This window comes from Kogia breviceps, chromosome 3, assembly GCF_026419965.1.
Source record: "Kogia breviceps isolate mKogBre1 chromosome 3, mKogBre1 haplotype 1, whole genome shotgun sequence".
In the NCBI taxonomy this organism is placed as follows: Eukaryota; Metazoa; Chordata; class Mammalia; order Artiodactyla; family Physeteridae; genus Kogia; species Kogia breviceps.
Window position 1 is genome coordinate 76,652,301 of NC_081312.1, and position 110,252 is coordinate 76,762,552.

The following is a 110,252-nucleotide window of genomic DNA, read 5'->3' on the forward strand; positions in this document are numbered from 1 at the left end:
GGATGGGCTTCTGCAGGGGTCCCGGGCCGGTATGCCTCTGCCAACTGAGACCACACTTCCTTCTGGACCAGCTGGAGCCCCAACAGCCTGGCATACAGATCAGTGTTATTTTGACAGTCGGGGCTGATACCTTCCCCCAGTGTGAGCAGAGGGGGAGGTGCCCCGTACAGAATTTCAAAAGGAGTGAGGTGATAGCGAGAAGGAGTGTTTCTGGCCCGAAACAGGGCCAGGGGAAGGAGCACCGTCCAATCAGTACCGCCAGTCTCTATGGACAATTTAGTCAAGGTCTCTTTTAGAGTCCTATTCATCCTTTTTACCTGTCCTGAACTTTGGGGTCTATAGGCACAATGTAATTTCCAATCAGTCCCCAGGTATTTGGCCACACCCTGACTTACCTGGGCGACGAAGGCGGGTCCATTATCAGATCCTATTACCTTAGGAGCTCCAAACCTGGGGAAAATTTCTTCTAATATCTTCTTGGCTACCACATTCGCTGTCTCCTTTTTGGTGGGGAAGGCTTCTATCCATCCTGAGAAAGTATCTATAAAGACTAAGAGATATCTGTTACCGTATCTTCCTGGACGGATTTCAGTGAAGTCGACTTCCTAGTAAGCTCCAGGTCGGTCTCCTCGGAGCCTCTTACCGCTGGCCACATTTCCTTTGTTTGTGTTCACCTGCTGGCATGGAATACATTCCCGAGCAATGTGCTCGGCTAATTTAGTTAGTCCCGGGACATCATATCCTGTTTTCTGCATCAGAGATACCATTTTCTTAGTTCCCAAATGAGTCCATCTATGAATTTGCTGTAGCATAGATTTGGCTTGCTGGGGGGACAAAGTTTCTTTAGTTATGGCTGGGGGTGTTACCTTTTTACCCTTTGGTGTTTCTGAGCCTGTTAATTCTAGGATGATTTCCCCCAGAGCTACTTTTCGTGCCACTCGATCAGCCATATTATTGCCAGTTATTATTGGTGAATTCCCTCTTTGGTGTCCGGGACAATGGATGATGCTAACTTTTGTAGGGAGCATCAGGGCTGCCAGCAGGGCTACAATTTCTTCCTTATTTTTGATTTCTTTTCCTGCCGAGGTCAATAAGCCCCTCTGCTGGTAAATGGCACCGTAGACATGTGCAGTGGCAAAAGCATACCTGCTGTCCGTATAAATGTTAACCTTTTTATTCTCTGCTAACTCTAAGGCCTTTGTCATGGCTATCAGTTCAGCCCGTTGAGCGGATGTTCCTTGTGGCAATGCAGCCGCCCATATGACTTCTTTTCCGTCTACCACCGCAGCTCCCGCCCGCCGCTTACCTTTATCCAGAAAACTGCTTCCATCCGTGAACCAAGTGAAGGCGGCGTCAGAGAGGGGCTGGTCCATCAGGTCGGGCCTTGTTCTATGGGCTGCCGCTAGTACCTCCTGACAATCATGGATAATTGTGGTGCATTCTAGGTCAGGGTCAGGCAGCAAAGTAGCTGGGTTCAGCCCCGTGGCTGAAGTAAATTTAATGCGGTCCGAATTCAGGAGCAGAGTCTGATAATGTGTCATTCTGGCGTTGGTGAGCCATCTATCAGGCGGTTGGCGAATTACACTTTCTAGTGCATGAGGTGCAGTTATTGTCAGATTTTGTCCCAAAGTCAGTTTATCTGCATCTTTTACCAGTGTGGCCACGGCAGCAATTATTTTCAGACAGGCAGGCCAGCCAGCTGCCACAGGGTCTAATTTCTTTGATAGGTATGTAACAGGGCGATTCTAAGGGCCCAGCTTTTGAGTCAGTACTCCCTTTGCAATACCTTTGTTTTCTGCCACATATAGATGAAAAGGTTTAGTTACATCGGGTAGCCCTAGGGCCGGGGCTGATAGCAAGGCTCTCTTAATTTGGTCAAAAGCCCGTTGTTCCTTGTCACCCCATGTGAATGGGGTGCCGCTCTTGGTTAGGGGGTACAGAGGGGCTGCCAGTTCAGCAAACCCCGGAATCCATAGCCTGCAGAATCCAGCCGTCCCCAAGAATTCTCTGACCTGTTTGGGACTCTTAGGGGCAGGTATTCGGGCCACAGTGTCTTTTCTGCTTTCTGAGAGCCATCTCTGTCCTTCTTTTAGTAAATACCCCAGGTAACTGACCTGTCGCTGACAGATTTGGGCTTTCTTCGCTGATGCCCGGTATCCCAATGTTTCAAGTTCCGTCAGCAGTCTTTCAGTCCCCTTGATGCAGTCCTCTCGGGTTTCCGCAGCTAAAAGAATATCATCAACATATTGAAGCAGAGTTACCTGGGGGTTAGATTCTCTGTACGATGCCAGGTCCTGATGCAGCGCTTCATCGAAGATGGTAGGAGAATTTTTAAATCCTTGAGGCAGGCGTGTCCAAGTCAGCTGGCCTGCCATTCCTGAGGCAGGGTCCTTCCACTCGAAAGCAAAGTAGGGCTGGCTGAGGGAGGAAAGTCTCAAACAAAAGAAAGCATCCTTAAGATCCAAGACAGTGTACCAAGTATGTTGAGGTGGGAGAGTACTCAAGAGGTTATAAGGATTTGGCACAGTGGGGTGCAAGTCTGTTACCTGCTTGTTTACCTCTCGTAGATCCTGTACTGGCCTGTAGTCATTAGTCCCTGGCTTCTTAACAGGCAGGAGAGGCGTGTTCCATGCTGATTGGCATCTCACCAGGATTCCTAATTCCAGCAGTCTCTGTATATGCGGACGGATGCCGTCCCGAGCCTCTTTGCTCATAGGGTATTGGCGGATTGTTACTGGTGTGGCAGTAGCCTTAAGTTCCATTACCACCGGGGGGCGGTATTTTGCCATCCCCATCCCAGCAGTCTCAGCCCAGGCCTGAGGGAACCTAGTCATCCAGTCCTGCATATCAGTTTGTGGAGGTGAGGGTTTCTCATAGATCCTGTGTTCATCTTCTAATTTCATAGTTAAAATCTGGAGGAGCCTTCCCTGGCTATCCGTTATGGTGGGTCCCTCGGGCTGGAAGTGAATCTGTGCCCCGACTTTGGAGAGTAGGTCTCTCCCCAACAGCGGATAGGGGCATTCTGGAATGACCAGAAATGAGTGGGTCACTTGCCCCATTCCAAGATCTACAGTCCGGCGGGTGGTCCAAGAATATTGTTTATTTCCTGTAGCCCCTTGGACCCATGACCGCTTGTCTGAGAGAGGCCCTCTTGGTTGCAGGAGGACTGAGTGCTGAGCTCCAGTATCCACCAAAAACTGAACTGGTTCCCCCTCAACTTTCAGGGTTACCCTGGGCTCGGGGAGAGGGTCCGAGCCCTGACTTCCCTAATCTTCCTCTTCCAGGGGTAAAATTTTGTCTCTGGTTGGTTTTCCCCCATTCTTCTTTTTAGGGCATTCTCTTACCCAGTGACCTTTTTCTTTACAGTAAGCACATTGATCCTTGTCTAATGGTCGCCTTCCTGTCCGCCCTTCCTGTCTATTCCTGTCTCTAATATTTCCTCCTCTGACTACAGTGGCCAGTATCTTACTCAAATTTCTCTCTTGCCGCTTGTCCCGCCTTAATTCACGGGCCTCTTGTTCTCTCTGCTTCCTTTCTTCCCTTTCCTCTTCTGTTTCCCTCTTATTACATACTTTATCTGCCTCTTTTACTAAGTCCTGAATTGAGAAACCTTGTAGGCCATCCAGCCTTTGTAACTTCTTTCTAATGTCAGGGGCCGCCTGGTCAATAAAGGCCATTGCTATGGTGGCCTTATGTTCCTCAGAAGTTGGATCATAAGGAGTGAACCGTCTAAAAGCCTCCATTAAGCGTTCTAGGAACACGGTTGGTGACTCCTGGGGCCCCTGAGTTACCTCTCTTACCTTGGCCAAATTCGTGGGGCGCCTGGCCGCTCCATGGAGACCCGCCACCAGAGCCTGGCGATACATCTTTAGGTGCTCCTTACCTTCTGGGGTATTGAAGTCCCAAATCGGCCTGACGAGTGGAAAACCGGCATCAATCTCGTTAGGCAACTGGGTAGGTTGCCCATTGGCGCCTAACACATTCTTTCTAGCCTCCAAGAGAACCCGTTGCCTTTCCTCAGTTGTGAGGAGAGTCTGGAGGAGCTGTTGACAATCGTCCCAGGTGGGTTGGTGGGAGAAGACAAGAGACTCTATTAAAGCAGTGAGAGCCTGTGGATTTTCAGAGAAAGTAGGGTTATGCATCTCCCAGTTACAAAGATCTGCAGAGGAAAAGGGCCAGTATTGGAGGGGCCTCGATCAGAAGGACTTGGGCCCCCCCACGAGCGGCGCCGGGGGAGGTGGAGCATGAGCGCACGTGTTAGAGCGCGGCGACGGGTCTGGTTCCCTCGGCCCCGGGATTCGGCGAGCCCCGCTGCCGGGGGGCTGTAACACTCGGGGAGGGGTGGGCCCGCCGCCGCCGACGCCGATGCCGCCGACGCCGACGCCGCCGACGCCGGCGCCGCCGCCGCTGGCCAGTCGCCGAGACGATGACGACCGCGACGACCGCGACGACGCCCGCGACGACGACGACGGGGCCCCCCCCCCGAGCCACCTTCCCCACCGGCCTTCCCAGCCGTCCCGGAGCCGGTCGCGGCGCACCGCCGCGATGGAAATGCGCCCGGCGGCGGCCGGTCGCCGGCCGGGGGGCGGTCCCCCGCCGGCCTTACCCCCGGCCCCGCCCGCCTACCCCCGCGACCCCCCCGTCCCCATCCGCCCGCGGAGACGCGGGGGGAGAGGCGAGGGGGGAGGGGTTGGGAGGAACAGGGAGCGGGAAAGATCCGCCGGGCCGCCGGCACGGCCGGACCCGCCGCCGGGTTGAATCCTCTGGGCGGACTGCGCGGACCCCACCCGTTTACCTCTTGAACTCTTTCTTCAAAGTTCTTTTCAATTTTCCCTTACGGTACTTGTTGACTATCGGTCTCGTGCCGGTATTTAGCCTTAGATGGAGTTTACCACCCGCTTTGGGCTGCATTCCCAAGCAACCCGACTCCGGGAAGACCCGGGCCCGGCGCGCCGGGGGCCGCTACCGGCCTCATACCGTCCACGGGCTGGGCCCTAGACTTAACTTCGGTCCAGTGACTTAGAGTGAGAGAGAGAGGCGTCGTCATAGTTTGTCCCATTATCGTCCGTCAGGAGAAAGATAGAGCACAGGAGAACAATAAAATTTCAGAAGACACACATTAATATTGCCGCCGCGAGCTCGTTTTAAAACTGCAACTAACTCAGATTCAGATGGCAGTTTGTATATCCTGCCAGGACCGATGAAGGGGAGACAAAATTTGTCTCTCCTTCCAGATGGACCACCAGGGCGTCCCCCAGGGTCCGTGGACACCAGCTATTGGCACGTCTGCCTAGCCAGGAGTCCAATACAGATTTCACAGAGAGCCGGTTCGCACGGCTTCTTTCTGATGGCGGCTTACAGAGGACAAAAGACGAACAGACAGACAATTAGGCCTACCTGATACCTCCAACTCCCGAGGTTCCGGCGACCCGGGGCGAGTGGGGATCCCGGACGAGCCCCCAATCTGTTAGACCTGAACGGTCTCTGAGGGGTCCCAGCTCGCCCAAGAACCGCCAAGAGTCGAGAGTCGCTGCAACACGCAAGAGGTTTATTAGGAGCCGGTGCACCGGGGTTCCTTGGTCCTCACGCAGGAGGCCGAAGAGGAACCCCCCCAAGCGGAATTACATACATTTTATAGTTTTCATTATGCAAAGTGTGGATATATCAAGGGTTTTTTCCTCATTGGTTTGTTTGTTCCTGGACCGGAGTGGGGACTTGGCTCTAGTTCCTTGATTGGTTAGCCGTTGGATGCCTGCTTTACATTTACCGGAGTGGGGGTTGAGTCACATGAGTTATGGTTGGCTAGGGCGACCTTTAAACTCTGGCTTAATCATTCTTATCACCCGCCATACTGGTTTGCTGAGGTTTCATCCCCCGCCATACTTGTTTGCTCGGAGCGGTTTCTGCCCAGGGCGGGGACATTCCATTATCTTATTGCCAGCGAAAAAGCTTAAAGCTCAAAAGTATCGATAGGGAAGTAGGGGTGTAAGTATAGTTGAGGCCCTACATCTTCAACATTTCCTTCTCCAATCTACTTCCTCTTTCCTCCAACAAAATGCAAGTCTTAAGCCCCACTCTTTTTTTTCCTTTTTTTTCAATTTTTGGCTGCGTTGGGTCTTCGTTGCTGCGCACAGGCTTTTTCTAGTTGTGGTGGCGAGCAGGGGCTGCTCTTCGTTGCAGTGCGCGGGCTTCTCATTGAGGTGGCTTCTCTTGTTGCAGAGCACTGGCTCTAAGCGCGTGGGCTTCAGTAGTTGCAGTTTGCGGGCTCAGTAGTTGTGGCATGCAGGCCCTAGAGGGCATGGGCTTCAGTAGTTGTGGCTCATGGGCTTAGTGGCTCCGCGACATGTGGGATCTTCCCGGACCAGGAATCGAACCCGTGCGCCCTGCATTGGCAGGCATATTCTTAACCACTGTGCCCAGGAAGTCCCTAAGCCCCACTCTTGAAGAGAGTTTCATTTTAAAGTCCTCTAGCCCTACCCTATATCTCTGCCAAGTGAAAATGTTTTTTATCAGATAAACTCATTTGTGCTCATATCTTCTACTTAATGTATTATTCATCAGGAAACATACATACTACCGTAACTCACCTAAAATGCAATAGTCTCCTTACAGACATTCTTAAAGAAATCCAGGAAGAGGAGACAATTGATGGGCACTCGTCATGTTTGTTTTGTCAAAGTCAAAGTTAAAATACCAAGTCGAAGGATGAGAAAGAAAGAAAATCAGTGTTGACTGAGCACCTGCTATGTGCCAGGAACATGCTACATATTTTGTACCTAATCAGCTCAGGCCACAGCCACCAATCTGGGTGGGTATGGGAACTCAGCATGTCCCCACAATCAATGCCTAGGTCACAACTTTTCCCCAGCTTAGCACATAAACAGTTATACTTTCATCATACACACAAGTCTATTACACACATTAGACACACACATATAATACACTTTAAACCTACATACAGCACAAATCACATTCAAGCATAAGCTATATAGCTCACAGTTATAACACCTGTGCTAATCACATAAATAAATTTCACACACATTGGAATGATAAAATTTATTTAGGGATGGGAAGATCATGCCACTTGCAAAGTTTTAAGGAGAGCCAATATCAGGAAAATTCCTGGGTTAGTCAAAAAGAGATTCCATATGAGCTGAATCTTTTCAAAAATGTAGAAGTAAATCAGGTAAATAAGGACAGAAGGGTATTCCAGGCAGAGAAACAACATAGGCAAAGTCACGATAGTAAGAAACCACGTGAAACATAACTCTCAGTAGTTGGAAAACATTGGCAAATAAATGCAAGGGCTCTTGATGCAGGGAGGGGCCACCACTTGGGAAGCACTGAACGCTAAAACCTGTGGGTGTGGGTCAACTTTCTAGCTGCTGATATCCTCAAACAACTGCATGTCCTCTATGCCATCAACAAACCCGTTCATGCCACAATGGAATTCAATGTAGCTGTAGCTCTTGTAATCTTTGCAGTTGTTTTTGCTATTCTCCCGGTAGCACTTGAGTGTTTTGAAGGGATATGGGGCCCATATATATACATTTCTGTAGTGATCTCTCCAGTTCCTGATGCATATATGCTCAATTTTGTGCCATACGGTATAGACGAAAATGTGATAGTTCTTGTCTTTTGAAACACCTCTTTCCCTCATCAGATCACTGAATTTGTACTTGCTGAATTCCCACTTTGGCTAGGGTGGTGCTGTTTCATGAATTCCCTCCAGGAAATGTTCTGGCTGTGTACAAGGAGCCCACATAGAGGGAACAACAGGGCCAAGAGAGGGCCTAGGACCTTTAGCGAGGATGCCATCTCAGTCACCAGGGCCACCTGTGGGTGTACAGGGAAGAGAGAGGAAACACTGCTGAGCTCTAAAATTCCTTTCTCTGCCAACGTAGGCCCTTCAAACAAATTTTATCATTTGGTTCCCAGGCTAGAAGGTGATAACTCTCATTAGATAATAAAGTTTATAATAACTGAAAATATGCTACAGCCTGAGTGAGATAAGCACAAAGTTGTAAAAAACTGATGAAGTTTATTTTGAGAATTCCAAGTACCTCCTGTCTGCCCTCTCTTCCACCTGAACTGAGGAACCAATCACCCTCTAGCTAGCTGTTTTGCAGTCCAGATCAATTCTTTTTTTTTTTTTTTTTAATATTTATTTATTTATTTTGGCTGCGCTGGGTCTTAGTTGCTGCATGTGGGATCTTTTAGTTGCAGCATGTGGACTTCTTAGTTGCAGCATGCATGTGGGATATAGTTCACCGACCAGGGATCAAACCCGAGCCCCCTGCATTGGGAACTCGGAGTCCTACCCACTGGACCACCAGGGAGTCCCCAAATCAATTCTCAAAAGAGAATGTGTCCTAAAGAAAATGGTATTTTAAGCTCTATGTCTGTGAGGTGGAAAGTGTTGTTGCCTTTTAAGGGGATACAGAAGATGAATATAGACTTGGGAGATATTTTTGAAGCAGGAAGGCTTTGGTTCCTTGAAATCTGAGGCTGCAACTACGCTGACTCTGCAAGATGGTGCTTACCAGGATCTTGACTTCTTTATAACACTTCCCCAAAGCCTGTGTGAAACATGTTATCACTTGTGACTACCCACATCCCTTCTCAGAGGCCATTTCCCTAATTATCATCATTATAAATGATCTTGATTTATTGTTAAGAATGTCATCATAAAGGAACTCCAGTTTTGAAATATTGTTCTAATCAATCAAGTACCAAAATTGAAACTGCCCTCACAAGAACTACTCTGGTCAAAATTAGAGCAGAGAGTTGCTTGAAAAAGCCTTCCCTTTAAACTAGCTCTCTGTCGTCATTTACCATGAGGGATATACCTGGCCCTGTGGAATCTCTAACCTGATTCTCAACTCTCTGAGTGTGATGTCCTCAGATGGGCTTTATAATAACTCCCTCACAAACCTGTAAGAGGCTAATGAGATATGTGTACTGAGAGCATATCTGAGAATGTCAAGTACTCCATCAAACAGAGCACAAGGGGTAGGCAAGTTCTCATTTGTGGCACCCTACCCCTGGCTCAAAAGGCCTAAATAGGATGAAGAGAAGACCATGATTCAAGCTGCTTCAATGTACAGTTGGTCCTCTGTATCTATTTGTTCTGCACCCAGGAATTCAACCAACCATGTCATGGATTAAAAATAGTACCCCCCCCCAAAATCCAGAAAGTTCTAAAAAGTAAAACTTGAATTTGCTGTGTGCTGGCAACTATTTACATAGTATTTACATTGAATTTACAGCTATTTACATAAAATTTACATTGTATTAGGTATTATAAGTAATGTAGAGATGATTAAAGTATATAGGAGCATGCGTGTATGTTAGATGCAAATACTATGTACGCCATTTTATATAAGGGACTTGAGCAAGCTTGGATTTTGGTATCCTGGGCATGGGGGGGTCCTGGACCATTGCCTCCCATGGATACCAAGGGACAATGGTATTATGCTCAGGAAGATTTGGGAGGAAGCGGAGAGGAAGTGGGGAGGGGTGGAAGAGTGGAGAGAGAATTAATGATGAATCGAATCCAGGTCTTTGGTTCTTACAAGTTGGGTCACTGTCTATTCTTAATTCCACCATCTAGAAGTCCAATCAAGCCCCTTCCAGTGTTCCTGGGCCTTTCCCTCAAAGCATCCTCAGCACCAACCCTTCTAAACGTAACTTACCCTATTTAGATCCAACACTCCTGTCACTGGTTGTAGTGGGGATCAGTTTATGGATCTGAAGAGCAGAGAGTCTGTGTCTTTCCCCTTTTCTTAGAGCCAAGAACTCTGCAGCAGTGAAGGAAGGAAGGAACAGCAGTGGGGGGTACAGTGTTCCAACTGATTGGCAGGGGTGGTGGGGAGGGACAGCCTCACTAAGAGAACCAGCTCCTATAGCTTCTCATCTAGAATACTTGGGTTCACTGTGAGAATAGCCTGGAGCAAAGGTGTCAAACACCAAAGACTGGCTTGTGGGCATAAAGGAATTGCAAGGCCTTGGGTAACACCAGAGAGGGGTTATCTAGAGTTATCAGGAGACAACCAGAGACCTGGCTCCTGAACTCATTTCCCAACAAACTTCTAGGGGAAATTCCCTGGATGGCTATGTTCCATGGGAACTTCAGTGAGGAAAACCACATCTGGAGTTGTAAACTGTGGAACTTTCATTGAGAGGTGAAAAGTATCTAGTCAAAGGCACGATTTGCGGATAAAGTGAGATCCTTGAATGTGTTTTCTATCAACATAGTTCTTCAAAGGGCTGTTCCTAGCTAAGCCTCCTTGGTTGAATTTCTCACTGGGCCACCTTGTTATCAGAATGCCATAAAGGGTAGCTGAATATGCCACCCCAAAATATGCCTCTGAGGGGAGCAACATTTGCCTCCCCAAAATGTGTCACTTTGGCATGTGGATTATTTTGAGCTGAAAACAATCATGGCATACAAGACCCAGGAAGAACCATTGACCTCCCCTCTAACTACCTAAAAGAATTATGGACAAAGACTATCACCTGCCATTTCAGTAAAAAAAGGATATTGAAGCCATCAAGCCAGCAACCATTGCAGCCACCCGCAAGGGTGCCCCCTGAGGGGAACTCAGGATGGAGATAAACAGGATACTGGCCTTAGATAGTCAAGATGCATCTCAAAGGAAAGATTTCAATGAGCCCAGACTCTTGCATCTTCTTATACATAGAAAAGTGCTAAATTCATTAAACTTAAGATGCCTGGTTTTTCTTTAATTAACAGTAATCTTTTGATGTTCCAACTACCTACCTGTTGTTCTTTTTTTTTGAAAAACTCCTATATATCCTGGCTCCTCCCAACCTCTTCAAAACAGCCCCTCAAAGCTATCTGAGAGGCTGTCTCCCAAGCTTAGGTCCTCAGTAAGTCCACAAATAAAACATAATTCTCACCTTTTCGGTTGTGCAGTTTTTTCAGTCGACAGAATGTAGGTAGGGGACTTGTTCCAGGAAGATAGTTACACCATGGATAATTATAGTATAATATGAACTAGGTGTGTAGACAGGGAGGAACCTAGCAAAGTCTGTTAAAATTTCTCTCTGTCCCACTGTCTCTGCAAGGCTCAACAAATATTTGTTTACCATCATTTGCTCCTTTCAACTTGTGAATTGCCTTCCTTCCCGTAATACTATCCTCTTTTGTCTTTAGCTGAAAATGGTATTTGAGGTATCAGCTTGGGCCACGGCGGGGAGTTTTAGTCAGCTTTCTTGGGTATCTCCCAAGCATACAGGAAATATACATTTTGTTAAGCTTCTCTGTGTTTTTTGTAAAAAAAAAAATAATAAATAGAAATCTCAATTAGAGTCAGGAGACCAGAAGGGGAACTCTCATGAGGATAGCAGAGGCAACAGGAAGAAGAAAGATTTCCTCTTCTTTCCTGGCTCAGACATTAAGAGACTATCACAACTCAGCCAACAAAAAGCCATGCTCTTTGTTTACTATAGCTCTCCCAACTTCCCTTTCCCCTCTATAAAATTCTCCTCTCCATTTTTGCTGGAGACTTGCATGTGGCTCACCGTGGTTGTAGACCTCAAATTGCAATTCTTTGCTGATCCCAGATAAACCTATTTTTTGCTGGAGAAATAACTGGCAGTCTGTTTGTTTTAGGTCAACATTTTTTCTTGTTAATCTCTTATTACAGGGGGATCTCAGCCAGGTCTCAGAACCTAGAATGATAGAGGGAAAATTCTTTTTCCTGTCCTATAGTCAGAATGTTTAGTTTATATCCAGAACTTGTCTTCAAAGCATGTTAGTAGCAATGCCATCCTGTTTCTTCTCTTTGAATGGGAAAGATGTCATCAGGATTAAATGCGGACGTGTTGGTATTTACAGAAACTCTGGTGCACTTTAAACCCTAGCTCATGTCAAGTATTCCTTGAAATAACGGGGAATCATGTGTAATAGTCTAGACGGGGATTTTCTCAGAGGACACTTTAAATCCAACTACTCTAGTTCTTTGGGTGAGGGGGTGGTAAAAAGGCAGGCATTCTGGGCACCTGGGTATGGAGGACTTGAGAGATGACTCTAAGAAAAGATAAGATGGCCATCATGTGCCCATACATCTTGAGCCCTTCCCAGCAACTTAGTGTTATCTACTGAAGACCTAAATCAAGTAGTGACTCAAGGAATGTAGAGGCAGGAGGGAGACACTCCTAGGGCTCATGTGTGAAGTGGCAAGCTAAGAAAGAGATCCATTTTATGTCTGCTAATAACTCTTTTTCTGGGAAAAATCCCCAGTTTAAATTCTTCTAGGAACTTAAGTAAGGGGCAGTAGTTTCTATTGAGTTAACAGGGCCTCCACTGCCATCAGCTCAAAATAATCCACATGCCAAAGGAACACATCTTGGGGAGGCCTCTTTTGAACCCCTAAGTTTTTTAACAAGTGGCAATACAGTACTGTATACTGAAAATGTGCTAACAGGGTAAATCCTATGGATTCTCATCATACACACACACACACATAAGGGTAACCATGTGAAATGACAGATATGTTTGTTAGCGTGATTATAGTGATTATCTCAGAATGTATATGTATACCAAATGAAGTTGTACATCTTAAATATAAATAATATATGTCTGCTATAATTCAAATGCTTTCAGTTCAGTCCCTTCTCTCTCTCTCTCTCTCTCTCTCTCTCTCTCTCTCTCTCTCACACACACACACACACACACACACACACACACACACACACACACACTTTCCTTCTTTAGCAGTTAATGTCTTTATACATCTCTGTCCCCCAATTTGCTCCTAAATATTTAAAGGGAGAAGGAAGGGGTATGAGAATTGTCTTGAGAGGAATCATTCTCTCTGGAGCAAATGAGACAAAGTTTTTTGTGTCATGGTCATTGATCTGATGAGCTTTAGTCTTGAGCCAGAGTTTATGAGGATATTAAAGTGTGTGCATGTTTATAAACTAGAGAAGAATTAAAAGAGGATAGGAGGGGGAAAAAAATCTCACACACAAGACCATAGTCTTCTCAAATACCTGGAATTGAAGGTATCTTATTTCCTTTATATTATAAGGAAGACTTGAAAAATCTTTCAGTCAGGAAGAGTCTTAATGATCGAGTACATTTTAATACTCTGACTTACTAGGGTGATTCAAAAGTTTGGGAATAGGAAAAGAAAATCCCTTCTATCATTTCTTGATCTTATTAGATCCAAACACAGCAAGGTTGCCACGTTATACAGATAGAGCTCTCATGTTGCCAGTGTTTATTTCCAAATTTTTTTTTTTTTTGCTGTACGCGGGGCTGTCACTGTTGTGGCCTCTCCCGTTGCGGAGCACAGGCTCCGGACGCGCGGGCTCAGCGGCCACGGCTCACGGGCCCAGCCGCTCCACGGCATGTGGGATCCTCCCAGACCGGGGCACGAACCCGTGTCCCCTGCATCGGCAGGCGGATTCTCAACCACTGCGCCACCAGGGAAGCCCTATTTCCAAATTTTTAATGCTTTCCCCAACACAGAAACCAGATATTTTCAAAACATTCATTGTGATGAAGTGGAAAAAGCCCTGGATTAGTAACCATGTAAACTAGACTTTTGTCTCAGCTTTTCTACTAACCTTTTGGTCTTAGCAAATCTCTTAACTTTGGGCTTTTGTATATTGCAACACTAGCAGCAGCATCCCAAGGGTGCTATGGTATTAGAATGAGATAACTTAGATGAAAGCACCTTGAAATTCTTGAAGTGCTAAGTAATGACTAAGTTCCAGAGGATAAGATTAGAGAGAGCAACGCTGACCAATATCATAGAAGGAAGCTTATAACAGAAAAGCTCAGACTCATTATAAGTTTATGTCTCATCTTTCTCTTTCATGCAATGTAATTAACAGAATTGGTTATATAATGAACAAAAAAAAAAAAAAAAAAAGGAAAGAAAGAAGCAGTGGAGACGGAGCCTGGGACAACTCAAATGCATTACTCATTGTTATTTAAGGAGTAAATTAAAGGCCAGTAGCTGGGCCATAACCCCTGCTGGGTGGCATCTATTGATCAAAGTGCACAGGCACTGCTGGATTACCTCCACAGGCAATGACAACACGTCTGGTGCTGGCCCTGGCCCGGTATCTGCAGTAGGGAGCACTGGAACTTCCTGTCTCCCTACAGTCTGTGACCTTCACTACACCCGCATGGCAGTTCATCTGGCCATTCTTGCACAGAGTATTGGCGGTTCTGCAGATACTATTAATTCTCCAATTGGCTTCATGAATGAAAGTGTTGAAGGGCTTGCACTGAGGTGAAGTCATCCTCCGCCTTTGCATCATCAAGTTGCAGTAGCGATGATCGCCTCCTGTCACACGAGGGTCCACGTGTTGCTGCAGGAATCGTTGGTACATGAAATTCTGGCCATAGGAGGGCTGTGCCAGCCCCAGCCCCAGCAGGGTCAGCAGCAAGAGCAGAAGTAATGCATGGGTCCTCTGGAGAGCCATCACTACCTTGGAGATGCCTAGAGAGAAACCAAGGGGCAGGCAAAATCATCCCTGATTCAACAGGAAGTGAGCAACCCAAAGCAGCAAGGACAATTTTTGGAGCATCAGACAGATCCATTTTCTACACATGCAGTCCAAGGGTTAGCCCCAGCTGATCTCCTAGTTTGATATATATGGTTACTACTGTCTTTTGTTTCAAAGAGGCTGCTTCATGATGGTGGATCACACTGTGTGAGTGATTAAACAGCTGACGAGGGACCTGCACTTTATTCCACCTACAGCCTATCCTTAACAATAATGATTAGGATCAGACATAACTATCATTCTTTTAAATGCCAGCTTCTAAGTTCACAACCACCTTTCGCCTGTGCACAGAAAGATACAAAGCTCTATGTCATATTCTTGTGTCTGCTGCCGCAGATATGCAATATGGAGTTGGGAAGTGAGGGAAGTGAAGGAGTTGTGGGAAGCAGGATGGCAGGAAGAAATGATGTTCGATTTACCCCTCAACCCCAGGACCACTGGATACAACTTCTGAAGATACACTTGGCACTTGGGTAAGAGCTTCATCACAACAATGTACTTTGGGTTGCTTTTCCCAAATCCAATTTTGCACAGTTCTGTCTACTTTCTCTCATCCTGCTTCTTTGTGACCAACAACATGGTTTAGCAAGATGACTAGCTACAGAGTAGATTAAACTATTCATATAAGAGCAAACCCATGACCTCAGCCACAGTTACCAACTGATTTAACAAGACATGGAAAAATATTATGAACAGAAGTCCAATGTAGACATCAATGGGTACATCTCAAGGTTCTACCTACAACAGAAAATGAAATGATCACCAAATCCTCCCGACACATACTTTTTGTTTAGAGCTTGCCCCAAAAGCTTTCTCCACCGCACACGTCAAATCTCAGTAAGAACTTCTTTTGATACTGTGATCCCAAAGACCTAGTTCTGCCACACTAACTGTGTGACCTTGGGGAAATTACTTAACCTCTCTCAGTATATTTCCTCACAAGTAGAATAAGCATACTAATAATACCTACTTCTTAGGAATGTTGTGAAGAATAAATGATAAAATCAATGTAAAGTGCTTATCACAATGCCTAGCCTATGGTTAAGTGTTCAGTAAATGTCAGCAATGGCCACTTTTACAATTTCCATTTTTCTTGGTTTCCTTTGTTCCCTCAATCTGATATAATAACAACTAAACTGAACTGCACATATTATTGACACCCTCCCTCTTATTTTTTTTTTTTTTTTTTTTTTTTTTGTGGTACGCGGGCCTCTCACTGTTGTGGCCTCTCCTGTTGGGGAGCACAGGCTCCGGACGTGCAGGCTCAGCGGCCATGGCTCACGGGCCTAGCCGCTCCGGGTCCCGAACCCGTGTCCCCTGCATCGGCAGGCGGACTCTCAACCACTGTGCCACCAGGGAAGCCCTAGAAGGCTGTTTTTAAGCCAAAATATCTCAGCTACTAGAATTTATACTATGTCCCTAGACATATGTCTCCAAAGTGCATGGAATTTTCTTTCTTTCATGTCATCATTCTTAAAGGACTTGACATTTGGGGGTTCTTCTTCTCTTTTCCTTGCAAAGTCAGCAAAACATAGTGGATTAGGATTTCAATTCTTCAAATGATTGACCTGAGATAAAATGACTTGCCTGTGACTCAACATTTCATTCTAAACAAACTTTGGTTGTGAGAGAAGAAGAGATCAAGAGCAAAAACTACTAGGGTTGGCTACTCAGCTGCTAGCTCCATCAGCAGGTCAGGAAGAACCCTATCCATTGCCACATGATTTCCTGGGAAAGTGTCATTTGTCCTAACACCAGGGCAGAGTATGCAATAATAATGCTCTAAGTAGATGTTTGGAGATGTGAGTTTTCACAACTATGATGTGATCCATGTAATAATGGTCCATGCCTTTGACTTTCCCCATCAAGACCGTGAGTGGGCAAGAGTCTGTTAGGAAGCCCCTTTGCCAATATTAGGGAGATAGTCCTGGTTGGAGAACCAGAAAAAAAAATCCAAATAGTCTACCAAACACTGGAAATTTCTCGCTTCCTAAGGGTTTTTTGATTTTATACTAAGGTAAATTTTCTTTCTTTCTTTTTTTTTTTTAACACTATACATTTCCAGAACTTTTTTTTTTTTCCTGTGTTGAGTCTTCGTTGCTGCACGCGGGCTTTCTCTAGTTGCGGTGAGTGGGGGGCTACTCTTCGTTGTGGTGTGTGGGCTTCTCATTGCAGTGGCTTCTCTTGTTACAGAGCACGGGCTCTAGGTGCACAGGCTTCAGTAGTTGCAGCACACAGGCTCAGTAGTTGCACCTCATGGGCTCTAGAGTTCAGGCTCAGTGGTTGTGGCACACGGGCTTCATTGCTCCGAGGAATGCGGGATCTTCCCACACCAGGGATTGAATCTGTGTCCCCTGAATTGGAGACACAGTCTTAACCACTGCGCCACCAGGGAAGTCCCAAGACAAATTTTCTAATAAAAGAGGTTTGGAAAACCCTTCTCCCTACTTCAGAAAGAAATGACAATGTTTTCCATTTTGAAATAGATGAATTCAAGGCAGTTATATTCATGCGTTGAGTTATATTCATAACCTACTTTTTCATCCTTTCCTCCATAAATTGAGTACTTTCAGTGAGGGTGGGCTCTCTGTGGCACCAGGACACTGACCTATAACCCAGGTATTGAGGAACCAGGACTTTTGGTCCATTTCAGGGCATGTAGGCAGCAGGAGAGGCCACCATAGGGAATACTATGACCACTATAGTCATTCATAAGAAGGCAAAACTAGTGATGCATAACTGTAATTTATTAACTACTGTCTAAATAAAATATCCAGGCATCTGTTGATGAGATTAGGTAACAGGAAGTTAACCACTGAACCCGTGGATTAATTAGCATATTTTACAGAGACTGTTAACCTAAGTTTGTATTTACTTGAAAACGTATCAAGTTGAAGAAGAATAAAGGATAAGCTTGGAATCTTTCTATGACCTCCCCAAGACCTCAGAGTTGCCAGACGTCAGTTGATAAAGTAAAAGATTAAAGAGAAAATAATGTAGTAATCAATTTTTTGATCTTTATATAAAATAAACATGAGAATATCCTGGCAGTGTTCCATCCAAAGCAATATCAAATTACTTCCTGCTTAAGGTAAGAGTGGCTACCCTGAATGGATTTTGGTATTCATGCAGGATTACAAATGTGTGTGTGTGTGTTAAAGAGAGAGAGAATGTAATTAATCTGTTGGTATTTAGTCCTAAACTCTTCTTCCTAAGGCTTAACATTTGTAAAAGTAATACTGGCTTATTAAAGTTGACAGCAAAACAATTTGCTTCTCCTACAAGTTCTGCTTAGTGGCCTTGAGCCCTGGAATTTTCCCAGCAATCTCTGTAAGATGAATTTAACATCCTTACCTTCACAGAAAGGTAAAGTCCACTTCCTTAATGCCTGATAAGGAAAAAGGCATTTCTATCCCATCCCATCCCCTCTCAGGGGACAGCTGAATAGAGAAAATGGGGAAGGATCAATAGACCAAAAATCAGTGAGAAGACTGATTCTTACGGATTTCAGAGACGTTTTTATGTATTTAAGCATATTGCAAAACAGAAAACAAAAGATCAGCAGCTCATTTTCTGGATTCCTAGCAATGAATGTTGCTACAGTATGAGGGGGAAATGCAAGGAAAGAAGAGCAGAGCCAGCTCTAGGCTACTGCCTTGGAGGGATAAAGGACTCCTCAAAGTGGGTGGGCCAGCCATTTTCACAGCCAATAACAATGACTCTGTACGCTTTTGTGGCTCTGTACCGGCATGGAGGCCGGAGGGACCCTCCTCTATGCTTACAAATGGTGATCTGGAAGGGAGACTTGCTTATTCTGAGACTGTTGTTGTAAGGTTTTCCATTCTTATCGTCACAGATGGCCTTGATGTCATCACTGTTGCCATGAATAAAGGTGTTGATTTCTTTGCAGGGATGGGTCAGCTTTCGTTTCTCCATCGTTCTTTCACAGTATCTGTCATCCCGGCCCTGTGGTGTGGGATCATAGTGCTGGAACAGGAAGTGTCTGTATCTGTAGTCACCCTGAGCCAGGGTCAGTGGGGTCAGACCCAGACCCAGCATGAAGACGAAAAACAGGGGGCTTAGGACCATCACCATCTCTTCCAACAAAGACTCCTGACAAGAGCAAAAGGAGATGCGGTAAGGGCAGAATAGCATTGCCAAATTAAGCTAAAAGGACAGGGACCTTTCCCTCGGACAGGACGTCATGAATCAGGTATCCTCCATCACCTAAGCATATCTTTTTCTTTTCCTTTCCTCATTAGTCTCATATGTCTTGTCCATCGATTCTTTTGGAAAGTCTATTTAAAAGTTTCCTGGACACACCTTCCAGCCCCAACCTCTCTTTCCTATCCCTGAAAAATTTACGTTTCTATCAGTTGTAGCATTACAAAATCCATTCACACTCTTTTTTTTTCAGCAGCCATGGCTCACGGGCCCAGCTGCTCCGCGGCATGTGGGATCTTCCCGGACCGGGGCACGAACCTGTATCCCCTGCATTGGCAGGTGGACTCTCAACCATTGAGCCACCAGGGAAGCCCCATTCACACTCTTTAATTCATATTAACTAATTCAATAACAAACACTACATAAGCCCCTACTGGGTACCAGTCACCATGCTAGGTCCTAGAACACAAAGACCATTAAGACACACCAAGTCTTGGACTCCCCAGGTGGCGCAGTGGTTAAGAATCCACCTGCCAAAACAGGGAACACAGGTTAGATCCCACATGCCATGGAGCAACTAAGCCCGTGCGCCACAACTACTGGGCCTGTGCTCTAGAGCCCCTGAGCCACAACTATGGAGTCCATGTGACACAACTACTGAAGCCTGTGAGCCACAACTACTGAGCCCACGTGCCACAACTACTGAAGCCCCTGTGCCTACAGCCCATGCTCCACAACAAGAGAAGCCACCGCCATGAGAAGCCCGTGTACCACAATGAAGAGTAGCCTCCACTCGCCGCAACTAGAGAAAAGCCTATGCGCAGCAACAAAGACCCAACGCAGCCAAAAATAAATAAATAAATAAATTTATTTATTTATTTAAAAAATAATAAATGGTATAGTGTCATGGATATTAAATTAATTATTAATTTTTATATTGTGTGTAAGTCAATAAACATATTTTCATATTAAATATTTTTGTAGCCCTTAAAGAGGCCACAGGTTGTAGCACTGAGACTGTAGTGATGCTAACCAGCCCTGGGAATACAACTGTGACTCTAGAAAGACAAGAGGAGTTGGGGCTCTGCTGGTTACATGTGAAGGCATGTGACAGGGTGAGCGAAATGACCTCTCTCTTCCTTTTTTTTTTTTAGTGAAGCAAGTAAAGTGTTTATTAGGAGGAAAAAGAGTATAGTACATGTTGATAGACACACAGAAGGGCTCAGAGAGAGAGAGAGAGTCATGCCCTTGTGGTAGTCTGAATCACTTTTATGGGGCATTTCTCTACCTTGTCTGTTTTATCATGACTGTAGACAAATTTGGTATACTGCCAAAGAATTACCAAATTATACACTAAGAAACTCTTTGGTCATTCCTCAATTCTGAAATAAAGAAATAGTCACTGAAAAGGTTTCCATTAAGCACATAAGAGTATGATCTGTAATAGCAAAAGTGTTTTCTTGGGAGGTTAGCAAGAAAGTGGTACATGATTGGAAGAGTCACACCTAAAAGAATAACAAGTAGTCCTACATGTCGCTGCTCCAACACAGCTGCTGGGCTGCCATGCTCCCCATGAGCCAAGCTCTTTACATTTACATTGTGCTTTTCAGTCTCCTGGGTGTGTTTTCTCTTTCTAGTTTTTTGGAAGACAAAGTTTTCTGGAATTGTAATCAGTTAAGTCTCTTGCTCTGCGATGGACATATATTGCCTTCTAATGTCACAGGCAATTGTAGAATGGCAGGCTGTCAAGGTTGGAAGGGTCCTTAAAGGTCACACAGGGAGCAGAGGCCAGAATACCAGAGTCCAAAAATCTGGAAGTAGAACCTGAGCTGGTAGTACCCAAAAGAGTCATTAGGTGGCAGTGGTGGATAGGAATGCTGTCGCCCACGCTGTAGAGAAAACAGTGGGTCCTTGTAGGAGGTGCCAGTATTGTACAGCGGATATTGCTGTTCACCGAAGGGGGTGTCAGCTGGCAGGCCTGTCTACAGTTTCTGTCCAAACACTCCATGCTTTAGATATTAAGCGCAAGGACAGCTCACCAGTGTCAAAGCAAAAGTCACAAAGCTCGGGATATGCCCACAAGGATATCACAAAATAAAGATTTACCTCTTGTCAGGTTTCATGGGTGCCATTCCCAAACCATTATTCATGGGATCTTGAGCAAACAATTACCTGTTTACTTCTCAGTGTTTCCTACTGGTGCATAATCTACAGGAGGGCAGGGCTCATATTATTCACCTTGTATCATACTGCCTGCCTCACAGTAGACCCTCAATAATGATTTTTTTAAATGACTGACTTCATTTTCTTCTCCAGGCCTAAATTTTTTCATCTATAAAATGAGAGTTGCTAGCTCTAAAAGTTTGAAATTCCCTGGTTCTCATTAAGCATAAGAGAGCCTTTCTAGTTTCACTAGCAAAAGTCCAGTGACCATGGAATTGTAAAGATAAGTTTGTATCGGTTTAGTTGGTGGCACAAGGCACCAGCTGGAAGAAAGAGATGATAGGATGGTCTGCAGCCCAATCTTACTGGTATGCATCATCCCTGAAGGCTCGGTGTGTAAATCTAGTCCATACCACTTCTAGTTAAGGCACCGGCCTGACCCTACTTCAGGGCTTGTCACCCTAAAAAGCCACTTGTTTGTTGGGAGGTTGAAGGTCCTCATGTCCCAATCTGCGGAGGTAAAGGAATATTTTTGTTTCTGACTTACAAACAAAATTTGCACATTCGTTCTTTTTTTAAAAAATTTTATTCATTTAATTTATTTATTTGGTTGCGCCGGGTCTTAGTTGTGGCAGGTAGGCTCCTTAGCTGTGGCATGAGAACTCGTAGTTGCATCATACACATAGGATCTAGTTCCCTGACCAAGGATCGAACCCCAGCCTCCTGCATTGGGAGCGCAGAGTCTTAACCACTGCGCCACTAGGGAAGTCCCTGCACATTTGTTCTATAACAACTCAGCAAAAGTTTGCTCAGGCTTATTGTAATCTTGACTCCCTGAGACATCCAGAAACCAAATCCCAGCAAATACACATCACTGGTGATAGTGGCCACCACTATCTAACATCTGCTCCCCCCACTCACACCTTCCACAAGCATATATGCAATTCTAAATTTCCCAAAAAGAGAGGTAAAAGGGAATTGGAAGAAAACAAATAAGAGATTATTTGTGGTGCAGAAGTGAATCTGCCTAGGCCAACGGTGCAGAGCCTTACATTTTGTCAAGGGTGGTCAGACTCATTTACACATACCCTTCTAGACCCAAGCACATAAGTGTCAGTGGAATTTGTTCCAAATGTTCTTTAGACTAACTTTATCCTCTGTCTCAAACCAATCCCTTGGTCTTTATAAAAATTAACATTCTCGGGCTTCCCTGGTGGCGCAGTGGTTGAGAATCTGCCTGCCAATGCAGGAGACACGGGTTCGTACCCTGGTCCGGGAAGATCCCACATGCCGCGGAGCAACTAAGCCCGTGAGCTATGGCCGCTGGGCCTGCGCGTCCGGAGCCTGTGCTTCGCAACGGGAGAGGCCACAACAGTGAGAGGCCCGCATACCACAAAAAAAAAAAAAAAAAAATTAACATTCTCTTCCCCTCCCAATAGGCAATATTTTGTATTCAAGGGATCCACCAAACTTTACGCACCAGGGAATTACCTTGACCTTTAATGATGAGTAACTATGGTCAGTGTACCTTCTTTTGATCTTGGGATGTGTCCTACTTTGCTTTCAAAGAGCACACAAAACTTTCTTTTTTTTGGCCGCACTGCACGGCCTGTGGGATCTTAGTTCCCTGACCAGGGATTGAACCCACGCCCTCCGCAGTGAAAGCACAGAGTCCTAACCACTGGACCACTAGGGAATTCCCCCAAAACTTTCTTAAGGAAAGGAATTATCAGGGAAGGTTATAAGAAAACAGAGCTGGGACTTCACTGGTGGTGCAGTGGCTGACTCTGTGCTCCCAGAGCAGGGGACCTAGGTTCCATCCCTGGTCAGGGAACTAGATTAGATCCCACATGCCAACTAAGTTCGAAGGCCGCAACTGAAAGATCCTACTTGCTGCAACGAAGATAGAAGATCTCATGTGCTGTAACTAAGACCCGGCACAGCCAAATAAATAAATATCGAAAAAGAAAAGAAAACAGAGATAAAAATATACTTTCTTTTCTTGTTAAGCCACATACAATGCCTATATGGTGTGTGTGGGGGGCGGTTCTGGATGCACTCCAGCAAACAGCTTTCCCTTGGGGATTTTATCACAATTTAGGAGTCTCTCCTAAACCTCCACTTGCTCCTAATCGCACTAGTTTCCCTTTATCTACATATAGGACAGCGGTCCCCAACCTTTTGGGCACCAGGGACCGGTTTTTTGTTTTGTTTTGTTTTGTTTGTTTGTTTGTTTGTTTTTGCGGTACGCGGGCCTCTCACTGTTGTGGCCTCTCCCGTTGCGGACCACAGGCTCCGGACACGCAGGCCCAGCGGCCATGACTCACGGGCCCAGCCGATTCGCGGCACGTGGGATCCTCCCGAACCCGGGCACGAACCCGCCGCTCACCGGCTGTTCTGCGGCCCCGCTCCTAACAGGCCGCAGACCGCTACCCGTCCACAGCCCAGGGGTTGGGGACCCCTGATACAGGATATCCCCCAAAGAAATCTGTTTTCATTTTAAACTTTGGAATCTAATTCATTTTCTTCTTAATTCTTGGGCCCAGAGGCTTTAAAAGGGGGGAAATAGTTTCACTGAAATGAATGGACAGCTAAAAATAGTATAGAAACAAACAAGTAAATAAATCAAACAACGGATTACCCAGATGGAAGAATCTTACAAAAACCTGGAAGTTTCCCTCCAACTGAAGAGAGTTTCCAGCTGTTTGTTCCTGGAGATGGGTTCCAGCTGTGTGAACCTGGAGGCCCCTCTTGGTTCTGATTATATAGTGATCAGATGAACAGGGTGGGAGACTAGATCTAAAAATCCCCAATTCTGCAGAGACAGGCAAACCAAGGACACTGCTCTTGGACAAACAATGGGAGTCATTCACCTCTTCCCTGGGCATGACAGAGCCAACTATTAATCCACCTGAATAGATTAAAGATTTGTTCCAGAGGCAAAGTTTGATAACATGGCCTCTTGTCCCAAAGTTGCTTTTCCTGACATCGTGGTTCTTACTTTTGCCCAGGACAGGACCGAGGTTTCATTGCTCCCATGCAATGATCTGGATCCAGAAGATGTCGTTTCTTGGGCCAGCTCTAAGAACTGCCTCAGAAGAAGCCTGCAGAGTGAGATGGGATCTCTCAGCAGGATGCTGCTCCACTGTGCTTTCTGTTTACCCCCATAATTTGGTTTCATGCAAGGATGCTAAGTAGGTTTCACAGAACCAGGAAAGCAGTTCCAGAGAAGGTTATGTGACAGCTGTTAGCACCCTGCCTTTGACCTCAACCTCCCAGCTACTCACCCTTAATAACCCTCAGAAATATCCTGATCATATGTCCTGGGCTTCTCTCTCCTTTCTTCTTTACCTGTCCACAAATGACTAACTGTGAGCACTCAATCTTCTGTTCCTTGTAACACAGTTGTAAAATTGATTATCTCCACCATCAATGCAACACTGACATTGCATCCACTCACAAAGTGCATTCGTTGCCTGCATAGAAAGTGGACTGAAGGTCACCAGGATCACTTATAGATCCTATGGTTTCAAATATCAGGTAGCAGCAGGAGGCCAACTATTTCACAAACCCTCAGCACCCACCTTCACTGATGTCGGATCTAGGACACTGTTATCTTCTTAAAACTCCTCAACCTTCTATTGTCATCCACCCACTCCAAGTTTTCCGTCTCCCTGTATTTTAGGTGTCAACTGAAGACAGGCTGCCTACCAGTAAAACAAATGCACTTGAAATCATCATAATAATTATAATAATCAGTGTTACCTTTCACTCTATGAAGCACTCATACACATGACTACATTTAACCGTCACCAAGACTGTGAGGTGGGTATTATGTAAGCCAGTTTTTCTTATGAGGAAACTCTGAAATCAAACAGCAGGGGCCCTTGACTGAAACAACCCTTTCTTTTTCTTTTGCTAATAACTTTCTTGCCTCATCCAGCTTCTGACTATAAAAGCCTTCCATTGAAGAGCTCCCCGGAGCACCTCTTATCTCCTAGATGAGATGCTGCCCCCTTGGTGAATCGTTCAACAAAGTCAATTAGGCCTTCAAATTTACGCGGTTGAATTTTGGTTTTTAACAGAGCAAAGAGCAGTAGCTGGATGTGGGGCTCTACTGGCTCTAACGACATGCCCAAACACTCACTTTCCTTTTATGGGCAAACACACTGTTTGAGAGGGGCACCTACCGTAAATTAATCACACATCACTTTTTAAACACAAACTGAAGAATTGAATTTAAAAAAGTTATCAGCCATTACAAACCACACAGCTGGGTTTTGCTTTGTGATTCAATCTGAAGATCTTTTCCTTTTAGTAGTGAGTTCAGATTTATTAATACAAATAATATGATTTTTTTTTTTTTTTTTTGCAGTACTCAGGCCTCTCACTGTTGTGGCCTCTCCCGTTGCGGAGCACAGGCTCCGGACGCGCAGGCTCAGCGGCCATGGCTCACGGGCCCAGCCGCTCAGTGGCATGTGGGATCTTCCCAGACTGGGGCACGAACCCGTGTCCCCTGCATCAGCAGGTGGACTCTCAACCACTGCGCCACCAGGGAAGCCCAATAATATGATTTTTAAAAAAGTTATCAGGACTTCCCTGGCAGTCCAGTGGTTAAGACTCCTCTTTCCAATGCAGGGGGAGAGGGTTCCATCCCTGGTTGGAGAAATATGTGGGGATCAAGATGACTTGATCAACATAACCCCACCCTAGTCGGATAAATCGCCTAAAAGCAGAGATTAGCTACTCCACTCCAAAATCGAGCACATACAGTCCCATGGCCTGAAACACCAGTGCAAGCACCAACTCACACAAACAGATCAGCCTCTGATTTTAGAGTTATGCAGTAGTGCTGGGGGGCAGCCTCCAGCCTCTGAACACGGCCAAGTCCTTTCTCTTCCTCTGGGGTTTCACTGGACAACCTTTGGACATTTCACAATCTGTCCATAGAGCTGACAATGCCCAAAGCCAGCTGGTGAATGGTGAATGATTGCTTTCATTCTAATTGTTTTTCTTTTCACCTTTGCACAATGAGGTTATGAAACAGAATATAAGATTTTGGAAAAGATTTAAAAAGAAAGTTTTACTATTTCATTAAAATGCATCTAAGTGCTTACTCAAAATACTTATAATGAGGAACTACAGTCAACCTTCCACATCCACAGGTTCCCCATCCTCGGATTCAACCAACTATGGATCGAAAATATTTGAAAAAAAATTCTAGAAACTTCCAAAAAGCAAAATTTTTAAGTTGCTGTGCCCCAGCAACTAGTTACATAGCATTTACATTGTATTAGGTATTATAATTAACTAAAGATGATTTAAAGTATAGGGAGGATGTGCACAGATTATATACAAATACTATGCCATTTTATATAAGGGACTTGAGCATTGGATTTTGGTACCCTTGGTGAGTCCTGGAACTAATCTCCCTTGGATACTGAGGGACTACCTATAATCTATGATTAATGAATATTATATCTTTTTGTCAGTAACTTTAATAGATGTGAAGCAATTGCCGATTGAAAAAAATGCTCATATGTTCTGACAACTTGAACTTAAAGCCATCCCCCGTTTCCTGAAATGTTTTTCTCTCTCTCCTTCAAGCCAATAGCTTTCCTGCACATGGACACAGGAAGCATGGGTTCTCCTTCTAAGGCCTTAGTGCTGGTGTATTTTTCCCTTTATGCAGAGTACATATGTTTAATTCTGTCCTTTAGGCTAATTATAAAAGTAGCTGATGGAGGGAAGGGATTAATCTCTAAATTCCTTCATAACGCAAAAATTTTTTTTAGGTCTATAAGCATGAAACTTACTTAGTAACAGAAGTAATGGTTAAAAGAGGATGAAGCCCACATGGAAATAAGGGTCACACCTCTACCTCCAGGAAGTAGGGGACACTATTGATTGAGGGAGGATGGGGACAAAGTCCAGCTGACCCACCTATATTTCCAAACAAAGACAAACATTAAACATTCCATTTTCAACAAACTCTTGTTCTGTGCCCATTCGCTCTTTCCCAGGTATTTCAATGTGTTTGGAGAATAGCTGTTTACAGAGATTGTTCTTTGCTCAAATAAAGATTAAATAAAAACTAAAGAGGGGTTTCACTGACCTGCTGTGGTCCACTTTCTTGGCCATCTATTTTTTTTTTTTTTTTTTGCAGTACGCGGGCCTCTCACTGTTGTAGCCCCTCCCGTTGGGGAGCACAGGCTCCGGACGCGCAGGCTCAATGGCCATGGCCCACGGGCCCAGCCACTCCGCAGCATGTGAGATCCTCCCGGACCGGAGCACGAACCTGCGTCCCCTGCATCGGCAGGCGGACTCTCAACCACTGCGCCACCAGGGAAGACCCCTGGCCATCTACTTTAATTTATGAATCACACTGGTAAATGCTTACAACAGTAACTCAGCAAACCTCTTAGTTTTGACTGCTTATAAGCTCATATCTGCTCTTTCAGCAATAGCCAGAGCCATTCCTCTTCCTAGAATGATTTTCCCCAGCCTCTCTGCCAAACTATAGTTCTTCTCCATATTACTGGAGTACCTTCTTTCATATAAGAGTCATGTTACCAACATCCTACAGTCGGAATTAGAAGAGGGACCTCAGAGACTATCTATCAACCCCTCATTTTACAGATGAGGAACCAGGAACGAAAAAAGAACATGTATTGCCCAGTGAATATATGCAGTTCCAGGGACTAGAAGCTTCCCACTGCACCACACAGTGTTCATAGTCCACACTAGTAATTTCTAGTAAATCAAAGATAACTTTAAAGGTGCCAATGAAAAGTTGCTGTTTAAGAGAAAACTACTTTGGATATTTCCATATATTCCCAAAATGTTTTACTCCCCCATTACCTGTTAAAAAGTTGCTTGAAATAAAGTGTCTTATCCTTCTGCACTAACTAGTTAGTAGCTGTGTAGTTAAGTGGCTCTTTGAATACCTCTGGCTGCTTCTGGGAAGTTAGCCATGTGCTATTCAGATAATTATGTCACTTGGGTCTCTAGTGATTACATTTATGACCTGATTGTGAGGTTCCCAATGACACAGGAAAGGTCTTGGCTCTGTTGGGGAAGAGGACATTTTCTTCCACCCTTCTAGGTTCTTCTGGCTGGTCTAAGAATCAAATTGACATGAGACAGACTGACAGGAGACAATCAAACAGATGTTTAAAATCATGGACACATTAGAGAGACCCAGGAAAACTGAGTAACTCGCCAAAATGGCAGAAGCCCTCTCTTTAAATACCATCCTCCCCTCAAGGCAAAAAAGGATGTTGAGGGTGGGGAGAGTCAGTTTTGTTAGGGTACCAGGAAAAGCGCAGTAAACAAAAGTAGGGTTGTGATGCAAACCTAAGTCTTTGACTTCTCCAGCAGGCAAGAGTTTGCAGATATTTGGTCATCCTCTTCTTCCAGGTACAGAGAGGGAGACACTCTTACAAATGGAGATTTCCCTTATAAATGTAAATGTTTCTTATTACAAAAAGTTAACTCCTATTAGGCTTTCAGGATTTTCCCCTTGTCTGCTGTTTCTTAGGAAATAACCAGGTTAAAATAATATGCTACAGAGACATTTTGGGGTGTCAAATTCTGCTCCCCTACTGTTCACTTGAGATTTCCCCAGGCCCCAGATTTCCCCAGAATGCTGCTGAAACTGTTTTTACCATCCTGCCTAAATAAGCCCTGTGTTGTTACCATTTGATGTGCTGTCACAGAGTAAGAAAGCTGAGGATCCCAAGGTTCCACTAAGAAAGCTTAGAGAAGAGGTTGTTGGCAATGTCTCAAAGAACTTCTCAACTCTGGCTGAAGGTGGGTGAAGGGTGAGGAGTTAGTTATGGTTGCAAAAACTGGACAAGACCTGTTTCATAAATCTAGCGATCATCCTGGGTACCAAGCAAAAGAATCCTTAGTTCTGAGGAAGTGTAGGCCTCCCTGGATTTCCTTCGGGTCACCAATTCTGGGGTCCCCCTTAGAGCCTACGTTCTAGGCAACAGGCATTTCACGCTGGCATCTCCACATCTCCACTCAGCTGCGGAAAATAAGCATCGGAGTAGGAATGGAGAATCTCTAACTCTACAAGAACTGGACTTATACCTTCCTTCCCATTCCTCTGCTCCTTCAGTCTGGTGCCGCAAACGCCTCCCCACCGAGCCCCACACTTGCCTCTGCTAAGAGGCAACCCCCCCGACCCAAACGCCCCTGATGAAACTGTTAAAAAGGAGACGGGTGGAGGGGGAGATGGAAGAAGAGGATCTGGAGGAGGAGGAGTGTGTGAACCCACCTCGGCCTCAGAACAAGTCTGCAGAAACAGGTAGAACGGTGGAAAGAGAAGTGTTTGCTTCTCACCCGCTTCTTCCTCCCTGTAAGGACGATGGGGAGCCGGTGGAAACGCAAAGGAGAGGAGCGTCGGTGTGCGAGCCTTTTTGTAGTTGAGACCCCGCCCAGAGCTCAGGGGTCGTGAGGACACTGCCTGCGGAGGCTGCCACTCCCAGGCGTCCGCTGGCGAGAGTCCAAGAAGCCAGGCAGTTTGGCCCCGTACAGATAATCTTTTTGCAGAACAGTTCTCTTCTGTAGAACACTTCTCTTTTTTAGAACAGTTCGGAACGCTGGTAAGTTTGTATAGAACTGAGCTTTATTTCAGCAGTTAGAAGGAAAAAGTTTCAACCACTGGGGCTCGTCCGGGATTTGAACCCGGGACCTCTCGCACCCAAAGCGAGAATCATACCCCTAGACCAACGAGCCACGCTGAGTGATATACCTGTACCTTTTCTCTGAATCTTACTTCTCCGTCAGCAATTGGCTGCCAGGCTGCTCTGGAGTTATCTTCTGCTGCGACATTTACCTTTCGCTTTGCTTAGCTCTTCCGTCTTCAAGAAATCTCACGTCTGACTCAAGCCTAGCTAATTCTCCTCGATCCTTGTCCTGGACGCCTCCAGACGCCGGATGGGGTGAGAAGAGGCAGCTTTTCAGACGTCAGGCCACCAGTCTATGCTCCCGCAAGCCCCGCCGGGAGGACTCTAGCCTTGAGCTCCACCCTGGAGGGAGCCTGGAGAGAACCGAGTTGGAGCCTGAGGGCCCGAGTTGGGGTCGATTGCAACACCGTTGGGTCCTAAGCCCCAGGACAGACGCACAGGAGGTGTATCTGCCGGGCTGCTACTGCTTCGCGCGAGTATAAAATCTTAGGGGCAGAACTGATGGGCATCAACATACGGGGAGCCAGTATTTTGATCTGTTGGAGGTGATCCAGTCTGGGGCGTGTTCGTAAAGTCCAGACCCCTGTAGCTTCCCAGAATGAGACTCAAATGTTCCATCTCCCCACCTCTGCTTAAATTGTTTCCTCAGTCTGGAATTCTCTCTCCCGGTCCCATCCCAATTCACGTCCAATCCTGTTCCTCCTTTCTGCTCCAGCTCAAAATGTTTTTTGTGGAACTATAAAAATCTATAAACAGCTGAATAAATTAAAAGGGCCTCCCTCTGAATGAATGTATGTGTATAGAGTGAATGAAGGTCTCAGGGGTTTGTCCCGCAAATTAAGAGTCCCAGGGGCCGCAGGATATATATATATATATATATATATATATATATATATATATATATATATATATATATATATATATATATATTCTGTACCAACGAGTGGTCTTGGATCTCCAAACTTTGGACCTCAGGCAGCAACCTAAGCTCAGCTAGAACATCAAACCCAGAACTTCCTTAGTTGGTTGGAAGAGTTAGTGCACACTCCCTTTTTTACTGAGAACCGTGCCCAACAAGTCCAACTTTTCAAGAGGTGATTCTCGAAGTTCATACAACCATGCTGAGTTTATCCTTGGGACGGGGTAAGGTCTGGAGAAAATGACTCCAGAAGAGGGAAAACGACGTTAAGAAACAGGAGAGAAACGGCTCGCTTGCTGGGTGGTTGCAGACTCCAGAAGAGGCAAAACGACGTTGAGAAACAGGAGAGCAACGGCTCGCTCGCTGGTTGCAACCCCCAAAACATGAACCCTTTCCTTCGAGCCGGAATTGAGCAAGCGACTTAAGGATGGTTGATGTTCTTGTTATACTACAGTCCTTCGCTCTACTAGCTGAGCCACTGAAGGAAGCACAGCAAAACTATGCCTACTCTTCTATATTGAGGACATTGATAAGCAGAGGTTCGTGCATAATGGCCCACTAGTTGCCGGTGCATGGACACCACGTAGCAGCCAGCTTAGGAGAAAGTCCTACATCCGCGGTTCTGCGGACAACCTCTCTAGAGCTGGATTTTCTTGCTTCAGGTACGGGCTTCAAAGCAGGACCAGCCAGTGGGCTCTTCACCGGCGCACCTAGAGCCTGTGCATCCCGAGGCCGCCCCGGACCGTGGCGATCTGCTCGCCCCTGGGCTGTTCTCTTCACGTAGTGCGCTGCCCGGGGCCTCCCTGGCATGATGTGTGTCTAAAGTGGCAGCGGACACCCGGGCATCGGAGAACTAAGGGCTGAGGTGGTGGAACATACAATTCTGATCGCGCAACTGCGAGCCAGGGAGAAGGCGGGCCTCGGAGCTCTGGCCTGGGCCTTTCTTTTCCACACTTCCTGCGCTCGCCTCCAAATCCAGGAGCGTTTGCACATGCGAGTTGCTTCTCTCTTCCGCTTACACGTCCACAGAGTAGGGGAGGGAGGGGTATATAATACATATGGCTAAACCCAATGTTGCTATGAGAATTGACTTGGAGAAACTATTTTAAGGTTTTTTAAAGAGGAAGCCACAGTTTCTTTGAGTCAATAACAAATTTAGTGACCCAAGTCCCGACGCTAATTTTCCCGTTGAGATACTTAAATGTTCGAAAATCCACTGAAATATGAAAACTTGCCGGACCCCCAAATCTGGACAGCTGACGCCGGCTCTTCCCCTGTGGGGAGGGGGACCTTGCTCTGGGCTCTAAATCTGCCCAGAGCGGGTGCTGAGGGCTCGATCCCATCTCTTTCCCCACCGCCCTTAAGCCCCGCTCCGGCTCCGGCCGCCCTCAGGGCTCTTGCTGCGGGTCCTCACAGCCAGGGCGTCCGCGGAGGCTGGCAGCGCTCCCCGCAGTTTGTAATGGACTCCGCCACAATTCAGGCAGCGATGCAGCACTTGCGCACTAGTACTGGAAACTGAGAGGAAGCAGCTCCGCTCGGGTGCTTAATTTGGCACATCTGGACACTGGCGAGAAGATACGAGCGGAATTTTCGCAGGGGTTAAAGTTACGAGAAGAGAAGTGGGCGGCTGGTGAGGAAGATTTGAAAATAATAAGTACTCACAAGGCCCCAGCGAGATTTGAACTCGCGACCCCTGGTTTACAAGACCAGTGCTCTAACCCCTGAGCTATAGGGCCTTCACATATAACGTTTTTCTATTTTTCCCTGCTGGGCCTTTATTAGCGTGTCTGTAGGTACCAGGCGACCAAAACCTGAACGTCGTTTCTATCTATTTCCCATCTACTGGAACTAAGTTTGTAGACTCTTGCTGGGGACAGAGCAATATGGGGGGCGGTGACAGGAACTACCACTATTTTAAATTGCAGAAATCTGCCCAACCCAACACAGTCTGATGTGGTGAAAGCTTCCCCCCCCCCCCCGCCCTCTGCAGATCGTGAAAATTAAGATATTTCACATGAAACCCAGACATCCGCACACGGTTTTCTCCTTGATTTGGACATCAACCGACAGGCAACCGCCTGCCTCAAGTTCATTAGACTAGGGACCTAGTATTATTCAATCTTTAAAAAGAAGGAAATTCTGCCATCTGCAATACGTTTCTTGCATTGTAAGTTTTCTGCATTGTCTAGGATATGGTTAAAATGTTAATTTCAGGTAGACTAATAAAAATGATGCATTTAGTAAATTTAAGGTTAAGAACTTAAAGAATGAAAACTAAAAGTAAAACAAAATGGGGGAGATGAATGGAATGATAAAAGTGCTTGTTTAATACAAAGAAAGTCAGAAAAGGACAATGATGATATATTTAAGATTATTTTAAAAATCAAAATGGAGTAACTATGTTTCAGGCATCCAAAATGGAGCCAGGTACCCATTGTGGATGTGGTTTCTGAAACATTCCCAAATCACTGAGAACTTGAATTTTCTGAACTGTATCAAACTCAAGGACATTACCAGTCATTTCCAAAACAATATCTGGTACAATATTTGTTTTTCTCTTTCTGACTTACTTCACTCTGTATGACAGATTCCAGGTTCATCCACATCTCTACAAATGACCCAGTTTTGTTCCTTTTTATGGCTGAATAATATTCCATTATATGTATATGTATATATTTATATATACCACATCTTTATCCATTCATCTGTCTATTTAACTTATATATGTGGAATCGAGAAAAATGGTACAGATGAACATATTTGCAGGGCAGGAATAGAGATGCAGACCTAGAGAATTGATGTGTGAACATGGGGAGGAAGGGGAGAGTGGGATGAATTGGGAGATTAGGTTTGACATAAATACACTACCATGTGTAAAATAGATAGCTAGTGGGAACTTGCTGTATAGAACAAGGAGCTCAGCTCGGTGCTCTGTGATGACCTAGATGGGTGAGATGGGGAGGAGGTCCAAGCGGGAGGGGGTATATGTATACATATAGCTGATTCACTTCATTGTACAGCAGAAACTAACAGAAAATTGTAAAGCAATTATACTCCAATAAAAAATATATATATATATATCTGCTAGCAGCTGCTAGCTACAATCTTGTAGTTTCAAAATGTCCCCCACCCATGTCACAACTATGTTATCATTTCAAACCCCAATCAATCCTTGCTTAATAAGCACACTTACTTCCTCTAATTCATGACAAACAATTTATGTAACCCCAGTTTTTTGCCGTTGTAAGCTTCCCTCATTTTGTAATCCAGTGGAACACAATTCAAGTGCTTCCTTGAATTTGTGCTTCCTGGGCTGCAGTCCTAACAAACCCCAAATAAAAGCATTTATTTTCTGTCTCAACCAGGTCTCTGTTCCTGGATTTCTTGGTTAACAAGGAATAAAGAAACAAAGAACAGATAAAGAGGGAACTTACTGTGATGACACAAATGTTTTAAACCTTGATTATTGTGATGGTGGTACAACTTGGTAAATTTACTAAAATAATCATTGAATTGTACACTTACATAGATGAATTTAAGGTATGTAAACCATACCTCAATAGTTATTTTTTTATTTTTTGAAGATGTTGGGGGAGGAGTTTATTAATTAATTTATTTATTTTTGCTGTGTTGGGTCTTTGTTTCTGTGCAAGGGTTTTCTCTAGTTGTGGCAAGCGGAGACCACTCTTCATCGCGGTGCGTGGGCCTCTCACTATCACAGCCTCTCTTGTTGCAGAGCACAGGCTCCAGACACGCAGGCTCAGTAGTTGTGGCTCACGGGCCTAGTTGCTCCACGGCATGTGGGATCTTCCCAGACCAGGGCTCAAACCCGTGTCCCCTGCATTAGCAGGCAGATTCTCAACCACTGCGCCACCAGGGAATCCCGAGTTATTTTTTTTAAGTATTGATGGGAATAATAGAAAGCAAATAGCAATTGGTAGACTCGATCTCCTCTGTATCAGAAATTACATTTAATGTAAATGTTACAAATATTGTAGTTAAAAGCAAAAATTGTTAGATTGAGTAAAAATGAGACCTAACTCTATGCTGTTTATAGAAAACACATTTTAAATGTAAAGACAAGTGTTGACAGAAATAATCAATAAACAATAAACAATAGAAAGAGAAAAGAGTTTTATTTGTTCCAAACCGAGGACTGTACCCTAGGAGACACAGATTCAAGAAGCAATTGAACTGTGTTCCACCAACCTATAAATGGAGGCTTACATAGGCAAAAACTGCAAAGTTATGTAAGTTGCTTGTCAAGATTTAGGTTTGGAGCTGGCAAGAAGTAAGGGTGTTTGTTAAGCAAGGATTGGTGGTGTCCAAAATGGTTGCATAGTTACAAGAGGAGACCTAAACCACAGTTATTCCATTTTGATTTTACAATACATTATTTTCTTTAATGGGTAAAGCAGATGTACAATGCATGTTTGACAGGTCATAAGACAGGCTGTTCTAGTTAGTGTAAAGTTCAAACCAAATTGTGTATAAGCCAGAATGACTTGTGATGATGCAAATGTTTTAAACATTTATATATGGAAATTTATGAAAAGTTTCAGTTTATGAATTCAAATATATGAAAATTTCTTCCATCATACAGATAGGCTGGAAGTAAAAAAATGGAAAAGACATACCATTGAAAACTCTAAAGGAAAAAGGATGATGTAGCTATATCAATATCAGACAACAGATTCTTTAAGGTGAGAAGTACTGTATGAGATATTGAGGAATATTTTATTATAAAAGGGTCAATAATATACAAAAGCACAATATTACTTGTGGTACCTCCATACAATGGACTATTATTCAGCACTGAGGCCTATAGCATGAGCTATCAAGCCATGAAGAGACATGTAAAAACTGTTACGGACTGAATGCCTATGTTTCCCCCAGATTCATATGTTGAAGCCCTAACCCACAATGTGATGGTATTTGGAGATGGGTCTTTTGGGGGTAAGTAGGGTTAGATGGGGCCATGAGGATGGCCCTCAAGCTGGGAGCAGTGTCCTTATAAGAAGAGACATCAGGGCTTCCCTGGTGGCGCAGTGGTTGAGAGTCCGCCTATCAATGCAGGGGACACGGGTTCGTGCCCCCGTCCGGGAAGATCCCACATGCCGCGGAGCAGCTGGGCCTGTGAGCCATGGCAGCTGAGCCTGTGCGTCTGGAGCCTGTGCTCCGCAACGGGAGAGGCCACAACAGTGAGAGGCCTGCGTACTGCAAAAAAGAGACATCAGAGGGCTTGCTTTCTCTTTCTCTCTCCTTCTCTGCCATGTGAGGACATAGTGCTTGCCTGCAAGCCAGAAGATAGCTTGCATAAGAATCCGACCATCCCAGCACCCCGATCCTGGACTTCCAGCCTCCAGAACTGTAAGTAAATAGGTTTCTGTTGTTCAAGTCACCCAGTCTATGGTATTTTGTAGGGCAGCCTGAGCTGACTAAGACAAAAAACTCAAATGCATATAACTAAATGAAAGTAGCCCTTCTGAAATGCTACATATTGTATGATTCCAACTATATGATGTTCTGAAAAAGGCAAAACTATGAACAAAACAAAAAGATCACTGGTTGCCAGGGGTTGGGGTGAGGGAGGGATGAATAGTCAGAGCACAGAGGATTTTTAGGGCAGTGAAACTATTCTATTTGATACAGTAGATACATGTCATACATCTGTTAGAATCCATAGAATTTGTAACACCAAGAGTGATCCCTAATGTAAACTGTGGTCTGGGGTGATAATGATGTATCAGTGTGGTTCATTGATTGTAACATATGTACCATTCTGTACCCCCTAGTGTGGGATGCTGAAGATGGAGGAGTCTGTGCATGTGTGAGGGCAGGAGATATATGGGAACTCTATGCACTTTTTACTCAATTTTGCTGTGAACTTAAAACTGCCCTGAAAAGACATTCTATTTAAACCCTCCACAATATCCTTGAATTTTTATGTATCTAATAACACGTCTTCAAGAAACAAAAGTTTCTTACTGAGAGAAGAAATTAAAAAATACACAATCATCATTGGATATTTGGACAATCCTCTCTCAGTAAGTATTAAACAAGTACACAAAATATTCAGTGAGGACTTCGAAGGTTTTATGAACACAGTAACCAGTATCTGGTACTGGGAGGTAACTGGATAGATTCCTTAAAAAAAGAAAATTTGAGTAAAGTTTACTATGCATATGCCAACTACAAATTGGCATTTGCCATCTGCCTCTACAAGGATTGTTGCCGGAAGCCGTCCAGCATTGCCAACTATTGCCTGAGCAAAGCTCGGCGAGAAGTTATGGCATGAGGAAGCAAAGCTCCTCTCCTGGTGGGCGGCGGAAAGCATCTCTTCTGATTCTAGGAAAATTCTTGCTAAAAACTGAGGGGGTTTCTGGAGGGTTTAGGCCAAGAAGATGGAAGTATTACAAAGCAAATCCCCCTCGGTACGAGACCACAACAACCCCTGTAACCACAACAGTAGCTATACCCACTGTAAATAATTTACTTTGGAAAAAAGTCCCTTGGTCAGGCAACAAAGGAGTGTTTCAATTAAGGAGTAGAAGTTCAAAGGAAGAATTAGATAAGCTATGGCCCACGGTAGGAATAAGGGATATAGAAGGGAAGCAAATAGTGGGGTATTATGTACAGGATGCCCCCAAATGGTGGATTATGTGGCATGCCCCCTCTCCGGTATATTGTAGGAAAAAGAGAGAAGCGGAAGGACTTTACTGTAAATATTTTACGAATGAATTATATGTAACTATTGATTGCCTTACGTAGAAAATAGAATTGTATTTTCGCACAATGTGTTTTGAACAAGGTACTGAGAATACTGGGACACAGGCCAATATATGATGTTAGCTGAAGTAGAAAAGAATAAGTAGCTTTTTAGACCTAAACATCCTGTTTGCGCGAAAAGATCTTAAAACGGAACAATGCTTGCTAATGTTTTCTGTGTGTAGGTGTAGAAATGAGGTAATGAGTCAAAAACAGGAGTTACGTAGAAAATGCTGATGCTATTGTTTAGAAAATCCTATATAAGAAATGATATGTCAAAAATAAAGCTGTCAGAAGCTTAACAGAAGCTCTGGCACCTATCCCCTTGCCCCGTTTATTTATTTATTTTTCTCGCCGACGCCGTTGCCTCCATCTCAGGGACCCCTGGTTCTGCCGGGGCTGGACCTCGGTAGATTGTCACTAGCCACTGCAGTCCCTGACCTTGAGCACACCCTGAAAGGAGTTCAAGGTGGAGATCAGGAATGAGGCAATCTGTGCTCTGGGAAAAACTGGCAAAACAGGCCTTCAGATAGTTAGATATTTTCAGGAGATTTTATGAGCCCAAATTCTTGCATCTTCTTACATCTAGAAAAGCACTAAAATAATTAAAAGAGACATCTGCTCCTTGTGACTAGCAGAAAGCCTTGCCAAAATGTGTGCTTGACTGCATGTACCCCCCTTCACTAAAATCATGTACAATACTGAGTTCCTCCCTACATCTTCAGAGCTGTTCCTCAGAGCTATCTGAGATGCTGTCTCCCAGGCTATAGTCCTCATTTTGCCCTAAATAAAACTAACTCACACCTCTCACATTGTACATGTTTTTTCAGTCGACACATACTTCAGTCACTCAGTTGACAGAATGAAGGACTGTAGGATGCATATCCTCGTAGACATCCTTAGGTCTCTAAGGTTCAAAGGAGAATGCAAGTATTTTGCACACTACTGACAAAGGTGTGAACTCTACCTTGTCTAAGTCTGTAAAATGGACATGATAAAAAATACACTTGGACATAGAAGATCAAGGGTAGATGAGATCCCCTGTTCTTGGGCCAAGATCTTGCAGGTGCATTGTTCATGGACCTCAGATTTCCTAGGCTTCAAGTCTTTAAAGTTCTTTCACAGATGAGAAAGATCTCTGGTATCAAGTTTCCAGGGTGACCTCAGTTGATTAATTTGTACATGTGCAAAGTTTTCCATGTGGCCTAGGAGAGGGTAAGGGTGCAAGCATTTCTCCTAGTTTCTGCTGCACACTCATCTGTCTTTATGCCATGCCCAGTAAGACAAATACATGTGGCCAGAGATTTCAGAATATAGCACCATTTGATTCCATTTTTGCATAGTTCATCTGAGACCTCTAGTGTTTCTAGTCCTGGGCATCCTTGGGTCCACATTCTATTCATATCTTAAGGGTCATAAAGTGACCAGTACTGTTCACCAGTATTGGAAGGACCTTTTCCTTGTCCTTAACAGTAGTCTTTACTATTTTGCCAGGCTTTTCTCTCTCATTTATATCCAAGGCCTCTCATTTTTCCCCCACTGCCACCATATTGAGTACACATCTCTTCCCTGCACACTGCTTTCAAGAAGTCTGCACATCTTTGACTCCTCCAGTTTGCCTTCCTTATTTCTGTTACAATTCCAAACTACAAAACTGATCTCTGTTGCAGTGGTTTTCGAAGCATGGTCCCTGGATCAGTAGCATCAGCATCACCTAACCACCTGTTAGAAATATACATTCTTAGGCCCTTGGTCTTCTAAATCAGAAATTCCAAGAGTTGAGTCTAGCAATCTGTCTTTTTAATAAGCCCTCCAGGTGATTGTGATGCATGCTAACATTTGAGGGCCACTGCTCTACCACTGGTGAGATGCCCCTCTCCAGTGATCTCTTTCCACACCAGCAGGGAGCTCCAGCCCCAATATGTCTACCGCTCTTACCCTTGAAAATACATTGAGGTTCTTTTACAGAGATCCCACAGAGAATCTGAGTCAGCAGTCTTCCTGCAATCCCTGTTCCTTTCACTTTTATGTGGAAATTTATGGGATTTCAGGACGAGATCTCTATTTCTAGGCCCAAATTTCCCGCTTTTTAGAAGGACACCAGTCATATAGGATTAGAGTCCACACTAATGACCTCATTTTAATTTGATTACTTCTGTAAATACCTTATTTCCAAATAAGGTCACATATTGGTGCACTGGGAATTAGGACTTCTATGTATCCTTCTGGAGGGACACAATTCCACCCAAAACAAAGACCATAGAATTTTACTGGAGGCTCTTGGAAAATCCCCTTTATGTGTCCTGGGATCCTCCAACACCACCATGGGATTAATTTTCCCTTCTCTTGGGGGAATTAAGAGACAATGACAATTGTCTATTCTTAAGCAAGTAAGCCAGGTCTGGGTGCTTCTTCCCTGACATAGACTGCATATTTGCAAGAGAGAGGGAAGCACAGAACATATACATATACAACCTCCCCATTTAAAGCTCTTGGTGGAATTTGCCCCCCAAATAGCTTTAATTTTATCAAATGAAGGATGTGATTGGATATCACCAGGGAACCACAATCTCTACCCTTAGAAGGCAGAAAATTGGCCCAAGCATCCCCCAATCCCATCACCCAGGCTTTTGCTTAGCTAGAGTTAGAATTCCGAAATACAAAACCGATCTCTGCTGCAATGGTTTTTATTGCCCCCGCCCCACCCCAAGTCTAGACAGTAGTTGTGAAATAATTCTCAGCTACTGCCGCAAAGTAGCAAAAGAGACATATCAGCATCTTGGCCTTCTGTAACTTCCACTTCGTTGTAATTAAAAGCAGCAAGAATTCCTTTTCACGTAGGGAACATGGAAACTCAAGTTTGGTGGACCCTAGACAGATGCTCAAACATTTGGAGAACTGATGTGTGGCTATGTGTGGCTACCCTTCTCCGTGTCAAGAGGCGTGACAGTGTAAAGCTAATTCAGTCGCCTATTCTGGCCCCGTTCTCAGGCTCCCCTGCGGAGGCCGGCAGGCTTGGGCTACTAGGTAAGATGAGGAGCGGGAGCATGAGAGTTATCAGGAATCCTGGGCTCCTTGAGTACCGGTCTGGGCTCGGAATCCGGCCTCAGTCCTTTTGGAAGGACGTCTCAGTCCGTCTCCTTTCGCAGTCGCCAATAATAATAGCCTCCACATGGCTACAACTGCGCAGGGGAAACGGGACCTCTCTGGGAGACGCAGAAATGGGAGACACAGAGATACAAAAGGGACTGGAGGCTCCCGGGAAGCAGGAACCGATACAACCTAGAAGACAGCCTCCCTTCCCGCAGGCTGAACTGGGGAGGAAGACTGCAGACTCTGCTTGGGCTGACATTAGGGAGCGGGCATCGATTGGCGTCGGCTATTTGCGCTTTCGGCCAAGAGAAAGAAGCAAAAGGGAACTAGGAGACAAGCTTTTTTTTTTTTTCCCCCAGTCGTTTAACGCACTCTCTGTGCATGACTTCTGGAGACTCGAAGACTCCTTTCCCGGCTTCAGAACCGAAAAGTATCAAACTCAAAATTTAGCCAAGGATTGAAGTAGCGGCGCGCGGGGGGTGACAGCAAATAAGAAAGTTTGCTCTTTCTTATTCCACCACCGCGATCCCCAAGTGATCTGGAGTCTAAATCAAGGAGTTCATTCGTCCTTTCAACAGTTTTTGAGCGCTTACTGGGCGCCAGGCGGAAGCTGACGTGACCCGCCTTCGCAAAGATGTTACATTCTAGATCCCAAGTGCTGCACTTCGGGAGCGGATACTCGGTTTTGAAGGTCTTTCCCTTTTAGTTCCTGGAGTGAGAAGAGCTGTTTGTGTTGGGTGCATGCAGGTTCGAGTCCTAGTAGAGCTGAGAAGAACTTTCTTAGTGTCCCTTGGTGATACCTAGAATCATGGTTTCGGGTCAGGGAGCAGGGAACAAAGCGGGAAAAAAAAAAAAAAAAAAAAAGGCAGAAAGGAATAACTAGCAAGTGTACAGAATCTTGCGGCGTAGGGTTGGAAGCGTGGCCGAGCGGTCTAAGGCGCTGGAATTACGCTGTGGTCTCTTCGGAGGCATGAGTTCAAATACCCACTGCTAATAAGGGTTTTTGTTTCTTGATCACTGCCCGTGCCCTCACTACAGGAGCGGATAAGGACTTGCCAAAGGTGGTGTGGCTTTTAAGCTGGGGCGTTCAAGTTGAGGAGAGGTGGAGAGCCTTGAAACCGGCGGGGTGTCTTGGGGTTAGGCTCTCCGGAAGCAGGAACCGACCCAATCTAAACGATAGCCTCCCTCCCTGCGGGCTGAACTGGGGAAGAAGACTCTGCAGACTCTGGGGTGGGGCACGGAGGAGAGCGGGGAGTCAAGTGACACTTTGTCTCATCATTTGCTCCTAGGTGTTAACCCGGCAAAATTCGGGCAGATGCAAAGTGTCCCCGTGCAGTTTCTGCTGCTGACTGCCTCTGGGACCCCTACAGTTTCCTACGGGATGTTCTCTATTTTTCCACTGGTCTCCCCGCTACAACAGCACCCCCCCTCTTCTCTTTCCGTCTCTCCCTCCAGGTAAAGGTGGTAAAGTCAAGCCAGTAAAGGACGATGGGTTAAGCAGGAAGCGAATCATGGAGGGAGGCAACTGCTCACCAGCTCAGGGAAGTGATTCAATTCCGAGGCTTGAGCCAACCAAGGAAGAGTATCCTGACCCACCCCTAACCCTCAAGGTATCCTAGGATGGGTTCAAAGTCAGAATTTGAGCTCTTTAAAGAACATTCTCACTTTCTGACCTTTGGACAATGACTTTCCTGCCCCATGTGCACTGCCTTTGGTACCCAAAGGGTGCACTGGGCACGGTTTGGCACTCATTGCCCCCAGGTCTGAATCCAGGCATTGTCCCTTCCTCAAGCCTTTGAGAAGGAGTCATAGGTTCATCGTTTTAGTACGTGGTGATAGTCCTGACTGGCCCATGCCCTAAAGGAGGCAAGAGATAAATTTGCCCTTGTGACTTGTTACTTTAGTCAGTCTCTACCATAGTGACATTTTGGATAATTCTTTGTAGTAGGGGCCTGTCATATGTATTATAGAATGTTTAGCAGCATCCCTGGCCTTTACCCACTAGACACCAGTAGTACTGTCCCAGTTTTGACAACCGAAAATGTCTCCAGACATTGTCAAATGTCCCCTATGAGGCAAAATCCTCCCTAAAGACTGAGGGTGCAACTACAGTATTATCACCCAGTGTTTGGTTTGTCTTCTCAATCTCTTCACAGTGTCTTTTGAAGGGCAGGGGTTCTTAATTTTATGAAGTACAATTAATCATTGTACTTAGTTTTTCTTTGATGGATCATGCTTTTAATGTTGCATCTAAGAAATCTTCCCCCAACATAAGTTGACAAAGATTGTATTCTAAATATTTTATAGTTTTGATTTTTGATCCATTTTGAGTGAATTTTTCATTCAGTGTGAAGTAAGGATCAAAATTGTGTTTTTTAAAAGCATCATTTGTTGAAAAGACTACTTTTCTCTACTGAATTGCCTTTGAAATATGGTCAAAATTTAGTTGATAATATATGTGTGGTTTTACCTCTGCACTCCTGTTCCATAGATTTATTTTTTGTATCTTAATGCCAATACTACAGTCTTGATTATAGAAGATTTATAACTCTTGAGGTCAGGCTCAGTGAGTCCTCCAACTTTGTTCTTCTTTTCAAAGTTGTTTGGAGCATGCTATGTCTTTGGATTTTCATAGGAATTTTGGAATCAGCTGGTCATTTTCTGGGAAAAAAACTATTGTTATTTTGATTTGGATTGCATTGAACCTATAAATCAATTTAGGGATAATTGATATCTTAACAGTATTGTCTTCTCATTCACAAACACAAAATGTTCCTCCTTGTATTTAGGTTTTCTTTCATTTCTCTCAGCATCCTTTTTTCAATGTACAAGTGTACATGTTTTAATGCTAAGTATTTCATATTTAATGATTCTATTGGATTGCTTTTTTTTTTTTTTTTTTTTTTTTTTTTTTGCAGTACGCGGGCCTTTCACTCTTGTGGCCTCCCCCGTTGCAGAGCACAGGCTCCGGACGCGCAAGCTCAGCGGCCATGGCTCACGGGCCTAGCTGCTCCATGGCATGTGGGATCTTCCCGGACGGGGCACGAACCCATGTATCCTGCATCGGCAGGCTGACTCTCAACCACCGCGCCACGAGGGAAGCCCCCTGGATTGCTTTTTAAAAGAATCCAAAATAGATTTCTTTTTTAAAAAAATAAATTTATTTATTTTATTTACTTATTTTTGGCTGTGTTGGGTCTTTGTTGCTGCGTGTGGGCTTTCTCTAGTTGCGGCAAGTAGGGGCTACTCTTCCTTGTGATGTGCGGGCTTCTCATTGTGGTGGCTTCTCTTGTGGTGGAGCATGGGCTCTAGACCCACGGATTTCAGTAGTTGTGGCACTCAGGCTCAGTAGTTGTGACACACGGGCTTAGTTTTTCACAGCATGTGGGATCTCCACGGATCAGGATTCGGACCAGTGTCCTCTGCATTGGCAGGTGGATTACTTAACCATTGCGCCACCAAGGAAGTCCCAAAATTGATTTCTGATTGTTCATTGCTAGATATACACATATATATGGTATACACTCTCTCTATATGTATATATGGTATAAACAGTAATATACACAATTAATTTCAATATTAATCTCGTATTCTACAACTTTTCTAGATTCAATTATTAGTTATAGCTTTCTGTAGATTCCATAGGATTTTTACATAGGCTTTCATGTCTTTTTTTCACTTTTCCGATTGAGTTTTTTTTTTTTAAACATCTTTATTGGAGTATAATTGCTTTACAATGGTATGTTAGTTTCTGCTTTATAACAAAGTGAATCAGTTATACATATACATCTGTTCCCCAAAATATGGAACGCTTCATGAATTTGCATGTCATCCTTGTGCAGGGGTCATGCTAATCTTCTCTGTATCATTCCAATTTTAGTATATGTGCTGCCGAAGCGAGCACCCAATTGAGTTTTATTCCAGAACATTTTAAACCCAGTACAGGCATTTATTACAGAACTAGAACAAAAAAATTCACAATCTGTATGGAAACATAAAAGACCCCGAATAGCCAAAGCAATCTTGAGAACGAAAAATGGAGCTGGAGGAATCAGGCTCCCTGACTTCAGACTATACTACAAGGCTACAGTAATCAAGACAGTATGGTACTGGCACAAAAACAGAAATATAGATCAATGGAACAGGATAGAGAGCCCAGAGATAAACCCACACACATATGGTCACCTTATCTTTGATAAAGGAGGGAAGGATATACAGTGGAGAAAAGACAGCCTCTTCAATAAGTGGTGCTGGGAAAACTGGACAGCTACATGTAAAAGTATGAAATTAGAACACTCCCTAACACCACACAAAAAATAAACTCAAAATGGCTTAAAGACCTAAATGTAAGGCCAGACACTATGAAACTCTTAGAGGAAAACATAGGCAGAACACTCTGACATAAATCACAGCAAGATCCTTTTTGACCTATCTCCTAGAGAAATGGAAACAAAAACAAAAATAAACAAATGGGACCTAATGAAACTTAAAAGCTTTTGCACAGCAAAGGAAACCATAAACAAGACCAAAAGACAACCCTCAGAATGGGAGAAAACATTTGCAAATGAAGCAACTGATAAAGGATTAATATCCAAAATTTATAAGCAATTCATGCAGCTCAATAACAAAAAAGCAAACAACCCAATCCAAAAATGGGCAGAAGAACTAAATAGACATTTCTCCAAAGAAGATATACAGATTGCCAACAAACACATGAAAGAATGCTCAACATCATTAATCATTAGAGAAATGCAAATCAAAACTACAATGAGATATCATCTCACACCAGTCAGATTGGCCATCATCAAAAACTCTAGAAACAATAAATGCTGGAGAGGGTGTGGAGAAAAGGGAACCCTCTTGCACTGCTGGTGGGAATGTAAATTGATACAGCCACTATGGAGAACAGTATGGAGGTTCCTTAAAAAACTACAAATAGAACTACCATACGACCTAGCAATCCCACTACTGGGCATATACCCTGAGAAAACCATAATTCAAAAAGACTCATGTACCAAAATGTTCATTGCAGGTCTATTTACAATAGCCAGGACATGGAAGCAACCTAAGTGTCCATCAACAGATGAATGGATAAAGAAGATGTGGCACATATATACAATGGAATATTACTCAGCCATAAAAAGAAATGAAACTGAGTTATTTGTAATGAGGTGGATAGAACTGGAGTCTGTCATACAGAGTGAAGTAAGTCAGAAGGAGAAAAACAAATACCATATGCTAACACATATATATGGACTCTAAGAAAAAAAAATGTCATGAAGAGATTAGTGGTAGGACAGGAATAAAACACAGACTTACTAGAGCATGGACTTGAGGATATGGGGAGGGGGAAGGGTAAGCTGTGACGAAGTGAGAGAGTGGCATGGACATATATACACTACCAAATGTAAATTAGATAGCTAGTGGGAAGCTGCCGCATAGCACAGGGAGATCAGCTCTGTGCTTTGTGACCACTTAGAGGGGTGGGATAGGGAGGGTGGGAGAGAGGGTGATGCAAGAGGGAAGAGATATGGGGACATATGTATATGTATAACTGATTCACTTTGATGTAAAGGAGAAACTAACACACTATTGTAAAACTGTTATACTCCAATAAAGATGTTAATAAATAAATAAATAAACCCAGTACATTTCCCCACTGCTAACAGCTCCATCCTCCATCAACCCACAAACGAAAGAACTGAAGCTAATGCTCAGCTGTGAGTGTGGTGTCAGCTACAGATTTTCAAGGAATATAGAACGAAGTCCTGGAGCCAGGCCAGCAGCAGTGAGTGACTCAGCCAGCTCCCAGAACAACCTGTAGTCCTGAGTTCGCAGGTGTGTAGTTTCAGTAGTGTCTCTCCCTTCCTGGCCCTGCTGCTTTGCTCAGACTGATTGGAAATCCATGCAGCACAGGAACAGTGAGAGCCCGGAACCCCGCATGTTGTCCTCAGAGGTCCATGCCCCACCTGCTAGAAGAGTTCTGTCTAGGCCAAAGCCACTCAACCCGAGGGCATGTTCAGGTGTTATCCAGAAGAGTCCAACACTAATCCTTAAGGAAAAAACAGCCGCTCTCACTGACCTTGCTACCGAAAGCTTGGCCGGTGCCGAATCAAATCTCTTGAAGACAGAGTTCTGGGTGAAGTAGAAAAGCATAGCTTTATCACCTTGCCAGGCAAAGAGGGACACAGTACTATGTGTCCCAACCCAGGAGGATGGGAGGAGAAGTTTTATAGCAACGGTTCAAGGGCAGGGTCTCTGACAAGGTCAGGGGTGAGCAGGGCCTGCGCTCCCTTCATCTCGTCTCAGGTGGTCAGTCCCCTAATCTGGATGAGGTTCTCTGATCCCTTTAATCTGGCCTCGGGTGGTTTCTTGGCTGCTCCTCCCTTGATTAGCAACTGTTGGAATCTGCCCTTTGGAACTGAGGGAAGGTCCTGGAGCCTGGAGTCTTGCCTACAAGAAACAGGGGACAAAAAAGGCCTCCGTGCATGGGAGCCCCACAGGGCCTCACTCAGTTTCACCCTCGGCTCACTCTGTGCCAGGCACTGTGCCAAGCACTTAGTACTTCATATTCAAAACAGCCTCGTGAGGTAGTTGTATCATTATCCCCACTTTACAGATGAGGGAAGAGACTCAAGAATGAAGTCACATACTTGCCTAAGTCTCAAAGCTCTTAAGATGGGGCTCAGGTTCTGTGTGACCTCAGCTCTTCGTTACCTCATACCCCAAAATTGCCCCTTAGGAAAGAAGGGTAGGGGATGAATTCTGACAGAGAACTCTTTTAGAAATTTGGAGAAAAACCAGCCACTGCAGTGATTGGGGGAACCCACCTGAGTGCAGGCAAAACTGCACAGCTGTCAATGCCTGGCCCAGCCCCAGTAGACCGGCACTCTGCTCCCCTACAGGCCTGTGGCCTTGCTTTCAATAAACAAAGGTCAGGCTTCCCTGGTGGCGCAGTGGTTGAGAATCCGCCTGCCGATGCAGGGGACACGTGTTCGTGCCCCAGTCTGGGAAGATCCCACATGCCGCAGAGCAGCTGGGCCCGTGAGCCATGGCCGCTGAGCCTGCACGTCTGGAGCCTGTGAGGGGTCACAACAGTGAGAGGCCCGCGTACCACAAAAAATAAATAAATAAAATAAACAAAGGTCATCGTGGGCAATTATGCACAGGGGTCCTAGAATTCAAATTGCTGTCTGGTTTCTCAGGCCTTTGCTTAAGAGAGCCTAGTGCTGGGTGGGCAGGAAGAATGCCTGATTCAGGTCAAGATAAATATGCCAGTCTCCACCCTAAGCTCATCTGCTCTTGCTCCTCCCAGAATAGTGCCTGGTGACTTCTGGTGGCACCATGGGAGGACCCAGGTCCCCATGAGCCTGTAGGCTCTGCTATTCCATTGTAGCCTAGCAGTTTCTACAATGGCTACAGCCAGAGTTCCAGTTCTGAGGGAAAGGGAAAAAATGACACTTGAGTTGCCTTCACTCTATAGCTTCAGGGCACATCTCTTCTCTGGAAAATGACTCTGAAGGAAAAGGCAGATGGCGACAACAGGATGAGAAATTTACCTCAGGTCACTGAGTTGAGATAAGAAAACTCTTAGCTATTGACACCCCTACCCACCTCCCCAGGGAGGGAGACATGTAGAGTGACAGCCTGGGACCATCTGTTGGTACATTCCCTACTCCTGCTGGCCTCTAGCAGCTAGCCCACCGGACATTTTCATCATGTCTATAAAGTGCCATTAGCAAAACGACAGGATTTGGGGAGAAAGGGCTGACAACAGCCCTGGAGCGCGGAGGGCTGTGCTGTGGGCAGGAGGAGCTCAGGGTACAGATGGTCCCAACTCTGTAGACCCTGGGGGCAGCTGGCAGCATCCTGCCCCAGCCGCTCTCCTGGCCCCCACTCCCCAAAGGAGCCTCTCCTTCTTCACTCCCTTCTGCCTTGTGCCTCCTCCTCCATTCTTCTGCTGGTGCCCTGGGCCAGATCCTCAGGCCACTACTGGTCCTCCATATACAGTTCCATGTCCGTGCTGCTCAAAGACTCTTTGTCCTCAGGGTGGGTCTGGAAACTGTTGGCCTCCTGCTGTTCCCGCTGCACCTCCACCAGCCGGTAGAGCTGTTAGCCCAAGTTCCTGTGCCCAACGAGACGCACAGTGAGACCAAACAAACCGAAATGTCGCAGTCTGCAGCAGAGAAAGGTTTATTGCAGGATCATGCAAGGAGACAGGTGGCTCAGGCGCCCAAAACCCCGAGCTCCCCGAAGGGTTTCGGCGAAGCATTTTTTTTTTTTTTTTTTTTTTTTTTTTTTTTGTGGTACGCGGGCCTGTCACTGTTGTGGCCTCTCCCATTGCGGAGCGCAGGCTCCGGACGCGCAGGCTCAGCGGCCATGGCTCACGGGCCCAGCCGCTCTGCGGCATGTGGGATCTTCCCGGACCGGGGCACGAACCCGTGTCCCCTGCATCGGCAGGCGGATTCTCAACCACTGCGCCACCAGGGAAGCCCTCGGCGAAGCATTTTTAAAGGCCAGGTGAGGGAGGGAGGTCGCAGGGTATGTGATCAGCTCATGCATGGTTCTCTGATTGGCTGATGATGAGGTAACAGTGTTGTGTCACAGGGGTTAACGTTATCAGTCCTTAGGCTCCAGGAGGCCTGGGACTATAGGCTCATGGTCATCAAGTAGTTAACATCTTCCATTTGGTGGGAGGCTTTCACTTCTGTAAAACAACCCTGGAAATGTGCATCAAATACTGTTATCTAGGTACTTCAGAGAGGAGCTGAAGCAGAGGATGAGGGGAAGGGCCTGTCCCAGGAAGGTCCCATAGGGTCCTGCTCAGTCACAGAGCTCCATGGCTGTCCTGGCACCTTCCACTGATGAGTGCCCATGCTGGCCCACCCGGATCTTCTTGGGCAATAATTTCAGGGCCAGGTCCTTAAGAGAAACCTGGGTCTGGGTGTTGAGGCTGGACTAGCTGAGGATGTTGGAGACATAAGTGGTATCCGGAGTTTGGCCCCGAGGGTAGACGTACTTGAGGACCTGGAAGTCATTGTGCAGCACATGCCTCCCACCACCTTGCCCTTCAGGAGCTTCAGGATCTCTTTCTGGGCCACCTGGAAAGAGATAGCCTTGCACATGTGCTGCCCGGTGATGCTGCTCCAGAGAGTGCAGTAGTCCATGATGGGCATCTCAGGCCAGACGTACTTGCTGTAGAGGACCTCGCCGTGGTCACTCACCGCAGAGCAGCGGGCCAGCTCACTCACCCGCGCTCGGGGTTCCATGCCCACCGTCTCACAGTTGATAGCCACATACTTGCTGGGCAAGGGCCCAGCAGATTCCCTGGGTGTGGGCTTTCTGTTGCATGGGGCACCTCCAGATTCAGCCCTTGGACACACTCCCTCATACTACGGGTGGCTTCCTTGCCTGGCGGTGCCTCCAACAGCGTGGGTGTTGGGGAGGACCGTGGCTCTGGGGATGTGCTCAGCAGCCCCTACTCCTGCAGCAAGGCCTTCTGGACCATGAACCACTGGTGCTGTCTGCTCTTCCTCTTGTGTTTCCGCCAAAGCACATTCTTGGCATTCGGGCTGGCCAGGGAAGGGCACAGACACTGGGCTGACTCAGGAGATTCCCGGGGTACCATCCCAATCAGCTCACCATTGAGGGAAAGGGAGGCCTGGGAGGTAATCTATCACCGGGGCAGCACCCTGAAACTCCGCGAATCTCCTCACACTTCTACGTGCTGTCCAGGCAGCCAGGCAGCTCCCACATGCCCCAGGCTTTCATGTTTTCTTGGAAAAGAATTTCAGCTTTACTTCTTTGTTTAAACACAGATGCTGGATGCCTTCAATTTTTTTTTTCTTTATTTATTGGGCAAAAATCTCTAGTACAATGTTGAATACAAGTGATGAAAGCAGATGTCCTTGTTTGCTCCTTGTCTTACAGGGAAAACATTCAGTCTTTATCATTAAGTTGATGTTAGTTGGAAGTTTTTCATAGATGCCCTTTATCAGATTGAAGAAGTTCCCTTCTTTTCCTTATTTGCTGAGAGTTTGTGTCAATAATGAATGTGTACTTTGTCAAATGCTTTGTCTGCATCTTTTGATAAGATCCTATGATTTTTCTTTTTTTAATCTGTTACTATGATGACTTACATTAACTGACTTTGAATATTAAACCAACTTTGCTTTTCGGGGATAAAGCCCACTTTACTTTAATCTTGATGTATTATTATTTTACATACCATTGATTCAACTTGCTAAAGTATTGCTAAGTTCCTTTGCTTCTATGTTCTTGAGACATATTGGTCTGTAGTTTTCTTTTTTTTTGTAGTGCTTTTGGTTTTGATGCCAAAAACATGCTGGCCTCATAGAAAGAGTTGGGAATTATTACCTCCCCTTTAATTTTTCTGGAAGAAGTTGTGTATAAATGGCATTATTTCTCCCTGAAATGTTTGTTAAAATTCACCAGTGAAGTTTTCTTGGTCTGGTAAATACATTGGAGAGTATAAAAAGTGCAACAGCTAGGGCCCATGGGGACTTGGCATCTTAGCTCCTGCCTGGTGCACTAACCTTTGACTTACAGCGTCTCCTTATTGTATTCTTCTAAGAGAGACTCATTTCGTTGATCCACAGCCAACAAAACTGGCAGAAGGAAGAAGGAGATACTTGTCCCTAGGCTCAGGTAATTGCAACTCGCTCTCCGGGGGCTATCACACCAGAAGACAAGGCCCCAGACGAAGCAGAAACACAATCTGTGTGAAGGCCGCCTGCGCAGCTAAGTCTGGACAAAGCCCCCGATACACCGCGCCGCCACTCCCTCACACGTGATTTGTCCTGTACAACAGGAGTCCCCAGCTCCCAGCTGTAGGGTCCCGCACAGCAGGAGGTGAGCCGCGGGCGAGCGAAGCTTCTTCTGTGCCTCCCCATTATCGCCTGAACCATCCCCCAACCCCCCGCCGTGGAAGAATTGTCTTTCCCGAAGCCGGTCCCTGGTGCCAGAAAGGTTGGGGACCGCTGAGGCACAATACCCACATCTCTCTCCTAACCTAGAAAATCTCCAGTGTTGGTGCAGACGTCTCTGAGACTGGTGCCAGACCCTCCTCCAAGGTTACCCACCCCCGAACATTCTCCCCAGTTCCTGGGTAGAAGCTTTGGGAAGAGCGCAATGGCTCTGGAAGCAACATGTCTGTCTCATCTCTTCTATAAGCCATGTCAAAGGTCAAAGAGAAGCCAGTACTTTTAGACTCTGTTGATTAAGACAGCCTCTGACCATTAAATGAACGATTTAGGATCCGCGCAATCATGAACCGGAAAACCTATTCTCAGATGTCATTTCAGGGATATATTTGCTCCTAGTACTAAGGCTTTAAGTCCAGAGCTCACTTCAGGTGTGTGGGTGGGAATAAGGGAGTTAGAAGCCCTGGATGATCCTGAGACGTGTCAAAGAACGGAACTGAAAGACAGGAATTTAGAGGGACTGGGGAAGAGCCCTTCTTATATGTGGTTCTTCGTTATAATCTATAACAACCTTACCTTGTTTTTATTGAAAGTCTACTAACTGGTAAGATGTAGAGCACACTATCTTTTCCATGATCTGACAACAGTAGCCAGGCGGCATTTGGCGGCTGCCATCCAAGCATTGAACCCAGCAATGACATTTCTTGGCTGTGTCCCAGGAGGTGTCCAGAGAAAGAGCTGGGGGCCAAGCAGGTTTTGACTTGACAGGCAGGACAAGTGAGATTTCCTTAAAAAAGGAATAGAGCAGGCTTGTTGGAATACCTTCCTGCACTGCACTTTTTTTTTTTTTTTTTTAAACGTTGGCTGCACTTGGGAAACTTTACAAAACGTTGATGCTTGGATAACACCCATAGAGATTCTGATGGAATTGATCTAGGGTGTGGCCTCCACATCGGAATTTTTTTAAGTTCCTGTACAGCCAGGGTTGAGAACTACTGCTTTAGGAATTTAATAATTATTTTGGATGTGATGTGCCAGGTTAGAAACCTGAAGGACCCTGAATTGCCGGAAGCCGTCCAGCATTGCCAACTATTGCCTGAGCAAAGCTCGGCGAGAAGTTATGGCATGAGGAAGCAAAGCTCCTCTCCTGGTGGGCGGCGGAAAGCATCTCTTCTGATTCTAGGAAAATTCTTGCTAAAAACTAAGGGGGTTTCTGGAGGGTTTAGGCCAAGAAGATGGAAGTATTACAAAGCAAATCCCCCTCGGTACGAGACCACAGCAACCCCTGTAACCACAACAGTAGCTATACCCACTGTAAATAATTTACTTTGGAAAAAAGTCCCTTGGTCAGGCAACAAAGGAGTGTTTCAATTAAGGAGTAGAAGTTTAAAGGAAGAATTAGATGAGTTATGGCCCATAGAAGGAATAAGGGATATAGAAGGGAAGCAAATAGTGGGGTATTATGTACAGGATGCCCCAAATGGTGGATTATGTGGCATGCCCCCTCTCCGGTATATTGGAGGAAAAAGAGAGAAGCGGAAGGACTTTACTGTAAATATTTTACGAATGAATTATATGTAACTATGAAAGTTAAAATTGATTGCCTTACGTAGAAAATAGAATTGTATTTTCGCACAATGTGTTTTGAACAAGGTACTGAGAATACTGGGACACAGGCCAATATATGACGTTAGCTGAAGTAGAAAAGAATAATTAGCTTTCTAGACCTAAACATCCTGTTTGCGCGAAAAGATCTTAAGACGGAACAATGCTTGCTAATGTTTCTGTGTGTAGGTGTAGAAATGAGGTAATGAGTCAAAAACAGGAGTTACATAGAAAGTGCTGATGCTATTGTTTAGAAAATCCTATATAAGAAATGATATGTCAAAAATAAAGCTGTCAGAAGCTTAACAGAAGCTCCCCAGGAGAGTTGTAAATATCTTGGGAAATACCTGGCTATGGTGACGAGGAAGTTTTGTGCAACAGTGGGTATATTCAATAAGTTTACGGTACAATGTCCGCCCCCATGGCCTCCTAGAAGTATAAATAATGATGTACATTGTTTTGATTATAATGATAGGGTTAGAAAATCTGTGGATAAAATGTTGTATTATTGTTTTTAACATGTTTAAGTTTATGGCTTGATTGAGCAGAATGTGCAGGTACAAAAACACCTTAATCTTCTGAGAAAAATGAGGAAACCGCAGACAGAGTTCCTGACCTTTTGTGAATGTACACAAGAGACGAAAGAGAATGGAGACAACAAGAAAATTACTTAACTTGTTTAACCTGCTGATGTAAACTACTTTTGTTTTTTGGTTTATGTAAGGGACCTTTTGGCATGGGAATGAAGTTGTTAAGATTGAAAATGAGATTATTTTACAGTATAAATGCTTTGGAATCATGATATTAAATTTGTCAGATCCTTGCATCCTCTGAGGTGTCTTGTGATCTGTCCACGCCGACTCCGTCTCCCCTTTGGGTGAAACCTGTTCAGCTGGGGCTGGTCCTCGGCAAGTGGCGCCCGAACAGGGACCTGAAGGGGTAAGTATTATTATTTTTCTCGGACGGATAGGAGTCTCACCGTAGGGTGCTGCAGACCCCCAGTTAAGAATACTGGTTAGGAAGGTGAGTAAGGCGGTGTCAAGATGGGACACTCTGAGTCCAAAGAGAGGCTCTTATTTATTGATATAGTTAAACATATGATAAATGGAAGAGGTATTATGGTAACTACAAGTCAGTTAGCTAGTTTTTTAAATTTTGTACAAGAACAGTGCCCTTGGTTCCCAGAGGAAGGGACAGTTAATTTAGATACTTGGGTGAAAGTAGGAGATAAACTAAAAACTTATTATACTCTACATGGGCCTGAAAACGTCCCAGTAGACACTTTTGCATTATGGAACCTTATTAAGGATGTTTTGGATCCTGTTCAAGAAGTACAGAAGGTTCCCTCTGTCACCACTGTTAATGAAAAACCACCCCTTTTGTCCAATAAGCAATCTGATCCTGCTGCATATCCCACATTAGTGGATGGGATGCAAAATTGTAATCTTGAAGATTTTGAGGAGGAAAATCAGGATATTCCTCCCCCTGAGTCTCATTGTCATACGGGACATAAGGTGACATTCAGTGCAGGGTATGATGATGATGATACCTTGTCACCTGGAGATCAGGCCGATTTGGATGCAGCTGCCTATGATTATGAGAAGCGAAAAGACCCTGATATATTTTTAGCAGAATATCCTCCATCTTATATGCCTAGAAAAACAGGCCCTAAGCCTACTAATATCTATCCTTCTTTGAATGATTTTCGAGGTCCTCTTCGACCTCCTCCTAATACTAAGAAACAATGTTCACGTCCTCCTCCACCTCCTCCTTTCAAGAAAAAAATTAATAAAAGGCAAGAGCCAACCTCTCGCAGGCTGGACACTCAAGGGGATTTTTCGGACCCAGAGTTAATAAAATGTTTTCCTGTTATATATGAAGGGGAATTTGATGGTAACATCTCCTGGGAACCCCTTCCTCTAAAATTATTGAAAGAATTGAAATCTGCATGCCATGATTATGGCCCTTTAGCTCCTTATACAAGGTTTACTGTGGCAACAAGGACCTTTGGAATGGCTGCACTTACCGGTAACGACTAAAAAGATAGTGGTTGCTTATACTGCTTTAATTGCAACTTTAATTATGAAGGGGAGGAAAAGAAGTAAAGAATTATTTGGAGCTGATGTTAAAAATATAATAATTCCTTATAATAAAGAACAGTTTGAATATTTATTAAACAATGATGATTATTGGCAGATAGCCTTGACAAGTTATACAGGACAAATTTTATTTCATTTGCCAAAACATCCCTTGGTACAGTTTTACGTGCACCACGAAGTAATTTTTCCCACCAGATGGTGCGAGCAGCCTATTGATAATGCACTATTGGTTTTTACTGATGGGTCCTCCAATGGAAAAGCAGTCATAATTATAGAACAGAAAGAACAGGTTTTGCAAACACAAGAAACTTCTGCTCAGCGAGCGGAACTTATTGCAGTTTTGAAAGTCTTCTCAGAATTACAGAGGAAGAAATTTAACCTTTATACTGCCTCCAAATATATAGTGAAACTGTTTCCTCAAATCGAAACTGCATCGATTTCCTCTAGCAAAAGTACAATTCTGTCTCTTTTACAGCAGTTACAGGCCTTAATTTGGGTTCGTACAGAATCTTATCATGTGGCACATATTAGAGCTCACAGCAATTTACCTGGTCCTTTAAGTCAAGGAAACTATAGAACTGATTTGTTGACTAAAGATATTGTTGCTTTAAGCCTTGAACAGGCACAGCAATCTCATGCATTACATCATCAGAATGCTCAGGCACTAAGATATCAATTTAAAATTCCCCGAGAATCTGCAAGAGCTATAGTAAGAGATTGCTCTATTTGTCCAACTCAGGCTGCTTCCTTACCACTGGGAGTAAACCCTAGAGGGTTGCAGCCAAACCATTTGTGGCAAATGGATGTAACTCATATGCAGAGCTTTGGGAAATTATCCTACGTTCATGTTGTTATTGATACATATTCTCATGTAATTATTGCATCAGCAAGGACTGGAGAAGCTTACAAAGATGTAATACAGCATATATTTTTAGCCATGTCTTACCTAGGAACTCCTAAGAAGTTAAAAACTGACAATGCCCCTGCATATACTTCTAAAGCATTTGCAGATTTCTGCAAAAAACTTGGCATTTCTCATACTACTGGAATTCCCTATAATCCTTAAGGACAAGCAATAATAGAAAGAGCTCATCAAACATTAAAAAATCAAATACAGAAGTTACAAGATTCTGAATATAAATATAGTTCTCCTCATCATATTTTGCAACATGCTATGTTTGTGATAAATTTTTTGAATTTAAATCATGAAGGAAGTTCACCTATGATGAGACATTGGGAAACTGATAAATTAACTCAAAAACCTATGGTATATTGGAAAGATTTATTAACTGCACAATGGAAAGGACCTGATGTTTTACTAACAAGCGGGAGAGGCTATGCTTGTATATTTCCACAGGAAGCTGACTCCCCCCTGTGGGTTCCTGATAGGCTTATCCGCCATGGCAGAAAGAATCCCCGAGTCGGACGGAAGTCCTCCAAAGATCAGAGCGATGATAAAAATACCCCCATCGACTAAATGTTTCCCACAAACATTGATCAGTCCTATGCAACAACTTTCACTTGGATCAATCACAGAGGAAGATACTGCTGCGCCAGCTGCAGAATCTATTGAGGAACAGCCACTTTACCTGTCTCCAAAACCGCACCGCGGACCACGAAAGCGCCTAGCAATATTACTAGTACACATTATACTCAAGCTTGCGTGCCAGCTCCTTATGTATTATTGGTCTCTAAGAGTGCAAAAAAGTTAACTATTAATCAAGTAGATGGAAAATATAAGGTTAAATGTGAGAATTGTATTTTGACTGCATGTGTAAAATATACAAACTATTATGTTGTTAAAAAGACCTCCTTATATTATGATGCCTGTACATATTAATGGATCCTGGTATGATGATTATAGTTTAGAGGTGTTACATAAGATGGAATTATTTAGACCCAAGAGATTTGTTGCTGCTTTGATTTTAGGAATTTCAGCGTTGATATCTATTATGGCCAGTGTAAGTTTATTAGTATATGCATTAGTTAAAGAAACCCATACAGCTCATTATGTTAACACATTAACTAAGAATGTTACCTTAGCATTAGCTACGCAGGAGGCTATTGATAGAAAGTTAAAAGCAAAGGTAGACGTGTTAGAAGAAGCTATTTTACATATAGGACAAGAATTGATGACTATGAAAGTAAGGATGACTTCTCGTTGCCATGGAGGATTTAAATGGATTTGTGTTACTCCTTTGAAACATAATGAAAGCCAATATCCTTGGGACAAAATTAAAAAACATATCCAAAGTATTTGGAATTCCTCAGATTTGAGTATTGATCTTACCCAATTGCATAATCAGATACGAGATATTAGTTCTAGCCTGACAGAAGATGACCCCTCCGATACTACTAACAGTTTATTTTCCAGTTTAAGTGATTTTATTTCACATGGATCATTTATCAATCTTATGATTACATTTGGAATGACATTATTTGTACTTATTTTGCTTTGTATTTCACTTCCTCTTCTTTTCAGAATTCTCAAAAAGGCCTTAAGAAAATCTAAAGCTGAAGCCTACGCTGCAATTTTAAAAAACAAAAAAGGGGGAGATGCCGGAAGCCGTCCAGCATTGCCAACTATTGCCTGAGCAAAGCTCGGCGAGAAGTTATGGCATGAGGAAGCAAAGCTCCTCTCCTGGTGGGCGGCGGAAAGCATCTCTTCTGATTCTAGGAAAATTCTTGCTAAAAACTAAGGGGGTTTCTGGAGGGTTTAGGCCAAGAAGATGGAAGTATTACAAAGCAAATCCCCCTCGGTACGAGACCACAGCAACCCCTGTAACCACAACAGTAGCTATACCCACTGTAAATAATTTACTTTGGAAAAAAGTCCCTTGGTCAGGCAACAAAGGAGTGTTTCAATTAAGGAGTAGAAGTTTAAAGGAAGAATTAGATGAGTTATGGCCCATAGAAGGAATAAGGGATATAGAAGGGAAGCAAATAGTGGGGTATTATGTACAGGATGCCCCAAATGGTGGATTATGTGGCATGCCCCCTCTCCGGTATATTGGAGGAAAAAGAGAGAAGCGGAAGGACTTTACTGTAAATATTTTACGAATGAATTATATGTAACTATGAAAGTTAAAATTGATTGCCTTACGTAGAAAATAGAATTGTATTTTCGCACAATGTGTTTTGAACAAGGTACTGAGAATACTGGGACACAGGCCAATATATGACGTTAGCTGAAGTAGAAAAGAATAATTAGCTTTCTAGACCTAAACATCCTGTTTGCGCGAAAAGATCTTAAGACGGAACAATGCTTGCTAATGTTTCTGTGTGTAGGTGTAGAAATGAGGTAATGAGTCAAAAACAGGAGTTACATAGAAAGTGCTGATGCTATTGTTTAGAAAATCCTATATAAGAAATGATATGTCAAAAATAAAGCTGTCAGAAGCTTAACAGAAGCTCCCCAGGAGAGTTGTAAATATCTTGGGAAATACCTGGCTATGGTGACGAGGAAGTTTTGTGCAACAGTGGGTATATTCAATAAGTTTACGGTACAATGTCCGCCCCCATGGCCTCCTAGAAGTATAAATAATGATGTACATTGTTTTGATTATAATGATAGGGTTAGAAAATCTGTGGATAAAATGTTGTATTATTGTTTTTAACATGTTTAAGTTTATGGCTTGATTGAGCAGAATGTGCAGGTACAAAAACACCTTAATCTTCTGAGAAAAATGAGGAAACCGCAGACAGAGTTCCTGACCTTTTGTGAATGTACACAAGAGACGAAAGAGAATGGAGACAACAAGAAAATTACTTAACTTGTTTAACCTGCTGATGTAAACTACTTTTGTTTTTTGGTTTATGTAAGGGACCTTTTGGCATGGGAATGAAGTTGTTAAGATTGAAAATGAGATTATTTTACAGTATAAATGCTTTGGAATCATGATATTAAATTTGTCAGATCCTTGCATCCTCTGAGGTGTCTTGTGATCTGTCCACGCCGACTCCGTCTCCCCTTTGGGTGAAACCTGTTCAGCTGGGGCTGGTCCTCGGTACTGAATGATCTTCTGAAAAATGGCATCAGCCATTAAACGAAGGTGATCTGTGCATGAGGACAGAATATTCTGTGATAGTAAAAACTGCCTGGTGGGAGGCGGCAGCTGCCAGGATGGGAAGCCCCAGTCAGGCCTCTGTGGAGCTGCAGGACTTCTATCACCAAAACGTTTTTCTGTAAAAGGGTTTCATCTTCAAGGAATTCATGGAAAAGACTCTGACAAGTACAGGTTTCTGGTAACTGACTATACTGCTGAACTGAATGAATAAGCATTTTCAGAACTTTAATGGAAAACTGATGAATTCATAAAAGGGCTAACAAAAGATCAAGATAAAAAAATTAATTACATGGGACTGAGTGAGCTGATGAGGATGATTATAATTTTTGTGACTTTCTGTTTGAATAAAAAAAAAAATCCCACAAGGACTCGGAGGCAAAAAGTATACAAATCAATTTTTACTGCAAAGTAAAGGAGCCATTACAGTGGAGGATTACTGGACTGAATTACTGGAGGATTACTGGACTGACATTACTGAATGTCAATATTATGACATAGTATGAGTGTGTTTCGTATTTGGTAATTGCAATCATTGTTGCTTTTGTTGTCGTCATCCATTTACAATGCTTGGTGTCAGTTTATTTATCTCTTGTAAAAATAAAATACAGTGTGTGTGTGTGTGTGTGTGTGTGTGTGTGTGTGTGTGTGTGTGTGTGTGAGTTGTGAAAAAACAAAACGTTTTTCTCGGAGAAATGAGCACGTTGTGTCCTTGGGCTAGGAGGGAGGCCTAGAGACGGAGATCCTTCGGGAGCCCTGGGCAGAGCTCTCCGCGGTGCGGTGCGTTGACGGTTCCACCAGGGGAGCAGAGTTTGTCAACAGGGAACTTGAGCGCTGCCTTCTGCTTGCTCACATCGACATCCCCCCCCTCCCACACACGCACAAGTTCCGGAGCAACAAGAGGGTGGATCTGTAATGCAGAGATGTCAACGTGGCGACCTGGGCGACCCCTAAGGTCCTAAAACCGTCAAATTCCAAAGACGTGAGCCTCTGCTCTCATAGAGAGCAGAAGACATCTCCAGGTGTCTTAGGAATAGAGTACAAAACCATGTGAGAGGCTTCTCCTTCTCTGAAGAAATAATTCAGCAGAGGCACATGTGTGCATTCTTTGATGCCTCAGTTGGTAAAATGGGGGCGGGGGGCGGCGCTGTAGAGCTCCGTTGACATTCTTAGGTTGTTGGTTAGATTCCAGCTTTAAGTAGGTGCTCAAGCATTTGCAAATGCTCTAAAACGCCATTTGGTAAGTCATGCTCCTTCGAATATAGGATTTTTGTGGCTTTAATTAGCATCAGCCGTCATTTGTCTTCCTAAGAAATTTGCGGCGAGATTGAGAGGAAGCCTAAAAGAATAAAACATAGTAACACCTACAGAAGGCCCACAGCCTAGTGTGTGGCACAGATTCAATTCACTCATTATTCATCCACTAAGTTCTTCCCATTTAAGCACTGGGTGCAAGATGAAAAATTCAGAGCCAATGAGGAAAGTAAGTTTTTGTGATAAGCCTCCGCTGTTCCCTGAACCCTTCCTCCACTTGCTCTTGAGGTATAAAGTTAGGACTTCGAGAACACATTGTATAGAGCACAGCTGAAATGTAAAAGAAAGTAGGTAGTATGGGAAAGAATAGGCAATATCACATAACACCAAGTAGCATGGCCGAGCAGTCAGTCTAAGGCACTGGAATGAGGCTCCAGTCTCTCTGGGTGGGACGTTCGAAGCCCACCGCTGCTAAGCAACATCTTTGCCAGTTGCAGAACCGAGGTCTAAAACGGGAATACTAATCTAGTCCTCGGTTTGGGGCTGAGATGAGTGACTGAGTGTACCAGAGTGAGGTTCAGGTCAGACTATTCAAGGCAAGTGGGTTCCTGTTTTCCGGCCAGATAGGGCTTGGGAAAGTTTTGCCAATTAGTAAGTTTTGATAATTTTGATAAGTCTTAAAGGATGAAGTTCATCAGGAGGATAGGGTTAGGTAAGAAAGAGAAGTTTTAAGTACATGTGTAACCCCAGAAGAGGAAGCTGTCACATGCGACAGGAGACTGATTAAAGGGTGGAGAATACAGGGAGTGGTGTTCGTTTGTTTTTATTTATTTTTTTTACATTTCTTTCCTCATAATGGAAACTCACAGAAGCTTTGTGCCCAGTCTATAAGCAACCTTCAAGAGTTAACTCCTTTCGCAAGAGCGCCGGTGCAGGCCCTTGGGTCTGTACTGTTGCTGGAGTACATCAGTGACCTTAGAATCAGCCCCTCGGGTCCTCAGCTGCCCACTGGTCTGTTTGCTCTGGGATGTTTCTGCCTCCTCATGTCCAAGCCCTATTTCTTTTTTGGGGTTTTTTTTGTTTTGTTTTGTCTTTGGTTTTTTTTTGCGTTATGCGGGCCTCTCACTGTTGTGGCCTCTCCCGTTGCAGAGCACAGGCTCCGGACACGCAGGCTCAGCGGCCATGGCTCACGGGCCCAGCCGCTCTACGGCATGTGGGATCTTCCTGGACTGGGGCACGAACCCGTGTCCCCCGCATCAGCAGGCGGACGCTCAACCACTGCGCCACCAGGGAAGCCCCAAGCCCTATTTCTGATCTCCCAATGGAGCTCTTACCCTTCCCTCTAAATCTTTCTCTGCCAGGAAGTGAGAAGGACAGAGAGGGTCTGAGTGAGACTGTCCTGAGATGTGACTCAGCAAAAAGGCAATGGCCCGGGAATGATGGAGATGTTTCAATTCTTGCAGACTTGAATCAAGCATCTTTGACAACTAACTTGGAAAATTAGCTCACTGCCCCTACCGTTTGCTCTCAAAGATCCCGAGAATATTTTAACCCATAATCTGAACTCCTATTAGACATTTCACTGCTTGAACTGTAAGTACAGTGTACTTTGGATCTTTGCCCATATTTTGGGAGTCCCAGAGAGTGGATGGGTGGAATTTGATGTCCATTGAAACCCAGGTTGAATCAAAGAGTTGCCCCTTTCTTACTGTGCCTTTGGAGAGGTCACCTTTATTTAGTAGGAGAGAGCACCTTTAGGCAAAGGAGAGAGCACCTTCAGGAGGTGGTGAAGGAACGAAGATGGCCCATGTCCTTAAAAGAATCACTAAGAGAAGTTTCAAGTTCCTGGCTGAATTCTTGATCTAGGGGTCTGAATATGATTGTCCCTCTTTTGCTTAGAAAAACTCACTTAACAAAATAGCAATCTTTATTTAATGTAAGCATTCAATACATGCCCTCACCTAGCTGAACTAGAATGAAGAGAAACCCAATGATGCTGAAATGGTCTCAATTTGAATTCATGACAATAATCTCAAGTGCATATGCATAACAATCTTACTACTTTTCTCAATCCCTTCTCTTCTACTCTTTCATCCCTTCTCTTGTGTCTTCAAAATAGCAATACCTCAGCATACATTCTGACTCTCATCTTTCTATTTCACTAAGAAAACAGAAGCATTCACAGGAGAACATCTACAAGGTACCCATTTACAGGCATCTGGGTACTTTTATTCCTCCTGTTACTTTGGATGACCTATCCAAGATCCTAGCTAAGACCATCCCCTCTAACTGTGCACTAGATGCCATCCTTTATTGCTTACCCAAGGACATTCTTTCCAGCAGTTGTATACACATAGATGAATATACATGGACAAAATTAATTTATTAATTTTTCAGTTAATACTGTTTCTGTTTGGAGGCAGTTTTCTGTAAAAAAAAAAAAATTGAGCACAGTGTCAAGAATGTTCTCGTATATATGTTCTCACTGCTCCTCTTCCACTATTTTCCCTTCTAATGACAAATTGCATTGGTATAATACATTTTGTTACAATCGGTGAGCCAATTATACTACTTTATTAATAATTAAATCCAGGGATACGTAAGTTTCATCCTAGCAAAATTTATTTGATTGCCATTAAAGATTTCTTCAAAACTGGAGAGTAAAAGAAACTTGCAGCAAAAGCCCAAGAGAATCTGAGCATACATAATTAAAAACACATCCAGGATAACTATTCCTAAACTTCTGGACCTCTCCCTTTATTTTCCCACTGGCTTCTATCAGCCTGCACTTCAGATAGTATCTATTGCCCTATACACTGCTCTCATTGCACCCAGAAAGTGTTAGTTCCACCTGAAATAGCAAAGACTGCTGAAACTAGGTGCATCAGGAACAAATACACTGCAAATTCTGACATAGAGATATAGAAATAGAAATATAGGAAAAAAGAGAGACAAAAAGCAAGAGAAAGAGACATAGAAAGAAACAAATAAGGAAACAGTGAAAAAAAGTTTCAGAGAAAAATCAGACCAAAAAATCAACAAAGAGAGCCAGACACCCTGAGAGATAGAAAGAAAGTGAGAAACAGACACAGATATACAAGAAGGGGGAAAGTTTGAGAGAAAAACACAGGCTCAGGGATCAGAAATACACCTGGTAGCAGGAAGGAGGTGGGGAAACCAAAGCAGGCTGAAGGAAGGGAACTGAAGGGGGCAGGCAGTGGAAGATGGACGCTGGAGAAACAGCTACTGAAAAAAATTCTGCTCTGTGGGCAGAAGAGGGGGTGCAAGTCCGTAGGCTGTGGCCGCAGCGGGCCGGGCCGATGGGTACCTATGGGCGTGGTGTCGTCGTCGTCCCCCACCCGCTTCCCTCCACCCCCGGCCCGCCTGTCCTGACATCCTGACATCCCTTCTCCATCACATCCCAGAAAGCCTCACTGCGCGGAAAAGTAAGACTAGGTCTACGTGGGCACCTCGGTCCCGGGCTTGAGTAAGTGGCGAGGTGAGGGGGGTACAGAACCGGGCGCGAGGGATGGGGTGGGATGGGGGGAGGGGCTTAGAGGCTGTGCTCCTCCTCAAGGGATCTTCTGTGGCCCTGGGGGCTGCGTTCTTCTGCTCTCCATTCCTCCGCAAGCTCGCCCCCAACCAACCCACGCATCCGTTTGCCCGACGTCCCCTTTCCCCACACCCTCTTGCCGGCTTTCTGGCCTGGGATGGGTGTCTTCCTCCCACTCTGTGTAGAAAAAGGGACAGGGCGGGGTGGGCGGAGGTAGAGGAAATGAGTCTACAGGTGACTGTCCAGTCCCAGGCATTCTGAAAATTGCCGCCCCAGGATGCCTGACAACCACGGAGCCAGCGTATGCACCGCTCCTTGCCTAGGGGCCTTCCAACCAACCAAAAGCCTGTTGTACCTGGGGCCATTCAGTGCGTTGGCCTCTGTCGTTTCTGCAAAAAGGAAGGACTCAGCAGTTACCGGTGTGCACCCTTTGATAGCTCAGCTGGTAGAGTGGAGGACTATAGGCCTGGCACGTATGGATATCCTTAGGCTGCTGGTTGATTCCGGCTCGAAGGAAGTGCCCGTGATGCTTTTGCCCCATTGTGGAAGCCCACCACTGCCTAGTGCAGCCTTGCCTCTTCCCCTTGCACTACAAGAGCATCGTCACTCTCACAGGAGAAAGCCGGCAAAGCCCTTCTGGAGCCACTTGTCCCTTCTCCAAAATCCAGAGACACATGCCTCTCAGCCAAAAACACCCTCAGCAGCCTTATCAGACTGCCCCAACCAACCAGCCCCTTCAACCTCCCAAGTCCTTTAAACTCTTATTTACACACCTCTCCTCGGGGAGAGAAGTGCCCGCTGTGCCACCACTGCTTTGCTCAACGTGGACAGATCCCTGACAAACGTGGCCACACAGGAGCTGCCCACCGTGAGCGCTGGAGGCCGACCAGCACACGGGCCATCACATGGGTCACGGACAACCAAGGCATTCTTCTTGAATATCCTCCCACTCAATTTCCCTTTCCTACTTTCCTACTCTGCCTAGTTCTAGGTTAGTCCATGGCCTTTCTCTTCTGTCTAGCCCAACCACAGTCTCTGTCCATCCCTCTCTCCAACTCTCTCTCTCTCTCTCTCTCTCTCTCTCTCTCTCCCTCATTCTTGAACTCGTTCTCTCTTTCTGTGTCTCTCTTGAATGATCATAAATATATAGACTTAGGGAGACAGAAAACCTTCACCATTTGCTTTATGTACTGTGGGACAGGACTGCCACCCTGAGATTTGCCAAGCCATTGCCAATTGCACGCCTGCATCAAGAGCCACTGGCGTTGGCAGGAGCAAAAGACACCAGGGCTCTCAGGACAGGGGAGGAGGCTTGAAGTCACGATGAAAACTTCAGAGGCCCCATTCAGGTCTCCTGTCAGTCAGAGAACAAGGCCGAGGCCACGGAAAACTTCAAATTCCTCGAAATTTCACCCCTGTTCTTGCTGCCATAGGAAGGTTTGAGTTCCTTCTGCAAGAGCAACGATTGCTCACACTCTGTACAATTGTGGGAAAATCTCCTGCACCAATTCCCCTGCTACTTCTGATGGAGAGACAGAGATAAAGATAGAGACAGAGAGGGACTGAGGGAGAGTGACTGCAAGGGAGAGGGGGAGATGGGGAGAGGAAGGGAGTTTGTGAGCAAAAGGAAAGGCTGAGACTTGAGAAAGAGACCTGAGAGTGGGAAAAGGCTGGAGTGGGGGGCAGATAATGGTGGCTGAAGGCAGGGGGCAGAAAAGGCCAGGGAGTGGGGCTTGGTGGCCGGATGTGTGATCCTGGAGGGGCACACCAACTGTCCTCCTGACACAGGCCACTGGCCTGTGCCTTCTGACCAGCTGGCTGAATTAATTGCTGGACCCCTGAGGCTACAGCCTTCCACACCCTCCTCCCTCCACCCCCACTGAGCCGGGTTTCAGGCATGGTGCTGGTTGGGGGAGGGTTGTCAGGGCATGTGGGTGCAGAGAGGAAAGCCAAGGAGTGGCCCTTGCTCTTTTCTCTCCTGTGGGAGGGAAACTCCTGAAGGCTGGAGATACAGTTGGAAAGCACTGTCAGAGGAACGGTGATGGGAGTGTGGCTCTCTGCAGGTCCTGGGGTCCAGCCGCTGCCCTCCCCTGACCCTTGCGGCCACGAGCTCCTTTTTGGTTCGGGTTCTGCCTCTGCATCCAGACTGCGTTTCCCGCATATCTTGGTCTCCAGGTCTCCTCTGCAGCAGCAGTCTTCCCCACTGCCCCACTGCTGACCCAGAGGAGCTGAGCCTGGGGCTGTGGAGTTTCCAGGGTCCAGGGGGCAGTGCCACTGCTTTCCCACAGGAGCCCTTCAGGAGGAACCTACTTGCTCTGTGGCCACAAAGATTCCCCAGCCTCGAATGTCACCATCCGCAGAGACCAGCGGACAGGGACCAAAGAGAGATTCTAAGGCTTCCATTGGATATGCCCATGTCCTCCACCCACAATGGGAATTGGAGGTTCCCAGGTTTGGGGGAACTAGCTTTGGTGTTTGGGGGATATAACAGGGGTGGAGGGTGTGCCCGTGGTTGGGAGGTGGACTCTGGTGACTTGGACACACCCCAGTGAGCCCCGGCACGGCCACCTCCTCCTGTCTGGGGCCTCACAGCAGGCAGTAGGGGACCTCCGCAGACATGGCCCTCATTCTCATTCTCGCAGGTGCAGACCTGCCAGTCTCCTGATCAGGGGTGGTGACACAGGCATCGGAGGGCAGGTGACTTGGGTGTGGCTTGCCGTACTTCTGTGCGACCTGAGCTGGGTGGGTGAGCGAGTGGTGTCAGGTGGCAGGCACGCACCAGATGGGATCTGAAATGTTTGTCAAAGATACGGAGCGAGGGCAAAAGGTCCGACCTGGACGGCGTTGTGCTCTGCCTGTCCAGAAGCCCACAGAATCTTGAGCTGCTTCAGGGAGCAGCCGCCTCTGCCCGAGTAATCCGGGTCTGTGGGAAGAGAACGCGAGCCAAGTCCCCAGATGGGCCGAAGCGGGCCAGACGGCTGGGTACCTATAGGAACATCCTTTCTCCCTCACTTCCAGGAAGTCTCACTGCGCGGAAAAGCGAGCCCAGCTCACGGTGGGCAACAGGGTCGGGTCGAGGTTAAATGGTGGGGGTGATGACGCCCCAGCACCAGGGGGCGGGTATGTGATTGGGTGGGGCGGGGGGCGAGCTCAGAAACTCCTCGAGGGCCCTTCAGCAACCCTGCCTGCCTGGTGGTGCATTCTTCTCCCCTGCTTCCCTCCGCAAGCCCGCCCCCACCCGACCCACTCATCCGTTTGGGTTTCACCAACGCCCCCCCTCCCTTCACCCTCTTACCGGCTTTCTGGCCACCGAGGGCTGTCGTCCTGGTCTCTCCCTGTAGAAAGAGCCCAGGGGAGAGAAAATGAGTCAACAGGTGGTGGCCCGGGCCCAGGCATTCTGAAAATCACCTCCCTGGGATGCCTGGCTACCACGGATCCTTGGCGTGTGCACGACTCCCTGCCAAGGGGCTTCCAACTAACCTAGGGCATATTGCACCGGGGCCTTCCAGAGCCTTGGCCTCTGTCGTTTCCAGAAAAAGCGAAGGACCCAGCACCAGGCAGCGTGCACCCTTCGGTAGCTCAGCTGGTAGAGCGGAGGACTGTAGACTTGACACACGTGGACATCCTTAGGTCGCTGGTTCGATTCCGGCTCGAAGGAAGTGCCTTGTTGCTTTTGCCCCGTCATGAAGGCCGCCACCACCCCCTGGTGCCCAGCCCTGCAAATTGGCCCTTGCAGCAGGTCAGCAGCTGAACTCAGCCGGGAAAACCCTTCCGGAGTCACGCTCACAGCCGCTGTCGCCAAGGAACACACCTACTTCTTGAAATCCATTGACCTATGCCCTTCAACGCAAGACGGCGCAGCCCCCAGCGCTCCTGCTTTAGCGGGCAGCCGCAACTAGCCAGCCCCGACCCCCCCACCTCCAAAGCCCTTTATACTTTTATTCACCCACAGCTCTTGCTTTTGCTCCTTCTACCCAGGACAGCGCTGTCTCTATCTGATACCACAGCTTCTCTAATCATGGACAGGTCCCCGTCACACAGGTTGCCCCAGAGGAGCTGTTTACTGCAAGCCTTGTATGTCTGCAACCCTACCGGCCACTAGGAGGGCCACGGATAACCCTGGCATGTATCTGTGAAACTTTTCATGTCTTTTTATGTATATGTCTGTTTTCCTCAATGTTTTTTTCTTTTTCTGTTGGTATTTTTTATTTTACCTGAGAACTATAATTTTTAGAAACCCAGCTATGTAGTAAACTCCCACGGTTGCCTTCTTAGCATGGTATTTGTAGGGATTTACCTTTTGAAAATGTATTTGTTAATCTTCACTGCTTTTTAAATGACATTTAAGCCGAAATATGCAGCTGTTTGGTTCCTGTAGTTTAATGGATAATTATTACTCCCAGTGTCTTATTTAGGTGGTCTGTCAATCTGATCTCTGGATTTTTTTCTGCTAAGAATTCTCAGGTTTATTTGTCTTGTTAATATTTCCCGGTGCTCACGTAGATTTTTGGCTATTTTATGAGCAATGATATCTCCTAGTCTGCTTGTATTATTTAGCTCAGACAGGTGATCTATATGAAGACTCTGTTGCTCTGTAACCACAAAGAGACCCCAGACTTGAATGTCACCATATGCAGAAATTAACATAGTGAGACCAGTGATGGAATTGGGCCTTTCTCGGACATCCTGTAATTCTATCTTTTACACCATTATGTATTTACTAAGAATGTGTTCTTAGAATTATGAATGAAGGCATGTACGCATCAATAAGGGGACTAGTAAGTCCTGAATCCTCTTAGCTCATCAACCCAGGTCGTGTTGACTCAATAGAATTGCCACTCTTTAGGATTGGTATTCAGGTATGTTTTGTTCACAAACCATTTAATAAGCACCTAATACGTACCATGTATTGTGCTTGTGCCAGGGATGTAGAGGTTAAAATATAAGTCTTGCCCTAAAGTATTTCTGACTGTAGGTTACCCAGAGATGGAAGCAGACAGTTATAATACAATGTGCTGGAAACTACAATTGAGGTAGATAGAATATGCCATGTAAATCTAAAACTAAAATCAATCTTAGGAAGTTTTAATTCAGGCTGGGGTGGAGGGCACAATAGAAAATATGGAAGATCTCATCGTAGAGGCAATGCACTGTAGTCAGCTCAGTTTTAGAAGAGGAGTAGTAGATCTGTGATCAGGTGAGCGGAGTGGATCCAAAACAATTAGAAAAGAAACAGAAACCTGAAGAGTGTTGATTTTTTTGTGTAACTATATTTGGTATCACTAGAGCATACAGAGAAGTCCAGGACTAGCAGGAAATGAAGATACAAATAATTGTGCCTGGAATTTTAACTTATTTCATCATATCCCTGATTTCCAGTTGCTGCTCACCCCAGAAGCAAGGGAAAGATTTCTCAACATCCCTTGTGAGTCTTTTTGGAGAAGACACCATGGCTTTTTAACGTGAAATGTTTATTATTTTTCCAGAATGACCAGCAGAAGAAAGGTTCATAATGTCCTTGTACTTCCACAATCACCTCCATTGCATCCATTCCCACACCTACTGTCATTTTCTCTGCACATACATTTTGCAACTACCTGGCTTGGATCAGCTGACAGAGAAGGCAGAGACATTGCTGATGCCAGGAGAGAAAAATCTTATGTTGTATAAGGGTTTATCTCCTTTCCAGATTTGTCAGGACTGGGGAATTGGGAAATTTCCATTCAGGAGCTCTTGAAATTGTCTTCTCTCTTTCTCAAACCTTAACATCACTTCTGTTTACCACCAAGGTAGCCTTTCTCAGAAAGTTTTGCCTCTCTGATGCCTGGATCAATAAAACCCTCTATGCAGGCCATACCCAGTGATAATTAAATAGTTATACATAGGCTATACATGAAAATGTTTACACTTCAATAGTGAGATTAATTAGAAACCAAAGTTTTTCTACCCTCCTCCATCTCTACACTCATGCTAATACAAGTAATCAAGAAGTATGTGGTCCAAGATGGGTAAAATGACATTTGCATGTAAAATCCATAAGCAAGAAACATAAAACCTGGCTTCAAATGGAACAGTTTTTCAATCCGTAGTGGGTAAGGGAATGTGGATAAATATCACTGTCTTTTCAAGATGGAGGATGAGAAGTGAAATCCTTTCAAGTCCCCCTTTTGCCTGCCAGTCCCATATTGTACACAGACTGAAATGTCTTGGGGCATTTTGTGGCAAAGTCCCTTTATTTAAATATCAGAGCATGCTCAAGCCAAAATCATTAAGTATATTGTAGATCAATAAAACTCTCTAAAAGAGGGGAGGGTGGGGTCCTTGAGGTTGGTAGCCACAAGATACAACAAGATGACTCATCTTCCTCAGAATCAGAAGGCCCCCCATTTATTTTTACAAGGCAGAAGAACAGCATCTGAGAAGCCACACCTGGGATGAAAGCCTAAAAAACAAGCAGTATCTTACTAGGCAAGCTCCTTGTTTTCCCATTGTTGCAACTTCACTGTCTCTCACTGTACACCAGGTAATAGGGCAGGAATCCAAGTCACAAAGAGGGCAAATGAGTTCCTGCCTCTAGGCCCTGCAGCACAACCCATTCTCAATGGGAGGTCAACACTGCCCTAGAAGATGGGAAGTACTGCTCTTTTTACTGGTGGCTTTTTCTTTCTATCATCTTAGTATTTTATTAAAAATATTGGAGCCTCAGAAAGGATCACATCTGAAGTAACCAGCTTAATCAGTTCAATGCCCCCCATTCCCACCTCCACCCAAACTCTTTGATTCAGTCAAAATGTGCCATGTTTCCTGGGTTTACGAACACTGGATGGTAAGAAGAGGTTCGTTCTGCTTTGATCCCTCTACTTCCTTTTTTATCAAATTCCTTCTCATTCTTTCTTACTCATTTCAGGATCATCTTTTATCATAATCTTTTCCTAGCTCCTCAAGTCTCAATTTTGTCCTCTTCCTCTTTGTCTCTTTGGTACTCCTTAATTACTTTCACCTTTCCGCCTATCATGTTATGCTGATATTATACTTTAATATCCTCTTTCGGAGTGAGCTTCTTGAAATCTGGGGAAATCTCATATTTATTTTGGTACCAGCAGCTCCTTGCTTTTCACAATACCTTGCACAAGACAATATCTAGAGCATGTTAAATTATTTCCTAGCCTGAGGCATTTCACCATCAGCTCCAGAAAGATGAAGACTCTGATAAATAACACCTTGGAGTAATGACTAAAGACCTGATTTATTGGAAGATAAAAAAAGGTCCATAATTCCTTCTAAGGTAAGAACCAGAGGTGACAGATTCCATGTAAAGAGTCCAGGGTTTTCTGTGATGAAAAACAAATGAAGAAGATTCTGGGAATCACATAGTAAGATATTCACACTAACCCTTATCACTGAGGAAATCTGAAAGTTGAAACAATATATGAAAACATCTGCTTTGTGATACTGGAGAGAGAAAAAAGATGACAAGACTTACTCAGTCAAAATATGAGAGAGGTAAAATCCAGAGTGATAATAACTAGAAAATCCACACATATATGAAAATGACTCATTTTATGAAAAAGCTAGTATGAATTTTATAACAAAAGCAGACAAGGATATTAAGAGAAAGATTTATTACAGGTCTATCTCATTCATGAACATGGCTATAAAAATTCTAAACAAAACATTAGCAAATCAAATAAACCATATTTAAAACTTATTACATATCTGACAAAATTGGAGCTATTGGATGAAAGTAGCATTGATGTAACATTAGAAAAATCAGTGTACTTCACCATACTAACAGAACAAAGGAAAAAATAAGAAGACTATTTTAATAGATGAAGAAAATTCATTTAATAAAATTCAGTATCTCTCATGATAATGTTATTAATAAACCAGAAGGCAATTTGTTTGATAAAGTGCATTTACAAACAAAAGTCTCATTGTATGTTGCATCTAACAATGTGTTTAATGGTGAAATGGTGCTAGATTTTTAATTTTTTTCTTCGGTATTTTATTTTCTTATTTTATTTTGGTACGCGGGCCTCTCACTGTTGTGGCCTCTCCCGTTGCGGAGCACGGGCTCCGGACGCACAGGTTTAGCGGCCATGGCTCACGGGCCCAGCCGCTGCACGGCATGTGGGATCTTCCCGGACCGGGGCACGAACCCGTGTCCCCTGTATCCGCAGGCAGATTCTCAACCACTGCACCACCAGGGAAGCCCGATGGTGCAAGATTTTTGAGACTGAAACAAGATTAGAACGCCCTTGGTGAACGTGCAGGCCTCATGTTGAAAACCCTGGATCTCTAAGCCATTGCCGCAGCCCACGAGACTGTAATATGAGTGAGAAATAAACCTTCACTGTGTAAAGCCCCCCACCAAAAAAAAGAAAAAAAAGAAATCTACGGCTGTATTACTAGAGATAATAGGTTATTTTAATACACTTGCAGTATCAAAGGTCAATATTCAAAGATTACTTATATTTCTATATGCCATCATCAACTAGAATAGTTAGAATATTAAATTTTCAAAAGATTACCTTTATAATAGCATCAAACAATGAAATACCTAGAAACATATCTTTAAAAATGTGCAAAATCTCAAGGCACAAAATACAAAATATTATTGGAGAATTAAAGAAAAGTTACATAAATGGAAAGACAGTCCATTTATAGACTAAACAACTCAATATTGTAAAAATATCAAATCTCCTCAAAATAATCTATGATTGGGCTTCCCTGGTGGCGCAGTGGTTGAGAGTCCGCCTGCGGATTCAGGGGCCACGGGTTCGTGCCCCGGTCCGGGAGGATCCCACATGCTGCGGAGCGGCTGGGCCGGTGAGCCATGGCCGCTGAGCCCGCGCGTCCGGAGCCTGTGCTCCGCAACGGGAGAGGCCACAACAGTGAGAGGCCCGCGTACCACAAAAAACAAACAAACAAAAACCAACTATGATCTTAAAAATCTAATCAAAATTCCGTAATTGGGCAGGGAAACTTGATAAGACAATTCTAAAGCATATAAGGGCATGCAAAGTGTCAATATGGCTAATATACTCTTGGAAAGGACAAATAGAGAGGACTTAACTATACCAGGTACCAAGAAACTTTATAAAGACACAACAGTTTAGTTAGGATGGTAATGATATAGGACAGGCAAATATACCAACCAAACAGTGCAGTCTAGAAAGAGACCCAAACTTGGCCACTGATTTGTGACAAAGATTACACTGCAAGGGAGATAATTGTCTTTTCAATAAATGATAATGGATCATTTAGCTACTACAATGGAGGGAAAGGAATCTTGATTCAAAGCACATATTGCATACAACACGGATGAATTATAAATCTAATTGTAAGTTGTAAATCTAACTGTGAAATGTGAAACAGTAAAACATCTTTAAAAAAACATAAGAGAGGGCTTCCCTGGTGGCGCAGTGGTTGAGAATCCGCCTGCCGATGCAGGAGACACGGACGGGTTCGTGCCCTGGTCCGGGAAGATCCCACATGCCGCGGAGCAACTAAGCCCGTGAGCCATGGCCGCTGGGCCTGCGCGTCCGGAGCCTGTGCTCCGCAATGGGAGAGGCCACAACAGTGAGAGGCCCGCATACCGCAAAAAAAAAAAAAAAAAAAAAAAAAAAACAACAAAAAACATAAGAGAATACCCTGATGACCTTGAGTTAGGCAAACATTTCTTAAACGAGACACAAACAAATGTAGAGGGATAAAATTGATAAATTAGGCTACATTAAAATTAAGATCTTCTCATTTAAAAAATCCCATTAAGTGAGTAAAGAGGCCTGCCACAGAGTGGGAGAATGTACTCGTATATCCAGCAAAAGATTTACATCCCAAATATATAAAGAATGCCTACAAATTAATAAGAAAAACAACTGACAACCATCTCAAATGCTTTTTCTTTCATCAGTTTTTAAAGCAATGTCATTCCTGCTACTTCAACCATTTTTTTGTTGGTTTGATTTTGTTTTGTTTTTTAATTTTATTGGAGTATAGTTGATTTACAATGTTGTTTAGTTTCAGGTGCACAGCAAAGTGATTCAGTTATACATATACATATATTCATTCTTTTTCAGATTCTTTACCCGTATAGGTTATTACAGAATATTGAGTAGAGTTCCCTGTGTTATACAGTAGGTCCCTGTTGGTTGTCTATTTTATATATAGTAGTGTGTTACTTCAACTATTTTTTGAGGAGCTTTTATTCCATCTAGGAAAATGAGTTCTCCAAAAACTTAGCAGATAAAATTTAAGTTCCAAAGGTTAAAATTTAAGAAAAATTTAAGCCTTAAAAAATCCTATAGTCTTTATGTGAAATATTTAGATTCTTTAGGAAAATAACTTTTAATATCTGAAGAAAAGGATATTAAAATCAATTATTTTTAAACATAGATGAATGCTCATATAAAAAATGTGTTTTTCTTTATCATCTTCTACTTCAGAGAAGCACAAACTATTTCACTATCTTTAATCAACTCTCAAACTACTGGTGTCTAAAAACTTGAAATTACATGAACTGCATTTCTCAACTATCATGGGGCCAAAGGCATTTAGATTTCACATATTAAAGAGCTACCTTATAACTCTCAATGGTTTGAAAAGCCAGTAACACATAAGTAAGTGTGTGAAGGTAGGTAGTCCTGGCTGCAGGCAGAATCAGAGGCAAATACTATCAGAAGGAGGGCACCCCAGCTTAGGTCCGCAGTATTTCCGCAGATAAAGATAAACCAGAAAATAACTCTTACTCAAAAATCACCAACACACAGGAACAAAGCAGCAGGAAAAAAATCTTAAAACTCAGTAGGCCCTCGGATATTGGAGTTTTCAGCTACACAACACAAAATCACTAAATAGAAAATGTTCAAAGAAATAAGAGGTAGGGGTCATATAAATAAATAAGCAATAAGAAACTATAAAAATGATCATGCAGATTTGCAAAAGAAAAAACCTATAGCCTTTAAAATGAAAAAATATAACTATTAAAATAAAACTCTCAGTGAATGATTTAATTAGTGAATTACACATACCAAGAGAGAATTAGTAAATGTAAATAAACATCTGAAGATGTTACCCAGAATTTAACAGACACAAGGAGATGAAAACTATATAAGAAATAATGTCCTAAAGAAGAAAACAGAATGAAGAAGAGAGGATACTTGAAGGCATAATAGGTGATGAATTCAGAGAACTGATGAAAGTTGAATTCCAAATACAGGAAGCACAATGTTGACCATGAAGGAATTTTAAAAAAAATTCTAAACATTATTGTGAAACTCTAGCATATCAGTGACAAAGAGAAGATTTTATATGCAGCCAGAGTAAAAGACATTACCTACAAAGAATAACAAGATGATAGCTGACTTTCCAACATGTATTAATTGAAGACTGAAGACAGTGTTGAGAGGAAATAACTCTTAATTATGTATGCAGAAAGAATATCAAGAATGGGGTGAAATAGGCATTTTCTGATAAATAAAAACTGAGATGGTTAATGACCAACAGATTTTTATTAAAGGAACATTTAAAAGATGTACAGAAAATGAGCCTGGAAAGAGAGACTGAGATACAAGAAGGAAAGATCAACAAAGAAACTGGTAAACATGGGCATAAATATGGTAGACTGAACACATGCATCCATATTTTCTCCCTCCCAAAACTCCACTAAATCTATAGCATGGGAAAGGAAACAAAGCAACAACATTTTGGAAGATAGAAAGCAGATAATTTAGTAGTAACTGGCATGGAAAGACTGATGGAGAAAAATTATTTCTATTCAAGCAGTGAGAATAAACAAGAATCAGCTTGATATATTCCATAGAGTCCCTCTATATTTTTGGAAGTGGGGTGAATGGAAGGCTAAATTAAGAAGAATTGAAAAATATTTAAGAAGCAGTTGAATTCTAGATACTTCTTTACTACCCAGGCTGACTGTTGTCCCTCTCCCACTCCAACAGGAGGCTGGATGATTTGTTTCTGGCACAGGTAAAAGAGAGGATCTCTAGATTGCCAAAGATAGGAATACTGTACAGAAAGTAGGGGATTAAATAAATGTATATGTACTGGTTGCTGAGTTGCCTACTTAGCTCCCACACATTCGGCAGCTAGACAGGAAGCTGAAGAATTTTCTTTGTGTTATCTGACAAGTCCAAAATGAAAGTTCTGAAGATACTGGCATTGGTGTTTCCTAAAAAACAAGCCAGCCATGTCACCGTAGAATGAGGTCCAGATTCAAGTACCATCCATGCACTCAGAACTTCCAAACAGCTACTTAGTCTCCCTCTCTTTAATGTAAACATTTAACCAAGGATCAGCTACTTGCTGGGGAAAATAATCTAATGTGATTTTATTTGTTTGAAACAAACAGAAAAGGGTAACTTGTAGGAAACAGAGACTACATAGGAAAGACATCATCTTATTTTTCTAAAAAACGTCATTAATGTTTTCAGTGATAGTATGTTGCAGACATGGGGCAAAAAGTGATGTTGCCAGAAGACCCCAAAACCAACCAAACAAAAAACCCACTCGGGGGGGCAGGGGAAGGCATAAATCAGGAGCTTGGGATAAACATACACACACTACTATATATAAGATAGATAACTAACAAGGACCTACTGTATAGCACAGGGAACTCTACTCAGTATTCTGTAATAACCTATATGAGAAAAGAATCTGAAAAAGAATATAGGTATATGTATAACTGAATCACTTTGCTATACATATGAAACTAACACAATATTGTGAATCAACTATACTCCAATAAAATTAAAATATTTTAAAAAACCCAAAACCAAAAAACTCACTCAGAAATAAGAACTCTTAGGAATTAAAAAATACGATATTAGGAATTTTTAATATATGTCATAAGGTAGAGAAAAAGCAAGCTCCCAGAAAGTAAAACAAATGATTACTAATAGAAAATAGGAAAGAATAGTTTAAAAACATTTGAGGATCAATTTTAAAAGTTGTATTTCTAATCAATAAAAGAGAGAGAGAGAAAAAAAAATGGAGAAAAATAATTCCTGAAAGTTTGTCAGATTTTAAGGGGATTCGTTTCTTGATGCTGTTGTTTGATGTACAAAGTTTATAATTTTGATGAAGTCCAATATACCTACTTTTTTTTGGATGCTTATATTTTTGGTGTCATATCTGAGAATCTATTGCCAAATCCAAGGTCATGAAAATTTACCCCTATGTTTTCTGTTAACAGTTTTATAATTTTAACTCTTACATTTGGATCTTTTATCCACTCTGAGCTCATTTTGTATGTGGTGTGAGATAAATTCAACTTTATTCTTTTGCATGTGAATATCCAATTGTTCTGGCACCATTTGTTGAAAAGACTATTCCTTTCCTATTGAATGGTCTTGGCACTCTTGTTGAAAATCAATTGATCATAGATATATGGGTCCATTTCTGAACTCTCAGTTCTATTTCATTGACCTATATGCCTATCCTTATGTCCATACCACATAATCTTGATTACTGTAGCTTTGTAGAAGATTTTTAAATTGAGAAATGTGAACCCTTCAACTTTATTTTTATTTTTCAATACTGTTTTGGCTACTAGGGGTCTCTTGCAATTCCATAAGAATTTTAGAATCAGCATGTACGTTTCTGCAAAAAATGCAGTTGGGATTTTGGTAAGGATTGCACTGAATTTGTATATTGCTTTGGTTAGTAATGCCATCTTAATGGTATTAAGTCTTCCAGTTCATGAACATGGGGTGTCTTTCCATTTATTTAGGGCTTCTTTAATTTCTTTGAACAACCTCTTGCAGTTTTTAGTGTACAAGTTCTATATCTCCTTGGTTACATTTATTTCTAAGTATTTTATTCTTTCTGATGCTATTGTAAATGGTGGGATTATTTTCTTAATTTAATTTTTGGATTGTTTATTGTTAATGTACAGAAATACAAATGATTTTTGTATGTTGATCTTGTTTCCACCAACATTTCTGAATTGATTTGTTTGCTTCAATAGTTTTTTAAGGCGGGTGGATTCTTTAGGATTTTCTAGATATAAAAATCATAAAATCTCCTAGTAGAGACAGTTTTACTTCTTCCTTTCCAATTTGGATGCACTATATTGCACAGTATGGTATGGCACAGTATCACATTGTATCATTTCATTTTGTTTTGTTCCATTTTGCTATATTCCATCCATTCCATTCTATTTGCCTGAATTCCCTAGCTAGAACTTCCAGTACAATGTTGAATAGAAGTGTTGAAAGTGGTTGTCCTCTCTTGTTCCTGAATTTAGGGAGAAAGTTCTCCATATTTCGCCATTAAAATTGATATTAGCTGCAGATTTTTCATAGATGTCCTTTATCATATTGAGGAAATTCCCTTCTGTTCCTAGTTTGTTGAGTATTTTCATCATGAAAGGATATCAAATTTGTCTAATACTTTTTATCATTTGGGATGATCATGTGTTTCCCCGTTATATTTTATTAACATGGCATATTATATTGATTTTCATATGTTGAACCACCCTTGCATTCTTGGGGTACATCCCAGTTGGTTTTAGTGTATAATCCTTTTAGTATGCTGATGGATTAAGTTTACTAGTATTTTGCTGAGGATTTTTGCATTTGCATCCATAAGGTATAGTGGTGTATCATTTTCTTTTCTTATGATATCTTTGTCTGGGTTTGATATGAGGATAACACTGGCCTCATATAATGAATTTGGAAGCATTCCCTCCACTACTTTTTGGAAGAGTTTGAGAAGAATTGGTGTTAATTTTTCTTTAAATGTTCAGTAGAATTCACCAATGAAACCATCTGATCCTGAATTTTTGTTTGATAAGTTTTTGATTACTGATTTCATCTCTTTATTTGCTATATATCTGTTCAGATTTTCTATTCTTCTTTTTGAGAAATTTTGAGTCAGTTTTGATAGGTTATGTGTTTCTAGAAATTTGTTCATTTCATCTAGGTTATCTAATTTGTTGGCGTGCTGTAGTTCATAGTATTCCTTTACAATCCATTTTATTTCTGTAAGGTCAGTAGTAACAGCTCCACTTTTAATTCCTGATTTTAGTAATCTGAGTTTTCTTTCTTTTTTTCTTTGTCAGTCAAGCTAAAGATTTGTTACTTTTGTTCATCTTTTCAAAAACCAACATTTGAATTTGTTGATTCTATTTTTAAAAATTCTCTTTTTCATTATCTCTAATCTTTATTATTTCCTTCCATCTGCTTGCTTGGTGTTTAGTTTGCTCTCCTTTTTTCTTATAACTTTTCTTCTTAAATTTTTTTCTTCAACCTTAAGATTGAAGGCTAGGTTATTGATTTGAGAGCTTTTTTAAATGTATGCATTTATAGCTTTAAATTTCCTTCTGAACATTGCTTTTGCTGCATCCTGTAAGTTTTGGTATGTTGTGACTTTGTTTTCATTGATCTCTAAGTATTTTCTAATTTCCCTTGTGATAGCTAATTTGATAAATTGGTTGCTTAAAACTGTGTGGTTTGATTTCCACATATTTGTGAATTTTTTCCTTCTGTTACTGATTTGTAGTTTCGTTCCATGGTGATCAGAAAAGACATTTGTATAATTTCAATACTTTAATTTTACTATGACTAGTTTTGTGGCCTAATGTCTATCTTGGAGAATGTTCCATGTGTACTTCTGAGGAATGTGTATTCTGTTGCTGTTGGATAAAATGTCCTATGTATGTCTGTTAGGTCCAGTTAGCTTACAGTATTGAAGTCTTCTATTTCCTTGTTTATCTTTTGTCTAGCTGTTCTATCCATTATTTAGAGTGGGGTGTTGAAGTCTCCAACTATTATTGTAGGACTGTCCAAATCTTTTTTTTAATTTAAAAATTAGTTGTTGGGCTTCCCTGGTGGCGCAGTGGTTGAGAGTCCACCTGCCGATGCAGGGGATACGGGTTCGTGCCCCGGTCCGGGAAGATCCCACGTGCCGCGGAGCGGCTGGGCCCGTGAGCCATGGCCGCTGAGCCTGCGCATCCGGAGCCTGTGCTCTGCAAAGGGAGAGGCCACAACAGTGAGAGGCCCGCGTACCGTAAAAAAAAAAAAAAAAAAAAAAAAATTAGTTGTTGCATTTCTTATGAACAAGTTTTAAAAGTTCTTAATATAGTCTAAAGTCCTTTATTAGATATGTGATTTTAATATATTTTTCCCAGGCAATGATTTTTTTATGCATTGTCTTAACAGTATTTGAGAAAGAAAACTTGTAATTTTGATAAAGTTCAATTGATCAATTTTTATTTTACGGACTGTGCTTTTGATTTAGTTTCCATGAAATCTGCCTAAATCAAAGTCACAGAGATGATATCTTATTTTGTATTTTTAGAAGTTTAAAATTTTTAGTTTTACATTTAAGTTTATGATTCATTTTGACAATTTTTATATATGGTCTAAGGTGTAAAGTCCATTTTATCATATGAATATCCAAATGTTCTTGCAATATTTGTTGAAAAGACTATACTTTTTCCACTGAATTTTCTTTTCCCCTTATTGAAAATCAAGTTGCCATAAATATGTGGGTCACTTTCTGCACACTGTATTCTGTTTCGTAGATATTTGTCTACCTTTTCACTTAACATTTCTCTCATATATTTTACCTCTTAGTTCTATGTTCTAGAAGATAGTCTTCAGCCAATCCTGAAGTGACTATTTCCTCTAAGGTCACTTGTCCTATTTTATCCTTCTCTTTCACATTGTGGTTATACTCAAGGCCAGGGGATATATGGGTGTGAGTTAACATGTATGAATTAAGGACTATGGAATAAATATTTCCTGTTCATATTTTAGATTTGCATTGCATTTCTCTGTTCTTTTAAATTCAATTTTATGTGCTATTTTTTTTCTCCTGGAAGTTCCTTTTATATAAAATTTGGTAATGGAACTCTCTCTTGTTTTCCTATGCTGTTATTTACTTACCCTTTTAAAAAATGAGAAGGGAAGAAAACAAAGGAGAGAAAAAGTAATCTTTATTTTAAGGAATTTTGTAATAATGAAAAAGATAGGTTTCTGTACTCAATATATTATTTTAATCCTATCTCTCCATTCTGAACTGTGATTCTGTGTGAATAGATGTGTTTCTATATTGCCTCCACTACTTTTGGATCAAAAAGCAAGTTGTTACTGAGAGGTTTGAATTCCTCTTGGAGTTGAAGTTCATTATAGTTTTACATTTCCTGGCTCTGAGTAGCCCACATGGTATTTGACATTCCCCAGGGTTTGGCTGGCTAATTTTGTGGAAATGAAGTTGCCATCTTTAGGGAAATATTTCTGACATTCATTAATTTCTAACTGCAGACATCTTGTATTTCTAAAAACTTTGAGTTTTTAAAAACTAGGTACCTGATTGTCACTACATATTTCTGAAGCTTTTTTATTATGAAAAATTTCAAACATACTAAAAATAGAATGGTATAATGAATAATGGTGTAACCAACTCATAGTTCCATGAATTTCCAAATCATGGCCAAGCTAATTTTATCTATACATCCACTCATTTTATTTTGAAGCAAATCCCAGGTATTGTATCATTTTGCTATAAATTATTTTTACTTACAAAATGATAATTAAATTTCTCATACAATGTCTACCACAATAGGAATTTTACTGATGAGGAACACTAAAGTCAAAGTAATATCAAACAATGATTAATGTAGAAGTATAATTCAAGAATGTTGCAATCCCATCATTCAACAGAGTTATCAAGCTAGCAGTCTCCTTAGTTAAAATATTTTCCTCTGTTCTCCATGTAATGACAGGGAAATTTTTCCAGGGTATCTTAAAAGCAAGAAATAAGGTACAGAACAGTGTAAGACAGTCACAGGTAAATAACTAAGCATTTTGACATTTGCTTACATACACACAAAATAACACTGGAAGGATGTGCAATAAAATAATGAAAATGGTTAATTAGGGAAGGGATAGGGGTGGATGGGGAGGAGGAGGACTAGGACTCTAAAATTCTATACATTGTATTTTTTTGAGTCATTTGAGTATGTTTTATATTTTTAAAATAAATATAATGCCTTCTAAAATGAACTATTTCATGCAAAAACTAAGATATTCCTATGATCAAGTCAGTTTGAAAGTATTATAAGCTGAATACAAAAACCATTGTCAGTTGGACAGATGGCTATGCAATTTTTAAAAAATTGCCTGACTTTATGGTTAAACCCTTAAGCTTTATGGTTCAATTAAATTTCAAAAACGTGTATGTCTTAAAGTGTGCTTTACTAGCGCTCAGACTTCATGGGTCTCTCTTCACTTAGACCTCTCCTCCCTGTAGCTCAACAAACAAGAGGCTCATTTTCTAGTTTATTTTCATTTGGCTTAGCTCAGCCAGGTCTACCTGTCTGTGCTCCCACTCCTTCCTCAGAATCTAAAGTGATGAAACTTCTCATGCCTCATTCATTCTTCCAGTTAGGTATTTTCTTTTCTCTAAAAAGAAATATGTCCAGAAGAATGGAATTCAGTCAAACTGAGTCTTGGGGGACCTCTGTACAATCGACCCTCCATATTCATGGGTTCTGCACCTAGAGATTCAACCAACTGTGGATTTAAAATAGCCAGGAGGGCTTCCCTGGTGGCGCAGTGGTTGAGAGTCTGCCTGCCGATGCAGGAGACACGGGTTCGTGCCCTGGTCCGGGAGGATCCCACATGCCGCGGAGCGACTGGGCCCGTGAGCCATGGCCGCTGGGCCTGCGCGTCCGGAGCCTGTGCTCCGCAACGGGAGAGGCCACGGCAGTGAGAGGCCCGCATACCGCAAAAAAAAAAAAAAAAAAAAAAAAAAAATAGCCAGGAAAAAAATTTCAGAAAGTTCCAAAAAGCAGAACTTGATTTGCTGCATCAACAACTATTTACATAGCATTTACATTGTATTAGTTACCATAAGTAATCTAGAAATGATTTAAAGTACAATTGACCCTTGAACAACACAGGTCTGAACTGCACGGGTCCACTTACATGTGGATTTTTTTCAATAAATATAGTATTTGTATTTTCATTTTACGTATCTTTAAATTAAGAAGGTATGGGGAAAAGTTTCTTTTCTCTCAGAGATCACAATATGTGGAATCAAAAGAAATCAGAAGGATTTGAGTCCTGATTTTAAACAAACTGTTTCAGCTTTCTGCCCTTGGGTGAGTGATTTATCAATTCCTTTGTTTTTGAGGCAGAAATAGCAGTAGGTTTTCAACTGCACAGAGGTCGGCACCCCTAACTCTACTGCACAGAGGTCGGCACCCCTAACTCTCCCTCTCACATTGTTCAAGAGTCAACTCTATATGGGAGATGTGTGTAGGTTATATTCAAACACTTTGCCATCCTATACAAGGGACTTGAGCATCCATAGATTTTTGGGGGGTATCCCTGAGGGGTCCTGGAACCATCCGATTTAGATACCAAGAGACAACACTACTCTTCTTCCTCTCAGCTCAAGACTTAACTGGTGTTCATCTCACAAGACCAGCTGCTCTTCAAGTCTGGGGGGTCAGAGCAGTTTAGTTCACATACCATTTATTGAGCACCTAATGTGTGCCAGGAACTGTGACTGGTGTTTAATATTATACCAAAAATTAGTTCCTGCCCTAAGAGTTCAGAATCTGGCATGAGACACACATGAGAAAGCAGAGTTCCAATTAGGTATTGAGACTGAGGTCAGCAGAACCTGCCATGGTTCAAGTTGGAGAGTGGGCAGCAGGTGGGGTTGAGGGGAGTGGGTAGGGGAAGCTTCTCAGAAAAGAAGTTGCTATGTGCCTCAGAGTAAACTGAGTGTACTCAGTTGATATGTGTACTCAGAGTAAACTGAGTTTTAGAATATGAATAGGAGTTAGTCAAGTCTTTAGTCAGGGGCATAAAATAGACACAAATGGGAAAATGTGAAAAATGGTACAGAATTCTGAATAGTGTTTTGAGTGTACCACATACACTCTTACTAGAAGATAAGGTCCAAGGCTGGGAGAAGCTGTAGAAGCTAGAGCAGGGAAACTTCTCCTATCTTATCCCACCCTTGGGGCTACTATCGCTTCCCAAACCAGAAGTCAGGGGAGGGATTCCCAATATCAGTGTAAGTCTTCAGGGAGAAGAATCAATATCTGTATTACTTGGGATATAAATGTTTCCCTTGGGTGACATACAGGAGAAAGATGGATCATGGCTATGGTCTTCCACAGCTGGTCTAACTCCATCCTTTCTCTCATTCCCACTGTATTGCCCAGTACTTTTGCAGCTGCTGGTTTGGGGTGGGTGACAGATGAAGGCAGAAGAATTCCCACTCATCCCTCGTTGAATAAAGGGTCAGCCTCCTTTTCAGATTTATCAGGCACGGAATCTGGGAAATTTCTGTTGAATTGCAGATCTCCCTTGGGTCTTTGAGGAATTATTTTCTCTCTTTCTTATGGTTTTATCTCCTCACCATTTGGGTCTCTTTTCTCCAGCAGACACTGTGGCTAGCTGGGCTCCTAATGTCTGGTTCAGTAAACCATCATTTTGGGGCATCTCCATTGGAAACTCAAGTTTTGCATGAAGGCTCCTACTTGTCAATAGAGGGACTAGTTAGAAACCAATGACTTCTTCAGCCTTCTCCTTCCTTGCACTCAGGCTAATGTCAGGAGCCAGGGAGGGTAGGGTCTCAAACAGGAAAACTGACAGTTTATACATTGAACTTACCAGCAAAAAAGGTGAAGACCTGGCTTTAAATGGAACATTTTTCATTAGGCAGTGAGCTACTTGAGGGTAGTGACGATGTCTCCTCTATCTCCGAGTCATCAAACATAGCCCTTGATACATAATCAACACAGAGCAAAAGCTGAATGATTTCACTGACAGTAAGGCAATTTCTATAGAAGCTGGAGGGAAATGAGACTTTGACTCTCCCTAGGGAGAAAGACCACAGAATTGCTTTATCCTTAACAAAAGGTGCAAAAGTTTCCCTACTCAGGTGGGATCCACAGGTGAGACATTTTAAGTAAAGAGTCTAAGCTTTGCTGTGAACAAAAACTGCTGGGTGTGCTAAACAACAGTAAGGTTGACAGAGAACCAAGGACTTAAGGTCATCTCTCATGCTTTGCATGGCTAAAGGGGATCAGTTTTCTCCTAGTAACTGAGGTTGGGTTTTTTTGTTTTTTTAAAAAAACAAAGTTACAGAATATCATTGATTTATTCTTATAACTGGTTAGTCTTCAGAATTGGAATGACTTGAATCAAATGGTAAGGACTTCATTTCTGATTTCATTAGTAATTACCAAGAATTCATAATTCTGTCTCTGGCAAGTCATCTGATAGAGCCCAAGTTTGTGGAAGGGCCTTGGCTTGGTATCATGGACTGAAAAAGCTTGAGAAACTCATCTTAATATTCCCCAGAATACTTAGCGTGAAGTTGGCAGTAATAAATAGATGTGGATAACTGACTGATTGAATCAATGTGGTTTATCCCTATTCTCCCTTTTAAATATGGCATAACTTCCTTTAGGTAGGCAAGCACACTGTGGCAAGCTGAGCTCAGTTAGACCCTTGGGTTGCAGGAGAAATTCTCCATGAAAAGGTAATTTTATACAATATATGTACTAATGGCCTAGATTCCTATGACTCATTCTACAGCTGAACAGATGAAGGACAAACAAGACTGGATTAATTGATAGTCTTCCGAGGGAAGTGGCGAGCCAAACCTAGACTCTGGTGCCCTAACTTGCAGTCCAGAGCTTTCTCTACCACATCATTTGTCAGCTAAGTGCTGGCAACTCTTTGCACTATGATTTCATTTGCTCCTCACAGAATTTTAAGGAACGCAGAGAGGTTAGGTAACTTTTCCAAGGCAAGTAGGCTAGTAAATGTAGATGCTAGAATTCAACGCTAGGAAGTCTGACTCAAGTTCTGATCGTGGTCGAATGGGAATCACATTCTTCACAAAATCGTTTTTCTGATATTTTTGTCCAACTCAACAGATATTGTTATTATAATAATGAGGTATCATCATTTAGGATCTTAGAATATTAGATGGGAGGATAGAGGCTCCTGGCATCTTCACACCTTAGTTTTAGCTACCCTTTATAGAAAATCTTCCTCAGCTCTAAAAATCATTAGATGAAGACCTCAGGTACTTCAAATCTATTTTTTTTTTAATTGGAGTATAGTTGATTTACAATTTTGTGTTAGTTTCAGGTGTACAGCAAAGCGAATCAGTTACACATATACATATAACCACTCTTTTTTAGATTTTTTTTCCATATAGGCCATTACAGAGTATTGAATAGAGTTCCCTGTGCTATACAGTAGGTCCTTATTAGTTATCTATTTCACATATAGTAGTACGTATATGTCAATCCCAATTTTCCAATTTATCCCTCCCCACCCCTTACCCCCAGTAACTATGTTTGTTTTTTACATCTGTAACTCTATTTCTGTCTCGTAGATAAGTTCATTTGTACCCTTTTTAAGATTCCACGTATGTGATATCATATGATATTTGTCTTTCTTTGTCTGCCTCATTTCACTCAGTATGACAATCTCTAGGTCCATCCATATTGCTACAAATGGCATTATTTCATTCTTTTTCGTGGCTGAGTAATATTCCATTGTTTATATGTACCACATCTTCTTTATCCATTCCTCTGTTGATGGACATTTGGGTTCTTCAAATCTTAAGAGGATCTGTGACTGGAGAAAGTGGGGTAAGCGTGCCATATCATGATAAAATAAATTTCAGAATTGTCTGGAGAAGACCTGTCTTCACCAAGACCGTGTTCATGCTGTTGCACAGGTGGGAAGGATAATGCTCCTGGAGGGAACCAGAGCAGTGGTGTAACAGAGTTCATCCTGGCAGGTTTCCCAAATCTCAACAGCACAAAAGCAGAACTGTTTTCTGTCTTCCTTCTTGTCTATCTGCTGACTCTAACAGGCAATGTGTTGATTGTCAGGGTGGTGGGAGCTGATATTCGCTTGCAGACTCCCATGTACTTTGTCCTGGGTAACTTGTCCTGCCTAGAGATCCTGCTCACTCTGTCATCATTCCCAAGATGCTGAGCAATTTTCTCTTGAGGGAACACACTATTTCCTTTGCTGCATGTATTACCCAATTCTATCTCTACTTCTTTCTTGGGGCCTCTGAGTTCCTGCTGTTGGCCATCATGTCTGTGGATTGCTACCTGGCCGTCTGTCATCCTCTGCACTATACTTTGCTCATGAATGGGGCTGTGTGCTTTTGGGTGGCCTTGGCCTGCTGGATCGGGGGACTCCTCCCCGTGCTTGGCCCTACAGTGGCTGTGGCCTTGCTTCCTTTCTGTGAACAGGGTGCTGAAGTGTAGCACTTCTTCTGTGACAGTGGCCCACTGCTCCGCCTGGCGTGCACCAAAACCAAGGAACTGGATGAAACTGACTTTGTCCTGGCTTCTCTTGTCATCATAGCCTCACTGATGATTACTGCCCTGTCCTATGGCCACATAGTCCTGGCTGTCCTGTGCTTCCCCTCTGCTTCAGGCCGTCAGAAGGCACTCTCTGACTGTACTTCCCACCTGATGGTGGTGACCCTCTTCTATAGAAGTGCCATTTTTCTCTATGTACGACCATCACAGAGTGGCTCTGTGGATACAAACTGGGCAGTGACAATGGTAACAACATTTGTGACACTGCTGCTGAACCCAATCATCTATGCTTTACGCAATGAGCAAGTCAAGGAAGCTTTGAAGGACATATTTAGGAAGGCAGTAGCAGGATTTTAGGGGGATCTTTTACTTGCTATGAGTTTCAATAAGAAAACAGTGAGGTGGAAGTGAAGGGATGTCATGACTTAAGGGATATCTTAAGTCCAAGTCTTCTTCGTTGTCTTCTCATTGTCTTGTCATCATGGACATCACCACGTGACTGAATTCTGGAACACTAAAGAATACCAAAGTCATCAAGTCCATCTTTCTTCTCTTCCAGGCAAAATTCCTTGATTCTATCTCATATAAATGCACATTATTATTGATATATCATAATCTATACCATCTTTATATCATAAGACCCTCCAACCTGTGCGATCTTAACCTAAGGGTCTATGGTCACCAAGAAGTCTAAGGATGAGCCTCAGAAAGTGTATAAGCCCCATTATTATGTAAATGTATATATTTGAGCCTGTATGCACTTGTCTGAGAAGAGGATACACAGCTTTAATTCAACTCCTAAAGAGATTCATGTACGATTGTCCCCAAAAGTTAAAAACTAAGTAAAATTCTCACTAGAGTCTTTAAATTGCTTATGAAAATCGAGATCTTTAAGAAAATTGTCTTTATAATTATAAAATTAAATAGATTAACGATATTTTTGTACATACTTTCTGAAAAAAATTGCATTTACTACCAGGTGGAAAAGAGGTAAAGCAAATTTAATAAGGGACTTATTTACTTCTCCATGGCAATTTCAGGTGCCTTTGGAAAAGCAGATCAAAAAGAAAGTTCATGAATAATAGCATTTAATGTGGCTTTCTAATTTGCACTGTATTATAAAAGTGAATTAAAGACATATCCACTCATTTTGTCATTGGATTGTGTCTCTTTCATTTGTCCATCTTTCTACATTTTTATATCTCTTGTCTTCATTCATCTTTTATTTTTAGCAAAATTGGGATTGGAATGAGGACCTTTAATATAAAAAATTATGAATACCAACAATTGTCGTACCTACCAAGAACTAGACTTTGTGTTATGTTTTATCTACCTCATTGTATATTTGAAAGGGAATGGGGGTTTCCATTTGGGGTGACGTTGAAATCTTGGACAAATATTTATTTATTTATTTATTTATTTATTCAGTCATTCAACAAAGGTCTTTTAAGCATCTTTGTTGGATACTGTGATAAACTAATATATGCTAAGATGAACAAACAATGATCCCTAACCTCAAGCAACTTTGACCTTAGAGGGGAAGACAAAGAGACAAATAATAATTCAAAATTAGGGGATGATAAGGGAGTTTACAAAATAATGTTGGAGGTCATGTGCAAATTGATTTACCCTGTCTAGTATTTTCTTGTTAGAGAAGTTTTCAGAAGCTATCATTCACTAAACAGGAATTAATTCCATATTAAAGTATGTTTGTATATAGAGAGACAATATTTAAAAAAAAAATAAGAAAGTATGGACAGCACCTCAAAAAAATGGTGCAAAATTGGAAAACTGAGTATTAACATGCAAAGAGATGGCCATAAAGCTGCAGTGATCACTGGAAATAGTAATGCTTTTATCTGGTTCCATTAGTAATACACACAAACACATAATATTTCTATCCTGAAAAATTTCTGAGTGAGAACTAAAGGAATGGAAGGAATGATCAGTAATTTGAGAGGGAAAACAAATTCTGCTTGAGTGATCTAGAAGTGTTCCCCAGAGGGCAGATGAAGTATTGCCTTAAAAGCTACCTAATTTCATGGAGCATAAAAACCTGAAGAGAATTCCATACACTGGCCAAAGAGAGGAATTCATATAACAGTTTATAGCATTTCTGGAAGGAATCATCGCCAAATTTCAGTAATAAAACATGTTAAACCACCTATTTTCAAAATTATTTTATTGTGGGAAATTACTCTGGACTCAATTTGATTCAGTAAAAATTTATTGAATACCATGTTCTGGGAACTAAGTTGGTATGCAGAGATACAAATACATGATCCCTGTCATCAAGGAACTCACAGACTCTTTTGGGTGAGACAGAGAGGGTGGGGGAGATAGGGATGTCTCTCACTCTCTCTCTCTCTCTCTCTCTCTCTCTCTCTGACTGTGGGTCAAAAATGTAATAAGATTATTATAAAATTTTAAAGTGGGTCTAACAAGATGGTATTTTACTAATAAAGCACAAGAGCAAATATTAGGTAAGTGAATGTGATTAGGAATAGAAATAGAACAATAAAAATTGTACTAGGGAGCAATCTGTGAATGTATTTTTTTTCTGTCTTATTTTATAAATTTCTGTGCCATAAATTTTTGTTTACTCTTCACTTTAATCTCAGCAGTACTTGGAACAGATAATCTTGGCTTCTTATTTAAATTAGTCTTATTCTTTGATTTCCCTGGGACCACACTTGCCTGATTTTGTCTTTACATTTCCAGTTGCTCTTCTTTTGTGTTTGTGCTTTGTTTTATTTTTGTTTTGTTTTGCAGGTGTATCCTCTTTAATAAAGCCATTAAATATTAGCTAAGCTGTCCAGGAATAAAAGATTATTTCCAGAGATCACAAAATAAGAGGAAGCTGAAAATAAGAATATGTTCCAAACACATAGAACAGAGCCTGGTACTTAGAAGGTGCCCAAGAAAGTTGACTTTGAACTGTGTCAGTTTATCTAAGCTAGAACTACATTATCGAGAATTTTCTTTTCTGTATGGATCTAAATTTTCTATATGGATATGGTGAAATTTGTAGTGAGATTTGGAAGGAGAAAATGTCACACATAGCAGCCACAGTATTCTGAAGGTTGGCATAGGATGCCAGGCTCTGTTGCAGCTTGCACTTATTGATGCTGGTCTGCTTGTTCACTTGCTGGCATGGGGCTTCAGTTGGAACCACAACTCCTCTGGCATAAATGAATCTCCTCCTTCAGCTCCTCCAACTCCTAGGCCAAGTACATGGGTGTCTCCATAATGAAGGGAGCAACCTTCTCCTGCAGGTCTCCCACATCAACAAGGTTGGAGACAGTGAGAGACAGCTGTAGGTTCCAGTCTGCCCTTTTGATTTCAGTTTGTCTTCGTGGATTTCATGGTGTCAGTTTGCACTGATTCTCCTCACTTCATGCCCACTTGTCCTTCTCAATTGCTCATCCTGCTGAGTTACAGAGATTCAGGCCCAACACTAGACATAGAAGCAAGAGCCTTACATAAACTTCTTCATCAATTTCCAGAATTATAATAAATCTCTTATTCTTCATCACTTATAGTGGCTCCTCTTTGATTGAATCCTAAATGATATAATTTCTTTTGCAATACTAATAAGCTGCAGCATTTCTCCTGTTTCCCATTATTTTGCAAACCCCTTGAAGACAGAGACTGGGTCATACCTGAGTTTGTTTCCTTGCCATCTAGAAGAGTAACTGGAAATCTAGAACATAGCAAAGACTCATTACGTTTTTGTTTCCTGAAGGGACAAACAACATAAGGGATGAAAAAGTGTTAAACAGTCATGCTCTATAGTGATCTCCTGGGGACACTTTTATGTAATTCAAAGGGGGTCACATTGATAATAGCATACTAAAGGCCCACATTGGCTGAGAAGTACTATAGTTATTGCTCAGGAGGTGAGGAAGACAGTTTAGCAGCTCAAGCTAAGATTGTACAGGCCCTGACTCTTCTGGCTGACCTCCTGAGTGGGCCTTGGTGCAGATAAGTTCAGTAGCTATACACAGTCAAGTCCCTCCTTAAAGATCCTTGTTCCAGGAAAACCATGATTTTGCAAAACTTTGCATATGGATATCTCCCTTGGGTTCCCTTTTTTTTTTAATGCATTGCAGATATAGGAAACATTTCAAGATCTGACAATACAGAAAGGATTTTGTCAGTAAGGACTTTGGCAGGTTTTCCCAGATCCAGACCTTCTCTGTGACCCCTGACATTCCCCAGTCAATGAGGGTGAACTGGTAGTTCTCAGCCCCAACAAGCAAGTTCTCTGCTTCCAACAAGTTCCCCACGAGCTATTCTTTAATTTGCTTTTTTTTTCAAGTGCTGCAGAATTCCCTCTGTCTTGATTGTAGCCAGTATTTCTGCCTATTACCATGGTGACGGGAGGAGTAATACTGTCATTTTCATCTATGCTGGTGATAAAATCCCTTAAGAGTCAGAACATACCAAGGCCAAGGAGTGTGCTCTTGGCAACCCAACACACCTTTGCTCAGGTTTCAGGGCAGGGAAAGAAAGGCCCCACCAAATAATTGTGGAGCTACCCTAAGACTTCCAAGCCAGACCTGTGAACTGGCTAGGCCCTCCCCTTCACAGTCAAGATCCTAAAAAGAATGATTTGCTTAGTTTCCACACCTTCCCCTCATTCTTCAACCCATCCAGTGCTATCATCTTCCCTAAACTTTCTGCTTTAAATGCAGAAATGAACTTAAAGATTGTCAACAGCCCCTGAGTAACCATATCAGCCATCAGATTTTTAAACAGTAGTGATCACCAGGGCCTGTCTTTAAATTCTTCCTCTCTCTATGAATGCTCTTCCCTGTGCATTCTTTCCAAAACCAGTGTTAACCACTGCCCTGTGTTTTTTATTCCTAACATTCCTTTCTCTGGTTTGGATCTTTCTCTTGAATCTCAGGACTTTATATCCAACTTCCTTCTGTTCATCTCCACCAGTAATCATTCAGCAAATACATCAAAGCCCAGGCTAGATATAACACCTTTCTCAGGAGACAACCAACCTAGAAGTCAGGATGTCCTGGCATATTCTACTCTCTCCCCTCCCTCCAATTACCAATCACAAACCTCTTTATTCTTGCCTGACTACGTACCTTTTCCAAGAGACGAACCTTGCAAAGGGCAACTATGATCAGGTCAGACAGAAATCCTGTCAAAGATTCCCTTGTACAAGCAGTTTAGGAAGAGTAGCAAGTCTGAAGGCCTATCGTACCAGTAGTTTCTAAGTTTGGGCAACTTCGACAAACCAGGATCAATCACACTCTAAGGTTACAGGTAGACAGCTCACACTATAGCCTGCTGGTTTTCCAAGTGAGCAATCAAAGAGCACTAAAGAGCCGGGTGGATTCTTGCCAGAAATGGCAAGACGACTGTCACTATGTTATACTGCGTTTTGGAAAGTTAACGCCTGAAAATAATTCAAGCGTACTCCTTTTGGACGGAATGAATATCTGCACCCTTTGAGCCCGAGGGTTCCCGGGGCCCCTCCCTATTTAGCATTAGGAAGACTGCTACAGCACTTGCTACTCTGGGGTAGACGGACTAGGGCCTCAGGAAGAGGGTTCTGTGTGGCGCTGCGACCCCAACACACCTCCAGGTACCACTCTTTTCCGTGTGAAATGCCCTAGTGAGAAGTGCACTAGTTTTTTTCCGCGCGAAGTGCCGGCGTGTCCTGCCTGAGTAAGATATTCCTGCCAAAAACCTGCCATGGTGGGACGAAGGGCCCCTCTCTATACAACGAAGCCCTTGGCCCACGGTAGCATCTTCGTTGTCCCTGAATTGGTCGACAGAAGTGGCCAACTTGCTCACAAGCTAATCTCGAATCAGGTCGAAGTTGAAAGGGACTTCGCCTAGGTGGATCTAGGCTGGGCGGTATTGGCTTCATTTAGCTCTCAAGAGGGAGGGGGAAAAGAGAGAAGGAAGGGGCTCGTCCGGGATTTGAACCCGGGACCTCTCGCACCCAAAGCGAGAATCATACCACTAGACCAACGAGCCACGCTTGAAAGCTGTTTCTTTAGGAATATTCATACATTCTGTTAGTTGCATCACAATATTTGAGGACCGTTTTTGATTCCTCTCCTAAGTCCAGCGATTTCCTCCAGACCCCAAGAGCGTCACCGTGCAGACTCGGAGGAACCTGAGCCACAGCGTTCCAGAGAGAGGAATGTTCGGTATGGGACTCAGGCTGAGCTGCTAGTCCACCTGTGGACCCTCTCGCGAGGGCCCGAGTACTTACAGGGTTAGGACCAGCACCACTGCAGGTGGTCTGGGGATGGAGGACAAGTGAGGACAAAAAAAAAAACAAAAAAACAAAAACCCAAAACGTTGATTTCATCAAAAGACCCTCCTCCCCAGGGTGCGGCAGCGGAGGAACTCGATACCACGCCCCTGCGGAGGTCAAATCCTAGAACCATTGTCTTAGCCTGCCCTGCTAATCTCACACCCTGTAACATGCTCTTGCTGTTTCCTTTCAGCTTTACTTAATGAACTTTGTGGGACTATAGGTCTAGATCTAAGGCACCCTTCGAGGACACACAGAACATGGCAACCGTCCGGGAGAGTTGCCCACTTCCAATATCTTCTTCTAGAGAAGCTTGCCCTCGCCCTCTTCTCTATCACCTAGAAGGTGGTGGGTGGAATGGGAAGGGAGAGCGTTGTCCTTACGCCGCAGTCCCTTCTGCTTGGGGAACGACGCTCTTGGGCTCTAGCCTGTTTGGCTTGGTCACACTTGTTCACCGTGCACCGAGCCCATTCCTGGTGTAGGGGACAAACTCAATAAATAACAGTTGAATGAATGGCTAAATATCCGCGCCAGACTGCTGAGCGGGCTAAGACGGGACAGAAAAGAAGGGGAGCGCTCCTTTCCCAGCCCTCCAATGTATCGCCACTTTCTGTTGATTCTGCACTTCAGGTTGGGCATTTAGAAGAGCACGGAGGCCGAGAGAGAAGCAGCTACCGTTCAGACTCCGAGCTGTTAGCAGAGTGTTAAAGGACCGAGGGAAAAGTTACTCCTTTTCTAAAGCCAGTTTCTGCTTCAGGAAACCTGGAGGAATCTCAGGTCCAGATTGACTATGACCGAACCTGACTCCGCTGAAAGGTCGTGGGAGGGGGCGGCCTGGACGCCTGGATTGCCTTCACATCCTCACTGCCTCGCCCCCGCCCCCTCCATTCTGAGGGTTCAAGGGGTAAGTTCTGGGCTTTGAGAAGGCCGCCCCCGTTTAAAAGCGAGCAAACAAACCCTAATCTCAGTCTACGAGAGCTGGAGCTGTTACTTTAAGAATCCAAGCAGATAGGAGACAGAGACGTGATGCCATGTCGCGCATCCTTCTCTTCGGTAAGGCACCCTCACCTACCCTACTTTACCCCACGGCTCCGCTCGTGACCCTGGTGTTGCCCAAGTTCAGTGACTTGTCAGGCCTGAGACTGAGGAGCATGCACTGTAGGCGCTACCAGGGCTCTTCCAGTGCCTTACATTCCCGTTTGGGCCTAGTCAAGAACATGTTTCTTCCTCGTATATAAAGAAGCGCTTCCTTCAAAAGAAATTCCTTTTAATTTTTAAGTATTTATTAAATTTTGTTTAGATAGGCCATTTGGCTACAGCTTTTAAAACTTAAGGAATTCAGCACAAGTAACAGCATCGTGGCTAGGCTCCATAGCTCAGGGGTTAGAGCACTGGTCTTGTAAACCAGGGGTCGTGAGTTCAAATCTCGCTGGAGCCTATGCGTGCTGTTGTCACGAAAAGGGTATCGTTCTCCTCTTTTCTCTCACGTCCACTCTGTGACGTTTCAGGGAAAATCAGATCCAGAGTATTTGGGACGAAAGATTATACGATTGGGAGCATTGTAATCCTGGGGGGAAAAGCCAGGTGTTCATACCATTCAGTAAGTAGTGGAGAAACTAGATTACTCAAGTTTCTGCGAGAACACTCCGGGGCTTGGCAGAGTCCACACACACCTGTGTTTACGGAAAAGAGCAAATTAGCCTCGGCCTATTGATGGCCATGATCACCCGGCAGCCGCTGGAGCGTAGCGTCCTGTGCATTTCGCCACTTACAATTTGCCTGGCGCCCTAGTTTTTCCTGTGCTCCTGGAGGGAGAACTGGTTTGCAGATTACTCTGGGACAGCCTAGTCCAGAAGCTACGCAGATACACCCAATCCGGATGGTTCCTGTTCTGTTCCTATCGCTTACTTCCTCGGATTCAGACTCCTCGTCCTTCGGCCCCCGGCTGCTCCCTGGATTTGGTTCACCAGAGATTCAACTCTCTGGAGACTTCCTGACCTCCAACTTGAGCCCGAACTTTAAATACAAAGAAGCTAGGCCTCTCACTGGCTGTTAATATATGCTCAATAATTGACACTAATTATACCCGACCGTGTCCTTCGGTAGCTCAGTTGGTAGAGCGGAGGACTGTAGCGGCAACTATCTGCTGTCATCCTTAGGTCGCTGGTTCGATTCCGGCTCGAAGGAAGCATATGGTATTTTGCTGCGCACCAGGTTTTATCCTCCTAAACCAACGACTGTAAAACATTTACTTTAACTCTATTTTCAGGCAACAAAAGAACAGCTTTTTGCCGACTATGAAACAATTTTGTGTGTTCTTTTTGTGATCATGCAGTATACGTGATTCGATTTACAGAGGAGATACGAATTAATGGTTCCCCTTTTAGATTTGAATGTTATATCCTATCTTGAAGACCAGCTAGCATTGACTGAATATTGGGTAACATCCCTTAAACCCTCCCCATCCCTACACTTTTCCCTTACCGTGAATATTTTATACTGGGCAATTCAGGGTTTAAAGAGAAATACTGTAGAAATATCTGTTCTTCAAAGGAATGTAAACAGTGTAGAGAATAAGCAATGCAAAAGGCAAAATATGCATGTAGAAATGTTCCTTCAATAATAAGAAGAAATACGAATTAAAACTAAGGTATATTGCTGCACCACCAAATTAGAGAGTATTTATTATTTAGTACTGGGCAGGATAAGTGACAAGGACTTTCTTGTAAAATGTCATTCCATTCTGGAGGACAGATGGGCATTATAAATCAGGAACCTTAAAAAGACAGTGTGTTTGATCAGGTATTCTTTTCCTGCTTCTAGAAATTTATCATTCATTTTTGGAGAAAAGGAAATATGGCAAAAGATGTTTATCTGTGGGTAAATTGTGTTCTTTTTACTTTAAGGTATTTTTTTCAAAATATGCCACATATATAAATTAAATTTTTTTAAAAACAGTGTTTTAACCTTACAAAATGAAGTTTAAAATTACGCTGTGCCACTATGGAAGACATTTTGGCAGTTTCTTACAAAACTAAATATATTCTTACCATAAAATCCAGGAATCACATTCCTAGGTACTTACTCAAATGAGGTGAAAACTTATGTCCACACAAAAACCTTCCCATGAATGTTTATAGCAGCTTTATGTATGTATAACTTCCAAAACTGGGAAACAGTAAAGATATCCTTCAATAGGCAAATAGATAAATAAACTGTGGTACATCCATACAATGGAATATTATTCAGCACCAGGAAGAAATGAGATATCAAGCCATGAAATGATATGGAGGAACTTTAAATGTGTATTACTAAGTGAAAGATGCCAGTCTGAAAAGGCTACATATTGTATGATTCCAAATATATGACATTCTGGAAAAGGCAAAATGGAGATGATAAAAGATCAGTGTTTGCCAGAGGTTAAAGGGGAGGGAGGGATGCATTGGTGAGGCATTGAGGATTTTTAGGGCAGTGAAACTATTCTGTATTATACTTTAATGGTGGATATATATAATTATACATTTGTCAAAACCCATAGAATGTGCAACACCAAGAATAAACCCTAATGTAAACTATGGACTTTAGAGGTTTGTTTTGTTTTTTGTTTTTGTGAAGACCTCAGGGGCCTAAGGTGGGTAAAAAATGAAAGGAACTGGTCTGGAGGAGTCATCAACGTGAAATGGGAGTGGGTCTGGGAGGACACAGAAGAGGCTTTTGATTGAGGAGGGGGAAAGACATAAAAAGGAAGGCAGAATTTAAAAGTGTCATTAAAAAATCCCTAGACCTTGGTTCCTGCACAGAGTCCTAGTCTACTGCTCTGTTCCTTTTATTCATTCCTCAAGGCACTGCAGGGAAATTCGTACCTCCTTGAGAGAGCTGTACAGTCAAATCTGTGAGTACTGCAGTGGGGTAACGGGCTGAAACGGCGAGAAGTGCAGCGGGACAACCATTCTGATAGGGCACCACTAAATAGACCCTGAGTTTACCCGCTCCTCTTTCACACACTGAGTTAGGTTCTGCACAGGTATTGTTGCAGTTGGGTTGCTCAGAGACCTGGACCGTCTCCAAGATAAGTGAATTCACTTGGAAGGGGCAGAGCAGTGTCTAAGCCAACATTTACAGCATACCCCACTGGGCCAGATGCACGGAGTCAGCCAAGAATCAGCTTTGAAGTGTTTTGGAATCACAAACCCACCTGCAAAGTCAAATTCAAAAGAACCGTTTACCTTCCCTACTCCACCCCCATGCCTGAATGACAGCTGGAAGCCTGGTAGGAAGTGGCTTTCTGCCTTCATTCATTCATCATATTCAATTACAAAAGTAATGTGATTAAAAGCAAAATCGGCTCTGTGCAGGTTACTTCGCGATCACAGAGCTGCAGCTCCTAAACCAGTGTGGGCGGTGGGCTGATGGAGGCTGCGGGACACTTTGTAGGAAGCCTTCCCTACTGAATGGTGCCTAAGCCAGGTCATGAGAATGATTCAATGTGAGCATGGGTTTTAGAGGAGGAGGAACGAAAGAATTCCCCATTGCGGGAATACAAAAACTTGGACACAATTAAAAGTCGAAACGGGTGCATACAGCTAGTTTCGGCACAGGATGTAGGGAGGAATCCGAGGTAACCCGACTTAATATTCGGCAAAGAAGGTCCGGGGGAAATCTTGCTGGAGGAATGAGTATTTCCTCGGAATTCCTGTATTACTTCGGATTTACGGCTAGAGTAAAACACAGCTGGCAGTGATGGGATTCGAACCCACGCCTCCGAAGAGACTGGAGCCTAAATCCAGCGCCTTAGACCGCTCGGCCACACTACCACATGCGATGGAAGGTTTTCATCCTTGAGCTGTTTACTACCGACGCCAGGCTCAACATTCTGAATTTTCTTCATGGTTAGTCGGGTCTCCCTCACTGTTTTCATTTACCCCTAGGGTTCTGAGCAAACTTGGAGAGAGTAGAAATCTTCGCATTCTCAAAGGCCTGGGAGGTGAGCTAGAAAGTGGTCAATGATATTAGCGTGAATATCCTTTGAAGACTTCCGCATTTTCTTTAACCTAGACAATTCCACGCCGAAAGGGAAAAGCAAAAAACAAAAACCCATCTCACTGGCGACTTATTGCAAGTGATTACAGAAGACTGAATAAGGAACTCCTCGCTGTTGGGTCATTGGTCTGTGGCTGTGAAACTCACAGTGCGAATGGGGCCAGAGATCCAGTAAGAGGACCCCTTCCGTTGACAGATCTGGTAAGCCTGTCACCGATAAAAAAGAAAATCCTTGGTCGCATGCCCTGCAGATTCAGTCAGAATGGAGAGATTGGGTCTAATTTTCTTGAAAGTAGCACTCTGGGGGTAGACCCATGCTCATGTAGCCTCTGAACCATTTCCCTTATGTAGGGACCAGGGTGACTGACTGCCAGAGGGTGGTTACATCCAAGAACGTTCCCACACCGGAAAGGAGTGGGTCCCGGGCTTCCCTGGGGTCCTGGATCCACTAGGCTCCATATCGTTTCTTTCGAATGGAGTAGAGGGAAGGCTAAGTAAAGTTGCAGAAGTGATCCCGGGGATCTCCAGCACCCAAGTGGGATCTCGTACCTGTCAATGACCTCTACTAGGCGCTAAAAGTCCTGAGTTACACGTTACCTATATTCTTCTTTGCTGTTTCTGATTGGCCATGTCTGGGTCTCCGGATGCAGAAATTCTCCTAGGAGTCTAATTAAAGTTTCCTAACTTCCTAACTCTTACTCTCCTCCTCGATCACTCATAAAAACACCCTGCTCTTGCATCCCCTTGCCCAGGGGCTCTCTGAAGTCCTTCCTTGGTGGCTTGAGGTGTCGGGGTCAAGGATGCTTAGAGAGAGGCAAAATTGTTCTTCACTGGATCTTCACAGGGCGAAGGTTCTGCTGGTTCCCGTCTTTGCTTCCAGGAAGGGGGTGGGGGCCGACGAACAGAAAAGAAGTACTAGAAAAGCTGCTTGGAAATAGGGCTCAGGGAGCATTGGATGAATTTAGGACCGAGGCCGGGAAGTGGGCGTGGCGAGTGGGAGAAGGCTGGGGCCGGTTTAGGAAGGGGCTCCCAGGGTCCGAGGCCGGAGACGGGCTCTCCTCGGGCTCCCCATCAACCCTCCACCCCCTACAGTCCCGGCTGCCCTCTGAGCCAAGTCCCCTTCACCCCGCCCCCGTCTCACCCCCGCCCACACCGGGTTATGCCCATCCTGGTCGCTCAGTTTCGTCCTCTCGTTCCCTTCCTCTGGTCCCAGTTGATAGGCAATTTGAGCTCCCAGGGCAGAGCTGCATGTCGACCGTTGGGCTCCAACTAAGTTCTCTTTCTCTCCAGAAGCTACCGGAGTCAGGAGCGAGGCACACGCTCGGAGATGGTAGCGGCGAAGGCCTGCTAGTCTCGCGGAATGGGCAAAGGTGTGGTTTCTATGTTCCACATCCCTGGAGATGGAGGGGTTCAAGTAGCCATCGCCAGCCCCTATGGCTGAAGGGTACGACTTCTGAGAAACTACACTTTGTGTTTTCACACTTTTTGAGAATCCTCAGATAAAAGCGAATGTGAGCTTATTGCCTTCAGCAGTACACACAAGTCTTTGCAACACGCCACAACAATGGAAAGACTGATGCTAATCTCAAATTGGAGAGAACCTAGACATTCTGTGCAATCACGCACCTTTTGTGCGTAAGATGAGGAAGCATCAATTTAAAAGACAGAAAAGGGCTGGGGCTCTTTATTCCTTGAAAGAAGGTAGGGACTGGATGGGAGGAGAGAGAACAAGTATTGATATTTAAAATATTAATATTTATTGAACCATTTTGTCTAGTAATGAACCAGGCTAGAGACTCAGGGTCTATGGGTTGGTCTTGGGAAGCCTCATATTGAGGCTTTTGCTGAGATGATCAAATGAGATTATTTAGTCATATTTAAGTCTCTGTTAGTGCTAATTTGATAAACATGCACATTTAAGTAAACCACAGTTTCTGTAAATGTTTTGACTTCTTTTTAAAAATATAGATTCAAAAAAATATGAGATTCTCATAAGGTGGAAGTGACCTGAGCCCTTGATTTTTTTTTTTTTTTTTTTAGTGCTAGGTCAGACAGTAAAAGGAACCAGCTAACAAGAAAGAACCCAATCATTATAGCAGAGCTCCTTTTGATCCCAGGGGGCTGCATGTTCAGGCTCCACAAACTGCCAGACTTCAAAGCACTTTCTTATCAGGACAAAGTACCACACTCTCATATCCCAGGCTGAGTTTCCTTTACTAACCAGTGTGCATGGCTTCCCCTACTGAATCACCTGATGTTGCTTGAGCACTCACTGACTGACTTGACCTTACTGGATCCTTCATTGGGGGAGGATCCTTGATCCATTCCCCACAGAACTGGACCACCCATTGGATTACACAGAGACCTGAAAGCCAGAAGTCTCAGCTTTCCTAGTGGAGTGCCAACCTTGCCAAATACTTAATTGTCCATTATCTGAAGACATTTGGAATGATGCCTGATACAGAGAAAATGTGCTGTGTTTGTCTGGCACATGCCTATTCCTTCAGTTTTCAGTGTGGGATACTAGTATTTTAGGCTCTAGCATTCTGCAATTTTACTGGAGAATTTAACCTTAGATTTCCTGCTATCTATACCTTGGCAATAGTCCAGGTGATGAAAATTTATATAAAAGCAGGAAATTTACCTCAAAGTCTTGATGCTCAAAGTGTAGTCTAAGGACCAGCAGCATCAGCATCTCCTGGTAATTGATTAGAAATGCAGAACCTCAGGCCTATGAATTGGCATCTTAACAAATTCCCCAAAGGTTAGAGAATTTTTACAAGCACTCTATGTTTCAATCTATGTTTCAACTATTCTATGCTCAATTTAGGGCATTTGAAAGTTTCGCACTACATTGCACTATATTGCACTACACTGCAATATCTCAACAGGCATCTCCTAAAGATAAGAATTAAGAATAGAAACATAACTTCAGTACCATATTACACCTAACAACATTTATAATAACTCTATGTAATCAAATTTCCCCAATTGGCTCCCTCTAATTTTTTTTTTAAATCTAGATTCAAACAATGTTTCTCATTGCATTTAGTTTTAATGTTTCTTTAGTCTCTTTTAATCTAGAAAATTCCCCTCATCTCAGCCTCTCTTTTTTCATGGCAGTTGTCTTATAGGAGGTCTCTCTATAAATCTCTCTCCCTAGCTCCAGTAGAGAGCCATCCAGGTATTGGTCTGGCTCCTTTCTGCATGTACTATAAAAATCTTACTAAAAATTAGATACTGGTAAATAATATGTTCCTTTTGATGGATGTATCAGATAGTCTTTTCAGCATTTATTGAGCTCCTACTTAAATACTTAGCTATTTAGTGGTCTCATATGTTTATCACATTGACCATTACACTAATGCAAAGTATTGCAATGTATTTATACTTAGGAATTTTCTAAAATAACTGTTCAAAGAAAAAGGAAATAAGGGAAAGGAAATCCCTTCCCTTATTTTCAACAGGGAAAATTAAGCCTCTTACTTTAAATTTTTATTTGTCCTTACAATATTTACTGGAGTTTATGGAAGAGGTGGGACAAAAGGAAGCAATCTCACCAGATTGATTGCCTCTTCAAGCTTCAGGTGAAAAGAAATGCAACCCTGAACTAAGTCATGGTCAGCAGAATGGCAAGATGAAGTTTATGAGACATTCTTTATTCTTTGTTTCTGTTCATCCTGCTGGTAGCAATAACCTCCTTCCCCTGCCCTGACTCGGTCCCTGCAAAATATTATAATAGTCTGGCTGCTTTGGGTTTAAGAAGATCAAATCTGATGTACACTTGATTTTCTTCTTTGATTTCTCTACTACCTTTCCCAGCTTCTGACTCCAATACAGCAGAGTACCAAGTGCTCAAATCTTGGTCAGCTTGAACACACAAGAGTGGTTATAATGGATTTAGGCACTTAGGATTAGGCTAGTGGGGAACATCTACCAAGAGGCATTTTGAAACTGAGAAATAGGATCTTCTTTTGTCCCTTCAAGGTAGCACACAACCCACTTCACATCCACCAGATAAATCTGCACTCACCATTTCGTCAGGTTTGGGGAGTTGCAGAAAATAAACAAGGTTATATCCCTGCTTATAGGGAGCTTGCTGTTGAATAAAAGAAGATATCTCCTTCTTCTCTGTAATACGTACAATATAAATCTAGAAGAATGACTATGCACACACACACACACACACACACACACACACACACACACACACACAGAATGGTTAGGTAGTAACATAAGTAGTGACTGAGAATTGCCAGAGTGAATGCAGCCTCAGTTTCCCAAGGGTGAGAGGTCTGTGGAAACTGAAGAAAATAAATTTAAGAAAGCACAAATTGAGGCAAGTACAACTTTTTTTTTTGGTTAAAGTTTTACAAAGCCATGTTCCTTGATATTTTAGATAAATAATCTATGTACCTTAGAAATCAGTCTGCCTATCCACAGATGTACTTGGATGTTGCTAAGGTGAATAATTGACTGGACTCTGGTAATTGCCTACTTTTCTATATTAATCCTTGACTTTTCAAGGTACTTTATGGTCAATGAAGCTGAAAATTACAGGGTCTTCACCCAACGAGATCAAGGAGGTCTCTTCACAGATGTAGAGAACAAATGTATGGACACCAAGGGGGGAAAGTGGCAGGGAGGGGGTGGTGGTGTGATGAATTGGGAGATTGGGATTGACATATATATACTAATATGTATAAAATGGATAACTAATAAGAACCTGCTGTATAAAAAAAAAATAAAATAAAATTCAAAAAAAAAAAAGAGGAGGTCTCTTTCATAAACAAAAGCTCCTTGAGTGGTACACAATGCATTTTCATGCAAATAGATAAAATAATCTTATTAGACTTCATTCTTTCTGCTTGGATAATTAAAAATTTAATTTTTCCTACAGCCTAGACATCTGTCCTGGAAAATTATTGGGTTCCTCAGAGTATTAAAAATCTGTGAGGTAGTGTTTTGGACAAAAATATGTAAGCTGAATCCAGTCATGAAGAAATAATCAAAATCAAATGTTAAATTGAATCTAATATGAGGAAATAATCAGACAAATCTAGAATGTGAGACCTCCTGTAAGACAACTGACATGAAAAAAGAAAGGCAGAGAGAAGGGGAATTTTCTAGACTTAAAGAGACTAAAGAAACACTAAAACTAAACACAATGAGAAACATGGTTTGAATATAGATTTTTTAAAAAGAATTAGAGGGAACCAATTGGGGAAATTTGAAAATAGGGACTGTTAGATTACATAGAGTTATTATAAATGTTGTTAGGTGTGATATGGTACTGAAGTTATGCTTCTATTCTTAATTCTTATTTTGGGAGATGCCTGTTGAGGTAATTAGGTATGATGGATCATAGATATGAGATACACAACAAACAAGGTTATTATCCCTGTTTCTTGGGAGCTTGCACTTGAATAAAAGAAAATATCTTCTCCTTTTGTAATAATACAATATAAACTTAGAAGAATGAATATGCATACTCACACACACACTATGGCAACACAAGTAGTAAATGTGGCAAATGTTAATAATTAGTGATTCTAAATTAGGGGTATACAGGTATTATTGTACTGTTTTTTCAACTTTCCTCTAGGGGCAGATTGAATATACAAATAGACAAAGGTCAGACCATATATAACAATGGAACTCTGTCCCACAGCCTGCAGAAATCAGCTCAGGAAACCAATCCGTTAGCTACCAGCTCAGGAAGCCAGCCTACCATCTTTAAGTCAGACTTGTAGGAACTTTGACCACTATGCCACTATGTTTATTAAGAGTTCGGGAAGCCAAACAATAACCTCTGTAGCAGTCAGCTCCAAATGGCCAGCCAGGAATTGATTAGTAACAGCCTTCCTGATACTAGTCCCTGCTTCCAACGTAGGATCAACCAGACAAAGTCAAATACGCATCCTGAACCAATCACATAGGATACCTGGCTTCTAGTTAACCCACCTGCAGCTTCCCTAGGCCAGCAGCCTCCAATCAGGGCAACTGAGCCTTCCCCTTTTTCCTCTATAATGCTTTTCCACTCCTGGGTATACCTTTGAGTCTCTGTCAAAACGCAAGTGATGGTGGCTGACTCCCTCACTACAGAAAGCTCTGAATAAATAGCCTTTGCTTGTTCTCATTTAGTTGGTCTTCATTTATTTCCAGTCTAGGATTAAAATTTTGCAAAAAAAAAAAAAGTTGAGGGAAATGGAAGAAATACACACAAAAAGGTAATGAAAAACATTCCTAAGATCTCTACTAGAGTCAAGTTGTTTCAGAGACGAGCTTCTGATGTCCAGAGCACACTGGTACATGCCCATATTTGATGTTGCTCTCTGGGTCTAATAAACTAGTGGGAAGGACTCTTGGAACCTTCTAGAATCAGACAGGCCAACCAAAGTGAGCAGTGGGCAGTGGCTGGGAGAATGAGGGAGATTGACCTAAGGTCCTGGACAACCTTCAGGGATAGGAGATAGGTGGAATAGAAGTGAGCTTGCGGAATTGTGACAGGTGAGGATGAGGAAACAGATTCTAGGAAAAGTCCAAGGAGCCAAGACTACAACCAGAGAATAACAAGTAAAGAGAGGAGGAGAAACAGCAAGGGGGAGCGAATGAGAGAGCTGCGGGGGAGAGCATTTTGACTCTAGCAATTTTGGGGAAGGCCTGTCTCTTCAAAAATAGTAACGATAATAAAGATGATTGATAATAATGAACCCTTGTTTACAAAACTAGGTCACTGTGACTCTGCAAGGCTGAAAAACTGCCCCAGGTGTTCTCTAACCACTACACTACATACTCAGTGTAACACTCACCAACATAACACATCGCCCATGATTCAGTGTTGATTTGATATTCCTGCTGTTTCCTTAAGAATTATGATGTCTGTCTCCAGGTTCAAAGAGATTATCACGCTGAGCACCTTGGAGGTTTCCTCCAGTAAAATGCCTTGTGTTGGCAAATGGGGTACAGCAACCTGATTCTTGATTCTCACAGGCAGAGCAGTCAGTTAAAACAAAGCCTCGTAGTTCGCTTGGGTGGAGGGCTGGGGGAGTGGAGGATATTGCCTGGTGTAGAAAGACTGAAGGTTGAACACCAAGGGAGTGTTGGGAGGAGCAGTTCTTGTCAAGCCACGGAAGATCTATTACTTTCTTGGCCCTGGGCAATTGTACACCTTCATCTCACCTTAGGACAACAGTGTGATGCTTCCCCATGACTCATCCCTGAACCTAGACTATCTGCCATAAAGGCCTTACTTTATCTGTCTAAATAGGGAATTTCTCTTCCTTATAAATTTGTAAGGTCAAAAAAAAACAAAAAAAACACCAAAAAAACAAAAAAAAATTTGTAAGGTCAGTGTTACCATGTTTTTACATTCATGCAACGAAAATGAAAGGAGACAATGAACCATGAGCTTTCAAATTTCTTACAGACTTCATGATCTTTGACAAATGACATTAAAAAATAGTGAGTACACTAGCAGGCCTGTGGTCAGAGGATCTCAACCTTACTAAACAGAAGTGGTTCACTTCTTGGGCTTGCATGAATCAGTGACTTTTCCCCAGTGTTCTAGTCTATGACTATATTTGCAGTAAGAAATAGGTACAAGATTTTTCGTACCTATTTAAATAAATAAATAAATAAATAAAATTTTAGTTCCTGTTTACTAGCTTACAAAAACAGGGTCTCTAAAAAGTGAAAACACAATCCTTTAAAAAAATTGTATTATTTTCAAACCAAAGATATATGTAAATCCATGTCTTTAAGGAAGGGTTAAAATCTTCCTCCCCAGCACCTCTTTTCCTTGATTGCTCCTAACCCTGGACCTTTGTTTGAGATAGAGGTATTAATTCCAATACACAAACAAGGGTCTGGGGCTCTGTTCAGAAAGGACAAAACCACGTGGTAAACCTCTTCTCACCTTCTCCGCAGATTTTACCACTATATTAAGGAAAGGGAGTGCACCATAACCTCCCTGCCCATCAGATAACCTCTATATGCGCCTCTTAATTCTCAGGTGGGTCTCCCGTGTGTCCAGATATCTAGAGTTTTCGTATTATGCATCCTTACTGGGCACCAGAGGCGCAGGCGTCTATGTCTCAGCAGAGTATCAAGATAAGGGACTAGAAGACAGTCTAGTAGTGGCTCTGCTCCAAGTGGAGCCTTTTCGAGAGGTTGACAGGACACGGAAAAGTTTCAATTTTGTAGAATATCTTGGATTTTTGCCTGGCTCAAAATTCCATTTCATTTAACAGAGGCTAGGCGTACTGAATATATCTATAACATGGAAGATAGAGAAAAACTGTATGGGCGGAGGCTCCATAGCTCAGGGGTTAGAGCACTGGTCTTGTAAACCAGGGGTCGCGAGTTCAAATCTCGCTGGGGCCTTGCGCAACTTTTTTTCCTTCAGAGGCCTCAAAGCGACAGCGCCCGGAAGACGGTGCCAATGCGGAGGTGCCCTGCAGATATCACCTCTCCTCGGCAGCGCCTTAGAGGACGTTCAGGCAAAACGGACGCATAAAAATTCCCCTGGTGCTCTCCCGGTGTGGATCCACCATAGCAGCTGATTAATGCCTCTGGGCGGCGTGAGGCTTGTGCGAGCTGGGTTAACAAGCACGCATTCCTGCCAGTAGAAGGCTCCCAAACTCACATTTCTTTGAGAAACGCCTAGTGACGTGAGTGAGCCTTGAAGCCGAATTAAGAAGTGAGAACGCTGTGGCTCGTTGGTCTAGGGGTATGATTCTCGCTTAGGGTGCGAGAGGTCCCGGGTTCAAATCCCGGACGAGCCCCGTTTTCCTGTTTCTATTAAGTAACTTATTATTGAATATACGTCTGTTACTGCATTTTGTTTACTCTGCTTTGAAAAGTTGCGCAAAGGCCCCCTAGGATGTGAAATAGCAAAGTTAGGGGCAGCTCCAAGTTATCTGTTGAATTCTGTCTGACGAAGCGATTACCCAATCTCCACGGCGGGTAGGCGGACGTGGCAGTTCCGAGAGCGGGTGAGTCTCTTCACCTCTCAGTGCATCGTCTGTGAAATGGAAGTGGTAACACGTTCCCTTTCCCTGCGTACCTCTAGGGACCCCGTTCAGTCAAATAAAATAGTGTTTGGGAGACTGCTTGGCAACTTCAAATAGTGCTAAATACGGGGGGTCTTTTGCCCATCCCCCCCGCCCCTCCTCCCCAAGGGAACTGAGATCTCAAACATACTAACATAATCACCATTTTATGAGTGTGATAATTATAGTTTTAAAGAGTTTTTATGTATTATCATATAGTGTCGTGTCTTTTCTTTCTCTCTTTCTTTCTCCCCCCCACCCACCTCCGCCTCTTTTAACAAAAACACTCCTGTGAAGTAGGGAACGAATTCTGTTAACTCTAGCAGACCAGCAGAGAAAGGAGGGAATGTAAATCCCCAAAGGCAAATTTTAAAGGTTAAATTTTAAAAAAATGTTTTGTGGACCCTTATCAACTTTCTTTCTTAAGTGAATAACTATTACAGAAAAGAATAACTCCTTTAGAAGTGAACTATATCCCCTTCCTGCAGCCAGTTCACCGACGTCCACACTCATATTCTCGTCTTCCCTCCTGTTTCAAGGCTCATCTTTCTCATCTCCTATTGAAGGCAACTCCTTCACTTTCTCATCAGATGAATCCACTTTGCTCTCCCTTACTCAAGGGCTTGATTTCTGCAATCAACATTCCCTTCTACAACCCCTAACACACAACAGCTATTTCTCCCAGTGTGCAAGATCATTCCCATCAGCATACAAACATAGCATCTCCAAGTCCTTCAAGATCATAATCAGACTTTTGTCTCCACCACTCCATGGAAGGTCACTAATGACTTTGTTTCCTAATCTAAAGGTTAGTTCTCACTCTTCATCATACTTGACTTCCCAGCAACATAGGGATACTATACTCCGCATTTCAGGAGGCTACTTTTTAGTCTCTTTTGCTGGCCCCCGCTTTCCTGAACTGTCAATTTACAGATGTCTTCTTGTCCTCCTTTTTGGATCAGTCTACATATACTCATCCAATCATTTGGCTTTAAATACCATCTCTATACTGATGATCCTTAAATTTGTATCATAAGCCTTGACCTAGGTTTGTACATATAGTCACCTGCTTGCCCCACGTGAATGAGTTATAGGTATCTGAAATTTAACATGTCTCAAACACTACTCCTGATCTCCTGCCAGTCCTCTTCCAACTGCCCTTCCACCGCCATCCATGTCTCAGAAAATAGATCCGTCATTCATCCAGTTCCCCTATAGATTACATCCAATCTACCAACAAATCCTATTGGGTCTACCTTCATCCATTTCCCAACGCATTCACTGCTAGTACCCTAGTCCAAACTGTCCTTCATCTTTTGACTGTTCTCCCACAACAGCCTTCTAACTCATCTTCCTACTTCCTCTCTACTCCCTACTCTAGAGAGCAGCCAGAATTATCCTATTAAAATACAAGCAAAAAAATTTTTTTTTATTCAGTTCAAAAACATCCAGTAACTTCTCACACATAGAATATAATCCATGATCTTGCCCTTGCATGTTCTGGCCCTGACTCTCCCTCTGATCCAACTCCTATCCCCTCCTCCTCCTTCTCACTCGTTCTTCTGGCTACACTGGCCTTCTTACTATTCCTTAAGTACATGGACCTTGTTTCCTATTATGGACCTTTCATTTGCTGTTTCCTCTTTCTGGAATATTATTCCCTCAGATATTTGTATACCTTCCTTTCTTATTCCTTCTGTGCTCAAACGCCACCTCTGTAGAGACATCTTCCTTGACCACTCTTTCCAAAATAGCCCCCAATTGTCACTAGCCCTTATACAAATCTATTTTTCTTCACAGCATTTATCACTACTTGACACATTTATAAACATTTAATTATTTCTTTTTTGTCTTCTCTTTCCTCCCCTGTTAGGATGTAAGTTCCACAAGAGAAAAGATTTTGTTACGCTCGCTGCAGTACCCTCAGCACTTAACCCTGTGTACAACGTATAGTAGGTGATTAATAATGAATGAATGAATGAATGAATGAATATTACCATATTCCTGGATGCACCTGCTGGCTTCCAGAAGCCACAATTAAACAGCATTTATTTTTGGCTTGTGTAGACTCAGATTGGAATCTTCCCAAAGGACAGCAGCCATGGTTTTGGTTAACAATACAAATGGAGAGCCTAAATCAGTCTTCTCTCCACTTTGGCCCAAGTACCCAATTCAGGCTTCTCCTCAATAAGAAACTACTAAACTGCTTATCTGTGCATAGCAGAATGACGAATATCTATATTGATAATTACAGGACTTTCACATTTCTACATTTTTACTGTAGCTTTCTGTGGACAATTTGATCTTTTATTATCTAATCTTTAGTGGAATTTCAACCGAAATGGGAGAAAGGAAAGAGACAGCCCTGTGGTCTGAAATGTGGCAAAAGATGTGTTTAAGCAATGAAAACACTTAACATTTGTTGATTGCCAAACTCTGCTCTAAGCACCTTACATGTGTGAACTAAGTTTTATAATATTTCCATGAGGAATCTCCATATTATACATGAAGAAACTGAGGCAGGCAGAAGATAAGCAATTTGCCTAAGGCCGCACAGCTGGTACTGTGAGAATAGGACTGATGGTCTAACAGCAGCAGTGGAGCCCGGCGTTTCCACGCCCACACCAAATCACTGCACTGTTTTCCTTT

At 43.1% G+C, this 110,252-nt stretch overlaps 3 protein-coding genes, 10 non-coding genes and 1 pseudogene across 15 annotated transcripts; 6 read left to right on the plus strand and 8 right to left on the minus strand.

Annotated features, from left to right (window-relative positions):
* Window positions 1-7,298: 7,298 nt before the first annotated feature.
* Window positions 7,299-7,818, minus strand: LOC131752766 (epididymal secretory protein E3-beta). Its single transcript, XM_059057458.2, is given in 2 exon segments — window positions 7,299-7,692; window positions 7,695-7,818. Coding segments are annotated over 2 exon segments (438 nt in total). The 3' UTR covers window positions 7,299-7,378.
* Window positions 7,819-13,812: 5,994 nt separating this feature from the next.
* LOC131752769 (ribonuclease 4) lies at window positions 13,813-29,870 on the minus strand. 3 transcript variants are annotated; one of them, XM_067028864.1, is made up of 3 exons: window positions 29,162-29,870; window positions 18,333-18,663; window positions 13,813-14,483 (listed from the first exon to the last, which is right to left on the minus strand). In XM_067028864.1, the coding sequence occupies exons 2-3, from the start codon at window positions 18,643-18,645 to the stop codon at window positions 14,023-14,025; spliced, it is 774 nt and encodes a 257-aa protein (XP_066884965.1). In that variant the 5' UTR covers window positions 18,646-18,663; window positions 29,162-29,870; the 3' UTR covers window positions 13,813-14,022. The 3 variants fall into 3 exon arrangements, with proteins under 3 accessions (XP_066884965.1, XP_066884967.1, XP_058913443.1); XM_067028866.1 differs by lacking the exon at window positions 29,162-29,870 and adding an exon at window positions 24,462-24,584; XM_059057460.2 differs by lacking the exon at window positions 18,333-18,663 and having other exon boundaries at window positions 29,162-29,251.
* Window positions 29,551-29,622, minus strand: TRNAP-UGG (transfer RNA proline (anticodon UGG)). Its single transcript has one exon. It is a non-coding gene; the product is annotated as a tRNA-Pro (tRNA).
* Window positions 29,871-32,155: 2,285 nt separating the features above from the next.
* Window positions 32,156-32,228, minus strand: TRNAT-UGU (transfer RNA threonine (anticodon UGU)). The gene has a single exon. It is a non-coding gene; the product is annotated as a tRNA-Thr (tRNA).
* Window positions 32,229-44,150: 11,922 nt separating this feature from the next.
* LOC131754147 (U6 spliceosomal RNA) lies at window positions 44,151-44,257 on the minus strand. The gene has a single exon (XR_009335183.1). It is a non-coding gene; the product is annotated as a U6 spliceosomal RNA (small nuclear RNA).
* A 4,016-nt stretch (window positions 44,258-48,273) lies between these two features.
* LOC131752842 (apoptosis-enhancing nuclease pseudogene) lies at window positions 48,274-50,020 on the minus strand (annotated as a pseudogene).
* A 17,419-nt stretch (window positions 50,021-67,439) lies between these two features.
* Window positions 67,440-67,529, plus strand: TRNAY-GUA (transfer RNA tyrosine (anticodon GUA)). The gene is given in 2 exon segments: window positions 67,440-67,476; window positions 67,494-67,529. It is a non-coding gene; the product is annotated as a tRNA-Tyr (tRNA).
* Window positions 67,530-67,554: 25 nt separating this feature from the next.
* On the plus strand, window positions 67,555-87,629 carry OR6S1 (olfactory receptor family 6 subfamily S member 1). The gene is given in 3 exon segments (XM_059057533.1): window positions 67,555-67,756; window positions 86,618-86,854; window positions 86,857-87,629. Coding segments are annotated over 3 exon segments (1,212 nt in total).
* Window positions 87,630-93,152: 5,523 nt separating this feature from the next.
* TRNAP-UGG (transfer RNA proline (anticodon UGG)) lies at window positions 93,153-93,224 on the minus strand. The gene has a single exon. It is a non-coding gene; the product is annotated as a tRNA-Pro (tRNA).
* A 1,651-nt stretch (window positions 93,225-94,875) lies between these two features.
* On the plus strand, window positions 94,876-94,948 carry TRNAT-UGU (transfer RNA threonine (anticodon UGU)). Its single transcript has one exon. It is a non-coding gene; the product is annotated as a tRNA-Thr (tRNA).
* Window positions 94,949-95,606: 658 nt separating this feature from the next.
* TRNAY-GUA (transfer RNA tyrosine (anticodon GUA)) lies at window positions 95,607-95,697 on the plus strand. Its single transcript is given in 2 exon segments — window positions 95,607-95,643; window positions 95,662-95,697. It is a non-coding gene; the product is annotated as a tRNA-Tyr (tRNA).
* A 2,545-nt stretch (window positions 95,698-98,242) lies between these two features.
* TRNAL-UAG (transfer RNA leucine (anticodon UAG)) lies at window positions 98,243-98,324 on the minus strand. Its single transcript has one exon. It is a non-coding gene; the product is annotated as a tRNA-Leu (tRNA).
* Window positions 98,325-106,862: 8,538 nt separating this feature from the next.
* On the plus strand, window positions 106,863-106,935 carry TRNAT-UGU (transfer RNA threonine (anticodon UGU)). Its single transcript has one exon. It is a non-coding gene; the product is annotated as a tRNA-Thr (tRNA).
* A 329-nt stretch (window positions 106,936-107,264) lies between these two features.
* TRNAP-AGG (transfer RNA proline (anticodon AGG)) lies at window positions 107,265-107,336 on the plus strand. The gene has a single exon. It is a non-coding gene; the product is annotated as a tRNA-Pro (tRNA).
* Window positions 107,337-110,252: the final 2,916 nt, after the last annotated feature.

What these genes read in the sequence shown, in the direction of transcription:
- LOC131752769 (XM_067028864.1), bottom strand. Translation starts at nt 18,645, where the DNA reads ATGGTGATGGTCCTAAGCCCCCTGTTTTTCGTCTTCATGCTGGGTCTG. An exon ending in TCCCTTCCAGATCACCATTT is followed by an intron (nt 14,484 to 18,332) that starts GTAAGCATAGAG and finishes GTTTCTCTCTAG; the next exon opens with GCATCTCCAAGGTAGTGATG.